The sequence below is a fragment of the Neovison vison genome, chromosome 1 (genome assembly GCF_020171115.1).
Source record: "Neovison vison isolate M4711 chromosome 1, ASM_NN_V1, whole genome shotgun sequence".
In the NCBI taxonomy this organism is placed as follows: Eukaryota; Metazoa; Chordata; class Mammalia; order Carnivora; family Mustelidae; genus Neogale; species Neogale vison.
Window position 1 is genome coordinate 211,103,404 of NC_058091.1, and position 144,179 is coordinate 211,247,582.

Below are 144,179 nucleotides of genomic sequence, written 5' to 3' on the forward strand. Positions count from 1 at the left end.
GTATTTCTAGCACTTCTAAATCCCTGGCACATGAAAGACACTTACAAATGTTCGTGGAATGTATGAATAAATGTGAGATCTTGGTGAGTTTCCCTGGTAAGGTATTTTGATGAAGATATACTGAGATGCAGATAAGAAATAGATATTATTTTAGATACTTGAAATGGCTCCTGGGATCAGATAGGGACCAGTGACAGACCCAGGCTTACTTTAACACATCTATTCGGTTAAGACAAGAGAAAGAAATTCCAGGTGGAATTGCTATCAGTAACAGTAAAGGTTTTCACTAGTTTTAAAAGATGAACTAAAAGACCTATCTAGAATTAGTAAATCTCTCTTAGAAGGTTTCTATCTTTATGGTCTTTCTGGGTTGGTTTATGGTCGTCCTGGTTGGACATTTCCTGGCTGTCAAAAAATTATCATCTTTTGATACACACACATTAATATATGTCTGGAACTAGGCACTTGCATCTTCTCTTTATAGCTCAGTTTGCAGTACATGCAATCAGTCGACTGCCATGATCTTTGTTGTCATGAAGAGAAATCTGGGTTTCATAAGATCTGTGTTTTCTTTGTTTCATCCTCCATCTCCTGCTTTTTCCCACCTATAGAATTTTACCTACTTTATAGCTGATATTTCTGTTTTCTCTCTTCTCATTCTTAACCTTCCTGGAAAATCTTCTTTGGAAGAATGCTGCCTTTCTGTTCAAGAGTTTATTAAGTATATCAGCTTGCTGATGCAAAGTTTCGTATTCATTTTCCTGTAGAGTTTTGGCTTAAAGCAGTAAGTAAGATTTGTGTTCCAAGTTCTCTGTTTTCCAGCCCTTGCCAAGCTAGCAATTCAGCACTCAGTTTGGATTGGAAGTGGCCTTTATCTTTTTCAACTATGGTTAACAAAAGTGCCCTTCGTGGGCCATCTATCATCTATTTTTTAACTTCTCAGTCTGGTCACCTGCCAGCTATTTCAGCTGCACAATGCCATTATTCAAACCTTGAATTTCATTTTATTTGCAAGCAAGCGCACTTGCTATATCTTTTGGAAACTCCTGACAGTGTTGGATGAGATCACTGAGCTCATTTCAGTCTTCTGCTTCTAGCTGCAAGTATCCAAGTCTCTGAAGTCCAGTGTATTCTTTTTAACCCTTTGGAATTCAGGTCTTGTGCCTTTACTTAGACTAACTTCATTAAAAGTTCCTCTTATCTCTGTCAATTTGCCAAAGCCCTTGTAAAAGCCAGTGATATTTTCACTGAGATTTTGCATTGTAATATTTTATCCTGGTTCCTTACATTCCTGTTTTGGGGGGCCTAAAATAACAAATGGATTTATCACTGGCATTTGATTTAACTGCATCTTTAAACCAACTTCCTCAAGGTGATTCTTATTTGTATCCTGGGTTCCTTAGAAAACTTCTTTGGAGCTTTCATGATCTATTGATAATCTGACAACTCTCTAAGAATTTCTTTTTTCTCCCATGAGGTTTTAAAATTTCTGTAGAATGTGCTTCATATCTTTTCCTCATTATGGTCAGAAACATTGCTCCTAAAGAAAATGCCAAAGTGATTACTTCTCAATATGGTGGTTATAGATTCCCAAGGCACTTGAAAATTAGGCTGTGGAGGGGCATCTGGCTGGTTCAGGTGTACAACTCTAAGTCTCAGGGTCATGAGTTTGAGCCCATATTGAGGGTAGAGTTTATGTGAAAGAAAGAAAAGAAAGAAAGAAAGAAAGAAAGAAATGAAAGAAAAGAAAAGAAGGAAGGAAGGGTATCCAGCTATGACTGTAGAGTGGAACAGTGATGTGGCAGAGAAGATAGAAGGCTGAGGTCAGCAGGCACCAGAGAAAGGAGCCCCGGCCTGGGAACAGGCAGTGGGTATACTTGTTGAAGCTAATTTCCTGCCAGAACCAGGTGAGATGAAAAGTCCAGGAGAACGAAGAGCTAGAGCTCAAGATCCATTGGTCTCCCAAGACTTCCCTATAGTACTGTAACACGGCCTGCCACCCAGATCTTAACTGTGGAGTCAGGAAGGGCTGGTCCATCCACGGATCGTACTCTAGCCCTGCTACAGTCAGACCCCCACCTCAGCAGCGCAGTAGCTGCTCAGTAGCACCAGTGTGGAAATTAAAAACAGGCATTTCTAGGGCTCCTGGCTGGCTCAGTCCGTAGAGCATGTGACTCTTGATCTTGAGGTTGTGAGTTCAAGCCCCAAACTGGGCATAGAAGTTACTTAAAAATAAGTAAAAAATTTTAAAAAGACAAAGTTGCTCCTTCCACGAGGCTTTATAATACGTGCACAAATCTATGGTGAGTATGATGTGACTGGTGCCCCCTAAAAACATGCCATTTACAACATGTACAATCAGACGCAGTGACCGGTACCTTTTGCCCACTGCAGCGTGAACTCCCGGCCCTAGAATGATCCTAGAAATAGACATTGCCTTCCTTCTGGGAAAGATTTCAGTTTATCTAATCCCATTGGCCTTTTCTTTCCTCCAGCCCCTTCCATATTGCTATTCAAGATGGATCGCAAAATCTCCATCATCATGGATATCCAGCAAATCTCTCTCTCTATATATATAATATATAATATTTAACATATAAATATTTATATAAATTAAATATTTATATAAATATTTGATATATAAAAATATATAATATATAAATTATATATTAATTTCTATATATAATTAATTTCTATATATAATATATGTATTAATTTCTATATATATAAATTTCTTAATGGACTCCATGCCCAATATAGGGCTTGAACTCAAAATCTTAGGATCAAGAGTTGCATGCTCTATGGTAGAGCCATCTAGGCACCCCAGAAGCCCAAATATTTAAAAGATGGTTAAGGTACATGAGAAATTGAGAAGAATTTCTTTTTGCTCATGAGAGGGAAATGTGAAGAGAATGGGGCTGGGTGTCAGGCCTGGTCCCAGTCCCACATATGCCATTAGCTGAGCATGTGGCTCTCTGGCATTTTACTTTGAGCATTCTACTCTGAGTTTCCGAGAGGTCCCTAGTAGGATAAGATGCTGAGCTGGATGATCGCGAGGGCTGCTTCTACGTGTGGCCTTCTGTGGGTATCCAGTGATCGGGGGTTAGTGGCCAGACTTGAGGAACAGTGAGAAACCTGAAAACAGGTTCACTGCCTTTCTGGAGAAATTGCTCACATGGGAGGAATGAATCATGCCATACTACCTAGACCTGGACAAGCAACTTGGCACTTTCCTGGCATTGCTTTCATGTCAAGGTCAGAGCTGTAGAGAATGCTTTTAGGCAAATAGGTCTCGAGCCATGGAATGTAGAAAGGGCCCCCAGCAACTGCGTGGCTGAATACGGACAGGCACATCAGGTGACCCACCTCAAAATAGCCAGAGGCCCACTGACCAGTGGGCTACTTACAACCAGGCACAGTTCCCAAAAAGGGGAGAATTCCATAGTCGCCATACCTCCTCAATTTCCCCCCTTAAAAACTGCCCCTACCCACTTCCTCATTGCAGACAATCTCTCTTGTGCTGTCGTCCCCTGCAGTGCTGCTCCTTCCTGGTAAATTTGATAAACTTCTATCTCCTCTGTTCTGCCTCAGGAGAATTCTCTCACCTTCCATGCGGCTTCCACCTGATCATCCCCCCACATTTCAGGGCCTCCATCCAATCGGGATAGATACCCCATTTAGACACCACAAGAACTACTTCCAGTTCCTCTAATTATGCAGATTTTGACCAGGAATGAGTGTTGAAAGTCTTACGTGGAGTCCATTTGTTGCTTAAGGAAGTTTTCTTCTACTTCTAGTCTGTCGGGAATGAGTGTTGACTTTCATCAAATGTGTTTTCTGCATCAGTAGAAAGGATCATGTGGTTTTATCCTTAAATATGTTGATCTGGTAAATTATATAGATAGATTTTCTAATATTAAGGCATCCTTGAATTATTTTGAAATCATGGGTTTTTAAATATACTGTCGAATTGGATTTGCTTGTATTTTATTCAGGATGTTTCCATCTATGTTTATGAATAATGTTTTGTTTTATTTATTTAGTTAGTTAGATATTTAATTATATGTTTATTTAAAGATTTTTATTTACTTATTTGACAGAGAGAGAGATGACAAGTAGGCAGAGAGGCAGGCAGAGAGGGGGAAGCTGACTTCCTGCTGAGCAGAGAGCCCGATGCGGGGCTGGATACCAGGACCCTGAGATCATGACCTGAGCCAAAGGCAGAGGCTTAACCCACTGAGCCACCCAGGCACCCCATATTTATTTATTACTTTTAAAAGATTTTCTTTTTAAGTCATCTCTATACCTACCATGGGGCTCGAACCCACAATCCTAAGATCAAGAATCATGGACAGGCTCTACCAAGTAAGCCAGCCAGGTGCCCCTATAAACAATGTTTTAAGCACGAAAGAGAGTTTATTGGCTCATTTGACTGAAAATTCCAGCAGCAATTCTATCTATGTTTATAAGTGACAATGATTTTTAATTTTCTTTTTTTGTGTTGACCTTGCCTGGTTTGGGTGTGAGGATTACATGAGTCTTAAAAATGAGTTGTGTAACTTTCTTTCTTTTCTTCTTTGAAATAGTTTGTATAAGATGAAGATTAGCTGTCCTTTGAAGTTTTATTAAACAAACCTCTAAAAATATCAGAGTGAACTTCCACTTGGTCAGGATGGTGTCTAGATACCCAAGACAAATTTCCCAGTAAAACAGCTATGTGGACATTCAGAGGAAGCAAGAAACCAGATTTCTCCCTCAGGGCATCTCCAAACCCTGGTAAGTTTGAATTTCAGTTTTGACATTTGGGGACAATAGAGGAGAGGAGGCGACAAAACCCTCTCAGAATCTAATGGAAGATTTCTCTATAAAGCTAGGTCTGCAAAATGGTAAGCACTTTATATAAGGGTGAATAGAAATAATGTACATCAGAGAGGGCACAGTAGGGAAACTTGCTTGTCTTGACCTTTTTGCTAACTGAAAGGAGGGGAAATGACATCCTTGGGAATTTATTTTTTATTTTTTTAAAGATTTTATTTATTTATTTAAGAGATAGAGCATGAGCAGGGGAGGGGGAGGGGCAGAGGGAGAAGACGACGCCCTGCTGAATGGGGAGCCCAATTGGGGTGAGGGGGTGGTGCTTGATCCCAGGACCCTGGGATCATGACTTGAGCCAAAGGGAGACACTTAACCCACTGAGTCATCCATGCACCCCTTCCTTGGGAATTTGAAATCAATTTTTATTTGGGCACAACGCTGCCTGGAGTAAAGATTGTAACTCCCAGCCTTCTCTGCACCTAGGTGTGGTCATGTGACTACATGTTCTGGCCGGTGAAATGCAAGTGGAAGTGCTGCTTGCATTTCATTAAGGAATTTTCAATGTATGTTCATAAATGAGATGGAATTTTATTTTATTACTTTTTAAAGATTTTATTTATTTTTTTATTTGAGAGAGAGACAGAGCACAAGCGGGAGTTAGAGGGAGAGGGAGAAGCAGACTCCCCACTGAGCAGCGAGCCCAATGTGGGGCTTAATTCCAGGACCCTGAGATCATGACCTGAGCCAAATGCAGACACTTAACCGACTAAGCCGTCCAGATGTCCCAATGAGATAGAATTTCAAAGTTCTTTTCTTGTGTTGATTTTGTATGATTTGAGAGCTCTTTAAAGGTGAAAGTTATTGCTATAGATGACTTGCATCACTGCCATCCTGGTGCAAGGAGTGAATGAGTCATGGAAAGGGGTGTCACAGAAATAAAAGGTTCACATGAACAAAGGGGATTCTTATTCTTTCTTTCTTTCTTTTTTTTAAGATTTTGTTTTTAAGTAATCTGTACACCCAAAGTGGATTTCAAACTTACAACCCCGAGATCAAGAGTCACATGGGGCACCTGGGTGGCTCAGATGGTTAAACATCTGCCTTCAGCTCAGGTTATGATCTCAGGGGATCAAGCCCCACATCAGGCTCTCAGCTTGGTGGGGAGTCTGCTTCTCCCTCTTCCTCTGCCTCTCCCCCTACTTGTGCTGTCTTTGTCCCTTTCTCTCAAATGAATAAATAAAATTAAAAAAAAAAAAAAAAAGAGAGAGACATGCTTTACCAACTGAGCCAGCCAGGAGTCCCCAGAGGGATTTTTATTCCTTAAAGAATAAGATCCCAGCCCTAGGATCTTCTAAGTCTCAGCCAAGATAAGTGCCTTGAAAAATAAGCTATAATTAATGATTGAATGTGGAGGGACATGAAGTGAATTATTTTTGTCTTCATCCCAAAGTAATCTGGAACATTCTGTGGGCTGAAAATGGGGAGAGTTTGGGGTTGAATTACTCAGAAAGGAGAAAAAATTGCATGTTTTTGTGTGTTTATAAGAAAGGTCCAATGAAATTTAAAATATTTCTTGAATTATCTCTCCTCCTGCATGTGCTTGTCAGAGCTCTTATTTCAAATAGGCTCAGTTCAACCTCAATCCAGCCTTCTGCATTCCTCAATTCCTCTTCTTTTTTGTCCTAAAAGGAGTCTCATATTACCTATGAATCAGGGCCTTGCCCTTGAGCAGGCCTGCCTCCCCTATTCACAATCAGTCCAGCTCAAGGACGCAGGGCTAGTCTGAGCCCTAGTTGCAGTGGTTTAAAGAGTTCGTTTATCTGGGAGGTAACTGTTGAATTAAGGACTCTATTCTAGCTCCAGTAAAAAACAAAAGATAAAATAGTCATGGAGCCCTTCCAACCCCATAAATTCCACAGTTTCAGATATATGCCCCCTTTCTTAGTGCTGGTTTGAATTCTGTGAACATTTACCTGCTTGCAAGTGCTCTAGATTAGCATTTTTCAAATCTTTTTGTTTGTATACTCCACATAAAAGTTTTTGAAAAGTATGTACTCCCTCACACATTTCTACTTTGATAAATGTTCTCAGCAAATTTCATTTAGGTACATAGAATATAATTCCTGCATATTGGCATTTTGACATAAATATGTTACATCGTTCTTTCAAATGTATCCAATAACATCTAAATACTGTAATGATTTGAAATGCACCAGCATCCTTTTAAAAATATACAATCTCCTCTTTAACAACGAGAAATTTTATATCACTTCTTCTCCTTGAACTGATGTTTCCAATACATTCCTCCCCCAGAATTTTACCCTACTGTAATATGTACTAATGCTTAAAAATTGTTATATCACTTCTCATAATTCTTTGCAACATAAATGTGTATATTTTCATTTTATTTAATTTCTTATGAACTTAAGACTCTGTCTTATACATGACAATTATTAGTAATACAAAATTGAAATGTTATATTTATGGAAGGAGATTTAAGAAAACTTTATGATACAGATATTTATTTATTTATTTATTTATTTATTTTAGCCTTGTGAAATAAATAGGCTAAAGTATTTTTATACTGTCTTCGTGTCAGGGTGACTCATGTGAGTCTCTCTTCCACTCAGAGTCAATGTCTTACTTTTTCCCACATGTTGTCTCAGGGGCATCATGAGCATTGGTGAAGCAGCATTTCCTAAAAAAAAACCCGCTTCACTCTGGTCTCAGGAGGGTATTCCTCTAGGTCACCGTCATCTACTCAACTTTTGATGCTAGCACTTTCTCATTTTGACCAGAAGGTGCCAGGCAAAGACAACTATGAGAAGACTGCCACTTGGTGGCTATAGATGGTAACATTCACCAATTTACCATGTGGAAGGGGGGAAAGAGCGCCTTAGAATTAATGAGGGGGTAGTACTGCGAATGGGAAGGCAGGAAAGGAGAACTGAAGGAAGCTGGGATGGAGTACAGATGGACATTAGGGATCTGGAAACAGACTCCTTTTAATTTTCTCTGTACATTTTTTCTCCCTGGACAGTCCACTTACTTTGAAGACCATGCCCTAAAGGATCAATTCTTAAACTTTTTGGTCTCAGGACCCTTACAATATCTTACAGATAATTGAGGACACCAAATAGCATTTGTTTATATGGGTTAAATCTATTTATAGTGAAGGGGTCCAGAATAGGGCCTCTGTGCAGCCCAAATGCCCCACTTTAGCATGTGGATTATTTTGAGCTGAAGGCACTTGAGACCTTGTGGGCTCAAGAGAAAATTTTGACTACTCTTAACCACACGAAAGAATCTAAATTGGGGGGTCTTTCCCAGAATTTCTCAGAATAAGGATTATTGATAGAGATAAATTTTACCTGAAAGACCCAACTGTGTGGTAGGGCAAATATTTAATTACCAGACATTTGCTCTTCTTACTGTTCTGGGAAGTGCATTCCCTTACTCAGAAGTCCCAGACCACTATCCCCAATCCCTAGTTCAGAATGAGATAAGTATATTTTTGCCTGATTGTCTTTGGAATTTCCATGTCTATGTGGATTCCCCATAAATATCAAAATTTTATTTTCTCCTATTAATCTCTCTTAGTCCACCAAGAAAGACCCTTAAGGGGATAGGAATTCTTGACAGGAAATAGTATCAGTAATTAAAACAGAAAAAATTTAGGGGTGCCCTGCTCATTTAGTCAGTGGTGCATGCGACCCTTGATCTTGGGTTGTAAGTTTGAGCCCCAGGTTGGATGTAGAAGTTACTTAAAAATAAGAAAATCTTAAAAAAGAAAAAATAAAAAAAATAAATATTTATGTAACTCATTTTTAAAATAATAAACCTATTGCAAAAATTTTTTAAAATAAAAATAATAAATGTTTGCATATTAACAAAAATGATATTTAAAATTTTTAAAATTTGAGTACAGTTGACATACAATGTTATATTAGCTTCAGGTATACAACATAGTGATTCAACTTATTTGTATGTTATGCTATGCTCACCCCAACTGTAGCTATTAGTCACCATACAACACTATTATAGTACCATTGACTATTTTCCTTATGCTGTGCCTTTTGTTCCTGTGACTTCTTCACTCCATAACTGGAAGTCTGTATCTCCTACTCATCTTCATCCATCTTGCTATCTCCCTACCCCTCTCCCCTCATGGCAACCATTAATTTGTTCTCTGTATTTATCGGTCTGATCCTGCATTTTGTTTGTTCATTCATCTGCTTTTTAAATAATTAACATATAAATGAGATCATATGGTCTTCTGACTTGTTTTACTTAGCGTAATACCCTCTAGGTCTATCCAAGTTGTAATGGCATGATCTCATCCTTTTTTATGGTTGTGTAATATATATATATATATATATATATATATAATATCTTCCTTATCCATTCATCTATCAATAGGCATTAGATTGCTTCCATAACTTGGCTATTTTTAAAAATTTTTTTATTCCTTTTCAGCATAACAGAATTCATTGTTTTTTGCACCACACCCAGTGCTCCATGCAATATGTGCCCTCCTTAATACCATCACCTGGCTCCCCCAACCTCCCACCCCCCCACTTCAAAACCCTCAGATTGTTTTTCAGAGTCCATAGTCTCTCATGGTTCACCTCCCCTTCCAATTTCCCTCAACTCCCATCTCCTCTTCATCTCCCTATGTCCTCCATGTTGTTATGCTCCACAAATAAGTGAAACCATATGATACTTGACTCTCTCTGCTTGACTTATTTCACTCAGCATAATCTCTTCCAATCCCATCCATGTTGCTGCAAAAGTTGGGTATTCATCCTTTCTGATGGAGGCATAATACTCCATAATGTATATGGACCACATCTTCCTTATCTATTCGTCTGTTGAAGGGTATCTTGGTTCTTTCCACAGTTTGGCGACCGTGGTCATTACTGCTATAAACATTGGGGTACAGATGGCCCTTCTTTTCACTACATCTGTATCTTCGGGGTAAATATCCAGTAGTGCAATTGCAGGGTCATAGGGAAGCTCTATTTTTAATTTTTTGAGGAATCTCCACACTGTTCTCCAAAGTGGCTGTACCAACTTGCATTCCCACCAACAGTGTAAGAGGGATCCCCTTTCTCCACATCCTCTCCAACACATGTTGTTTCCTATCTTGCAGCTAACTGGTGTAAGGTGATATCTCAATGTGGTTTTAATTTGAACCTCCCTGATGGCTAGTGATGATGAACATTTTTTCATGTGTCTGACACATAACTTGGCTATTGTTTTAAAATATATATGTTTATGTATGCTAACTATATTCTACAAAATAATTACTATTTTTTAAATGATTTTATTCATTTGTTTGAAAGAGAGAGAGAGCAGGAGTAGAAGGGCAGAGGAAGAGTGAGAAACAGACTCCCTGCTGCGCAGGGAACCTGATGCAGAGCTCAATCCCAGGACCTGGGGACCACAACCCAAGCTGAAGGTAGAGCCTTAACCAAACAAGTGACCCACATGCCCCTATTTCATATTTTTAAAAATCTTTTTAATGTTTGCTTAATAGAAGACAGCTAGATTCTCATATCTGCTTCTGCTTTCAATATGTTGTGAAATAATGTTTTGGTTAAAGGATATGAAGAAAATTTGGACTCACATAAAAAACATATTTGGAAAAGAAAGGATCTCCCAGAAGGACTACCAGGGGCCCTCAGACCACATTTTAGAACCACTGACATAGAACAATATTTGTACATGTGCACCAGAAAACATATACATATCTTATGGACATGAATTTTTATAGCACCATTGTTTTAAACAACGAAAAGCTGGAAGCAAGACATACCCAATATTGAAACCATGCCCCATAGGATAAACGACATTAAAACTGTCACCAACAGGATGCCTGGGTGGCTCAGTCTATTAAGCGTCTGCCTTCTGGCTCCTTGCTCGGTGGGGAGCCTGCTTCTCCCTCTGCTTGTGCTCTTTCTCTCTCTCTGACAAATGAGTAAAAATCTTAAAACAAACAAACAAAAAACCTGTCACCAGCTAGACCTCCACTGACTACCTCCCCCAACCTTTTCTTCACAGGAATGTTAACCTTATCTTTCAGAGGCAGACAACAGGAAGAGCTCCAGTTTGAGCGGGACCACCGACACACACCTGCACAGATAGATCTTGGAATGTACAACAGGTGCCTCCACCTCATTATAAGTTAAAATCTCTGCCCAAGGAGGAGGACAAACACCATTAATACACCTGGGATACACGTATAAGCATATTTTCTAAGTAAGTCTGCACAACCACATGCTGGCCTTCATAAGCAATGACTAAACTTCCTTTTCTGAATATTCATCCTAATGCTTAAGTAAAAGAAACCCATTCACCTCCACTTGGGGAGTCATGGCTTTGCAAGTTGTTCCCCTGAAGTCCTTAGTTGCTTCAAAATGTTTTCTTTGTGTGATACCACCACCTGGTGTAATATATCTGTAACTCACCAGGTGTGGACTTCAGTTCAGTATACAGTGTAAGTAGAATAGATAAGTGGATTGTGGTGTATTTGTATAATGTTACACACATTGATGAAAATGAATGATAATAGCCAGCTTTATTAAAACGGATGAATCTGGGGAGATTTGGAAATCAGTGCGACACAATGTAGTTGGTTCCCTTGCTCCAGCTTCCTGTCATACAAAAGGTGGTTGTTTTTGACTCAAGCTCTTCCTTGAAATCCAGTGTCCCCAATATCCATGGTAAAATGGATGCCACAGGGTCCACATCCTGAAATTTTGATCTTTTGTGAACTAACAGATGTTCAATGACCCGTTTGCCTCCCAGCACTTCCAGTGTGAAAGATCCCCGAGTTAGAGAACTCTGATTAGATTAAGGTATTGTTTCCCCTTGGGGATTCCCACAGGGCAAGTCTTGAGGGTAGACAGAGGTCAACTATGTATAGAAGATGAGGGCCCATCTGACTGCAGTAGGCACATAGGTAGAGGTACCATTTGACATTTTTTAAAACGTAAGAGCTAAGAAGACTTTACACCTATTGGTATTTCTTCTGCCCAAGCACTAAACCTCATTTATTCCTGTTGTAGAAGCTAAGACATCGAAATGTCTCCTATTTTTCCAAAAGATTCTGTTTCTTTCTTTTCTTTTTTTTTAGTTTTTTATTTATACATTTATTTGACAGAGAGTGAGAGAGAGAGAGAGAGAGAGAGAGCGAGCGCATGCGCACACGAGTGAATGAGCAGGGTGGGAGGTATAGAAGGACAGGGAGAAGAAGACTCTACCCTGAGCAGGAAACCCGATGCGGGGCTCAATCCCAAGACCCTGGGATCATGACCTGAGCTGACTCAGAGCCACCCAGATCCCCCCTAGTCTCTGTGTTTCAAAGGAATTTAAAAATAACAGCACCAGAAAAACTTGTATTTCTAAAAGAGAAGCCTCCCAAATTATCTCCTTGATGAAGTCACCACCATTAGGCTCTCAGGAATAAGATGGTGAATCTGCAGTTTGAGAACAGCTGGAGCCTTTCACAAATTTGTATCTAAGGTTTTCCTGGGGGCGAGATTTCTGTTCAGCCTTCTCTCCACTAAATGGCCCATCTTTTCCTTCCCTCCTACTTCCCTTGTCTCTCTTCCTCCACCCCCAAGACTATAACATTGCTTTAACTCTACGATTCCTACTACTTGGTCCCATATCCTAGCCAAAATAAGCAAACAAAAATTTGGTGTCTGTGTCTTATCTCAGTTTACTGTGGCTCAGATCACACATCCTCATTTCAGATTTTATACTTTGGCTGATGGGTCAGAAATGAAAATGGCTAAGGTTCCATTTATTTCTTCAGAAAATGTAGTCAGGTTATGGAACAGAACACCACCGCTTTTAAAAAATAAAACGGGGCTCCTGGGTAGCTCTGTCAGTTGGGTGCCTGCCTTAAGTTCATGTCCTGAATCCAGGACCCTAGGATAGAGCCCCCACATCAGACTCCTGCTCAGGGGGGAGCCTGCTTCTCCCTCTCCCTCTGCTCCTTCCACTGCTTGTGCTTTCTCTTTCTCTCAAATAAGTAAGTGAAATCTTAAAAAATAAAATAAAACAAAAAATAAGAATGTTCACTCTTTCTCTCAATTTGTAGAAATGTCATGGGAAAAAAACACAAAAAGAAAATACTAAAAAAAAAAAAAAAGAAAAGAAAATACTCAAAATGATTGATTGATGTCAGTTCAGTAAATGCATACTTTTTTAAATAAATGCACTTTTAAAAATCTTAAAGCAGCCGTTTCTCAATTTCTCATGAGTTTTAGAGTCACTAACTTTCTTCATTGGGTGTACTCTTTTATGTTGAAAAGGGAACCAAAAATAAGTAGTTTTTTAATATTTTCTCACCATTTTTTTCTTACAGATTTAAAATTCTATTGTTGAATCTTAAACATTCTTCTCTAACTGAAATGTGATTACAAATAAATAAGCTACGTTGTCTTTCTGTGAAACCTCAGGAAGCTCCTTCCACTTTTCCATCCTTCACAAAACAAAGTAAACAGATTTCAAGTGAAACCCTCAATGAAAGCCTTTTAATGATTTTCAAGAAACTAGATGGTTTCACAGGCAACACTCTGTGGCTCTTTTAAAACCAATCACCTCCTAAGAGGCTAACTTCAAAGGAAGCATCATATCAAGGGGATTTAAAAGAAACCAACAGGAGTAGTCTCCTTAAATACACATTAAAAAGACAATACAATTCGAGGTGCTTTTTTTTTTTTTTTAAAGATTTTATGTTTAAGTAAACTCTACACCCAACATGGGTCTTAAACATACAACTCTGAGATGAAGGTTCCTACGCTCCACTGACTGAGCACCAGGAACCCCCAGAGTACTCTTATTTGAAGAATTGGGTTCACCTCTTGTTCTTCCCTTCAGAAAATTAATTAGAAAAGATTAACCAGGAAAACTGAAAAGGTTGCCTGCTCTCTCTTTTGTCTTCCGCTCCTCCCCTAAACCTCAAGCCTCTCTGAATGTGTGTACTTGAAATCGGGATTTTTGGATTGAGTTTTAAAACCAAGGAAGTCAGAATAATTTCCCTTGGTATGCAGAAGAACAGAAATGAACTGTTTGCAGAAATGTTTTTTAAAGTTCATAATAAAGTTGAATAGTAACTGCAATGTTGATTTGCCTGGTTTACGTAAATATTTAAGAGAGGAAAATGGATACCAAAAAATTTCCACTGCCCTTCAGGGTCCTTCCAGCTGGACTAAGAACCAAACTGACATGAGACAGGTTAACAGGAGAAAATCAGATTTAGTTTCCTATGTACTGTGTAGTTTCCTACTGGGAATCCACATAGACACATTCCCAACACATGCAACTTGAGGCTTATGCTCAAGTTGGGAAGGAAGACTACTACTACTAAGAAGGTGAGAGGAGATGTTTGGAAACAAAGGTTGCCCTGTCAGGGAGATTTTTCCTTAGTGAAAGAGATCTCTGTTAATTGTTCTCTTCCTGGTACAGGGTTTCTTTTCCAGTTAACTCAAAAAATCTTTATGCCAAATGGTCCATCTTGGGACAGTCTGTCCTTGGCCCCTACACACAAATCAGAGATGGGTACAGAAATATATACACATATATGATACATATATATGTTCTCTCCCCACTGATATTAAGTCTAGGCTATTAACCTGAGGATTTAGAAAAAAATTAATTTGTTCCCAGAAGGGTTGAGCAACTTTGAAAAACCTATTGAACAACCCTCTACCCTCTTCATTAATTTGGAGTTTAGTTTCCCTGGGATGTTCAAAGGAGTATTTTCCTTTGTATTAGATATACTCACAGGACTTACCAAGGAAATTAGTAATGTAAAATGAGTTCCTGGGAGAATCTTTAAAACACTGAGGCAAAACACTTAAGGCACCAGTTGAGTGGTAAAGAATCATTAGCTTTCCATACTGACAAACTAACTGATAATTACAAAAAATTTCTTCAGTTCTCTAAAGCAACTTAACAAAGAATCTTGACCAGGCAACAAACTGTTAATTTCTTTACAGTCATTACTTAAATTTGGAAAAATAAAAGTACATTAAAAAAAAAAATCCTTCCAGGGGTGCCTGGGGGCTGGGTGGCTCAGTTGGTTAAGTGTCTGCCTTTGGCTGAGGTGACCTTGGCTTGATCCTAGCAGTAGGCTCTGTGCTCATCAGGAAGTCTGTTTGTCCATCCACTCCTCTCCCTGCTTGTGTGAGTGCGCTCACTCTCATTCTCTCTCTCTCGTTCTCTCTCTCAAATAAATAAAAATATTTTAAACAAATGAAAATATGGGGGTGAATAGGAGAAAACCACTAGCCTTATTGAAAGTGGTTGCCTTTGGAGAGGGGACTGAATGGTAGGGTGTGTAGAAGGGAGATACTGCTTTTCATTCTATTTTGTCATATTTTTGACATTAAAAAAAAAACTGTGCACATGTTAATTTAACAGAAATCAAGGAGCACCCACTTCCCAGAAGGTGTGGGGTGGGGGCATTACAGGACTCTGATTAGTTTTTGCTTGGGGTCCTGATTTTATAACTCTTTATTTCTAAATGAATACTTTGTTTTTCACTGTAATTGAAATTAATGCAACTTCCAGTACTACTCTGAGGTCCCTGGAGAGTTTGTAAGTGAAGATTAGAGAGATCGCTTCTTTTATATTTAAAAACTAATTAAGGAAGGGGGGTGCCTGGGTGGCTCAGTGGGTTAAGCATCTGCCTTTGGCTCAGGTCATGTTCTTAGGGTCTTGGGATTAAGTCCCGCGTCCTCAGTGGGGACCCTGCTTCTCCCTCTGCCCACCCCTCACTTGTGCTCTCCTTCTCTCTCTCTGACAAATAGACAAATTGATAAATAAAACCTTTAAGAATAATTTAAAAATTCATTTAAAAATTATTTAAAAGTAATTAAAAATAAAAACAAACACAGGGAGATAAACCATAAGAGGCTCTTAAGCATAGGAAACAAACTGACAGTTGTTTCCTATGGAGGGGAGGGGGTTGGGGGATGGGGTAACTTGGTGATGCACATTAAGGAGTGCACGTGATGTAATAAGCACTGGATATTATATAAGACTGATGAATCACTGACCTCTACCTCTGAAACCAATAATACATTAATTGAATTTAAATAAAAATAAATAAAAATAAATTTTAAAAATACTAAAAAACCTCCCAAATTAACAGAGTACACCAGTAGGGGTTTTTTTTTTTCTTCTCCAAAGCTGAGAAAATTTGAGGGAATTGGAATAATTAATTTTATTTGTATTTAAGCCATTATTTGAACTGGATGTTAAATTTATAAAGAAGCTTTGTGGGTGTCTATGACTAGCTTTTTTCTTTAATAATATGTGTATACCACTGTTTTCAGTTCAGTGAGTGGTGTTTTAAAACTCAACATTGACTTCTATTTCCTAAAAAAGAAAAACCAAAAAAAGCACTTCAAATTCAGGAGGAAAGAAAAGCAAATTATAACTGGTTATTTTTAATGTGTCATCTATACATATCTAATTATATGGCATAAAAGGAGCTAATTTAGTTAATTTAAGAAAATTTTTGTGGTTGAAATATTTTATACGGTCTGCCAAGAGCTAGTCTTATTAAAACAGGCCTATTACTGCTTGTTCCTGAAAAATCCAAATCAAAAGAGATGGACTGTAAAGGTATCTACACATTAGGAACACCATGTACATCTGTCTTCCTTGGAGAAGTCTTCAGAGCACTTAAAATAAAATTACGGTGCCACTGTTTTATGTTATGTCTGCTGACATTACCTCTATTCTTGTTAACTGAGCACAGATGTAAAAGATGGTACCAACCAGAACTTAAATAGTAACTGCTCAAGCTCAGAGCAAGGCAGGTGGTACAGCTTCACACAAGGCCACATTCTTGTGAGATCTTCCAGCAAGGAGGGGGGAATCAGCTTGCATAGATTATTTCTTATCCTTTAAACTTGTTTATTAATACCAGTTGGAGCTGTTATTTAGTTAGTGCTTAAGAAGGCTGGCCCCTGTTCAGCAAGGTCTGTAGGGGTGAGTTGATCTAATCTGTGGAAAGTGTATTATTAGCTTTGTTTTGCAGATGGTAACACTGAAACTAAGTGGCCCAGCCAGTTTTCTGTAGAGTTAAATTTTGCAACTTCCTGGCTCTGGAAGCTCAGGCTTCCCCTATGCTTTTCTATACCTTAGGGCAGGGTTGACAAATCCCTGGGTTATTATTATTATTATTATTTGATTTTACTTATTTATTTGACACAGAGGGAGAGAGAACACAAGCAGGCAGAGTGGCAGGCAGAAGGAGAGAGAGAAGCAGGCTCTCTGCAAAGCAAGGAGCCAGACGCAGGACTCAATCCCAGGACCCTAGGATCATGACCTGAGCCTAAGATAGCCACTTAACTGAGCCACCTAGGCGCCCCAAATCCCTGGGTTATTAATTCTTGCGTTAACTCTCTGGGAGGCTGGTATTGATATAGTCACAGAACCCTCCCATGTTGGCATCACTTTGGCAAAAAGTGCACGGGATTCAGGGTCAGGAGGCTTGATCCTTCTACCAGTTCTGCCTCTATCCCAGGGATTGCTGGTGAGAATTCTCTGCCTTCTTGAGCCTCAGTTTCTCTAACTGGATAGGAGGCCTAGATCCCAGACTGCTCAAACACATATAAATGTCACATCTCCCCTTTCCCAGAAGCTGCCTGGCTCTTCCCACCTGGACAGAAACTCTAGGTGTCCAACCAGTCTCCCCAGGTGCGAAATGGGGCCAGAGTGGCCTTGGCTCTGGATGAGTCTGGGGCCATGAGGGAGCAGGGTGCTGGGCTGGTCTGCTACTATTTTTGCTGTTTTAAAATTTTTTTTTCTATTTTGTTATTATTTCCGAATTTTAGAGCCAATTCTCATTACTTTCCGTGGCTCTGAGTAGGTCCTGCTCTCTTACCTCTCTCCCTCTAAACTCTAGGGTTTGAGATTCTAGGAGACCCCGCACAGCTCATAAAACCTCAGGACCAGTTCCCTTCCCATCTGACTTTCCTTCCACTCTGAGCGTGTATTTTTTTTTTTTAAGATTTTATTTGTTTATTTGACAGACAGAGGTGACAAGTAGAGAGGCAGGCAGAGAGAGAGGAGGAAGCAGGCTCCCAGCTGAGGAGAGAGCCGGATGCAGGGCTCCATCCCAGGACCCTGGGATCATGACCTGCGCTGAAGGCATAGGTTTTAACGCACTGAACCACCCAGGCGTGAGCCTCTATCCTGCCCAACAATACACTCCTTGGCCAAAGGCTCTGTCTTGGAAGCGAGTTCATTTAAGGGCAAGACTTGCATGGAGTGCCAGAGGATCAGGCTAGTGAACTCCCGTCGGAATTTTGCTTCTTCAGCTTTGCTGTGAAGCTTTGGGCAAGTTGTTTAAGGTATCTGGGCTTCAGTGCCTCATTTCTAAATGGGTACTGTCATGTTTTAAGCAAAAGGGCTTGACGCAAAGTTCGAACTAACAAACGCCTCTTCTTCTAGTGGCTGTGAGGAGAGCAGGAACTCGGGGCGCTATTTTCTGTATGTAGCGAGCAATTATTGGGGACCCTTTTTCAAGTGAGGTCGGGGAGAAAGGCAGCAGGGATGCAAACTGAGGCGGGGATGGAAGCTGGAATATAGATCAACGTCCAGGCAGGCGCGGAAAGGGCTCTCACTGAATCCCCCAAAGTGCCCTGGCAAAGACAAGGCCAAACAGCCAAGGGCCCATGGATTCAAGGAAACTGGAGAGGAGGGGACTTTCCCTAAAGTCGTTTAGTTTCCCTGGCAGAGGAGGGAGATAACGGGACTTCAGAAAGGGATCCAGGCGAGATCTCAGTGGGCGCGAGGCAGAGCCGACCAGCACTCGCCGGTCCCCACGGCGTCGGTTCTGTGCCGGTCACTCCGCAGTCAGTTAAGGATCTAAGCTTCCCTGGAGTTGGCCACCAGCTCTCTCATCGGAGCGGCGGGTCACAGGGCCGCCGGACCTCCTCCGCGGGGGCCGATCGCCGGCGAAGCACGGGGACGCCGGGCCCGCCCGACGGTGGGCGGACTGCGCAGCCCCGCGCGGCACCGGGAAGTGAGCGCAGCGGCCCGGCCGCCTGACGCCAGCGGAAGTGCGAGCCCCGGGCGAGCCTGCTCCGCGGCGGAGCGCCAGGGACGGGGCGGGAGCGGGGCGGGGCTGAGGGCGGCCGCGGCTCGAGGGGGCGGGCGGGGCCTGGGCGGCGAGGCGGGGTTTGGCGGCGGTTGTTTTTCCTGGCGGCAGTGCCTGGCTTTCGACTGGGGCTGGTCGGCGCGCAGGAGTGAGCTGCTCCAGAAAGGGGCGATCGCGGCTGGAGGTAGCCAGGAGGGCTGGAGCCAAGCGGGCAGCGGGCTGAGTAAGCCCGTGGTCGTCGGCCGCCGCGATGTCAGCGCAGTGCTGTGCGGGCCAGGTGAGCAGGGGGAGCGCGGGAGCGGGGCGAAGGGTCGGGCTGCGGGACCGGGAGCCCCAGCACCGCCGACTTCCCTGCGTGCGCGCAGCAGATCCGCAGCTGTGAGTGAGCTGGGGCAGGTGGGTCGTACCGGGCTGACGCTGCGCAGTCCGGGTGAGTGCCTCGGGCCGGAGCGCGGCGCCCAGCCGTCGGGGAAACCCTGTGCGGTGGGCGGCATGGAACGGACACGGGGAAGCCCGAGAGGAGACCCCGAGGTCTTCCCGTCAGGTCCTAGGGACTTAGGGCGGGGCAGGCAGGGCTCGAACGAAGGAACCCGGCTGTCCCCGGAGAGTTTCGCCTCCCGCTCTGCAGGGCATGAGTGTGTGGTGCTGGGCTCCGTAGCCCACCGGCTCTGCACTACCCGACGAGCCCAGAAAAAGACGTGCGTTTGGGCAACGTCTCCTTTCTCTTGCCGCGAGCAAAACTCGAGTCATATGGCCCAGGCAGCTTGCACTTGGCATCTTGCAAGCGTAGAGCATTGGCTCTGTGCCTTCGACAATGTCTCGAAACCTTGTTTCCAAACTATGGTGCTCAGGGCGGGTCGCGGGGAAGACTCAGCCCTGCTTCCCGAGTTTGCCGACGCAATCCTGGCTGGACGCAACCTGGCTGCCTGGGCAGAGCGCGAACCTTCCCGTCCCTCCTTTTAACTGAACTTGCCAGTTACACTCATATTTACAGTATCTTAAAACATATATGTCTACTTGGGATAGGCGACTCCTACTGGTGAGTAGCGCATCTGGGCAGAATTACTAGGTTTTAACTCTTGAACGCTCATTTCATGCCTTCCTGCAGAGTAAGAAACAACCAGCTAGGTAAAGCCTTACAGATGTGGAGCTCCCTTCTCCCTGTGTTCTCTATTCTGTACACAATTTTAATTTTTTCCCCCCAAATGAGTCTATCTCCGGGAGCATTCACGTGCTGGGATGTTGTTGCTTTCTAATATATTCAGCCTTAGGGCAATCAAGGGCAGCCCGTGTAAGTGATGCAGGGGTTAAACTGTGAGTTTCTGTAACTGGCCAATTATACTGGCAGATAATCCATCACCCTTCTAGTGGCTTTGTGAAGTTATCCTGGTTTTGGGGGGTCTAATACTGTACTTGGCATGCATTCACATTGGCCTTTTCAGACATGAGGAAATTGAGGTTTTTGTGGGAATTTTTTAGATTTGTATTTTTAAGTAGTCTCCCTACCCAACCTGGGGTTCATACTCACAACCCTGAGACCAAGAATCCTGTGGTCCTCCCATTGAGCCAGCCAGGCCCCGCTGACAATTGAGGTTTTTACTTTGAGCTGTAATGACTTGCGTTAAGTCAGGCAAGAAGAGAGAGATGGTGCTTACCACCTTGCCAGGGCTTTTGAGACCAAGGTGGATGGAAAAGGCTATTTTCTGAATGTTCCCAAGCTCAAGAAAGAGTTGCAAATCTTTCATTGTTGTTGTTGTTTGAGATGCCTTCCAATTTGATGCCACACTTCCCATTATTTAGTAATTGCAGACATTTAGGGGCATCTGTCCTTCTCTAGTCCCTTGAAAGCCCCTTGAGGCCTTCTGTGACTCCAAGCGGCTAATTTAGGGCTTTGAAAATGATTACTGGGACTCAAGTGGTCTTGTAAAAGAATTATTGGTATGGTTGATATTTTGGCAGGATTTAATGACTTGTTTCTAAAATCCCCCTCTCAGGACTTTGGAAAGAACCAAATCCTGGCCATTCATCACAGGAAAGTTAACTTCTGCTTTCTCTGGGCTGCTTGAGGCAAAAATGTGGTGGGTCTCAAGGCAGTGAGGCGTTGATGACACTATGATTTCATATGGATGGGGCTGTTAACTGTGCGTTAGAAAACCTCATAGCACTATCAGAAGCTAAGTCAGTTTTTATGTTTTGCCAATCTTTGGTTTAATTTGAGCACCTATGAGCTGTTATTACTCACAGCATTTTTTTTTTATTTTATGTATTTATTTCTCAGAGAGAGTGGGAGAGAGAGAGCGAGAGCACACAAGCAGGAGGAGAGGCAGGCAGAGGGAGAAGCAGGCTCCCCGCTGAGCAAGGAATCCCATGTGAGACTCTGGGATCATGACCTGAGCTGAAGGCAGATGCTTAACTGACCAAGCCAACCACACCAACCAGTTTCCCAACTCCCCGCACACCAACTGGACTCACAACAATTCAACTCAATTATGACACTACCTGGATTTAGTATCCCACAGGCTTAGTCAGATAAGACTGCCTCTCGTCCCACATTTCAGATACCAGTCACAAATCTCCTGAGCCTCCCACACCACGGAGGAAGACCAAATATCTGTTTCTGGTTGTATCATAATGTCACAGCACCTACTATGTGCCAGGAGCTAGAGATAGGGCAGTGAGCCAGGTGGACATCATCTCTGCCCTCCGTGGCTGTCCCGTTGTGGGTGGGGACATCCCATAAGCATGTAAACCGTGAAACGGTCAGTAGAAGTACTATAACCAGACCTGGTGGCCGAGGGGCTTTGGGTAGCTTGCTGGGGAAGAATGAGAAAATGCTCCCGGATTTGAGACAGATCGGAGAGACATCCATGTCAAGGTCTGGGTAAGGAGGCTTTCAGGATTTTCGAGGAACAGAAGGGAATACAGTGTGGCTGGGGTGTCGTCAGTGAAGCAGATGGGGTAAAGAGGCAGGTGGGGGCAGACGTGACCAGAGACTGTCAGCCACGGTTGGAGTTGGGGTTTTGTTCCTGTTCCAGTGAGAGCTGTGGTTCAATTTATGCTTCCATCACTCTGGGTGCCATGAAGACTCAACCGTATCAGGGACTAGAGTGGAGGCAGGGAGAGCAGTCAGAGCTGTTCATTCAGTGAATATGATTTAACTGCCTCCTCTGTGTGCAAGCAGGCTGTAGCACTGAGCAGAAACACCTACTGATGGAGCTTAAATCTTGATGATCAGCTGCTGCTGTTAGTCTGAGGAGAGCATGTTTTACCTTAACGTAGGCTGTAGTGTTTACAGTGTCCTGTTGTTGGCTTCTGGGCTAATTTTAGAGATAGAATTGGACTTCCGTCTGGATAAGAAGTGGGTGTGGGAATGAGAGCGGTTCTGGATTTGTCCCCAGCAAGTGGATTGATGACAGTTTACTAGGTGAGATGGGCTTGAAGGGAGGAGGACATTTGGGAAGGAAAGCCCAGTAATTTTCTTTTGGCTTTGTTACATTTGAGAAGCCTATTATAAATTAAATGGAAGTGGCAAGTTATCCGCTGGATGATTATTTTATTTATTTGTTTTAAGATTTTATTTATTTGATATAAAGAGTGAGCAAGAGAGAGAGAACATGAGCAGGGGCAGAGGGAGAGAGAGAAGCTGAACAGGGAGCTCGATGTGGGGCTTGATTCCAGGACCCCAGGATCAAGACCAGAGCTGAAGGCCGACTCTCAACTGACTGAGCCACCCAGGTGCCCCCAGTTAGATGTTTAAATTGGGAGAAGTTTGGGGGGCGCCTGGCAGGCTCAGTGGGTAGTGACTCATGACCTTGGGGTTGAGTTCCAACCCCACATTGGGTGTAGAGATTACTTAATAATAAAATCTTAAAAAACAAGTTAGGAGAAGCTTGAGGTTGGTGATAGAAATTTGGGGGACTTTAACTGAGGACCATTAGGAAAAATATGTAAGCCATAAGAGAGCTACGGACTCAGGTCTGGGTTTGAATTGGGAAATCTGGACAACCAGGGCTCTTGTGAATGAGTGCATTTTACCTTCGCTCTACTAACCTCAGTTTTCCTCAACTGTAGAATGGGTGGGATAGTACCTCTTGGGATTATGTGAAGATAGTATGTGATCTAGACATATGGTCTCTGAAACATGGCTTGGCACAGAGTAAGGAGCCCCAAAACTCTTAGTTTGTTATGGGCCAATATCCACCTGTGCCTAGGCGTTGTCCAGGTCGTCTTACATTTGTGCTGACTCTAATATGCACTTAGATTTTGCTTATGCTGTTGCTAATGGATGCTAATGGAAGGAGAGATGACAGGAGAGAGTGACCACTCAACACTTTGTGGGTACCCAGCACTGTGGCAGGTCCCTGAAGACTGGATGATGAAGAAAGCTTCCTCGCTCTCCTGGAACTTAAGGGCTAGTCGGGGGTGGAAATGTGGGGAAAGCTAGCTACAGAAAATGACAGTACACACTCTGTCAGAGGTGAAATGAGGTGTTGAAAAATCCAGACAGTGCTCTTAGGGCACTTTGAGAATAAAGCTCAACAGGGTTTTCTCCAGGCAAGTATAAGCATGAATGATAGCAGTAACAATAGCTGAAGTTTGTTTCATGCCCGCAACATGCTCTCTGTTTCCACCTATGTTACAGCATTCGTTTTTCACAACAGCCTTAAGGGGCGATTAACTGGCCTCCTTTTGCTGGGGAGGCAACAGTAGAACAGAGAAATAAATGAACTTGACTGATACTTCATGGTGGTGGAGCCAGGCCTTGAACACTGGCCCACTTAAGTTGGGGCTTTTACCTACAAGATTACCATTCTCTAATATTCTGATATGAATAAATAATTGGTAACAGTTGCTCCTTATCTTATCTGGGGGTATCATGGGCCTCAGTCCAGCTACTGGACTGTTTTGATAGATATTGGTAGTTGCTAGTGGCTGTGGGTGGGTGAGGTTTAGTTTCTTCCAGACAAAATTCTTCCACACATCCGGACATGTATTGGCAGGCAGGTACAGAATGATCACGCAGCCTGATCTGATCCCAGCTCTTGGCCCTTCTTGGGGGACATTGACATGGAACTTGCATGTTCCCTGCATCACCAGGCACAGCTGTAGTCTAGTGCGCAGGGCCCTAGGCTGCCAAGCCAGCATGACCGCATGGATGGATCCCGGCCGTGGTGCCATTCCTGGGGTGCACATTCACTCTCCAGTGGTGGTCGAGCCAGTTCTTGTAAGGCGGGAATGCCCTGGCCAAGGTATTTGCAGCCAGATTGTATTAATCATTGAGATTCTCAATGAAAATAAAAGCCCATTTCTTTTTTTTTTTTTTTAAAGATTTTATTTATTTATTTGACAGACAGAGATCACAAGTAGGCAGAAACGCAGGCAAAGAGAGAGAGAAGGAAGCAGGCTCCCTGCTGAGCAGAGAGCCCGATGCCGATGCCGATGCGGGGCTCGATCCCAGGACCCTGGGATCATGACCTGAGCCAAAGGCAGAGGCTTTAACCCACTGAGCCATGCAGGCGCCCCTGAAAGCCCATTTCTAATGACTGTTACATTGGTTAACGAAATCACGAATGCCACCAGGAACCACCCATGGTCAAAGACACATAAAGCTAAATGTTAAAGCAGTGGAAACCTTTTATTCCATAGCCACTGACAGCAGGGAAAATAGCTGAGCTCTTTTGCCATTTGTCCAGAGTTTTCAAGGGGGAATGAGGGAGTAGGGAGGAGTGAGTGGGGCCCAGCAGAGTTAAGGAAGTGAAACGTTAGAGGAGTTGGTGAGTGTATTTGCGACTAGGCCAGTTGTGTCTGCTGGTTGGCAAGTTAAGATTGTCCTTCCACTGAGACTGGGGAGACATGTCCTGTCCTTCCTGATGATTATATTTCCAAGCGATGGCATGTGGGTCCTTGAGAAAATTTTGTAAATTTTGAGAAAGACACTGCAGAGTCATAGGAAACACATATACATCTCAAAGGGACAAGGACTCAGAGTTGTAAGCCCTCTTTGGTCAGTGCTCTAAGAAAGGGAGGCCAGGGCCTATCTTAGGTGTTGGCCAGGACAATTCATTTCTTTTGAGAGCCCTGAGCTTCTCCTGACTCAGAATGGAAAGGCCAAAGGCAGTTGAGTCATCCCAGGGATGCAGCCTTAGACTGCTGGAAGCCCTCTTACAGTTCGGTCATTGTTGTGCAGGGGTTTGTGCAGAGTTGCTTTGTGTTGAGATTTCGAGGGAGTTTTCACCATTTTTCACCATGACTATGCTGGCTAACAAAACCTGGGTTCATTGGAGGTACAGGTCATCAAAGCCCATGCAGGAGACTCAAGAGTGTGGCCTCTGAGGAAGTTTTAGCTGGCATGGGTGTTCCTCATCAGGGCATCTTGTCACCCCCAGATTGGAGCTTAAAACACACACACAGAGTCTATGAAAGTAAATAAGCTCAAGAAGCATTTCCTTAGTAATGATCTTCCCCTTGCTTTGAGAGTTCTCTCTGAACATGCCCACACCACCCACTACATGGTCATCTGATGGACAGGAATTCTTTCCTGGTTACTGCATGTATGGGCTTCCTCTCTCTCCCTAGACAAAGCTCATACTATGACCTCACTGAACCCCCTGTTGAATGCATTTGGTTACAAAACCTTTTCTCCCTATAGCTCTTTGTTTATAGTGATTGGAAATTTAGGTCCTCATTATGTCATGTGATGCTTCGACCCTTGGAAGGGATCCAGGCATGAAAGTTCATTTCTATCCATGACTGGTGTGTTTTTGAACTTTGCAGGGGGTATTTGTGAAACACAGGGGAAAAAACATCACACACTTACCACCCAGAGAACCACATTTTGGTATTTTAAAGTCCAGCCACCCATATTTAGTATATATGATTTTACTTTGCAAAATTAGGATTATGCTGTAGCTGCAGTATTTGTCCTGTTCTTTTTGTGGAATTTTTGTTTTTGTTTGTTTGTTTATTTAACTAATCTCTACTCCCAGCATGGGGCTCAAACTCATAACCCCAACATCAAGAATTGCAGGTTCTACTGACTGAGTCATCCAGGTGCCCCTTGGTCAGGGAAGTTTTTAACAGACAGAAGCCACTCCTTTGTAGCCATTAATACTTTCTGGGCTGACATTCAGGTGTAGTTGTTCTTGTGCCTTCAAACATGATAAATTCTCCAGAGGTGTTAAATAAAGGTGAATGAGTGAAAGTTAGTTAATAAGCATAGGTATTAATAGGTTTGGGTGTTTTTCTTTTTCTAAAAGAACAAAAATAGTGAAGAAAATCTGAATTACACCCCCTTTCGATGCCATCATCGACAATATATTTCAGTCATTTCTAACATTTTCTTTAACTTTAATCATTTCCCTTACCTTTATTTATATAGATACTACCTATCTAGATGGTGTCTGAGTCATTATTTTCCTGTTGTATGAAGGTGCTCATCGCTGTTTCAGTTACATGAAGTTTGAGTCCTGTCTTCTAATCACTAGTATCAGCATTTTTATTTTTCTGTTCATTTTTGTAAAATGCAGGCAGAGTGCACTCAAGTGCCCACATAGTCACTCTCCCACACAGACAAAGGGTGGTGACTGGCTGATGTTGACCTGTAGGCTTATATACCTCCCTGGAGAGCTAATACAGAAAGAGTGTTTGGAGATGTTGTGTAGTTATGCAGGTTTAGGTTGTTGGGGAGATAAGTCTGTCACATATCTTATGCAGTAAATAGAGTGAAAGTAGCCATGTTGGTTGGAGAGTTAGTGTGAGGGTTAGCTCAGATTTGTTTTCTTGGGCTGCTTTATAGCTGACCTGGGCGAGCTGACAAATAGCTTTGGGCTGCGTGGGATGCCTTGGCTGGGAGGGCTGAAGAGGACAGGCCTGTGGGAAGTGGGAGGCAGCCTCAGACTGTGTCTGCTAATGAGATCATCTCTTCCCCATTGCTTGATTCTGCCTGGTTTTCCATGTAAATATCACCTGGAGGCTTCCCCCAGCTATTCAAGATCTGGAAGTGAGTCAAGTATGAGACTCGGAAGCTTACCTTTCAGTGTCCCCGGTGTTTCAGTGTGAACTGCAAGGGTAGAACAGGGAGGACAGCGTTGTCTACTTACATTTCATTTCATCTATGATAATCTGACCTCAAAAAGGAAGTCTTCAGTGTGGCGTGGGGAGGGGGGGGGGCTCTGTTGGTTAAGCGTCTTAACTCTTGATCTGAGCTCATCCGCATTGTGTGTGGAGCCAACCCAAAAAATAAAATAAAATAAAATATAAAATAAAATAAAATAAATAAAGTAGTAAAGTAAAATGAAATTAAAATAAAATAATAAAAGGAAGTCCTCATGTAAGATGGTATGCAGAACTAGCCACTGACACAGTTCCATTTTATCTCTTGAATTTTTTTCAGTACCTGTAATTTTAACTATAACATAACTATGGTTCAAGAAAAAAATTCAACTGAGTAAATTCTAAAGATCTAATTGATTTTATTAAATGATTCATGAATCTAGCAGCATCCCACTAGCAAGCAGAATGGTTTTTAAAGGTGGAGAGGGAGGGGCATCTGGGTGCCTCAGTTAGTTAAGCATCTGCCTTGGGCTCAGGTCACGATCCCAGCTGGGATGAGTCCTGGGTCAGCCCCCTGCTCCTCCAGAAGCCTGCCTCTTCCTCTCTCCGCCCCCGCCCCTGATTGTGTGCATGCTCTCTCTCTGTTAAATAAATAGATAAAATCTTTTAAAAAATGTAAAAAATTAAAAATAAAGATAGAGGGTTGAAAAAGAATAGTTTTTAAAGGGTGAAGGGTAGAAAAAAGGAAATTATTAGCAAAGAATTCATTATTTAAGGCAGGTCACCCTCTTTAGGCGGCGGGGGGGCGGGGGGAATGGATATATACATAAATTTCCCAGTGCTCACCAGGATATTCCCATGTCAGCTGGTTAAAGTTTACATCTTTGGAGGTTGGAAACTGCAGTTTGGTTGGGTATTAGATCTTCATTTACTGATTTGGGGTCTTAACCTAAGTAACACTATTTTGGGGTGTTTTCTTTTTAACACTGTAGAGATCCTGTGTTCTGGGCATCACGTCAAGCAGCACTGTTATTAAAGTGTCATTACATTTTGTCATTTTCAGTTGAATTTAGGGTTGAGACAGGATCCTGAGAGCAATATTGATCAAGTCACTGATCTGTGATTCTATTTAATGATCAGGTTTTCCAAGTAGTCTAAAGTGATACTTTGCGAGATTTTTGAACACAGTGTGAGAGTCAGTGTAGCGTATGTGTAAGGAAATTCAAATAGTGCATTGATTTGATTACATAAAACATCTGAATTTTAAAGGAAACGGGATTTTACTTTGGTTTTTCTTCTGTAGTTTGCCGTCTGAGATTAAAGCTGAGCTGATGTTTAAGGAAAGCAGCTGTTACAGAAAAAGTTGTAGTGAATTTTTTAGCACAGATTAAATTTTGAAACAACTTGCAGGTTAGAAGTAAAGTTGCAGCATACAGTGATTAAACAGCATTTTCCCCCCTCATGAAAACCATCTAGTCAAAACAAAAATAGGAAAAACACATGGACACTCAACCCCTTAAATCTTACTTATGCAGAGATAAGTAGGAGAGCTGGAAAATCAGATTTCTGTTTAAGTATTGTCTTTATAAACGGGCCAACCACACTTTGAAACAAAGCCCATGAGGTCTTCCATAGGATTTATTTTCTAATTTTTTGTTCTTGCATTATATCTCAGTAATTTCACAGAGGGCTCAGTCTCCTAATGCTCTGATCCTTAGTGTGTGTGTGTGTGTGTGGTTCACCAAAACAAGGAAGAATTGAGTCTTTTGTTGTTGACTCCATGCTCACTGAACTCCTCCAGTGGTATTCTCAGAAACAATGGCCTTATTTTGTAACCATAGTAATGAAAATGTCTCTGTAATAGGATTCTTTATCAGTATGAATTTTCTTCAGCTTTGGTAGCATTATTCCTGTTAAATAACAAAAGATTCAACCAAGTAAATTTTAAAGACCTGATTGGCTTTACTAATCAATTTATGAATTGGGCAGCATTCCAACTAGAAAGTAGAAGGGAACTTCAAAAGTCTACAGAAAAGGAAGGGTTTTCTTTTCCTTTTTTTTTTTTTTTTAAAGATTTATTCATTTATTTTAGAGGGAGAGAGAGAGAGAGTGTGAGAGAGAGCAAGAGCGTAAGGGGGAGGGGCAGAGGGAGAGAGAGTCTTAAGCAGTCTCCACGGCCAGCTCTGAGCCCACTTGGGACTCCATCCCTCGTCCTTGAGACTAGGATCTGCGCAGAAACCAGAGTCAAATATCCAACCGACTACACTTCCCAGGTTCCCCAACAGGGAAGGGTTTTCAAAAGTAGGAGGAAGAGGGGAAAAATGAAATCATCAGTACAGAATCCATTGTTTTAGGCAAGATTGCCTTCCTAAGGGGAGCAGAAGGGGAAGGAGTCATCAGTAAACTTCATAGTGCTGACTAGGAAATTCCACGTTGACTGGTTAAAAGTTACATTTTCAGGGGGTGAAACTGCAGTTCACTTCACCTAAGTGACACCATTTTGGGCCTGTGGTTTTCTTTTTAACATTCCTAAGGATACTGATGTCTTCTCTGCTGTTTGGGAAAAAAAGGAAAAAGAAAAAGAAAAAGCTTACTACAACTAAAACAGTATGTCAATTGGTAAATAATCACTGGGTACCTGGAAAAATAAGAGTTCAAGGCGTTAACTAGTCCTACTTTTATGCTTGGGAGCAACTAGTGAATTGATGCTGAATTTTCTTTTTCTTTTCTTTCTTTCTTTCTTTCTTTCTTTTTTTTTTTTTTTTTAAGATTATTCCTTTATTTATTTGACAGAGAGAGAGAGAGATCACAAGTAGGCAGAGAGGCAGGGGCAAGCAGGCAAGCAGGCTCCCTGCCGAGCAGAGAGGCCAATGAGGGGCTCAATCCCAGGACCCTGAGATCATGACCCAAGCTGAAGGCAGAGGCTTAACCCACTGAGCCACCCAGGTGCCCCTGATGCTGGATTTTCTTCATATAAGATCTCTCCTGGGCAGAACACCTTCAGAGACCTGAATCGAGACTGGCGTATTTCAGCTTCCAAGTTATGCCTGTGAAAGGGGAGGAAGCAGCGGGTTCACTGGGGGAGACACTTCCTTAGGAGTAAATGAACTAGCTCCAGGGGAGCAGGTGGGGAGTTGTGCAGGTGGTTTCTGTGCAGCCTTGTGGTTATACAGCGTTTCATCTGGGAGGATTCTTACCATTTTAGCTTCTCAAAAGAATCTTAAGACCTCAAAAAGACCTAATGTAGATTGATAAAAGGAAGACCCAACAGTGGAGACATCTCCATTTAAAAGGCAGGCTTTCAGGGTGCCTGGTTGTGTCAGTCAGTGGAACCAGTGACACTTGATCTCCAGGTTATAAATTCTATCCCCACTCTGGATGTAGAGATTACATAAAAATAAAATCTGAAGACAAAACAAAACAATAAAACCAAACCCAAAACTTTAAAAGGAAGACATTCCTGTAGCAAATATAGAAAGAGAATAAAGCGATGGAGGGTACAGCCTGCCTGGAGAGGAAAGAGCCTGGGGGTTTGGGGTGGGAGATGTTTTGGCTTTGTCAGATGACACCCTACATCCTAGAAGTTTGTAAGGGAGAGTCCTAGGTGCCGGTGGGGGGGGGTGGTTGGGAGCCCTGGTTTCCAAGGAGGAGCAGCTATGGCACTGTGGGTTAGAGACTACTGGGGAGCTAAGGAACTGAAGCCGGAGAGGGGAGGTAATGCATTTTTAGGACCTGTGGCAGTAGAGGGGAGGTTTGTAGCTAGATGTGGGAGATATCGGGTTTTAGTGGAATGTTTTGGGGTATTAAAAAACAAAATTCAGCTGAGTAAAATTGAAGCTCTTATTGGCCTTATTAAACAATTCATGAATTGGGGGCGCCTGGTGGGGTCAGTCAGTGGAACATACGACACTTGATCTCTCAGGGTTGTGGGTTCAGACCCCACACTGGGTGTAGAGATTACTTAAAAATTAAAAAAAAAAAAATGGGGGGGGGTAAAAGACCGATTCATGAATTGGGCAGCAGCATCCCATCTAGCAAATAGAGAGGAGCTTCAAGAAGTTTTAGGAAATGGGAGGTTTTTATAGGAAGGAGAGTGGGGCAAGGACGTTATTAGCCGAAAAAAAAAAAAAGGATTGTTTTAAGCAAGGTCGCTTTCTCTTAGTGTGTGTGGGGGGGTCTTTTTTTTTTAATTTAATTTTATTTATTTATTTGTCAGAGCACAAGCAGGGGGAGCAGCAGGCAGAGGGTGAATCAGGTTCCCCACCAAGCAGGGAGCCCAATGCAGGACACGATCCCAGGATCCTGGGATCATGACCTGAGCCAAAGACACGCTTAACTGACTGAGCCACGGAGGTATCCCAAGAAAGGGGTCTCAACAGGCAGATTTCCTCATATTCCTTTGAGGGGGTGGAGAAGGGCCCGTGTGACAGATGATCTCATTGGTGCTTACTGCAAAATTCTTGACTGACTTGTTAAGACTATATTTCTCGGAAGGAGGTGGAGGGCTGGGAGGACTTCACTTAAGTTAGGTATCAAGCCCTAGTTTGGTTTCTTGGCCTGGCATCCCTGACTCCTTTGTGGGCCTGTGGTTGATTTTAGAGGGAGATCTGAACAGATTGCTCTCGTGAAGGAGGAACGGGTTACAACATGAACAGATTTGGGGCTGGCCCTTGGTATGCGTAGTGAAGAAACTTGGACAGTTCCTTTCCCCAGACTGCAGGATGCTGAAGTTCATTTACTCTAAGTTCTGGAAGCTGCCAACATTTAGTCTGAAGGTAGCCTCCATCCCCTTGATTTTTCTCTTCTTCTTTTACCCCCTTTCGCCTTTGTTTTTCTTGTTTAAATTTGTTTGATCCACTGAGATTTTATTCTTTGGAAAATCCTCAAGTCTAGTTCTGGAAAGATCAGGTTTTGTGGTTGGGGTGATTTTTGAGGCAGATCATGGAATCAGAGAAACTTCTGGAAGAGACTTTAAAAGGCACCCCTTTTTAAATTCCCCATCTGAAGCTTAGATGTCTTTTTTTTTTTTTCCTCTAAGATTTTATTTATTTGTCAGAGAGAGAGAGAGAGAGTATAAGCAGAGGGAGCAGCAGGCAGAGGGAGAAGCAGGCTCCCCACTGAGCAGGAAGCCCATGCAGGACTTGATCCCAGGACCCCTGGGATCATGATCATGACCGGAGCTGAATAAAGGCAGGTGCTTAACTGACAGAGCCATGCAGGCATCTCAAAAACTTAGATGTCTTTTTTTAAATGTCCCTTCTAAGTGAACCTTAGAAACCTCCCTGGTATTGGGGGCTCAGTACTGTTACCAGTTCTTAAGCTTTCTGAGCCTTGGTTTCTTTGTTCATCAAATGGAGGAAATTTGTGTCTTGCTTCGCTTATATAATTGCTGAAAGGATCCTAACTAGATATCCTTGACTCTTTGTTCTCTGTGAAGTGGTGATGCAAGGGTGTCATTTACAATGCAAGAAACTAAGATCTTAAGCAGAAGGGGATTTAAGCTGTTTAAGAGTGGGGAATTAGCTGTTTAAGAAATAAAAGAAGTAGAGGAGCAAGAATCAGGGACCAGCCTTTAAGCTGCTGGATTTGAGAACATACTACGATAGCTGTGTTCCAGAAGTCTGGAAGCTGAAGCTGCTTCCAGTCACGGTGGTGACTACTTCTTGAAACCCACGAAGCTGGTGGCTCAACAGAGGACCTCCGAGTCTAGCCGAGGCAACTGCCTCTCCTGTCGGGGGACCTTGCTTGACCACAGATACCACAGCAGGAGAGAGGCCCCCGTTTGGTTTTTCTTCCAGCTGTGAGTGTTACCAACTGTCAGGCCCCGAACAGCAAAGGAGTCTGAGAAATGTGGTTTTACTTTCCGGATTCTGCAGTACTGGAAGGACCCGTGAGAGAAGGTAGGAATGAATGGAGGCTGAGCAAGGCAGTCCATGTGGAGTGCATGGTGTGAGGAACAAGGGTGATCAGATCGACTCCAGTGAGCCCTGTGCTTCCCACTCATCGTGGCTGGATCGGAGAACAGACGACACCCTCTGAAGTGAGACCGGAGTGTCGGGGGGATTGGCTTAGAGGCAGGAAGGTGGAAATGTGTGTTGGATAAACAGGTTTTCCTCCCTCTAGTCCCTTCTTGCATTGCATGGTCATCTCTTTCACACCACCAGCAGCTTGATCCTTCTACTAAAGTACGGTTGTAATCTTGTCATCCCGGTTGTAATCTTGTCATCCCGTGCTTGATTTTTCCAATTCTGTTTGGGGTTAATGCAGTGGATTTTCTAAAGGTGAGTCCTTTGTAGAAATCCGTTACTTAGAATTAATCTTGATAGGACTAGGAATATTGTGGATATGAGCAATTTGTGTTTTTTATTTTTTTTTAATCTTTTTAAAAGGTTTATTTGTTTATTTGAGAGAGTGAGGCTGAGAGAGGTCACAGAGGGAGAGCAAAAGTGGAAGCTGACTCGCTGCTGAGCAGGGAGCCTGATGCAGGGCTCAATCCCAGAACCCTGAGATCATGACCGGAGCCGAAGGCAGGCACTTAACTGACTGAGCCATCCAGGGACCCTCTTTATTCTTTTTTTGATGACTCCACCTAGGAGTTTATCAATTTTATTATTAAACTTAGGAAAGATGCTTGCCTGGTTGGCTCAGTTGGTTAAGCATCCAATTCTTGATTTTGGCTTAGGTCGTGATCTCAGGGTGGTGAGATCGAGTCTGATGTCAGTCTCTGTGCTGGATGTGGAACCTGACTTGAGATTTCTCTTTCTGTCTCTCTCCTTCTAAAAAAACCCAAAACAAAACAGAAAAACATGTTGTGAAAGAAATAATTTTTTTCATTGTCATTTGTTTGCTATTTTATTGATTTCTGCTCTTTATTTCTATCTTAATCATTACCTTAAGTTTAATCTGCCCTTTGGTGGATTTTTTTTTTGATTTTTTTTTTTAAGGCAGAAGCTTAGACCATTATTTTAAAACTCTTGTTTTTCTTGTAAATAAGTATTTAAAGTCATAATTTACATCCCACATATTTTGATGTTTAAAGTATTTTCTGTTTAAAGTATTTTCTAATTTCTCTTACGATTTATTCTTTGACCTATGGGTTATTTAGAGGTTTTCCAATATTTGGGGATATTTCAGGAGTATTTTTTCTATTAATTTCAAATTTATTTTTGTGGGGATCAAAGGACATATTCTGTATATATTAAGTCCTTTTTTTTTTGGTGCCTACTTTTTTTTTAAAATTTTTTATTTTTTATAAACATATAATATATTTTTATCCCCAGGGGTACAGGTCTGTGAATCGCCAGGTTTACACACTTCATAGCACTCACCATAGCACAAACCCTCCCCAATGTCCATAACCCCCCCCTTCTCCCAACCCCCTCCCCCCAGCAACCCTCAGTTTGTTTTGTGAGATTAAGAGTCACTTATGGTTTGTCTCCCTCCCAATCCCAACTTGTTTCATTGATTCTCCTCCTACCCCCTTAACCCCTCATGTTGCATCTCCTTTTAAAGCTGTTGTTTTCTGGCCCAGAAATGATATATCTTGGTGACTACCCCATGTACTCTTGAAAAGAGCAGATTCTACCATTATTACCTATAATGTTCAAGTTGATTGCTCGTGTCGCTCAAATCTCCTGTACTGATTTTTTTAGTGTTGGTGGTGGTGGGGATGGAGATAATCTAATTCCATGAATTACTGGGAGAAGGGTATTCTAAAATGATTGTGTTTTTTATCTCTCCCATTAGTTCTGTCATTTTTTGTTTACTATATTTTGAAGCTGGATTAGGTGTACACACATTTAAGATTGTTATGTTTCTGTAAGGAATTGATCGTTCTTTTTTTTTAAGATTTACATAATTATTTTAGAGAGAGGGCGTGTGTGCATGGGCGGGCTCATGCACTCAAGTTGGGGAGGGGCAGAGAAGAGTGAGAATCTCAAACAGATACCCTGCTGGGCGAGGAGTTGGAGTCCGGTGTGGGGCTCCCTCCAAGGACCCTGAGAACATGACCTGACCCCAAATCAAGAATCGATGCTAACTGACTGAGACACTCAGGGCCCCTGAGTGGATCCTTTAATAAAATGATCTCTTTTATCTCTGGAAATGCTCTTTATCTTTAAGTCTTTGTCTGATCTCTAAAAGGCCATATACTCCTTTTAACTTTCAACCCATTTGTGTCTTTTTTTTTTTTTTTTTAAGTAAGCTCTGTGCTGTATGTGGGGCTTGAATTCACAACCCAAAGATCAAGAGTCACATGCTCTACTAACTGAGCTACCCAGGCGCCCAAGGTTTTATAGTAATCTGTATACCCAACATGGGGCTTAAAACTACAACCTTGAGATCAAGAGTCTCAGGTTCCACCAACTGAGCACCCAGGTGCCTCAGTGTATTTCTTTCAAAAAAATTCCCCCAACTCTTATAAATAAGTCTTCTATAATTTTTCTCTATACCTGTGCCTCTTTAGGTTAGAACACTGGAAATAGTCCTACTGTAACACATTATGAATATACATTCCTAAAAATCACCCAATGCAGAATTGTACAGTAAAAACCACAGGCGCAGGGTGCCTGGATGGCTCAATTGTTTAAGTGTCTGCCTTCCGCTTAGGTCATAATCTCAGGATCCTGGGATTGAGCCCTCCATAGAGCTCTCTGCTCAGCAAGGAGTCTGCTTCTCCCTCTCCCTCTTTCTCTGCCTCCTCCCCATGTATGGTCTGTCTGTCTCTCTTGCAAGGATATAAATAAAATCTTAAAAAACAAAACAAAACCCAAAAACAACCACAGGCCAAGGGAATAATGAGGTTGGGACATAGCATTCTTAACTTTGTCAGTGATACATTAAAAAAAAGGGAACTAGTTAAAATGGTATTACAGTTTTACGAATGTTAAATGATTAAGAAGAGGGCACCCTGGTGGCTCAGTCAGTTAGGTGTCTGCCTTTGGCTTAAGTTATGATCCCAGGGTCCTGGATTTGAGTCCTGCATTGGGCTCCTTGCTCAGCAGTGAGCCTGCTTCTCCCTCTACCTGCCACTCCCCCTGCTTGTGCTCTCTCTCTCTCTCAGATAAACAGATAAAATCTTTTAAAAAATGATTAATAAATACATAAATATTATGAAAAGTTTGGCACTTGATTCTGAAAAGGTCTGAAATTTGTCTGTAGAAATGAATGTTCAAAGAGTTGCAGTTTGTGAGTTACTGTGAAGTGGAAGGAAGGTTATCTGAAACCAGGTGGAAAGGTGTAACACCACATGTGTTCTGGAAATTCATAAGTGCTGGCTGAACTGAGGTGTGTGCATTTCATGTAGCTTACGCAGCTTAGTGCAGCTGAGTATAGTTTTCTGCCTTCAGTGGGTATCTCTCACAGATGAAATTACACATCCTGTTATGTTCAAATTGTTACCTAACATGGCAGGGGAGAAAAAAGTTTTCTTTGACCCTCTTCGTATCTCTGGTGGACACAGACAGATTAGCAGGAGAAAACCATACACATTTATTTAACGTAAGGTTTATGTGATTTGGGAACCCTCATGATGAAATGAAGACATAAAGAAATGGTGAAACCTACTTGCTTTTATATTAGGTTGAACAAAGAGAGGCATTTGTGTGGAAAGTGATTTAATTTTATGGGAAGACTTACTAGAAAAGTAAGAATTATTTTAATATGGTCTGTTTTAATAGGATTCGCTCCATCTCATCTTCTGTTCTTTCATAAGAATGTCTTCCTTCTGGCACAGGGAAGGCACCTTTCTTGTGGGAATTTATCTCCTTTATTCAGGAAGAAAAAGGAAGGCCAGAGTCCTTCTTGCACATGCTGTTTCTCAGGTGTCTTTACTCGATATGCCAAAGTGTCATATTTTAAGATGACATGCTCTGAACTCTTAATATCAGCCCTGTTGGGGGACACCTGGGTGTCTCTGTCTGTTGAGCGTCTGACTCTTGGTTTCAGCTCAGGTCACGATTTCACGGTTGTGGGAACGAGTCCCACATCAGGCTCTGCACTCAGTGTGGAATCTACTTGAGATTTTTTTCTCCCTCTCCCTCTGTTTCTACCTGTTTGCTCACGTGCTCTTTCTCTCTCAAGTTAATAAAATCTTTAAAAAATGTATCAATTCTGTTGGAGCAAATTTGTGTTTTTAAAGCAAGTATAGCAGGACCAACATAGGATGAGTAGCTCCGAAACCCTGGATGTTGGAGACCTTCTTCACTAAACTGACCAGTTTATGCTCCTGTTAGCTGTGTGAGGGGGGAGCTGGCCCCCCTGCCTCCCTTTGGACCAACTCCCAGAAACTTGGTGCTGAAAGTGGCTAGAAGGATCTTCTGTCTTCTGCTCCTCCTCGTACCCAGTTATGCTCAGATTTCTTGTACCATAATAAGAAAAAAGCTCCAGAGACAGAAACTTCCTACCTTTGGAAGCTGTTCTCCTCCACTTTTGGGAGCTCTGGTTTAATTCTTCCTGTGGCCCTCCCGAGTCCAAAATGACCCGCCAGCTAGGATCTTGGAGAGGAAGAAGATAGTTTTGTGTAATAGTCAGAAGAGGCAGGCGAAGTTGGAAGGTGGGTGCGCGCTGTGGCCTCTGGGCCATAAGAGGACCACAGCTGGGTTGATCCTGCTGGTGATGGGAATCCCCAGCATCCTCCCAAACCACAAACTGTAAACTGGGACATGCTGACAAAGGGGAATTGGGCCTCTGGGTATGAGAAATTTCAATCGGAAGCCAAAATATTTGGAACTTTTAGCAACTCAGATAGTTTTTAAGGATAATGGTCAGGTAGTTTGAAATGAGAACCATCTTGGGAAGTGTTCGGTTGGTAGCAGGCCACCTGGAGTCTCTCTCCTGACTTTCTGGTAGGAGTGATAGCTGTCACTTCTGGTCGTGGGTTGCTGTTTTCCGATGGCCTGTGGCCTGTGGGAATCTGGGAAGTGACAGGTGACTTCTGGAGCTAAAAGGATCTTTAAGGGAGTGACACACCCACCCTCACATGTTATTGGAAAGTGGCTCCCAGAGCTCAGTGCCTCTTCCACAACCAACAGCAAATCGGGGCCCAGGGGCTGCCACCTTGCTCCCCAGGCCTTGGCCATGCTCAGTGCCCAGTACACAGTTCTTAAATGACAAGAGAGTGAATGGGTGGATATATATATTTAATTATCCTGAAGACATCTACCATCTTTGCAGAGCAGTTCAACAAAGAGCTCATGGCTATAGGTTTTAAACATCTTATGGTTGATGTCCCATATTGGTTTTTGATACCATGTTTTGCTGAAATAAAATCAGTGTACACCTTTTGTACTGCCTCTTCCCTTAAATTCCCAAATAATTGTTTACCATTTTTTCCCCCAGAAAGATCTGCTCTGTTGGTGGATTGTAGGATTTAACAGAAAGCAGTTTTGTTTTGTTTTGTTTTTTTAAAGATTTTATTTATTTATTTGAAAGAGAGAGATCACAAGTAGGCAGAGAGGCAGTCAGAGAGAGAGAGGAGGAAGCAGGCTCCCTTCCGGGCAGAGAGCCCGATGTGGGACTCGATCCCAGGACCCTGAGATCATGACCCGAGCCGAAGGCATCGGCTTAACCCACTGAGCCACCCAGGCGCCCAGAAAGCAGTTTTTAAGACTGTGCTTTCCTACCAAGTGATGTCATTTTGTGGAAGTTGCAGATTGCTGAATAAGAGGTATTAGGCTATTTAGAAAGAGCTGGTTAACCAATGAGCCGCTCTGTGCACATTATTATGCTGAGCAGTAGTTGCTCCTTGCAGGCTTTGAAAAGCATGAAGCAGTAAATCATTTCCTTATGATGGGGGGAGGAGAGCGATGCGGGTTGTCACGGGGTTGCCTTTTCTTGGAAGCGAGAGGTCCAGCAGAGCTGAGTCTCTGACTTCTTTTTCCTGCTGTGGTGTGGCAGAAAGCAAGCAGGGCTTTGGAGTGCTGGCGAAGAAGGCTAATTAATGCTCATTTGCATTTGATCCTCATTATGGCGAGTCTGGGGGTATTCCTAGATTATTTTGTTTGGGAGATGTCCCTTCTGTCTTCCAGTTGGCATAACTCCCTCTTCCTGTTTGCAAGACTTCGAGAATATTAGAAATTAGTACTGTAAAGAATTTCTGGAGTTCTTGATCACAAATTACCTATCCTGTAAGGCTGTTCTTAAAAGAGATAAAGAAAAAGCTGTGGACTTAAGTGGGCTGTAGCATTTGGAAGGGCTGATGTGAGCCAGCATGTCCCAGGGCAGTGGTGTTGGTCTTTTGGGTGCAACAATTCTTTCTCTTGAGCGACTCTTCCCGCAGAGCTGATAAACCCCAGATAGTAGTAGCACTCACTGGTCTTGGTGAAAACACTGCCCTGACCTTTATCATCTATGACCCACAAAGCCCCAGGGAGGTGGGACTCTGCCCAGATAAGAACCACTGAGTGCTTTGGGCTTGATAATTTTTTCCTACAGTTTAGAGTTCTTGTGAAGCAGACTGAATTCTCCTTGAAAGCGGCACAACTGTAGAGATGAAAAAGGACCCGAGCAAAGTAGATGATTCTACTACAGCTCCACCTTGACATATATGAGATACAGTAGATACAATATATACTATGAGATACAATAAAAACTTGACATAAGGGCACAGATTGTACTTTGGATGTGGTTTACTTTAAATGTAGCTCAGAAATAGTATGTTAAGATTTAGTGCTTTAGGTAAGCCAGTTAAATGAGCCTATGTTTGATAGGAAAAGGAAAAGCATGCTTTATAGTGAGAGAATTCATCTAGACCTATTTCAAATGTGCATTTTAGGCTTTATTGTTGACTGTCTAGAGGTGGTATAGTTAGATAGTTAAGAGCTGATTCTGATGCTTGAATTTAGGTGTAGTCTGCCCCTTTCCAGTGGTGTGCCTTTCCTGTTTTTAGTTTATTTACCTGTGATATGGGGTAATCACTAGTGTCTTAATAGGATTTTGCACTTGGAACAGTAGCTGGCCCAGAATATGAGTTCATGAATGTTCCCTGTTACTGGATGGACTGGCACTTTTTTGGGGATAACAATACCAAAATTTTAAGGTGTAAATAAGTGTCTTTTGAGGCTTGATCCATGCCCTTTACATCAGAATAAATAATGTGTAGCTCTCATATTTAACCGTATTAAAATTGGTTAAAAGAGATCTATAAAAATATTAGGAGGAAAGATTAGTGAATTTTTAAAATTATAATCTTGGAATGGCTAAGGTTTTTCTAGTTATAATGGAAGATACATAAAACAAATTGATGAATTTGACTATATAAAAATGAGGAACTTGTCCAGAGCAAGATATAAACAAAATCAAGCACAAATGATACACAGTGATTCATAGGGTAAAGATAAGTTTTCCTGGGGCACCTGGGTGGCTCAGTGGGTTAAAGCCTCTGCCTTCGGCTCAGGTCATGATCCCAGGGTCCTGGGATCGAGCCCCACATCGGACTCTCTGCTCTGGGGGGAGCCTGCTTCCTCCTCTCTCTCTCTCTCTCTGCCTGCCTCTCCGCCTACTTCTGATTTCTCTCTCTGTCAAATAAATAAAATCTTAAAAAAAAAAAAAAAGATACGTTTATCTTAGTGTACCAAAAGGTTTTTATAAATCAGTGAAAAAGACACACAGTAGAAAAAATGTACAAAGGCTAGGGATAGATACTTTAGGAAAAAAAAAGCAAATTGTCAGAAAATATGTGAAAAGATGCTCAGTCTTTCTCATAATTAAAAAATACAATTAAAAACGTAGTGAAGAAATATCTCTAATCAGATTGGCAGTTAAAAATATAATACCCATGGGCTCCTGGGTAGCTTAATCGGTTAAACTTTTGCCTTTGGCTCAGGTCATGATCTCCGGGCCATAGGATCAAGCCCTGCATGGGGGCTCCCTGCTCAGTGGGGAGCCTGCTTCTTCCTCTCCCTCTGCCCCTACTCCCTTGCTCCTGCATGCTCTCTCTCTCTCTCTCTCAAAAAAGTATAATACCCAGAGTTGATAAAGTGATAGAAAAACCATTGTTTGTAGATTCATGTTTATTCACCTCTGAAGGAATAAATTCTGTTTTGTTTTTTTTTTTTTTTTTTGTATTGGGAGTAAATGTGGAACATCTTAATTCATTGTTGGTAGTGAAAACTAATTTATAAGTATAAATTTATTAGACTTCCATACAACATAATATTAGGTTGCCCCTAAAAAAATGAGGTAAATTTGTGCGGAGAGGGAGAGAAGTCCAAGATGAGCTGTTAAATAGGGATCAAAGAAAAGTATGTATGTGATGAAACCCAATGTATATGGTTTTCTAAAGGAATGGGTACATAAGTATTTATGTATGTCAGTGCTTGTAAATGCATAAAGGCTTCTGAAAGCTCCTAAGATATTTTGTAATATACAAAAATGGTCATATATAGAAGACTGTATACTGTCATATAGAAGATACACATAGGGGCTCCTGGGTGGCTTGGTCAGGTGAGCCTCTGCCTTTGGCTCAGGTTATGATCCTGGGGTCCTGCGGGCTCCTTGCTCAGCAGGGAGCCTGCTTCTCCCTCTCCCTGTGGTGTTTCCCCTGCTCTTGCTTTCTTTGTCAAATAAATAAATAAAATCTTTTAAAAAAATGTTAAAAAAAAAACCTGTGGTGAGTGCTTACTGCATTGGAGTAAGAATAGGAGGTTGGATGGTAGAGGATAATGGAGGGAGCATTTGTTTCTCATTTGACATCTTGCTGTGCTGTTTCAATTTTTCACGAGCATGTGTCGGTTACCTTTAAAATGTTCAGTCTTCAGTTTCAGCAAACCTAAATGTGTGAATTTTGACATGTATGATTGCATTTTTCTGGCCCTGTTTTCATTCTTGATACTGCCCTTGCCCCTCAAGGAGATGATGGTGGTAGTGGTATGTGTGTTATATATTTAGGAAATGGCTTTAGACATAATAGATTTGACCCATTTTTGCATTAAGACAGGAAGCTGAGATGATTAATTTGGCTGCACAGTTCTGTACAGATATGGGGTGTATGTGCATTATTCATTTGCGTATGTAAATATCATTTTTTCATAACTGGAGTGTACTGAGGTGAATAGAACTGGAAAAAAAGAAGAATATGCCACCCATAAAAGTGGGTGCCAAGATTATGGTTAAACCATCAAATTAGTTTTTGTAAGGGTCTCCAGCTGTCTCTGGATTTTTAGAAGACATTTGAAAGGGCTGCTTTGGTATAAGACAAGAGAATTGTTGGAGAAATGGGAGCTCTGGTCCCAGGATTCAGCCATCGCCAATGTGCAGTCTCTTAAGAAAACTGAATGTGGAAAGATCCATGAAAAACTTTATGTAAACTTTACAAAGCATTTTATAGCTGAACAATAAGTTAAATACATGAAATGATTTCAGCTTTAAGTGCTAGAGATTTGTCCTTGGGGGACACTTGATTCCTGTTTAAATGAACAAGTATTCAAAAAAACCCTCATAGTTTCCTTTTTGTTCTTGAAGTGGAGTTGGAGAAATGCCTAAGCTTTTACTTTTCTGTTGAGGAAAAATAGCCAGCTTTTAAAAAAAAAATCATGATTTGAGGTTTTCCTTTTTTTTTTTTTTTAACACTTCCCCCATTTCTTTTAAAAGGACTTTATAAGGTTATTTTTTAATTGAAAAATCTTTATAAAAATTAAGATAACATAGTTCACAGACCATACAGCTCATGCATTTAAACTGGATGAAACAGTGGTTTAGGATATTCCCAGAGTTGGGAAACCATCACTACAGTCTAAGTGTGGGACATTTTGTCACCTTACCCGGCTGTTAGCAGCCATTCCTACTTTCCTCCCAAATGTCCTCAGAGCCCTGGGAATGGCTAACCTGCTTGCTAACTCTGTGGATTTGCCTCTTCTGCATGTGTTTTTTTAAAAGTTAGTTTATTTATTTGACAGAAATCACAAGTAGGCAGAGAGGCAGGCAGAGAGAGAGAAGGGGAAGCAGGCTCCTTGCCAAGCATGGAGCCCAATGTCGGGCTCCATCCCAGTATCCTGAGGTCATTACCTGAGTCGAAGGCGGAGGCTTAACCTGCTGAGCCACCCATGCGCCCCCATGTTTTATGAATCGAACCAAACAGTGTGTGGTCTTTTGACTGGCTTCTCTCACTGGGCTTGTGTTCAGGGTTCATCCATGTTGTAGCGTGTACCAGTATTTCATTCTCTTTTATGGACTATCCCTCATCTTACTCATCTGTCTGTCAGTTGATGGTTGTTTGAGGATGGTTCTGCTTTTTGCCTTTTACTAATGCTTCTATCACCATCCGTGTACAAGTTTTTGTGTGCATATGTTTTCATTTCTCTTCAGTATCTATCTGTGAAACTGCTGGATCTTGTGGTAACTAACCATGTTTAACATTTTGAGGGATTGTCAAATCATTTTCCAAAGAGGCTGCTGTGGCGTACTGTTCCACCAGCACTGTGTGAGGGCTCTCGATTTCTCCACATCCTTGCTGACTCTCGTTACTTTTTTTTTCCTTTTAATTACAGCCATCCTAGTGGGTGTGAAGTGGCATCTCATTTTGGTTTTGATTTGCATTTTCCTAATGGCTGATAATGTCGAACATCTTTTTTCAGGTGCTTATTAACCATTCCTATATCTTCTTTGAAGAATGTCTGTTCAGATCCGTTGCCCATTTCTTAGATTTTATTTATTTATTTGAGAGGGAGAGTGTGAGCAGGAGAGGGGCAGAAGGAGAGGGAAAGAGAGAGAATCTCATGCAGACTCCCTGCTGAGCATGGAGCCCAACACAGGACTCGATCTCATGGCCCTGAAATCATGACCTGAGCTGAAATGAAGAATTGGTCACTTAACTGACTGAGCCACACTGGACCCTGTCCATTTCTTTTCTTCCTTCCTTCCTTCCTTTCTTTTTTTTTCAAGATTTTATTTATTTATTTGACAGAGATCATAAGTAGGCAGAGAGGCAGGCAGAGAGAGAGAGAGAGAGGAGGAGGAAGCAGGCTCTCCGCTGAGCAGAGAGCCCGATGTGGGACTTGATCCCATGACCCTGAGATCATGACCTGAGCCGAAGGCAGAGGCTTAACCCACTGAGCCACCCAGGCGTCCCCAGACCCTGTCCATTTCTAAACTGGGTGGTTTTTTGTTACTGAATGTTATGCTATTTATTTGTTTACTTATTTCTTTAATTTTAAAGATGTATTTATTTTAGAGAGAACATGAGCAGGAGGAGCACAGGGAGAAAGAGAGAGACTCTGAGGTAGACTGCGCTGAGCATGGGCTGGACACAGGACTCAATCTCACAACCCTGAAATCATGACCTGAGCCGAAACCAAGAGTTGACACTTAACCAGCTGGGCCACCCATGTACCCCTATTACTGTAATTTAAAAGTTCTTCAAATATTTTAGATATTCTATCATCTATTCTAGATATCTTAATTCATAGATTCTAGATATCTAGATATTCTAGATAGCTTTATAAGACAGGTGATTTGCAGATATTTTCTCTTATTCTGTGACTTATCTTTTCACTTTCTTAATGGTATCATTTGAAGCATAAAAGCTTTTAATTTTGATGTAGTTCACTTTATTATTTTTTTTTTTTTTTGCTTATGCTTTTGGTTTTGTAGCTAAGAAATTTTTGCCTGACCCAAGGTCATGAAGGTTTAGTGCTGTGTTTCTTCTAACAGTTTCATTGTTTTTCGCTACTACATTTAGGTCTTTGATCTGTCTTGAGTGAATTTTTATGTATGATACAAGATGGGATTCTTTTGCATTTGGTTATCGGGTTCCAACACCATTTTTTGAAAATACTGCTCTTTCTCCCTTAAATTGATCTTCTTGTCAAAAATCAATTGGGCCATAAATGTTAGGATTCATTTCTGGGCTCTCAATTCTTAATTTCTAAAAATTGGCTATACAGGCACGCCTGGGTGGCTCAGTTGGTTAAGTGTCTGCCTTTGGCTTATGGTCGCAGGGTCCTTGGATCAAGTCCCCTGGATGGGCTCCTTGCTCAGTGCAGAGTCTGCTTCTCCCTCTCCCGCTGCCCTTCGCCCTGCATGTGCTTTCTCTCTCTCTCTGTCAAATAAATAAATAATAAATCTTAAAAAAAAATAAAGATCGACTATACACTGGATGAATTATTCATCTGGACTATAGACACAGTGGGACAGTCAGTCAGTGGGCTGGAAGCTGAGTTTGATGACTGGTGACTAGTCATTCTTAGGTGGTTGACTCATCTCTGTGTGGTCATGGGATTAAATATTATAGAGGATTAATTTTAAGTAACACAGGGCTGTGGTAGATATTGTTAGGGGCATGGGAGATGGTTTTGTTTGTACAAATCAAAGACTCTGTACACTGTAGCATTAGAAATTGGAGCCATCCACAGATCACAGTTAAACTGCTCCTTGGTAGTGGAGCTGTCAGGACTAAAGTGCACTTCCTTGCCATATGGAGCAGTAGCCATTTCTTTTTTATTTTCCTTTTTATCTTTTTTTTTTTTTTTTTTTTTAAAGTCATCTCTATGCCCAGCATGGGACTCAAAGTCAATGACTCACATTGAGAATTGCAGGCTCCTGACTGAGCAGGCCAGTTGCTCCCCCCACCCCTTTTTTATCTTTCCTATATTGGCTTGGTGAGGTGGTTAAGAATGCTGACTTTTTTTTTTTTTTTTTTTTTTTTAGCTGAAGAACGCTGCCTTTGAAGTCACACACCTGGGTCTAGCCCTTATCCTTGTGCCTAATGAGCTGTGACCTTGGGTGACTTATTTTTTTGAGCCCAAATGTGTCATTGCTACTGTGGAGATAATAGTGAAAGTAACTGCCTCATGGGTTGGCAGAAATTGTCCATATTTGCTGGAGTCCATCATAGCACTGCAGCCAATTGCTGCCCAGGTGTGTGTGGTTGCCTTTGTTGCTGTAATTTTTTTTTTTTTTAAGATTTATTTATTTGAGAGAGTGAGAGAGCGATCAGGGGGGAGGGGCAGAGGGAGAGGAGAGAATCCCAAGCAGATTCCACACAGAGTCTGGAGCCCCATGGAGGGCTCGATCCCATGACCCTGAGATCATGACCTGAGCTGAAATCAAGGTTTGGACACTTAACTAACTGCGCCACCCAGGCGCCCCTGTTGTAATTTTTTAGATAGTTATGACCCTCCGCTCCCTGCCCTTTCCAAGCCGTGTTTGAAAAAAGTTGGCACACCAGAACACAGAGGGGAATCACTTTTTGGTCAGATGTAAGGTGTGGGTGATCGGGCTAAGGGGGTGTAAGCTGCAAGTCTCTGGAGCTGACTGAGCTGTCGGGAGGATGGGGGCCCTTGGGAGTTTCCTTGAGCATTGGGAAACACGTTGGTGATCAGGTTAAGTCTCCCTGAGTTTTCAGGTGGAGTTTGAGGAAATGAGGTCATAGCTACTTTGGAGTAAGTAACTAGGTTCACATCCCAGCCCCTGTGAGCCCTGAGCTTCTTCCTAACGTTGTTAAGTGCTTTGGTGGATGCCTTGTCCATCCTAATAATCCCACGATGTGCGAACTACTAGTATTTCTGTTTTGCAGATGAGGCTACCAAGGTACAGTGTAGTTAAGTAACCGTATTAAAAGGGATGAGCATTTGATCCAAGCTACTGTGGAGCTCTGCTCTGTATGCCGGGCACGTGGGCTAATAAATAAACACTTTGCACGGTGGATCTCCCATAATCCTTACAGGAGTTCATCATCGTAACTCTGATATGGGGCGCTGTACTTTTGTATTGCTTCACTGGCTGGGGTTCCTGCTTACATCAGGGAGCAAGTTTCTGTTACTTGTTGGCTTTCATGCTTTTGTAGTGTTGACTTAAAGTACGAGTGTTTAATGTGAGGGGGTTCAAATTCTTGTTTCTTTTGATCATTTTTCAGTTATTTGATAACTTCAAAATTGGCCACAAGATGATTTAAAAAAAAAAGATTTTATTTATTTATTTGAGAAAGAGAGTGAGTGAGGGAGAGCACAAGCTGGGGGAGGGAGGGGAGAAGCAGCTCGGATGCTGAGTAGGGAGCCTGATGTGGGGATCAATCCTAGGACCCCAGGATTCTGACCAGGGCTGAAGGCAGACACTTAACCAACTGAACTACCAACGTACCCCAAAACTATTTTGTTTTATATAGCCTAAAAGGGGATGATTCCAAGATGTTAAAATAGGGAAAATTTGCCTCTGTGTAAAGTATTCAGGTGTTGGAAGGTGGTATTTTGAGGGAAAGGGAATTTTCTGAAGAACTTACCACTCAATTTGCTTTAAGCCCAAGTATAATTTTTGTTTTCTGTCTTTTGCTTTTGTATCTTCTTGTAATAGTTAAGTTTGAAGAGTTTGGAATGATCTTTTTAATGTATCTTAGAAAGAGTGGGAGGAATTCTAATATTAGCAATGGGAAAAAGGAACCATGGGACATTTTAGAAGTAGACATTTTGTGCAGAATCAAAGTGAATGAACATGTAAGCAAGCTTAAAAATGTTTCCTGAGTATAATAGTTGAAGGAAGGTAGCTAGTGGTGCGAGGATATTGGGATTACGGGTAGGATTTTAGACTTGCTACAGGTACCAAACTCAACTTCGCTTTGTTCTATGCTTAGCGTCTGTGTTTTTAACTCAAGCCCCAAATAATTGCTCAAACTTCTAAACATCCTCTCTCTCTCTGTAGATCATAATCTTATCACACGTGTATGTCATCAGCTCTTGACAGTTCCTTCATTTTAGAGACGGTACCGCTGAAGTCTGGGTGAATTTTAGGTCCTGAGTTCACATCTCGGGACCTCAGAACTTTAAAAAAAATGTTACTTTCTTTTTATCCACCTCAGCTTTCCCATGTGTGAAAAAATGGAAATGACCTTCTTTTTCTCTGTGTCTTTTGTTAAATAACACAAATTGAACCAAGTAGATTTTGAAGATTTAGCTTTATTCGATTCCCGAATCTGGCAGCTTCACATCCAGCAAGTAGAGGAGAGCTCCATTTGGCTATAGAAGAGGAAAGGTTTTTAAAGAGGGGGGGGTGGTCAGGAAATCACTAGCAGAGAATCCATTGTTTTAGGCATGGTTGCCTCCTAAGGGGAGTGGAAGGGGTCTATTAGTAAACTTCCCAGTGCTGACCAGGAAATTGCATGTTAACTGGTTAAAGGATACATTTCTGGGGAGTTGACGCTGTAGTTAGGTAGTAAGTCTTATTTACTGACTTGGGGTGTTAACCTAAGTGACACCATTTTGAGCCTGTGATTTTCTTTTTAACACTTCTTATTTTGTCTTTCCAGCACCTTTTCTGAGTCCCCATAGCGTATACAGTGTTTTTCTGTTTATAAAAGTGGTATATTTTCATGCCAAAAAATTCAGTAATACTTTCTTGTTTGGGAAAAAAATGGGAAAATTACCAATGAAAAAGTGGCATCAATGAGTATTTATCTTACAGGGTTGTGAGGATGAAATGAATCTATGCCCAAAATTTAGGACCCTGCCTGGTACCTAGAAAATACACAATTTTTGTTGTTGTTGTTGTTATTCAAAAAAAATTATGTCACTCCCACTGCCAGAACTTAGTAGTATGAAGAACTGCCCTTCAGAAAGACCCATGGAGGGCTTTCTAGGGTGCCTTGGCGGGGCTGTGTTGTGACAGCAAACCTCTGGAATGGTGCTCAGTGGGGTGGGGCGAGGAGGAGCAGGTCCACTGGGCTCTTCTCACTGCCCCGGGCTTTGTGTGCCTGGACCTGCTCTACAGTGTCTTCATGTTGTGTATCTCTGTTGGGGCGGGTGGAGGAAGCTTCCAAACCATGTACTCTTTTTTTTTTTTTTTTCTTTTTTCAAACTGTGTACTCTTAAGTCCGCTGGAGATGTGGTGATGTATCAACCCAGATTTTGGAATCCTGATTATCTTTGCAGTCAGAAATTCCGATTTCCTCTGGTGTAAAATGGGGATTGCAACACTTACATGGCAGGGCTCTTTTGAAGATTAAATGAAAGAATGTCACAGAAGCTCCGCAGGGCAGTGCCGTGATACAGAGGAAGCGCTTAAGAAAGGGTAGGTAACGATTATTTATAATGAGTACTGACTAGAAGGATCGCCCTGGCTGCCTCAGACACTCTCATCTTTAATTATCAGTGTTTTGATAGCAGCGCAGCATGTAATTCTCTGCCTTCCTGAACTGTGGAACTTGCTGCAAAGTTTGACACGTGGAAGTAGTGCCGGAGTGCTGGGACTCTGTCCTTCTTGGATTCACGTGCACGCGTGCGCGATCTCACCTGTCTGTGCGACTGCGTCCTACACTGCCTGTTGGGGAACCCTGTGCTCCCACAGCAGTATGGAAGTATCCAGGTTAGCTCAACTGTCCTTTCTCCCGCGAGCAGGCTCCTCTCTCTCCCCTTATCCTTGTCCGGTGCTATGTTAGAAAGAACAAGAATGCATTCAGAAAGTGAGGCAACTCATCCAGGCTTTGTGTTCAGTTCCATGATGGGAGTGATGCTGCCCTTCCTGCCCATCAGTGGGGTGGTTACCAGGATAGAACGTGAGGAGGTTTGCGAAGGCTGATCCAAGTGTTACACTTTGATGGAAGTGTTGAGAATGGAAGAGTATAGCCTCAACCGAGAGCTCAACCCTCCTAAGTGAATGAAGTTAGGGTACAGGCCCCTGGAACATAGAACTCACACAGTTCTTATCCCATAATGCACCTACTTGCCATTATAATCTTATTTTTAATTTTTTGATTGATTGATTGATTTTTAAAAAAAGATTTTATTTGACAAGAGATCACGGCGGGCAGAGAAGCAGGCAGAGAGAGAGGAAGGGAAGCAGGCTGCCCGCTGAGCAGAGAGCCCAATGTAGGGCTGGATCCAAGGACACGGGGATCATGACCTGAGCCAAAGGCAGAGGCTTTAAACCACTGAGCCATCCAGGTGCCCCTTTTTAAAATTTATTTTTTAAAGATTTTATTTATTTCTTTGACAGAGAGAGAGACAGCGAGAGAGGGAACACAAGCAAGGGGAGAGGCAGAGGGAGAATAGGCTACCTGTGGAGCAGGGAGCCTGATGTGGGTATTGAGCCCAGGACCCCGGTATCATGACCTGAGCCTAAAGCAGCCGCTTAACAGCTGCGCCACCGAGGTGCCCTGCCATTATAATCTTTAACATGGAAAGAGAGAGGGGTTTGGCAGGCTTAGTTGGTAGAGCATGTGACTCTTGATCTCTAGGTTGTGAGTTCAAACCCCACATCCAGCACAGAGCTTACTTTGAAAAAAAAAAAAGAAAGAGAAAGGTTAGGAAACAAATGCTCCCTTTTAGATGGTAGAGATATTTTTATATTTGACTTTGGTTTGTACCCAACATTTAGAGCTAATAAAAAATAAACAAGCAGGCAAAAGAAAACACGACCTCTGTTGTGAGGGCTCCCGGATGACCTCAGCTAGAAGTGACATCTTCCTTTTGGGGGCTGCACTGTTCATTTAGCTGTTTGCCTGCCCTTTTCATGCCAGTTACTTCAATAAGAGTGCTATCTCTCCTTATAGACAGCCTCTGAAATATTCAACAGATATTTAGGGAGCACCAGCTGTGATGAAGGCACCAGGTTAGGTACTGAAGAGAGCCTAGAACAAGAAGCATAGTCTTTGCTTTGATGGAATATAGAGGCTAGTGTGGGAACAGATTTTAAATAAATCATTCCCAAGAGACCTAATTCCAGTGAGATGAGTTTTATGAAGTTAAGACAATTTATAAAAAGAACTTAATCCAGGCATTTCGGGGATACATTAGCACTAGGGCTGCCATATAAGGTTGCACAGTTTGTGTACTGCACAAAGGTAACCAGCTGAGAGGGAAAGTGAGAGCTGAGATGCAGTCCCTGCTGGCTTGCTCATGCTATGCCTTTTTCTAATTTGCAGAAAGGCATTGTGTAGACTACCAAGGAGCAGTGTTTACTTCCTCTTACCCTTCCCTGACCCAAAGTGTGCTTTATAATTTAAACATTATAAAACAGTGGAAAGAAATGGACTTAGGAGCCACCCAACTGAAACAGAAATCCCTGTTCTTTCATTTATAGATGTGTCTTTATTTGATCAACTTTTTCACCCTTAATGGAAATGGATAACAACAAAGGGTCATGATGAACAATAAATTCTGTAATGTGTGTAAAGAATCAAAGTGTATGATGCATGTAATAGGTGCTCAGTTAAGTTGCTTCTGTTATCTTTTCTGTTGCCTATTTTAGCCTGTTTTCTCTGTTTCCCCAGTTGCTTCCTCACCTTCTTTGGGAAGACTGGACGTTGGCTAGAATATCTGTGGATCAAGCCTTCTCACTTTCTAGTTGGTAAATGGGAAGTTGTATTATCACAGGTTAAATCTTCAGGTTTCCAATTTATACCTGACAACTACTTTTTGTTTTGGTTTGTTTTTCCTGCTTTGGAATGCTTCCTTTCAAGATGTTCTGGACGCCTGAGGGTAACCAGTCTGTCAAATGAGTTTTAATTTGATTAGAACTCTGCCTCTCACACTTGTTCTCCGAGTGGGATATCCTTTTTAAAGCGTTACTTACATAGTTTCTTGAGAAAGTTAGTGATATGAACTGGATAGTTTTGACAGCAGAATGTAATTATTGTTTATGTCTTATAAAAATTCCAACATGTTCATGAAAAAGCAAGCTAAATGTCACCTTCTGATTCCTGGTTTTCCATTAGTATTTGTGATCTGTTCTGTTTACTACCTGCCAACATAAGTGAGGGTAGGTGAATTTCCCCCAGGCTGCTCCTCCCACCATCATCAACAAGTCTGGGTCCCCAGAGGTTTCTCAGTTACTTCCTACTTGATTGCCATCCTCCCACACCCCCCCAGCTTCCATGTGTTGTCAGATACCTATGTGCTGTCTTCATGGAAGGTGGGGGTGCCCACTTCAGAGGTACCGTCCATCAGCCCTGCCCCAACCCCAACCTGTCACGCCCCTTGGGGCTCCCTGAACACCGAGGTCTTGGATTGCCCCAGGGACAGAAGAAGGGGTGAGACAGATCCAGAAATCTTCAAAGGAGCCCTCTCTTTGTTCCATCCTCCACTCTACCCAGCAGACTCGAGAAATTCTAGGTTTGATTGAACAAATAACAGTAATTAAGGTCCATTTCCTGAGCTTCCCACTCCTGAGGCCTGTTTACCTTGCAGCCCAAACACTGTTCATTTGGTATGTGTGTCAGCCTAGCTTTGTGGTCCATCGTGTTTGATTTCAGTGCTGGGATACTGTTCTTCACAGCCAAGAACTGATAGAAGAGTTCTGTCTTTATGTTTTTTTGTTTTTGTTAATTTTATTTATTCATTCAAGACACAGAGAGAGAGAGAGACAGAGAGAGAGCATGAGCAGGGGGGAGATGCAGACGGAGAGGGAGAAGCAGACTCCCTCCTGAGCTGGCAGCCTGCCATGGGGCCCCATGTGGGGCTCGATCCCAGGACCAGGAGATCATGACCTGAGCCACCCAGGCACCCAAGAGCGCTGTCTTTATAGTTTTCAAAAAGCAGAGGGAATACCACTCTCAACATGAGTAAGTAACTTGTTTCATTGAAAGAATGCCCCAAGGGAAACCTCTCTTAGAATCCCCTCTGCCCCACCTCCCACTTGCTCACAAAGCGAATGCCCTGATGAGTGGAAAATAAGAAGGTAAAGGTTGGGGTTCCCTATGTAAAAATATTTTCATGATTATTGGTCTTTTTGATAGAAAAAAATATGATTCATAGGCTCCTTCATTTGGCCCTGGTTCGTTTTGCAAATTTATTTTAAGAACATCAGCAGGAAGTTTCTCAAGTTGGGGGTTGGCTGCCCCCAGGAGTTGCCTGTGATAACGGTTATCTGCCAGTTGGTACCATCAAGGCAGCCATACTTGAATAAAAGTATCTTCATAAATGCTGCCTGAGCTTTTATACCGGCTGGCTTTGTCATGAGGACCAGGTTCAGAAGGATGTAGGGGGTGATGATGAGGTCCACTGGGCATCTGGACAGCACTTTGATTGAAGAAGGCAGTTACAGGGCTCCTGGTGGCTCAGAGTCTGTTAAACATCTGCCTTTGGCTCAGGTCAGGATCTCAGGGTCCTGGGATTGATTCCCCCATCAGGCTTCCTGCTCAGCAGAGAGCCTGCTTCTCCCTCTCCCTCTGCTCCCCCTGGTTGTGTATAATCTCTCTGTCAAATAAAGAAAATCTTTTTTTTATAAAAAAAGGTACTATATATTTTTTAAAAAGATAAAAGAAAAAGGCAATGAACTGTAGATACTTGCCTGGGGGAAAGTCACACCTAGTCTTCCTTCCTCTTTAAGCTGGAGGTGGTAGAAGGAGATAAATTTGGAAGCTGAAAGGAGAGCAGAACTAATAGGGCTTCCTGAAGTTTTGATGGACTGAGGGATGGTGAAATGAAGTGTGAGAAAGTTTCTCAGCTGTAGGAAAGCAGCGTAGCTGTTACTTCAGCTCCAAGAAAAAGCTGTTAAAAACCAGGACCTTTGGTGTGGCCACCAGGTTTTCCTCCATAAAGAGAGTTAGAGGGCTGAGGGGGACCTGTGGGAGGGACATGAGTTTTCCCATGAGAATGAGGAGTCCACGCCGGTGTAAACCTTCCCTCTGCTCCCCTTCCCCTTTCCCACCTACAAATGCTAGAACCACCCAGGTACAGCCGTGAGTTTTCCAAACCAGAGGCCCCATGTCTGACGTTTTTGTCTCCAGTTTACGTGTACATTTATGCGAAAAGAGGTCCCAGATGTCACCCTCTGTTGGTCTCTTTGTGAATCCTAAAGGATAGGATCCAGTGAAATCCTGACTGTTAGAAAACCCAAGGTAGATGGTGTGTGCAAGCTTTTCCTTCTACAAACCTTCAAAGAGAGGCATCTCGCCAGTGGGCAGAGGGTCAGAGGTGGCTTTTGAGCAGTGGCTCCTTTCTGCAGCCTGGGGAGGGAAGCTGGCCAGCCCTTGATCCTGCACATGGGTTGCGTGTGGGATTGGGCGTGGGGTGGGGTGCGGTGGGGTCCGGTGGGTGGAGGGGCTTTCCTGTTGGCTGCCTTCTCAGAATGGGGAGCGTTGGGGGTGGGTAGGTCCCGCTGGGGACTGGGCGTTCCCCACTCCTGCCTGGGGCTGTTGAGCAGCATTCAGGTTTTGTGACCTCTCCAGTTACCTCATCATGTGCCAGACTTTCATTTTAGCTGTGTTGGGATGGAAGCCTTTCAAAATGTACTAGACGCGTAGATGCTGCCTTCTTACCGTGGTCCGCAGTGCCGTTTAAACTTTGCGGTGACTTCATTTAGTTGCTTCAAGTACCTGTTGGTTTGCCGCACCATCCATACAGAAGTATGAGACCCAAAGACTGACTGACTGACTTAGCCTGTCCCTCCTCTCGATTTGCGTAGCTGTTTCAAGCCGCCTGTTTTTCCTGGTTCCCTGGGGCGCATCACTAAATCTGTCTTTGAGTCACATCACCTAACATTTCTGGGCCACAGTTTTCATGTCAGGAACACGGGAGGACTGGACTGAATCAGGAGCTTTTAACCTAAGTGCTAGGTAGAATTTGGGGACTGCCGAGTTTGATGTAAATCCACTAGAATGTTGGGGCACCTCGGAGGTTCAGTCAGTTAAATGTCTGCCTTTGGCTTGGGTTGCCATCTCAGGGTCCTGGGATCAGGTCCCGCACTGGGAGGAGGGGGTGTCTCTGCCCGGCCTTGAGTTTGCTTCTCCTCCTTCCTCTGCTCCTCCCCCCTGCTTATACTCTCTCTCTCTCTCTCAAATAAATAAAATCTTTAAAAAAAAAATCCACTAGAATGCAAGCCTCAGGAGGGTAAGAACTGTATGACCAGCTCCTAGCATACTCTGGTTACTAGTAAACATTTGGTAAATGGGCTGTATGAACATGTAAGCACATTTATAGTATTACAGTGCATCTCATATATCTCATCTCATAGAGTGAAACATATAGGTTTTATATGTTGGAGTAGCCTATAGAATTCTGTTTGATGGGGAGAGGAGTGCCCTGCCAATCCTGGAAATTGCAGACCCTCCTGAGCTCTGAGGTCATGGCCGTTCCAGCGGCAGGGAACTGGTGAAACAAGCTCATTTCTGTTCTCTGTTAGAGCATACTTGGATCCCGTTGGCTCTGTGGCCTCCGTTGCCAGCCCACGAAGCGCTCTGTGGCTTGGCGGAGTCTGCAGCCTGGGTTGGCAGAAAGCACCCCTTGGAAGGGCCTTGACAGACTTTTCCTTTGCAGCGTAACCTCTATGACACAATTAGGCGAATTTGGGTCTTTGTGTTTCATACTTGTGGGTAAGTAGAACAAGCAAGATTTTCCCCCTGTTATTTGGATGAGAAGATTTAAAACTTTTAAAAATGAGCACTTTTCTTCCCATCCTACACTTTACCATTTCCAGTTTCAGGGTTTCGTGTTCTTAACACCTCCCCCCCCACAAAACTCTTCTTTCTTCTCCTGTTCTCTTGCAGGCACTGGTGGCTTGCTTCAGTGTATGCAAACGAATGTTCTGCTGCCTTGTTTGTTCTTCAGTGGAAACAAAGTACAAAGATAGCATGCGCTTTTGGCAAGTGGGAAGTGCTTCTTTCTGCATGCATGGAGAAGCTTTTTTCCAGGTTGCTAGAATGCCCTCCTGGGTTCAGATCTTAGGAGTTCTTGTTTCTAAAAATATTCTCCTTCAACAGATGCATTTATCAGCCATGTTAAGGCAGGAAATGAAAACATTCCTATAAATGAGGTATTAATCATTTGGTCCCATCACCCTCCAATCCTTACCTCTTTTCTTATGACCTGAAGGGCCAAGGACAATGGACATCTAGGGAGGAGGGAGAGGACTGATGGTGTTATAGATGTTGAGAACAGCTGGCTCTTTTTTTTTCTCCTGAGCACCCTGTGCCAGGCTCCATGTTAAGAACTTAATCTGGATTGTTTCATTTAATCCTCATAATGACCCTGTGAAGTAGATGTTTTTATTCCCAGTTTACAAATGAGGACAGTAATACCTCAAGAGGTAAAGAATTGGTCCAAGGCCACATAACCCAGCAGCATTCAAGCCTTGGTGTGAACCCAGATGGCTTGACCCCCCTCATTGCTCTTGCTGTTACCTGAAGCAGTGATTCACAACAGAGGGAGGGGAGGGCAGTTGTTGGAGACATTTCTGATTGTTATCACCTGCAAGGGGGACAAGGAAGGGAGCTCCTGGCATCTAGTGAGTAGAGGCTTAGGACGCTGAGAAACACCCACCAGGCGTAGGACGCTGAGAAACACCCACCAGGCGCGCACGCCAGCCACTGCCCTAACCCCCCAGCAAAGACTCCTGCACCCCCAACATTCCAGTGCCAAGTTGGACAAACCACTGTGCAAGGCCTGCCTTCCGGGAATGTTTGTTTCCTACTGAAGGGCCATGAAGTTAACCTCTTTAACCTTAAACCAATAGACTCTCTCCACCCACCTACTAAAACATATCAAGTGTGGTATTTTTTGTAGAAGAGATAGAAGCTGAGGGGGACGTGATAGAAAGAGTCAAAGAATTCCAGCTGCTGCCTAAGGACAGAGAATTTGATCAACCTTTTTTTTTTTTCCTCTCCTTTTTTTGGTGTGTGTGAGTTGCTGAAAATAACCCTAACCTTGTGAGAAAGAGAGTCTCAGCAAGGAGAACGGTTTTGTTCGGGCCCCATTGTAACCCAGAAGCTGGTGCTGGCTTTGTGTGTGTTCACAGCCTGCCTGTTTTGGATTCGGTTCCCAAATCCCTAGGTGCCCAGTTCCATTTAAGGAAGGACATTGACCCTTGACAGTGCTTTTCATGGTAGTGCTGTTGAGGGAGTTGAAACCTGCGTGAGAAATTGTCAGAAACTTCTTTCTGGCAAATGCCTGGGATCTGGTTGCCACGGTTGTGGGAACAGTTGTGAAAACCTTGGAGCTGGGGTGCCTGGGTGGCTCAGTCGGTTAAATGGCTACCTTCAGCTCAGGTCATGATCCCAGGGTCCGGGGATCGAGCCCCACTTTGGGCTCCCTGCTCAGTCGAGAGCCTGCTTCTCCCTCTCCCTCTTCCTGCCACTCTGCCTATTTGTGCTCTCTCTCTCTTTCTCTGTCAAATAAATAAATAAAATCTTAAAAAAAACAAAAAACAAAAAACAAAAAAACAAACCCTTGGAACTCTGAGGGATTCTCTGAACTCAAAAGAGAAAAACTTAAGAATTTCAGATGAAGGAAATAAAAGAGCTCATTTCTGGTTTAAGCAAACATATAGCTTCTTGTTCAACATCTTAAACTTTTAGGTAGCTGTGTAATTTTTCTCTATTTCATTTTTATTTGTTTCAAGTTCTACCAAGTAGAGTTTTATTTACATCCATTAAACGCTTAAAAAAAAAATATATTGCAAGGGTTAAGGAATTTTCTTTTTTATTGTGGTAAAAAAATAGAAAATTTCCCATCTTACCCAATTTTAAAGATGCAGTGTAGTAGGAATTTTCTGGTTTTATCCCTCAGTTTCAGTGATAGTTTACTTTGGCTGTTTTCTCCCAGTCACATAGCTAAAGTAGATTTCATTTACTCATTGGTTGATTCAGTAAATAAATATTTGAATGCTTACCACCTGTGAGATAGAATAGGAACATTGTTTTTTCTCCCCAAAATAGCAACTTGTTGTCACGTTTTTCTAATTAGAAGCTATGTGCTTGTTGCAAAGAGTTTAGAAAATAAAGAAAAACATAGTCACGTAGTCCTACAAGTTTATTAATTACTGTTGCCAAGTTGGTATATCCTTCTAGATTGTTTTTTGTTATTGTCATTGCTGGTCTCTGTCTTACTATATTGTTACTCCCCCCGTGCTCTCGTACTCTGTACTGTTGTGTTGTTAACTGTTTTCAGTGAATAAAATGCTGCTATCTTCCCATGGCAATAAATTGTTCTGTATCATACTGTATAATAATTTTGGTGGGAGCCTTGTCTTCAATGAAGTGAACATACCATCATTTCGGTGGTTAATCTTTCATGGAACATCCAAGTTTCCTTTCTCTCTTCTATATAGCATGTAGATGTTCATTTCTTTTTTTTTTAGACTTTATTTATTTATTTGACAGAGAGAGACAGTGAGAGAGGGAACACAAGCAGGGGGAGGGGAAGAGGGGAAAAGCAGGCTTCCCACTGAGCAAGCACCCTGATGGGGGATTTGATCCCAGGACCCTGAGATCATGACCTGAGCTGAAGGCAGCCGCTTAACGACTGAGCCACCCAGGCACCCCTCAATGGTCATCCTTACTTGTATCTTTGTATTCTTGCTTAGTGAGGGTAGAAAAAGGTCTTTTGTTTTTATTGCTGCATTCTTGGGAATTAACACTGTGCTTAGTAGGTGTAGATTATGATAGATAGAATTGAGTGAATGAATGCCCTGGTTATTTCCATAGGATTAGGAGTAGGGCTTTTAATGGTGGCTAGGACTTCATGGTGATATAGGGAGCTTGGTGCTTGGGCTGCTTGGGGGCAGGGCTGTATTTAATTGAGGTTATCCAGAACCACTGAGGCCTGACATGACCTGGAAGAGAGAAAGGGTCCCAGAGAAGATGACCTTCTTCTATTTGTTGAATGCTTACTATACACCCAAGGGCAGGCAAGAAAAAGTGCTTCCTCTCCTGCTGCCTCCTCCTTATGCAGCCAGAGTTTCCCTTTTGCGGGTGTTGTCTGTCCGGCTCACCCTCTCTATGCCAGCATTAAGCAGGGCTGAATGGCAGAGGGCCAACCAGATTGAAATTCTGGCTCCACCACTCATCAGATGCCTTCTGACCTGAAGTTGCCTAATGTCTCTGCGTCTCTGTCTCAGCTCTGTAACTTTGGGGTGCTAACATAATAATAATAGTTGTGCCTTGCAGAGACTAAGGGATGAATAAGTGTTAGCTATTGTTAGCTAATACTGTGGATTAAGTATGCTTTGATAAGCTGCCCTCTGTTCTTTTGTATGGGAGAAATCCACAGTATGCTCCAAAGCGGTTTACTGACACGTGTGTAATATGTGTTGAGCTTCCCAGCACACGATTGCTTTGTGTGTTAGGGACCACCGGCCACCTGTGTTTGCTGTTTGGTGAGCTACTTCTTTCCTTGTTCCCTTGTCTCCTTGTTCCCTTGCATAGCTCCTCGTAAAAGACAGGCCATGGCACCATGGGGGCAAGACGTGCTATAATACTCTGCCTTCTTGTATTAGAAGAAGGTCTCTACAAACCTGATGTGAAGCTGTTTTTGAGCTCAGGGCCAGAATGAGCTGCAAAATGTTGGTTGTGGGCTTTAGAGTTCAAATAGATACTGCTTGTTCAGGTCTAATCAGTTGTTCATTACCTCTGCGTGGACCACCCACCTCCACCCCACCCTACCCTATGATTCCTAAGTAATCCTAAAACCTCAAAGGAGGTCGAAACAAAGCAGGCTGTGAAGCGGCACGTGTAGTTTTGTATATTACTGAAAGATATGGAAATCTAAATATAGTTAAAGGTGGGAGAACACTGTTCACTTGAATAAAAAAATTTGCACCCAATTTTCTGCTTTCAAGGTTTGCTCCTGTTTCTTTGATGATAGAAACCCTGCAGCATGCCCAGGGACCTGGGTCTGCTTTTAACACCTTCACCAGCTTTCGTATTTGAGGAACTGCCCTCCTGTTGTCCCTGGCTCCCCACCCTTTATCAGGGATCAATATTCTAATTCCTGTAGTTAACAGAAGGTTTTTATGTCTTCCCTCAGCTCTGCTGGGGCTCTCCTATCTCCCAAGTTGGGAAATGAATGAAGGGTGGTGTCAGATTTGGAGATTTCTTGCCTCTCGCAGTTTGGACTGAGTTCAGACACACTAAAACCAAGTTGGCTCTCTGGAACTCTCGAGGAATAAGTCCTTCTGAATGAATGTTTTCCACCTTGCTGCGGGATGTACGTGCCCCCAAACTAATGCACTGCAAGTCAGAATAAAATAGTGACCCTCTTTGGGATGTCCTTGTGGCAGAAGTGTCCTTCTTTGCCTTCCTAAGTGGAGCAAAGGGGACGCGATGGGTGAGTTAGCACAGTGCGCTGTGTCAGCTGTGCTCCTGGAGCAGAGGCTGGAAGCAAGAGATGCTCACTTTCCCTGTGGGGTGTTTGAAGGGCTTTCAGCTGCTCCACTTTCGAGTTCTTGCTTCTTTTTATAACTGGTTTTTCTCTCTCTTGCTTTGGGGTTAACTCTGTGTGCTTGCCTCTTGCACTTCATTTTTCTTTCTTTCTTTTTTTTTTTTTTTTAAAGATTTTATTTATTTATTTGAGAGTGAGAGAGGGAGGAGAGCACAAGTGGCGGGGGGAGAATGAGAGGGAGAAGCAGGGAGCAGGGAGCCTGATGTGGGGCTCCATCCTAGGACCCTGGATCATGACCTGACCCTAAGGCAGATGCTTAACCCACTGAGCCAGCCAGGCGCCCCTGTAGTTCATTTTTTAACACCTAAGTATCTATGGATGGTGGAGATGTCTCATAACTTCTTGCAGGAATGACAAAAATGTAGCATGAACGCCGCCATGCCTCTGGCAGGTAGAGCTCAGTTTTTCTGGGGAGACATTCAGCCTTAGGATGCACCTCAGATAGCATTCCAGGGCCAGCCCTACTGGTGGGCGGTGTGATGTGAGATGAAACCTATTTACCTACTATCTGTTGTCTGCCTAGGCTCCTTCAGCTTTCAAGTGAGGAAAACAAAGCCCCAGAGAGGAAAGATGATTTACACAAAGCACACCCGGAGCTAGAATCCTGGTCTTCTGGTTCTCAGGCCAGATAGCTCCCGCCAGTTTTTCTCTCCAAGCAGCTGTGGGCTTAAGCAAGCCTGTTACAACTGAAAATAAGACTTGAGGGAGGGAGGGCGGGAGGAACTGTCATAAATAAGATACATGTTCTGTGTGTGTGCACGGATTCTGTGACATCTATTTGGCTTTCCTCCCGATTCTTTTCTGTTTCTAATTGGTGGTGTTGCCAGCTGGAGAGTCTAAGTAATAAAGGAATTGTGCTTTCTGATTTGACAGAGGGGAGTTAGAAACCAGCCCTAGCTCATGTCCTCACATGCCTGAGGTCAGTCCTTTGGAGGAACTATCTGTGTCCAAAGTCGGGGGTGTGGGGGAAGGAAGACTGATATTTATGATATTTATTTATTTGTTGTGGGGGGGGTGGTGTGTGTGGTGTCCTTAGACGGGAGAAGAAGAGTGACTCTAACTGAGGAGGCCCAGCTCCAGGTAGAAGTAAGTAGCTGGCGTCGCCTTTCCTTTTGATTCTGTCCTGGCAAGGACAAAGTTCCTTCTGTTTCCAAAAGCCTTTGCTATTCATACTCTTGCTTTTTTTTTTCTTTTTTTTAGATTTTATTTTTGGGATGCCTGGGTGGCTCAGTCGGTTAAGCATCTGCCTCCAGCTGAAGTCATGATCCCATGGTCCTGGGATTGAGTCCTGCTTTTCCCTCTGCCTGCCACTCCCTGCCCCTCACCCCCCACCACTTGTACTCTTGCTCTGACAAATAAAATCTTAAAAAAAATTAAACATTTTATTTTATTTTATTTTTTTAAAAAGATTTTATTTTTTTTTTTTATTTGACAGAGATAGATCACAAGTAGACAGAGAGGCAGGCAGAGAGAGAAAGGAGGAAGCAGGCTCTCTGCGGAGCAGAGAGCCCGATGCGGGACTTGATCCCAGGACCCCAGGATCATGACCTGAGCTGAAGGCAGAGGCTTTAACCCACTGAGCCACCCAGGTGCCCCTTAAACATTTTATTTTTAAACAATCTCTGCACCTGATATGGAGCTCAAACAGACACCCCGAGATATAGAGTTGCACTTTCCACCTACTGAGCCAGTCAGGGACCCTCATACCATTGGTATTCTGAAAGAAGTGACATAGAGGGGATAAAGGGTTCTTCAGAGACTTTCTTTTTTGCTGTGTTTGGGGGAGGGGAGGTTCTTCAGAAAGAAAAAAAAAATCACATAAGTCAACTCCATACTTGCAAATGCTTCTATATCAATATCTTCAAGCTTAAATTTTTAAAGGCAGTTTTCTTTTCTTTATTTAATTGTAAGTGTGATATGTGAACATGATAAAAACCCAAGCATGGGAATAGAGTAACAAGCCGATGTGGTCTTTTCCTCCCGTTTCTAGACCCACTCTACAGATAAGCAGCATCACGGGTCACTGTAGGCTGTACATTGGTGCTCCCACATCCTCCCACAGCCGGACGTGCGTATAAAATATCAGGCATGCTGGTTGTGCTTGCTGGCGGTATCACAAAAATGTACCACAGCCAGAGTAGCTTGAACAACAGAAATTTCATTTCTTACAGTGCTGGAGGCTGGAATTCCTAAATCAAGGAATTGGGAGGTTGGTCTCTTTTGAGGCCTCTTTCTTTGCCTTAGGGATGGCAGTCTTCTCTCTATGTCTTCATATGGTCTACTTTCTGTGTGTATCTTTGTCCTGACCTCCTCCTCTTCTGAGGACACTAGTCATGTTGGATTAGTGCCCACTCCAATGACCTTATTTAGCTCTAATCACCTCTTTCAGAACCCTATTTCCAAATATAGCCACTTTCTGAGGTAGAAGAGGAACATAGGAATTTTCATGGGTGGGGAGGGGAGAAGAGAGGGCACAATTCAGTCAACAACTGAATTACTCTTTTTAACTATACCCTATTGTATAGATAGTCCATTATTCATCCAGTCCCCATGTAGCTAGAGAAAAAGACTGTTTTCATGCTCATAATGAATAACCTTATACTAAATCTCTGTACCCCTTTGCAAGCATATTAGCAGAATGAATGAACTTACAGAAGAATTGTAAGCCTCCTCCAAAGAGATTTCTTGGATCTCTCTTGAGTGTATAATCTTTTCTTGCGGGAAGGGAGAGTATGCAGTATCTACAAATTAAAACCCTCAATGCTGTTCATAATACAATGCTGGTATGAGAGATTCAGAGTGCATCACATGACTTCTGAACTGGGCCCTGTGGAGTCTATCTCCTGCCTCCATGCATAGCTTCTGTGGTTGTCAACAGCCCCCATGGGGTGGTACACTTGTTCCAGTTGATGAACCTACACTGACATATCATTATCATCTAAAGTCCATGCTTTGCACTAGGTTTCACTCTTGTGTTGTACATTCTTCATTTATTAGGTTTTTGTGTTTTTTTTTAATAAACATATAATATATTTTTATCCCCAGGGGTACAGGTCTGAGAATCACCAGGTTTACACACTTCACAGCACTCATCATAGCACACACCCTCCCCAAAGTCCATAACCCCACCCTCCTCTCCCAAACCCCCTCCTCCCAGCAACCCTCAGTTTGTTTTGTGAGATTAAGAGTCACTTATGGTTTGTCTCCCTCCCAATCCCATCTTGTTTCATTCATTCTTCTCCTACCCCCTTAACCCCCCATGTTGCATCTCCACTTCCTCATATCAGGGAGATCATATGACAGTTGTCTTTCTCCGCTTGACTTATTTCGCTAAGCATGATACGCTCTAGTTCCATCCATGTTGTTGTAAATGCATTTATTAGGTTTTTTAAGACCATAATTTGTTCAGTAAAAGGTTTAGGTTCTCTGGAGCCAGAGGTAACAAGACTCTGGAACCTCTCTCCAAGCGTGGGACAGAGCTGGAAGTTCAGCTGGACAGGAATTGATTTTTTCCAGTCTGAAGGTAAAGATCAGTATGAGTGACATGCTCAAAGTAATAAACCTGTAAGTGGCAGGGGCTGGATATGTACCCATTTTATTCCAAATTATGCTCTTCCTAAAAGAAGTGGTAAGTCAGCAGCTCTGTGAGATTTTCTAGATGCTAGCATAACATTTCTTTTAAGAATGCCATTTTGAATATATACTTGGTATGCATATCAGTGTCTAGGTTAAGACAGTGCACTTGTATCCTTGGTTATTGGCATAGCTTGATTTGATAAGTAACTCTTAGGCTAGTAGAGAATGGCTGTTAGATTCTAATATTAGGTATGAATATATATGCACACATACCTGTAAATATACATACAGATACACACACTTACGCATGTGCATGTATATTTTTAAAAGAAAGAGGGAGGGGCGCCTGGGTGGCTCAGTGGTGTAAGCCTCTGCCTTCAGCTCAGGTCATGGTCTCAGGGTCCTGGGATCGAGCCTCACATCGGGCTCTCTGCTCAGCAGGGAGCCTGCTTTCTCCTCTCTCTCTGCCTGCCTCTCTGTCTACTTTTGATCTCTGTCAAATAAGTAAATAAAATATTTCTTTTTTTTAAATATTTTATTTATTTATTTGACAGAGAGAGAGATCACAAGTAGGCAGAGACCGATGTGGGGCTTGATCCCAGGACCCCAGGATCATGACCTGAGCTGAAGGCAGAGGCTTTAACCCACTGAGCCACCCAGGAGCCCCAGTAAATAAAATCTTTAAAAAAATATAATAAATAAAGAGGGAAAGTGAAAAGTAAGGAAAGTTTGAAAAGCTAAATCCATACAATGATATGTGACTTTAATGACAGGAGTCTTCTAAGCAAGCAGTATGATTTTCTTTTCACATTTTTTGGAATCACATTCTTTCTGTTACTACTTACCTTTAAATAATAACAAAGAATAATATATAAAATAATTTATATAGATATATAATATAAATAAATATATAAGATACATTTACATATGTAAATAAATAAAAATACATAAAATATAAATATTAGAATAAAAATAAAATAACTTGGGAAGGGATTTATTTTTATTTTTTATGCATATATTTTAGGGCTGTAGATTTATTTTCCTTTTTTGTTTTCTGTGGCTTATCTTGAGCACAAAATGACAATAATCAATTATGTGTACACATCACCTCTTTGACTTTTCAAAGCCCTTTTACAATGATGGCATTTTCTTCCACCCACCCAGCCTTTGTGGCTGTTGGGCCCATCAGCATTCTCCTTTCTTCGAGAAGCAGGTCCTGAGCTAGGACTGGGAGGGAGGTGAGGAGGCCCCACGGGTGTGAGCAGCTTCACACCTGCAGTGACCGCCCAGCCCCTGCGCCACCTTGCTGGCCCTTCCTGGAGCCACTGGAGGCGTCCTTCTGCTGCCAGTACAGGACTCCTAGATATTTGTCCCGGCCTTTTCGTTTCATTCGGGTGTCTCCATGGGTCTCAGTTATACCAAAGGGAAATCGTCTTCATTAAAGTCCCTATTTCTTATAAAATAAAAAATAAATAAATAATATAAAATCTGGAAATGATGTAAATGTTGACTGTCTTATGGGAACATTCTATCATGGGAAGCATTAACAGCTTTAAAAATACTTCTTTCCCAAATAGAATACATATTTTATTGCACTTGAATTTGAAATACATAACGAATTTAAAAACCTTAGAACTAAAAAAAAAGTTAGGAGCCAACAAAGGAGACAGTTGGGAAAGAATTTGGGAGGTGAGGAAGAGGAAAGTGAGCGTCCGGAGAAAAGATTGCTATGTCAGTGGAAGGAGAGAGAGGTTAAGAAGGTAGGGAGAGGGGGAAACTCAGGCCTCGGGTGGAAGGAGTTCAGTAAAGTCATGGATGGAGGACGTGAGTAAATTACAAAGGAAGGAGACCAATCAGAAGCACACAAAGGCAGTGATGTTGGGCTCTCTCTTATGAGATCTGTTAGCCCAGCCCAAGCAGAGTGACTTACCTTACAAGGCTGTGGCCTCGCCTTCTGAGGCCAGAAGAGTCTTTTGAGGAAGACAGCTTGGAAAACTGAACATAAGATGGAAAGAGTGCATTAGCAACCATGGAAAGCGATGAAATAGTACACAAAGTAGTCAGACAATGATGGGTGTCCCTGGGCAGAGAATCCGTTCTAAACTCAAGCTCAGCTGCTTCAAAATCAGTGCTCGGGAGACAAGTGATGGTGGGAAATGAAAGGTTGATTTATTCAGGAAGCTGGCAGCCTGGGAAGATGGTGGACTGATGTCCCAAAGACCCTCTTCCCTGTCCAGGTGAAGCCAGAGGGTTTTAAAGGGGAAGGTATGGGACATTGGGGGCTGGGGCTGGGCTACCTGCAGGAGAAGGTGGTGCCCAGGCAAATAGTCATATGTTGGCATGACCCTGAACAGACTTGCTGGCATCAGCAGCAGCTGTGTTCCCGTGTGGTCAGGACTTCCCTTCTGGGGAAGTCTGGTCCTTTATTCCTTAAGGCCGGTGGTCTGCAGTTCTCAAGGAAAGTAGGTTAGTTCATCTGTAGACCAAGTGTATTGTCTATTTTTTTTTTTAAAGATTTTAATATAATTATCTGAGAGAAAGAGTGAGCATATGGGAAAGAGAAAGAGAGAGCGTGAGCTGGGGGAGGGGCAGAGGGAGAAGCAGACTCCCCGCTGAGCAGAGACCCTAATGTAGGGCTCCATCCCAGGACCCTGGGATCATGACCTGAGCCAAACTCAACTGACTGAGCCACCCAGGTGCCCCGACTATAGCATTAACATATATAGGTTTTGTTGTTATTTGTAAGTTATGGTAATCTTTTTGTAAAATTCCCTGTTTGCTTAAGAGAAATCCCTTCCTAAGACCAGGTATGTTAGATCAAGTCACCTATGAGATCATAGCACAAGCATAAATACCGTTAATACCCCAATTTTATAAATGAGGAAACTGAGTCTTAAAAGGGTAGATACCTTGCTTATGATACACAGCCATAATTGAGGAGCCAGGTCCTAAACCCTGGCAGGCTGACTTTGAGCCTGAGCCTTTTTTTTTTTTTAAACCTTTATGTATTTATTAGAGAGAGGGAAGGGGAAGAAGAAAGGGGCCAGAGAGGCAGAGGGAGAGAGAATCTCAAGCAGACTCCATGCTAAGCACGGAGCCCATCTCACAACTGGGAGACCATGACTTGAACATAAACTTAAGAGGCAGAGGCTTAACTGACTGAGCCACTGAGGCGCCCTTTGAGCCTGAACTTTTAACAACACTCCCCATTACCCCATGCTTTCCTAAAGATCTAGTTTCTTTTTAGTGCAGTGAAAATGCTCTGTATGATGTTATAATGATGGGTATATGTCATTATACATTTATTCAAACCCATTGAGTGCACAACACCAAGAGTTAACCCTTAGGTAGCCTGTAGACTTTGGGTGATGTTATGCAAGTTAGGTTCATCCTTGTTTAAGAAAAAAAAAAGTACCATTTTGGTGAGTGATATTGCTAATGGGGGAGGCCATGTATCTGTGGGGGGCAGGGGTGTATAGAAGATCTCTGTGTCTTCCTCTCAATTTTATTGTAAACCTAAGAATGGTCTAAAAAAATAGTCTTTAAAAAGAAAAAAAAGTCAACACCGGTCTCAAACTTGAAAACTCAATCCCTATTTTATTTATTATTCCCAAATTATGTGTAGTTTGCATTGACCAATGAAGCCCAATCAGAGATTGGGGACGGGGAAAAACCCGTTTCCCCAAATAAAAGATGCGTGTGCACTTAGTGGTACAGCAGGATCTCTGTGCTCCCCGGTGCCTGTGCCTGCTCATTAGCCTGAAAGCTCACGGTGGGGGCACGGAGCTCTGGGGAACAAAGCCTGTGTCAGAAGCTGCAGGCTACATGCTCCCATCATTGCAGGACGATGTGGACCTGCCCACATAGTCTTTCCCATCCAGCCCGTCCCTAGGTGTTTATATAGTTCATTCTTTGCCTCCTGTGTTTTTGGCACATCCCTTTTTTGGGCCCTGCTTCTTGACTTTCATGTTCTTCCCACCCACTTTGCCCTTTGTCTCATTCTTGGCTTCTCGTACTCTACAGCTGATCTCAGAAATCTTTGTTTTATCGCAGAGTAATGATGACAGTGCTTCGGGTAAACTGTGTCTTTTCTGTTAACAATGGGGCATCTCCCAAGCCACATGCCCACTTCTACTAAAGACAGTGTCAGACTGATTGTGGTGAAAGCCTTGTTCCTGGGGCCTCTGGGCGGCTTAGTCCTTAAGCGCCTGCCTTCGGGTCCGGTCATGATTCCAGGGTCCTGGGATCGAGTCCCACATCAGGCTGTCTGCTCAGTGGGAAGCCCACTTTTCCCTCTCCCACTCTGGTTCCCTCTCTCACTGTGTCTCTCTCTGTCAAATAAATAAAATCTTTAAAAAAAAAAAAAAAAAGAGAGAGAGAGAGAAAGCTTTGTCCCCACACCGCGCTGTTCCTGCACATTCTGTGGGCAGGGTGGCTCTGAAGAATGATTGCCTGGGAAGGTGGACCTGTAGAGGTCTGGCATCTGTGGGGCTGTATGGCTCTAAGAGGCTGTTTTGTGTTCCCTCCCTAGCTGGCCTGCTGCTGTGGTACTGCTGGCTGCTCCCTCTGCTGCGGCTGCTGCCCCAAGATCCGACAGTCCCGGAGCACGCGCACCATGTATGCGCTGTACTTCATTCTCGTCGTCCTGCTCTGCTGCGTCATGATGTCCAAAACCGTGGCTAACGAGATGAAAGAGCATGTAAGTTGGCCTCTTTCCAGCCCTTCCCATTTTCCTTAGTTGAGGAGGGTGTGTGGGAAGCGTTCAATTTAGAGGATGGGTCCCAGCCACCATGGTGTGGTTGGGGGTCGGCCTGCATTCTCAGAACCTTCCAGAAGCCTGTTGGGTACTTTTCTGCCAAGCTGGGGAACCATTCAGCATCTTGCACTTTCGCAGTAGTACAGATGGAGTCTGATGCTTTAGGTGTAGTGTGTGTTTTATCCTAGCCTTGTTTAGAGCTGTTCCTCCTCGGATGTACAGTCTTTTCTTGTAGACTTTGTACTTTTCCCTTGTCCTAAGGAAGGCTGCCGGTGTCTCAAGTAGTAGCTGTTGTAAACTCAATTTGGCCTACGTGGGATGCATGATAAAGCATACAAAATCCCCACAGATAATGAGGAATGGGCCATAGGGCGATTTTTATTTTGCTGATGTATCATTTGTAAATTGGGTGAGGGATGGATTTCTGGCCATTTCTGGGGCAGTGTATGCAGAGGTGGGCCTGGTGATGTGATGCTGAGGAAGACACCTGCGGCCTTTCCCTGTGGAAGGCCTTTTGATCAGCCAGATGAAAGGGGGACACGTTGGGGCTTTTGAGGGAGTCTAATAAATAACATTTCTCTTCCTAAGTTTTGTCAACAAATTGACAAAAGAGACTACAAGGTCAGCAAATAGATGCCAGACATCACCTTTATCCCTCATACAGCTGATGTGAGACACTGTGGCTTGCATCTGCAGAGAAGTGTGTTTCCTACTACTGAACCCCGAAATGACTCTGGGGGACCCCACCCAGTTACCAGTCTCACGGGGCTGGACCTGACTTCCCCTACAGAGGTACACAGTTCACCAGGAAGAGCAGCAGATCCAAGGGAAAGGGGGAGAGGAAAGGCTGTCTCTCCAACCCTGTTTTCCTAGGAACCAGCAGAAGGAGGATGGGCAGGAGGCCAGGGGCAGTACTCTGATGGACCTCGTCCACAGTGGAGGTGACATCACCAGGAGCAGCTCCCGACGAGAGTCTCTTCTCCCCAACCTTAGGTTGATGGTAGGGACTCTCTTCCACATACTCTCAAGGCTTCAAAACAACCATTTCCTAAAAAAGACTTGATACATTCTTATCCATTAGGCCCTTTGAAGAGTTCTGTTAGGTAATGCTTTTATAATTGTGAATTTAGGGTCTGGAATATAGTGGCACTACTGTGAAAGCTTGTGAAATTGCGATTCTCTGCTGACTGCTTTCAACGTTGGCTCGCTCTCCTCAGTAAGGCACTGCGGTGGGAGCTCCGGGGCATTCAGACCTGTGAGAGACGGAGCTTCTCCTGTGGAAGACAGCGTGTAAAGTCTTCTTGAGGCATAAAAAAAGTAGAAACGACTAGGTGCCATATGAGGGGATCTATAAAATGCTTTGGAAATTTGGAGGCAAGGAGACCCATAGCTAAGGCTGCCTCGTTAGGCCACACCAGACTTCACCCTGCATTGGTGATAGTCAGCACCTGTCCTCTTCGTCATACTGTGGATTGATCTTGTATGTTTGTGGCAGGAAGTTTGAGAAGAGCAATATTGACAGGGTGTCTGATCTTACATTTATCACCTCTGTCTTCCAGATAACTTCATGTTCTCTTTCTAATGTAGCAGGCGTTGGTCTGAGGATCCCCTTGGGGTTGTGGTGGGAACTCTGAGCGGGTAGCAGATGTCTCTGCTGCAACTCCAGCCCTTCAGAAAATTTCAGTCTCCATAGAATTCAGCTTTGGATCCAAGAAACAAATCCAGAGACTCTACAAACATGTAGTGGTGAATCCATCAGAAACATTGTTACTTGGTGGGGGGACTCGGGGGCGGGGGCGGGAGGTGTCCTTTGGGACCCACAGGGATACATTTTAGTCTACGACTTTAATAATAATAATTTTAACATTTGGTGGCCTTCCAGGTAACCTACCTCCATGAAACCATCCTTAACAACTTGAGCCGGTATCTGTGATTTCCAGATCTCTGTAGAACATTTAAGAAGCAGAAGACATTGAGTGTTGAGGGGTATCCCTAAGGGAGGCTTCGTGGAAGGGACTTGTGTGATAATAATAAGTATTTTAATTGTTGATATTTATTGGGTGATACCCCATGCCAGGTCTTATTCTGAGCATTTTTCCTGAATCCTCTCGGTTCCTCACTACTGCTGTTGGCTGGGCAGTGGGTGCTGTGCTTGCTCCTGCCTTTCAGACGAGGGGACTGGGGCACTGAATCATCTCGGTACCATGCCCGAGGCCTCCAGCTCTAAATAGTACAGTTGGGATTTGAACCTGGGCCAAATGTGTTCTTCGCTCCTAGGCTGTGTAGGTGGGGAGGAGGGCAAAGAGAGGAGATTTGGGTAGGTGAAATGGTCTTGCATGGATTTTAGTACCAAGGTTAGGCATTTGACCATGGTGTGGTGGCAAATGTGGGAAGCCATTATCGATTCTTGAATGGGAGACAGATATTCAACAAGGTGGTGTGGTTGTGTGTACAGTGTGATTCGGGGTCAGAGCAGGGAGGAACAGAAGGAGGAAAGGGGAGAGGGGCCACCCCGACTCTTCACATTGTCTCTTGTAAGCATTTCTCTGCCTCTCTCCTAAGTGTACTTACTTAAAAATGGTTTGGCTGGGCTTTCTGCATAGGGAATGAGGTTTCTGTTGGCTAAACCATTCCTTTTCCATTCTTAGGGCCTCATAGGAGGCAGACTGGCTGGTCACAAAGTCAGCTTGTTTGCAGCCTATAGAATGGAGGCTGACCTCATCCTCAGGCGATGCTTGAAGGCAGGCATTGAAAGGTCCTCTTGTGGGGAGACACACTGGGCTTTTGCTGCAGCCCCCGCTTTGCTGCGCTGTGGAAAGTTTGAGGATGTGATGGGAAGAGGAGAAAGCGCGGGTGCTTGTAACGGCCGGGGTGGGAGTGTGTAATTGCCTCGTACGCAGCATTCTCACCTTGGGGTACAGAGGATGGGACTCTGTCCAGAGCCAGACGGGCCATCGGTGCGTGGGTTAAGAACACGAGGGCAGCCCTCCTTTTCAGTTATTGCCCTGGTTTCAAAATGTAGCCCAAGTTTAGATTTGAGCAGGAGGGGACTGCAAGGAGCTGCCCAGCCACACTTCATCCTGCCTCCTTTCACTAGGGAAACTCCTCTTTTCCATGAGAACTTTGGCTCAGAGCAAACTCTGCCAGTGCTGGTAAAGCAGAGCATGATCTCTGTCTTCTCCTGAGGCACGTTTCCCATCTTAAAGTGTAGGAGCCATTTTACTGCAGGTCATTGAGGTCAATTAATCTGGTACAGGTATAGTCTTTTTTTTTTTTTTCCCCCCAAGATTTATTTATTAGAGAGAATGAGAGAGGAGAGGAGAAAAAAAACTCTGCCCACAGAACCTAACATTGGGCTCAACCTCATAACCCCAATATCATGACCTGAGCCCAAGAGTGGGAGACCGTAACCTACTGAGCCACCCCGGGGCCCCAAGCAGGTATCATTTAGATACGGTTTTTGGATTGTTGGTGAGGTCCTGAGCTGAAGACCAAGAAAGGACTCTTGAGATGTTTTTGGTGCAAAAAGGTGATTTTATTAAAGCATGGGGACAGGACCCATGTCCTGCTGGTAGGAAAACCTGCTGCACTGGGGTTGTAAGGAGTGGCTGATTACATCCTAGGGAGCTGGAGGCCAGGACAAAGGGAGGTCTCCCTAAGGACTTTCATATGCTAAGGAAGACTCTCGGGATGCTGGAGGCCTGGCTAGTGTCAAGTGAAGGTGTTTTTCTTCTAGTAAGGCATAAGACCTTTGGGGAGTATCTGGAGGGACCTTACACTCTGCCTGCCTCAAGTATTTGTCAGTGGGCTGCAGGTTATAAGGAAATTTTATTTTATTTACATTCTCTTCTACCTTTGTTTTTCACATCACTGTGGAGGGGCGGGTGCTGTCAGGCATCCAGGAAATGGAGTCCATGGTTTCTGGGTTTCTAAAAGTTAGGCTATTGGTTAGAATGCCTTTTCCTTGTAAATCACTGAGACATTTGTAAACTGGTGGAGGCTCCTGTCCTGCAAGATTGTGATCTCTGTCAGTTAACTGTTTGTTAGCTTTAGGGCAGCCTGGAGTGACTGAGGAATGTCACACCATCCCACCTGGGGGAGTGGGCTGGTTTGTGGGGTCCGCTTGTGCTTTGTCAGCAACCTGCCTTCTGCTCCCTCATCAGTCTTGAGATATTTGATGCTGGGGGATTAAAAAATACATTTCAGAATGTGGGGTGACCAGAAAACCCCACAAAAACCCCAAAATGGGCTGGTGAGGGGCTGTTTTGAGAGACTTAAGCCTCCTGACCTGCACCACTAAATGAAGGTGTAACTTCTTTGTTTGGAAGTAAGTGATGACACTTTGAGGGCTCCGTCCCCTGGAAATCTGCCGCGGCTTTTTAAGAGGGAGGAGAAAGGTAGCTTCTCCTTGTTTCCCATGGAGGAGGGGCCTCTAAAACCAAACCTGCCTGCTTTGGAGAGGGAAGGACAGGTGGGCCTTGCTCCCTCTGAGCTCAGGTGACAGGCCAGCGTAAGAGCAGCCTTAAATGGGCCTAACCTGAACCGTCCTAGATCCATTTTCTTCACTCGTGTCCCATGCTGTCCCCAGGCTGCTCTCATTCACTGAGATGTGGTAATTTGTGCTGAACTAGCTGAATCTTTGCATGTTATTGTCTTTAGAACCCAAACACATGTTTTACGTTGTGGAACCAGAGGTTTTTGTGTTGTTATATGTTTGCTTTAAACTTAATTTTTTTTTCAAATGTTTTATTTATTTATTTGACAGAGAGAGAGAGAGAGAGAGAGAAAGAGTACAAGCAAAGGGAGCCGCAGAGGGAGAGGGAGAAGCAGGCTCCCCACTGAGCCATCCAGGTGCCCCCTCTTCAGTGTCTTAAAAGCAGTCCTGACATTCCATTCTTTTTTTTTTTTTTTAAAGATTTTATTTATTTATTTGACAGAGAGAGAGAGATCACAAGTAGGCAGAGAGGCAGGCAGAGAGAGAGGAGGAAGCAGGCTCCCTGCCAAGCAGAGAGCCCGATGCGGGACTCAATCCCAGGACCCTGAGATCATGACTTGAGCCGAAGGCAGAGGCTTAACCCACTGAGCCACCCAAGTGCCCCCTTACATTCCATTCTTAAAAGCAGTCCTTACATTCCATTTTCTCCTAGGACTTGCTGCAAGTCAGCCAGCCTGACATTAGCATCCAGGCCCCCAGTCGCCAGCCATTGCCACATCCGGAGACTGCCGGTGAGCCCAGGACTTGTGCATTGGCCTACAGGCTCTTGTTTGGCCAGTGGTTTTTATTATCACTCGTTTAAAATTTAAACTTGGCTCCTTTAGGAGGGGTGAGCCTGCCGTGCTTCCTCAGAGGCCCCATCACTAGACATTTACTTAGATTTTTATTATTATTTTTTAAAGATTTTATTTATTTGAGAGAGAGCACAAGAGAGAGAAAAGGGGAGAAGGGGAACTGAGGGAGCGGGACAAGCAGACTCCATGCTAAGCGCAGAGCCTGACATGGGTCTGGATCCCATGACATGTCTTGATCACCTGAATGCTTTTTAAATAATCTTATACCCAGTGTGGGGCTTGAACCTCCCACCCCATAATCAAGATCAAGCTGGCCCAAGCCAGCCAGATGCCCCGGAGGTTAGAGATTTTAAAAGTGGGAGAATCTTAAGTCAGAATCCTAACTAGACCCCTCATTTGACAGGTTGGGAGCGGGGCAGGGACATGTTTTGTCCAAGGCTGTGACCCCAGATGGAGCTGAGACTAGAACCCCAGGAGTGCTGGCCTCCTGGCTGCCTGGCCAGTGCTGTTCCTGCCCGTTCCTCTATGTTTGGTTGTCCTTGGGTATTCAAAGAAGTCTCATAGGGCAGGCCATAGAAAACTTATACTTCCTCCTGAATGCTAATCTTTCTTCTGGAGCTGGTGGTACAGGAGAAGTGTTTCTTCTGTAAGCAGCTCAGCTTCGGGCCTGAGGCAGCTTTCTTAGCTTATCTTCCCATCTGCTGCTTTCTGGTGGTGAGGACCAGAAGCTGGGCTCCAGGGATGATGGTTGGTCTGTCGCAGAAAATAGAAGCAACCGCAAATTTAGTTTTCATTTATTTGGCGGCTTTGCATGTGAAACAGAAACTGCCTTCAGGTTGTGTTTGGTGTCATTATATTTTAAAAGTAAACAAATATCAGCAATGAAAAATACTCTGCTTTGATCCAAAACACTGAGGAGTCTGTCTCAGCTTAGAATGACAGTCATTCACACTGAAGTGGAAAGTCTGGCTCTTGTTTTGATTTTGATGTTTACCAGTTGAACGTTAAGAAAACTGTGTATCTGAGACCTGGTATCAGGTATTATTACCAAGCAATGAAGCTTTATAGAGTAGTAGATAGTAGAACTCCCCTTTCTTAGCTGGCATTTTATGTTTTTGTGTTAGACCAAGTATCAAATTAGGGGGGAAAAATGCTGACCTGATCAGTTCTTTAATTCTGGAGGGTTTTTTGTTTTGTTTTGTTTTGTTTTTTAAATCCAGCTGGGATAGAGTGCTCTCCAGAAGTTCTCTTTCTGAATAGCAGCTGAGTTCATTGTACTGTTGTACCTTGTGTGTGTAGAGTCTATCAATGAATATGTTTCTGAGTTTAAAGGTGGGTTTGGGCCCTCAAACCTCAAGTCCTTGATAGGACCCCGTGAGAATATTTTCACCATGTCTTAATGAGAATTTTCCTATGGGGAGCTGGCAGTGAATTTTCCACCTCTTAATACTCTGGGTCCCCTCCCCTCCAAGTGGGAGTGACTTTGGGGGCATGTTTCCGAACAGCTTTTGTTTGGTCTCAATTCCACCCAGACCTAACACCATGTGGGAGAAAACCAAGAGTCCTCACAACCCTCCCATCCCTTCCTCCTCCCCTTGATCGGGCCTCACCCACCTGCTCACAAGGGAATTCCGGGAAAATGATGGTGGGAAATAGTTCTGTAGTACAAGCAGCGATTTGAACTAATGGAGACTCTGCTGAGAGTCTTTTTTTTGAATCTGAACCAAGGGTAGAAAAGTTTGATCCTTGTCCAGGAATAATGAGCTTCCCAGGAGCCAGAGAACAATGAAACAATAGTTATTGTCTTTGGACTGGAGGATCCATTACCTAGAAACTTTTGGAGGGGCATCAAGTGTTAAAGAGGATCTCTGTTTCAAGATGGATCTGGCTGTGGGAAGGGGAGAACGAACCCCCTTTGCTGTCATCTTCAAAAGCATCTCTTCACCGACTGTCTGATGGGCCCTCGGAGCACCCCTCTGCAGATAAATGGAATAGACAAGAGCTTCCAGTTGGAAGCAAACAGTTCTGTCATTATAAAAACAGGCCCGGGGGAGCAGACCAAAGGCACAATGCAGAAAGAACTAAGAGTCAGTAGCCTCAAAGCGCTGGAAGCAGGAAACATAAATATTGTGAATGGTTGAGTCTTGATGCTCTTGAGAATTTAAAAGGCGGATCGTGTTCCTTGGTTAAACTGTATCCCGAGTTTGTGCTTGGAAAAGTCTTTTAAGTCAAATAATTCCTTCCTTCCTCCTGTCTTTCCTTCTTTCCTATGTAAGTGCCAAGCCCTGGGCGAGGTGCAGGGGTATGTAAGTAGTAACACAGTTGTCGTCCTTAGAGATCCGCCCCCAGGTAAGGGAAGCAGAATGGTTTAGTAACTGCACTCAGGAGGAGCCCCTTGATGTTAGATGGCACGTGTGCACACGGGGATGGGTTTGAAAGCTATGGGTGTGTGAACTCCATTAGTGACTTGGAGACAGTGCCCTCAGCTTCGCCATCATTTCTGTTAACCTTTGGGGTCACGTTAGCACTCAGGAATGTTTTCTCTGTGTCCTTGACTGCAAGCAGAGGAGCCTGGGTGAGGGTAGAGGTTTGTGAGGGAATGTGTCTAGCCCTCTAAGCTTTAACACTGTACCACTAGGGGGTCAGGCATTTTGGGGGTGTGGTTTTCACATTTCAGTGATGACTGTTTCTACAGTCTCAGAATAAGTCTAAAATTATCTTTCCAAATGGCGGCTTTCATCAGAGTGGGTTTTATTTTTGGTTGCATGGGGTGTGTTTGCATAACAGATGTGAGGACTTTTCTCTGTTAGAGCTCTTGAGGGCTTCTGGCCTGTGGCGAGGAGCACTGGGACTCCCATGCCTGTCCCCCCCACCCCCCCCACCCTGCAGCTAAATTAAAATACTTAATTCGCTGCTCTAAAAATGGCATATGGGAGATATACAGTTGGATTCATTTAAAGCACAAGTTCCAGAGTCTTGTAGAGGTGAGAAGGCAGGGCAGAGTCCTAGGACCTCTCTGCTCCTCCTTTGGCTTTTGATCTGTAGAGCTGGTGAGCTTTTCCTGTAGAAAGCCAGCTAGATAACATTCTCCAGTCTGGGGGTTTTTGTGGTCTCTAGCAACTTCTCAGATGCTGCCATTGTAGGGGGCAAAAGCAGCCAAAACAATGTGCCAGCGAATGAGTGTGGCCGTTTTCTAATCAAACGTTATTTTCCTAAACAGAAGCTAGCGAGATTTAACCCACAGGCTGTGTGAGTTTTTGATTCTTGTGTTCTGTTGTCAGTGGCCCTATGCATGTCATGTACAGTCAGTATCTCCACCTTGGGAGGAGAACTTCAGTGGTTAAAAGTTACGTTGAGGACACCAGAGTCCTTGCTTTCAGTTGTAGATAATTGGGATGTGTCAACCATGTGCTAGGTCGATGAGACAAGAATATTACAGCAATAAATTTACTGTGATACGTTTAATGCTCTTAGTATGCGTGGCCTTTTGAAATAAATGGTAAATTATTCACAGATAAAAATAATCTGTACTCTTCTTCTGTAGTCAGATGAAGCATTTTGGTGATCAGGAAAAAGTGGGGAGGGAGAAGATGAGTGTGTGGGTACCTTGCTTCCCCGGCTGCCAAGGACTCCCCATTCCAAGTCAGGTAAATTGTAAAATGGAAAAGATGCTGGGCCAGAAACCTGAACATATGCCATGTCCTGGTCCTCAGTACGAGGATTGGGGAGTAGGGGCTCTCAGAAACTTGCAATTAGAGGTGTGGTAGGGTGCAGTTTTGGGGGGATATTAGATTCTTATGTCCTACCTAAGGCAAAAATCACGAACAATTAACATTGTTATTGTTAATTTCACAACATGAAAATGCTTGAATGACATTAACATATAGTATAGAAGAAAGATTGCACATGTGAAATCTAGTTTTACTGGGTCTAAAAAATTATTCATAGAAGACAGGCACACAGTTGAATTTGTGTATCACTGAATTCCAGTCCGCATAGTCACAAAGACCATTGATTTGGGGCTCACTTGGGCTCTGAACATGTCTTCTATCTGGTAAGTGATCTGAATAGAAAGTTTTGCTTGTTGAGATGTTTCATCTTCTTGTTAGAGAAAGTCCAGCATCTCTGCATTCACGGGTGATTCTTCAGCGGCCTGTTTCCCTCAGGACAGGTACAAACTCCTTCAGACCCTGTACTCTGTGGGAGGGGCAGGGTGGACAGTAACCTTATTTGCCAGTAAAACGGAGTACAGTCCTCTGTGGTGAGTTATAAGTTGTCTCTGTGGTTAGGTATAGATTGTTTCCTTAGAGTCAGAGGGCCCCATCCCTATCCTACCCCCTTGCAGTGCTTCTGGACAAAGACCCCCAAGAAAAAGGATTGAGATGCTGACCCTGAGCGGCCAGTGGCTCTGAAAGTTGTGTCCTTCCTTTCTTTTCCTTCACTTGTCACTCTAGCCCTCAAGCTCTCAGAAACCCTCCCTGGGGAGAGCTTAGCAGGACCTGCTCAAATTTCAAACATACTGACTTTCTGACCCCCAGATTACCTTCTTGGTAGCTGTCCTCCTTGACGGTTTACACATGTCCTGAGAGAGATGCACAATAGGGAAAATACCCAGTATGCTTTGTTTGTGAATTATTGATGAAGTAATGATGAACAATCAGAAACAGCCTAAACGTCTGCCCTTTGGGTAAAAGAAACTAAAGGATGGTTGGTGCAGACATGCAGCGATCTACAAGACACGATGAGTGGAGGGCAGCACAGCGAAGGGTCCAGAAGGGTCCACGCACAGCTGCGACGGTGCTTATCACCTCTGGAAAGCCATCGAGTTAGAGCTGGGGGGGGCAATGGTCGAGAATTATATTTTCTATTTTATTTCATTTTATTATTTATTTAGTTATTTATTTATCTATTTATTTTGAAAGAGAGAGAGAGGGAGAAGGTGCATGTCCTTGGGTGCGAGGCGGTGGGGTGAGGGGAGCAGAGGGAGAGAGAGAAACTTGAGCAGGCTTGAGCCCAGCATGGAGCCGCAGTGGGGCTCCATCTCACAGTCCTGAGGCCATGACCTGAGCTGAAGTCAAGAGCCAGCCACTTAACTGACTGAGCCACCCGGGCGCCCCTTGTATTTTCTCTATTTTGTAGTAATTTACATTTTCCCTGGCAACAGGCATGTAATTATGTATTGCTGTGTAATCACAAATCAGTGACATTTAGGAATGATCCTTGGACCCCCTGCATTTGCCATGAGGTTTCTTGAAAACAGGGGTGGAAGACCCTCTGGGTTCACCTCCTGATCCCTACACAGAGCCTGGCTGTCTCCTCGGCCATCTGCATCCTGGCTTCTGCTCCCACTGGCTCTAGAGAATATTCTGATTCACTGTCCCAAAGGACTGCCGGCAGCCAGACCCTGTGTTCCTTCTCAGTCCTCGTCGTGTTGGTGGTATTTGATGCTGCTGACCTCGCTCTGCTTCTTGAAAGCCTCTCTTGTCAAGTCTCCTCCTTCAGTTCTGGACCTTTTCAGTTTCTTGAGTTTTTCCTTCTTCCCAGCCCCTGAATATTTGTATTCTCCAGGGTTCTGGGTTGTGTCCACCATCCCCCTCCCCACCTTCACCACATTCCTCTCCAGGGGAGTCTACTGACGGCCATTTCTGCTGCTCTACCAAATCTGTAGCTCTAGTCCAGGCATCTTCCTGGAGTGCCGCGCCCTTGCTGAGTCACCTGCTCACACGTCCTCTTGATACAGGCACCTCCCGTGCAATTAAAAAAAAAGAGTTTTAATTTACTAATCTTTTAATTAAGATTTATATTTATTAATTATTTAAACAATTTTATTAGTCTATTTATAAATGTATTTATTAATAATCAATTATTTATTAATTTGACAGAGAGAGAGCATGTGTGGCATGCACAAGCAAGGGGAGGCAGGCAGAAGTAGAGGGAGAAGCAGGCTTCCCGCTGAGCAGGGAGCCTGACTCTAGGATCATGGCCTGAGCTGAAGCAGACACTTAACTGACTGAGCTACCCAGGCGCCCCTGCAATTTGTTTTGTTTTGTTTTTTTAAAAGATTTTATTTATTTATTTGACAGACAGAGATCACAAGTAGGCAGAGAGGCAGGCAGAGAGAAAGAGAGAGAGGAGGAAGCAGGCTCCCCGCTGAACAGAGAGCCCGATGTGGGGCTCCATTCCAGGACCCCAAGATCATGACCCGAGCCTAAGGCAGAGACCTTAATCCACTGAGCCACCCAGGCCCCCCCTGCAATTATTTTTTATTAAAGATTTTATTTATTTATTTGAGAGAGAGACAGTGAGAGAGAACATGAGCAAGGAGAAGGTCAGAGAGAGAAGCAGACTCCCCATGGAGCTGGGAGCCCAATGCAGGACTCGATCCCAGGACTCCGGGATCATGACCTGAGCCGAAGGCAGTTGTCCAACCAACTGAGTCACCCAGGCGTCCCTGCAATTTGTTTTTAAGTGAAGTATTGCCCCACTGCTTTGAAACCGCTCTTCTGTGATTCCTGTTCCCCACTGGTCCACCGTTGGATCAGCTGTCAAACTAGAAACCAGGATTTCTATACCTGAATTCCTCTGCCTTTATCTGTAGGCTTACCCCAAATCAGCAAAGAGGACCTACCCATTCCCTGCTCCCCAGTCACCCAATTCTTTGCCTCCTTGAAGAGTTACATAAGTTTTCACTGGGATCGACTTACTTCTCATTCAAGACTGGTTACTTGTACGGTTTGGTTTGTACATTCCACCTTGGATGTTAACTCATTCTCTGTTTACAGAGACTGACATTAGTTGGTCCGTCTCCTTTTGTGGAGGGTCCCTTCATTCCATCATAATTAGTCAGTCCTCTGGGAATTGTCTTGTTTGGATTGAAAGCTTTTTGTTTACAGTTTGATCAGAGTTGTTTTTCATCTAATCAAATTTGTGGCTGCTCCATCCTGATGAAGTGCTTGTGGTGAAGGGGCTGTGAGCCCTAATGCTAATCTCAGCCTCATGCTTCTGAGATTCTGCAGAGTTACCACTGGGAGCATTAAGTTCCTGATTTCAGAGGTGACGGGGTCAGATAAAACTAGACGTTAAACATTTTTCTCTTGTGGCTTTTAATAATGACAAATGTAGACTTGACTCCTTACCAAGGAATGAGCCTGGAGGTGGTCCCCGGGAGCATGGAAGCTGACCTCAGCATTCCCCCTTTCACAGCTCCTGGCGGTCGGTGGTTAGCAGACAGACATTGCTGGCCCTGGGGTTATTCCACAGAGAAAAACCAAGTTGTCTTAGAAAGTTTGAAGATCAGTGGAATTCCAGAAAGAGGAGAGGCAGACAGAAAGAGGCTCTGGTTCTGAAATTCATGTTCAAGTAAGGGATATTAAACTGAACTTGAAGACCCAGTTCTTCTAGTTTTCATGCTATGACTCAGGCCAAACTGCCTAGAGCTTTTTTGGCACGTTGGATTCATGCAGCCTTCTAGAAATCTGATAGACTGTAAGAATCACTAGCTTTGCTAATATACCATTTTCTTATCTTTCCCAAATAACACTTCCATATCAGAGGGGCACCAATCTCATCTTCCTCCTCTCGGTTTCTTTAAGAAACCTCCCAAAGTCTGTTCTTCTGGGTTTGTAGCATCTGGGCCCCTGGCCAACCAGAGCTTTATGTGGGCCTTTCTGTGGCTCTTCTGTAGTTTCTTTATATTTATTCATCTGAGATAGAAATTGTTCGGGGAGCATAGCTAGTGTCTCTCTTGTGCAGGAAACATGATGTAGGGTTTCTTCTAGCTCCATCTCTTTGCACTTCATACTTGTGTTGATGTTTTGAAAATATCTTCCCTGATTGGGGAGTTCAGATATATTTTCTTTCTTTCTTTTTCCCCCCCCATTTATTTATTTGACAGAGGGAGACATAGTGAGAGAGGGAACCCAAGCAGGGAGAGTGGGAGAGGGAGAAGAAGGTTTCCCACTGAGCAGGGAGCCTGATGTGGGGCTCGATCCCAGGACACTGGGATCATGACCTGAGCCGAAGGCAGACACCCAATGACTGAGCCATCCTGGTGCCCCCAGATATATTTTCTTTTGAGTGGTGACTATTGCAGTATGAATCCTTGGCAAAATGAGTAGAGCATCTACTGAATTCTAAGATGCTTATTCCCCCCATGTTTAAATCAGAATGCAGGAAACTGTCATTCATGTAATGTGCTGATTCCCTCTCCCCAGTTCTTTTTATAAGATAGACAGCACCTTAGAATTTAAGGAAACTTACTGTGTGACGGGTTGTTTTGTTTTTCTTTTTGTTTTGTTTTGTTTTGTTGTTTTGTTATGTTTTTAGTAGGCTCCATGCCAAGTGTGGAGTCCCATGCTCTCAGGACTGAGCCAGCCAGGCACCCAGGAAGTTTACTTCATGGCTATGTTGGAATAGGAAACATGGCAAGCACTTTACAAGGACTGACTGATTTAATTCTTGGGAGAACTTCATAAGGTGGTGGCAATATTATTTTGTTGTACAAATAGGGAAATTGAGGCTCAGAGAGAGTGTGATATTTGCTCAGGTTAGTAGTGGAGTTAGGGTCGGAAGTCTACTGAGTCCTTGTTTACTCTTACTGATAATATGATGGCTCTGAGTTTGGCTGCCTTGAGGGTTGAAAGGAAGCCTCTTGCCCACAGGTCCCTACAGAACCAACATAGAAGTAGTGTCCTTGGATGCCCAGAGCCAGACTTGAAGAGGCAACACCCTGAGCAGGCCCGTCACCTTCTCCCCTCCACAGTGTAGAGTCTGTGTGTGATGTGAGTTTTCTTTTTCTAAAACTGGGATGGAGCTTGGAGTAGCAAATATTTAATCAGAGCAAATTCCCCTTGGTAAATTCTCTTGGCTTGTTCAAATAGAGGTTCTTTGCTTAAAAATATTCACCACTTACCGAGAACGAAATGACTAAGTCACCCACAGAGCGTAAGGCAGGTCTTAGTACAGAGCAACCGGTTGTTTGGCTACTTTTATTTGGCATGAAATACTCAATGCCACATAGTCACCCATTGATGAGCCTGAGAGCCTCTGGGAGTAAATAGGGGAGGGGATTTTGGGGGGTGGTGATAGAATTCGAGGTTAGGCCCTCCTGGCATTAGCATTTTTCTTGAAATGGGTGTGAGGATTGCTGGGGTGGGGGAGAGGGGACTGAAGATAAAAGATGGGCTGGTGGAGATGAAAGGGGTACTGACTTGCAGGTGTTATAGTTGGCGGGGGGGGGGAGGGGGGAGAGGGAGGTGTCAGGAATTAGTTTTGTTGATTGAGTGGAAGAAAGAAGGGAAGGAAGAAAAAGCTGAATGAATATTGTAGAGCAATAAATCCTGCTTAAATAAAACAGCTGAATAATTGAGGTGGTGTCATGCCTCCATGAATGTAGCTTTTACAGATTTAAAGCATTATTACCTGTTTCCCACAGCATTACTTAATATGGGTATAGCTTTTGTTCCTCTCTGAAAAGTTTAGAAACATTCACTTCGTGTGGGCTCTCCCATTATGTCAGTATCCAAGGAATTTATTATTTATTTTCTGTCTATTTATTTATTTATTTAAGATTTTATTTATTTATTTGACAGAGATCACAAGTAGGCAGAGAGGCAGGCAGAGAGAGAGGAGGACACAGACTCCCCGCTGTGCAGACAGCCCGATGCAGCCCTCGATCCCAGGACTCTAGGATCATGACCTGAGCCAAAAGCAGAGGCTTTAACCCACTGAGCCACCCAGGCGCCTGTGTCTATTTATTTTTTAAAGATTTACCTATTTATTTGAGAGCGAGAGAGAAAATGCTCATGTGCGCTAGCAGGGGAAGGGGCAGAAGGAGACAAGCCAAGCAGGGGAGCCTGCCACTGGGCTTGATCCCAGGACCCTGAGATCATGACCTGAGGGGAAATCAAGATGCTTAACTGACTGACCACACAGGTGCTTTTGTATTTATATGTTTTTGAAAAAAAAAAATTTTAAACTAAGTTTTATTTTAATTGCAGTTAGTTGAGATGCAATGTTATTTTAATTTCAGGTGTACAGTATAGTGATTCAACAATTCCATACATCAACCATCACTCATTTCATTTCATGACAAGCTCACTCTTTAATCCCCATCATCTATTTAGCCCAACCCCCATCCCCCTCCCTCTGGTAACCAGCAGTTTGTTGTTTGTTCTCTATAGTTCAGTCTGTTTCTTGGTTTCTCTCTCTCTCTCTCTCTCTTTCTCCTTTTTTTCCCCCTTTTCTCATTTGTTTTGTTTCTTAAATTCCACATATGAGTGAAGTCATATGGTATCTGTCTTTCTCTGGCGACTTATTTCGCTCAGCATAATACTCTCTAGCTCTATCCACGTCATTGCAAAGGGCAGGATTTCATTCTTTTTTGTGGCTGAGTAATAGTCCAGTGTGTGTGTGTGTGTGTGTGTGTGTGTGTTTGTGTACACGTGTATTTTTGTATACATTTACTCATACCACCTCTTCTTAATCCATTCATCTATTGATGGCTGCTTCCATAATTTGGCTGTTGTAAATAATGCTGCTGTAAACATAGGGGTGCATGTATCCCTTTGAATTAGTGTTTTTATATTCTTTGGATAAGTACCCAGTAATGTGATTGCTGAGTCATAGGGTAGTTCTGTTTTTAACTTTTCGAGGAAGCTCTGTAGTATTTTCCAGAGTGGCTGCACCAGTTTGCATTCCAACTGATAGTTCACGAGGGTTCCCTTTTCTCCACATCCTTGCCAACACCTGTTTTTCTTGTGTTATTGAATTTAGCCATTCTGACAGGTGTGAGGTGATATTTCATTGTAGTTTTAATTTGTATTTCCGTGATGGTAGGTGATGCACATCTTTTCATGTATCTGTCTTCCTTGGAGAAATGTCTATCCATGTCTTCTGCTGAGTTTTTAATGGATTATTTGTTTTTTGGATGTTGAATATCTGAAGATTTTAACCATGTGAGTTTACTCACTTCTAAAACACAGTTTATACTCAGTTATACACAGTTATACTCACTTATAAAACACAGCTAAAAATTCACACTCAAAATTCAGAAAGCACTTGCTGACTCCTCTCATTACCTGCATGGGGTGCTTCCTGTGTTCTTGTGTCTAGTCCTGGAGGAATTTCCAGACCAGACATTCTCACTGTGATGCCCCAGGATGCTTCGAACCCTATAAGTTGACACAAACTCCTGATCTGTTCTTCTAGTTCAACTGTTTGTCCTCTACCAACCCTACTCCCCCACCAAACAGCACCTGCCCACTTCCTTTACTTCTTTCTTGTCATCCATATAGTCCTACCAACTCTGACCTCTACCTATAGAATTTCTGGTCTCCCTGCCAGTGGTTTACCTTCTTCATTCATTGACCGTTGGCATCCATCGACAATCCGCTGGACTATTAAACCAGTGGCCTTTCAACTAACCCTCCTGCCTGAAGCCGGTTGCCTTTCCAGCCCTACCTCCATATTGTAGCTAAAATAGTTGTTTTCTCTTGCGTGTAGGATGGGGACCAGACTTCTTAGCATTAGAGTAGTACACCTGGCTCTTTGGAGCGAGATCATGAATTTTCTTTTAGCTTTATCTTGTGCAACAGGAATGTTCTTTTTAGTATAAGTATGTCTCATGTAATATTTAGTATAAGAATGTCCCAAATATTGTATGGGGACATTGTTGGAAGATAGGAGAGGAACAGTAAAGTGTCCCCCAAACTAAGAAGGCAATTTTGAGACTGGAAAATGAAGCAAGCAACTTCATACAATTTATAGAGTTTTATTCAGGGTACCTTATTGATGGTGAAGGTGAGGCAGGAATGGCAGGGGGGTGGATCTGGCAGACAATGATCTATAGCAGCTGCACAGTTAATTCTCTGCAAAGTCCAGACCTTAGTCCAGATTTTACAGAGTGAGGGGACATGGCAGAAGGGACTATCATAAGATCAGAAGGTTGGTAGGCCCCTCATTGATAGCCAGTCTTTAATTAGATCTGTGACACCACCTGTGGTATATCTAACAGATTCACAGGAGCCCCAAACAAGCCTTCCCCACAACCCTTATCCTAGGCTTGGCAGACATTTCTAAGGTATGTATATTAATCCTCAGGGGACCCCAAGAGGGGTCATTGAATGAGCACAAACTAAATGGAGGACCAAAGATGGAGTCATTACTGTCAGCACTCCTGCAGACATACTAAACAATTAGTAGTTGTTTATTCAAAATTTAACTACATATTTTGTGTTTTATCTGGCAATCCTACATGTCTGCTACTTTGTTTTGTAGCCTTTTCAGAAACACAGTAGTGTCTCTCTCTATGCGTTTACATCTTGATTGGATCTTTAAAAAAAAAAATTGCAGTTGCAGAAACTTTGTGACTACAAAATATTTGACATTTCTTTGTGAAAACTTTTGTATCCATCTATTCCCAAAAATGGAGCTATACTTAATTGGGTCTCAGCAGCAACACATTTTTGCCTGAGGCACTAACTTGAAAAAACATGTTGTTTCGGAGAAACATGTTTCAGATTAGGGTGTAGTAATGACTGGACCTTTTTTGAGTGGAGGGAATCCTCATTCAGGAAAATGAACTCCGGTTAAACTTAATCTTTTTGCTTATGGAAATCTGAATAGCCTCAGTTGCTATTGTTCCTTTAAGATTTTTTCTGAGGATAAAACCAAATTGTTATGCTTCAGTTTTACTTCCAGCTTTGTGTCATTTTTTTCTTCTGCAATATTTTTTTGTCTTGTGAATAACAGTTACAGTGTGATTTTCAACTTATTTTTTTATTTTGAAGAATGTTCAACTTCAATGTTAATAAGAAGCAAGGTTTCTTTTTTTTTTAACCACTTTATTTCCCAACATTAATAGAAATACCCTGCTTGTTCTTATTATGTAAGATTTTAATTATTCTGATAATATGCATAGATTTTACACTGAAACCTTCTGGTTGGACTAGAATAAAGCATTGTCAACCTTTCTCAGAAGGTTAAGACTCATAAAGAATGCCAGTGAATAAAAAAGAAAGCCCAATTAATATCCAATTCACAGAGTGAAATACAGATAGCCATAAATTTAACAGATAATGTGAACCTTACTTGTAATGAGGAAGATGGACATTGAAACAAGATAGTGGGTGTTTTTTGTTTGTTTTTTTTGGAAGGAAAATTTTTTCTTTGCCTTTCAAGAATCTTTTGGCTGGTCTAAAAATTAAATTGACATGAGACAGATTAATCTGGAAAAGTCAAACTTAATTTTGTACTTTGGTGGAATCCACATAATTTCATAAGCATAAGATTCCAAAGATGGGCAAAATGAGGTATATATGTTATCCTGAACTAAGGAGAAGGGCGAAGGGACCCGAGACTTTGATGGGAAGAAAAGCAATTTCCAGGAGGATGAAGAGAAGCGAATGTTTGGTAAACAAATGTTTACTGGGCCATATGGAAGCAAGGGACGGAGAAAGGAATTTTTACAAACAGACCTTGCTCAATTCCTCTTCTCTACCACACTGAGTTCACAGTATTCTGTGCTTCTCTGTGGCAGTAGCTCTCTTCCTGGAGCAGGTCCTCTATTAAATCCATGCCTCCCCGTCTAAATTTTTTTTAGGCAATTATCAGGGAGGTCAACATTTTTTTGAGTCTCCTAGAACTTGATTGTTTTCAGATCAAAATAATTTGCATACCAAAGTGCCATATTATGGGGCCATTTGTTCTGAACTTACACATTATCTTTAAATTGGATGTTCACTTTGGGAATGGTGAGCAGTCTCCCATATTACTGATGAGATATAAATTGGTACAGTCTTCAAAAGCATGGTTTGACTTTACCTCTTGAAACTTTAAAATTTGATTCCATTTCTAGGTCAGCAGTCTATCCATATAAGGCACATGTTCAATGAAGCATGCGTAACAGTGTTTACTGAGTCAGTGTGTGTAATAACAAAAAACCACAAATAACAGAAAACAAAAAATCGTCTCCAGGTGTTCACTGTGGGAATGCTTATCAGTTTTGATCTATTCTTAACCATAAAATATTAAATAGTGGTTAAAAAGTGGATTGGAATTCTACATAAATTAATTGGAAAAGATCTCTATGGCTTATTGTTAAATAGGAAAAAACATATTGTAGAACAATACGTATACTCTTTAACAAAGTTTTTTGTTTATACACTGTATATATGGCACATACAAGTGTATGTATGTACATATGTGTATGTGGGTATATTATGAATGAATATTGGGGTTGGGGTCACACTTGTAAACTAATAAAAATACCCACCAAATTGTTAACTCTTGAGGAGAGGAGTGATATTTTGGGGGTGGGACTGAAGGAAGTCTTTCACTTTTTAGTCTGTATATGCATTTCAAAAAAAATATATCCGTGTATTATTGTATAATTTTTTTTAAAGTTCTGATTCTAGACGTCAGAATTCATTAGACTAAGTAAAGGTGAAATGGTACATTATAGCACTATATCTTTAAAAATGATTCAGAGAGGGGTGCCTGGATGGCTCAGTGGGTTAAAGCCTCTGCTTTTGGCTCAGGTCATGATCCCAGGGTCCTGGGATTGAGTCCTACATGGGCTCTCTGCTCAGCAGGGAGCCTGCTTCCCTCTGCCTCTCTCTGCCTGCCTCTCTGCCTACTTGCGATCTCTGTCTGTCAAATAAATAAAATATTTAAAAAAAAAGAAGATTCCGAGAAAATTAAGAAAAAGTCTTTGGAAGAAGGACTTTTTTCTCAGTCTGCATTTCTCTGTGCACCAGGTACATTTCCACATTGGGTTTTGACTTGTGCTGAACAAACACTTCATGACATCCCTTCCTTATCTGGCTTTCTTTTTTTTTAGAAGTCTATTTATTTTAAGATTTTATTTATTTATTAATTTATTTCAGAGAGAGAGAGAGAGGGAGCATAAGAGCACAAGCAGAGGAGACCGGGCTGAAGGAGAGGGAGAAGCAGACTCCCTGCTGAGCAGGGTGCCAGGTGGGGCTTGATCCCAAGACCCTGGGATCATGACCTGAGCCAAAGGCAGATGCTTAACCTACTGAGCCACCTAGGTGCCCCTTTATTTACTTATTTACTTTTGAAGTAATCTCTGCACCCAGCATGGGGCTTAGACCCACCACCCCAAGATCAAGAGTCATATGCTATTCTGACTGAGTCAGCCAGAAGCCCCTCTTCACCCAGTTTGAATAGATGAATTTTTTCTTTTTCCTCTTTCCTCAGATTCCATTTTATGAAGATATCTGTAAAGGCATTAAAGCTGGTGACACCTGTGAGAAGTTGGTGGGGTATTCTGCAGTGTACAGAGTCTGTTTTGGAATGGCCTGTTTCTTCTTCATCTTCTGCCTCCTGACCCTGAAAATCAATAGCAGCAAAGGTTGTAGAGCGCATATTCACAATGGGTAAGTTTTTGGTCTTTGAGAGTGGGGGTACACTTAGTACCACAACGAGAATTGCAGCGGAGACGAGAGTTTTTATTTCTTGTGCTAAGGCCTATCCCTACATCATCCCCCCACCTCAACAAAGTGGTTGGGTTGGTCTAATTATGGGAAAAGGCAGTCTCCAGTCACTTAATTACTTCCCCTCGATTTGGAAGGAACAGTACCAACAACAGAAACATGGGCTGACATACTTACCTTCTAAGAGCTCTTTTGTCCTTCCATGAATATCATTTAAATACATTTCCTCTTTTTTTTTTTTTTTTCCTTCCAGCTTTTGGTTCTTTAAACTTCTGCTGCTGGGGGCCATGTGCTCGGGAGCTTTCTTCATTCCAGATCAGGAGACCTTTCTGAATGGTACAAATGGGGTATTTGGGTGGTACCTATTTATTTTGTCCTTACCCGTTTTGTAAAATTGCTGCAAACTGTAGTCCAGGGTGCCTTTGATATTTTGAATTAATGATTTTCTTGTGGTTTCATAAAAAAGCCCATCCTTCTCTGCCCACTCTTCATCCACCCTCTCTTCTCCCTCTCCTCTCCCCGTGACACCTACTCCTGCTTTATCTCTCCCCTATTTCCTCCCTTTCTGGCTGGGTGTTCCTCTGCAGCCTAGAGAATTCAAAGGATAATTTTAAGGCTGTTGGCCCGAAGGGTAAAGTGGGGCACTTAAAATGTGTTTGAAAACCAGTTCAGCCTGTCAGGATGACTCCATCAGCCATGTTTGAATGGGCCCAGGGAGGCCTTGTTCTTTCCCCGGGAACCACCCAGGAAATCCACCTGCTCCCGACTTCGGGCTGTCCTAGCAGCTTCAGATCTTCCTGCCGCTGTGGTGAGATCAGACAGGCTTCCTCTAGTCCTACCTGTAAACTTACCTGACGTGAAACTGTGTAACACCGAATTATGTTTCTTTTTCGTAGGATTTACCAAAATCAATTTAATTTGAAGCCTTTAATCATACCTGAAACAGGGGCCTTTTTTCATAAGAGTCCGGAAGGGAAAAAAGCCTGAATTTCAGTGGTTCAAAACTCTGTTTAACCCATACGAATTCATGTGTCTAGTTCAAGTAGTAAAAACATGCATGCAGTAGCCGTCCGTAAGGAACAGCCCACAGCCCCTCAGATGGTCACTAGGGTCTGGCTAGTTTTTAGGGTCATACTAATTTTTTTGTTTTTTGTTTCAAGATTTAATTTACTAATTTGAGAGAGAAAGCTCATATATGCATGGACCAGGTGGGGAGAGAAGAGGCAGAGGCAGAGGTGGAGGGAGAGGTAGGCTCCTCACTGAGCAGGGAGCCTGAAGTGGGGCTCAATTCCAGGACCCTGCGATACCACTTGAGCTGAAGGCAGACACTTCACCCACTGAGCCACCCAGGCGCCCCTAGGGTCATACTAATTTTTGTAGTCCTTAAGGAAGTTATATTTAAGTTATATTTTTTTCCTAAAATGCTGTTAACTATTTTTCTGTTCCCTACAGATGTACTTTTATGTATGGAAATGGTAGATTTAGGGTGGGAAGGGGCCCAGCGGTCCTCTAGTGCAGCTCAGTCATTTTTACAGACAAGCTATAACCCAGAGGAGCGACATGGCTTACTCAAGGTTAGAGCGTCTGTGTCGCAGAGAAGTGGATCTGAGTCCCTCTGAACCTCATTTGTCTACTAGTCTCTGGTGACTCTATGGGCAATACAGTTTGAACCCTTTTTTACCTCATAACTTGTGTTTTTTAGTTTTAGATTGTGGGTCATTGTTGATTTTATGAACGACTGCATCTGTTAGGCTATCTGGCAGATGCGGTATAGAGGTTAAGCCCAGGTGCTCCCGAGCCACACTCTGTGTGTTCACATCCCAGCCTAGTCCTTTACTAACTATGGGACTTTGTTGGTTTACATGGGTTCTCCATTTTTCTCATCTGTGAAGTGGGTATAGTGGTGGCACCCATTGTATGGGATTACCTGGAAATTAAAGGTACAGGAAGAACACGGTAAAGATAACTATAGTCCTTATTCTCCTTTGAACTCAATGCCAGAACAGTCACCTCAGCTTCTTTGGGACGATGGTCTTCTTTTGCAGCCTGGCGCTATGTGGGAGCCGTCGGAGGCTTCATCTTCATAGGCATCCAACTCATCCTGCTCGTTGAGTTCGCACATAAATGGAACAAGAACTGGTATGTGCATTTTGGGGGAAGCTTCCAAGTGAGCTCCCCTGCTGCTCAGAGAAACTGCCCACAGGACGGTGTTAACAGAGCAGCTCTGAATTGTGCTGGGATCAGCAGCCTGCAGCTGGCTCACACTTTCCCTTCACTCCTGCTCTTTGAACCTTTTCATCACTCCTCTCCCATGCTGTTTTTCTCTCCTTTCTCCCTTTCCTTCTTCCATTTCATTTCTCTTCCCTTTTTGGCTTTTTCCCGTGCGCTGTTGTTTGGACTCTGAGTGGGCTGGCACTTCTCAGCCCTGGCTTCCTGGTTGGGATGGTGGGTGCCTGAAAACTTGGGCAGGCTTTATCGTAGGCTTCTGTCCTTAAGAGATTTTTAAAAAGAAAAAAAAAAAAGTACTTTGGAGCTGAAAATACACTTTCTGCAAAGAATATGATAGTTGTTTTCTTAAATTTTTATTGGTTCCTCCTCAACCTGCCTAAGAGTATAAGGATCCCTTCATTAGGAAGGTCCGTTGTGTTGCCTTAGAAAGCCATCCTGAATTAAAAGATGTAGAGTTCTTCTAACTGCCTTGAACATGGGATTCACATCCTAGAATGAAGTGGGAAATGCCAAACTATTAATAGCTACTTTTATTTCTATTTATTTTATTGCTGAACCACATTGAGGGAAGGGCAGCTAGATGAGGGTTAGCCCTTTGAGTGCTAAGACTGGCTGGGCTCTCTTTGTGACTCCAGGCAAGGCACTTGGCTTCTTGTTGTATTGCTTTGCTTATAAAATACAAATGGAGGGGCGCCTAGGTCACTCAGTCAGTTAAGCACCTGACTTCAGCTCAGGTCACGATCTCAGGATCCTAGGATGGAAAGTAAGAGCATCAGGTTCTTTGCTCAGCAGGGAGTCTGCTTCTCTTTCTCCCCCTGCCCTGTGTGCCCCCCCCACTGTGCTTTCTCTCAAATAAATAAATGAAATCTTTTAAAAATACATGAATGAAAATACCTATTGTACCTGATAAGACTTTTATTATTTTGTAGATTTTCATTTGTATTGTGTTATTTTATACTGTTTTGGGAAAAAGGCAGAAAGTAATGAATGAATTTGAAATTTATTTTTTATCTTGGACAAAAAACACATGGTCTGAATTCTTCGACAATCTTTTTTTTTTTTTTTTAAGATTTTATGTATTTATTGGACAGAGAGAGAGAGAGAGAACACAAGCAGGGAGAGCAGCAGAGAGAGAGGGAAAAACAGGCTCCCTGCTAGGAGGACCCCGGAATCATGACTTGAGCCAAAGGCAGACGCTGAACCAACTGAACCACCCAGGCGCCCCTGAAAATACTTTTCATTCTGATTACATTCCTCAGCTTGGTAGTAGTAGTAGTTTCATTCTGATTTTGGTTTTGTTTCTTTGGAGAACAAATCAAGAGGTGCATGAGTGAAAGGCTAGTGTTACCATTTTTTAATTTGGTAAATATTAGAGTAAGCACTCAAATACTTACAGTTTTTAAAATTTTACAGCACATTGAATAGTCACATACATAGCACTACAGAAATTTATTTTGTCTAATAAAAAGTCATCCAAAATTTTTTGTAAAATTTTCACATGTATACTTCAAAATATTGAACTTTTAAAAATAATAATGTCTTCAATACTAAGTGCCTGATTTGCCCATTAAGTAGTATGTTCTCTTGAGAATACTTGTGCTTCTTCAGCTCTGATTTGACTGTTTTGATGGATTCTAAAGCCATTTTCAGAGACTAATTATTGATGCCAAGTTTTAACAGGCATTTTGGAAGAGTTAGGCTGCTGTAAAAACCTTCCAGAAACCACTCAATAAGAATGGCTTAAGAGCTTTGCAACAAATGATGTTGCTGTTGTCTCGGCGTTGAGGCTAATATCCCAACAAAATCCCTATTGTCAACATATTCATAGCTGATTTGTCTGCCTAAAATTAGGATTAAGCTAGGAAACTATTTTCAGGTAAATTAATTTACTAGTTTTTGGGGGGCGTCGTTTTTTAACAAAGACTGTTGCTTACAGGGTTAGTCTAGAAAATACAATACATCATTCCTAATGGAACAACCAAAGCACTTTTTCTTCTCTTTTCTTTTTTTTTTTTTTTTTTTTTAAGATTTTCTCTATTTATTTGTCAGAGAGAAAGAGCACAAGCAGAGGGAGCAGCAGGCAGAGGGAAAGGGAGGAGCAGGTTCCCCACTGAGCAAGGAGCCTGACATGGGATTCGATCCCGGGACCCTGGGATCATGACCTGAGCCGAAGGCAGACGCCTGACTGAGTGAGCCACCCAAGCATCCCTTTCTTCTCTTTTTAAAAACATTTTATTTATTTATTTGACAGACCGTGAGAGAGGGAACACAAGCAGGGGAAGTGGGAGAGGGAGAAGCAGGCCTCCCACTGACCAGGATGCCGGATGTGGGGCTTGATCCCAGGTTCCCGGGATCACAACCAGAGCCAAAGGCAAAGGCTTAATGACTGAGCCACCCAGGGCCCCGCTTTCTTCTCTTTTCAATAAACATCTTGAGAAGGAAAAGATCCCAGTGCTAATAGGCCTCAGACCCTGGGCGCAGAAACCAGGAGACTCCCAAGTGTTCATGTCCCCACTCCTCTAGTTCACTGTTTCTTTTTAGGTGTATTACTTGGCCTCTCTGACCTCAGTTTTCATACCTGCAGAATAATATGGTTGCATTAGATGTTTAATGTGTTTTTTCCTTTCTACCTCAAATTTTGTGATTTGAAATGACAACTCTTTATCAAAAATGAAATAGCAAAAAGTAGAAGGTACATTCAGGTGTTTCTCACAAAGACCCATCTTCTAAATGTGCTAGATCTGTTATTTCCATTGTTGTTGGGTCCTACCGAGTCCCAAGCCCAAGGGCAGCCGACTCTCCCAACCTGGCACCCGCATACTGTGTTGTGCACTCTGCCGGTTTTCTGGTCCTTTTCTCATCTCCTTCCAAGTGCTTCTTCCCATTTAGCATTTACTCACATTTGGGGGGGGGGGTTTAAGTATGTGCCAGACTGTGTGGTAGGCACAGAGAGTATAAAGATAAATAAGTCATGGCACCTACGTGGGACGTCTGCCGGAGCAAGCTGTCACTGAGGAGGAAGTCACGAGTCTGAAGCCGCAGGAGTGGTGGCCATTCTGCTACCTTTGCTGCACAAAGTTATGGTTTAAGGGTTGATAGTCCTCACACCAGTATTCATTCAGCACATATTATCTGCCAGTCGCTCAACAGCAGGAGAAGAGCAGAGAACACAGTGATGTCCTGATCCATGGAGCTTACCTCCTCCTGTTGGGGAGGGCAGGGGCATGGGGAGGACATCAGTTTATGATCAAGCAGATAAGGAAGTAACAGGCTCAGTGGTAGAAAAGACTGAAGGGAAAGAAAGCTGGATGTGGGCAGGGAAAGGCTTCCCAGTCAGGTGTGAGGGAGACAACTGTGAGAGATGGAAGGGGGAGAGATGGAGGCAGGCCCAGTGTGTTGAGGGGCAAACAGGCATCCTCTGTGCTGCGCCCCCTAGTGCTAAGGGGTGGGCACCAGAGGTGAGATAGGAGAGGGCATTGGTTCAGATCATGTCAGGCTTCTGGGGCCCTTGTGTGAGATGGGAGGGCATCACTGGGGTTTGAAACAAGAACATGATATGATGTACATTTTAATTCCAGAAAAGATTAGAGGAGGATAGAGTTGCAAGTGCGCAGGCCTGACTGTAGCTCGGACAATGATGGCAGCAGTTAGGTTCTGGTGTGTTCCAGAGTTGGAACTCATAGACTTTGCTGCTGGTGATGAGGATGTGGTGGGGGAGGAGGGAGCTGGGAGAGGAAGGTTGCAGTCAGGAGTTGTTCCCTTTTTGTAAAAAATTCCTCTTCTCAGGGTGCCTGTGTGGCTCAGTTGGTTAAGCATCTGTCTCCTGGTTTTAGCTCCAGGTCATGATCTCAGGGTCCTGGAATTGAGCCCTAGCTTGGGCTCTGCACCCAGGGCACTCTGCTTGTCCCTCTCCCTCTGCTCCTCCCCCTGTTTGCGTGTGCTCTCTCTCTCTCTCAAATAAATAAATAAAATCTTAAAAAAAAAAAAAAAGCCCGTTATATGCTAAAAACAGCCAAAAGACCAGTGGAGAAACAGTCTCACCCCACCCACATACTGGTCAGCTGTGTTCATTTTTTTCCTACACAATGCATTCTGTTTCTCTGTCACTGATTACCATTTGGCTTTTAGAATTTTATTTTTCATAAGTCTCATTTTCTGTCATTTCCTCTGTGTGCCTTTTATTTAGACTAATTCTGTCGTCATTGAGTGCCTGGCTTGGCTTCAGGAATATGATGGTCATTATCATTTCTCTCTGTCCCCCTTGTTTGTCTCTGGCTACAATAACTTTTTCATAATTAAAACATTTTAGCTGAGTTGCCTGAATGCATTCCAGTTTTGTGAAAACATGAAGCAAATTGCTCTCTCTGTGAAGGTTTGTTGGAACATAGTTATGGTGGGGCCTTTTAATCGTAAGGCGGACAACATTGATTCACTCTGTGCTCTCTCTTATTCTGTCCTCTTTATTTCATGGTTTTGAACACTTTTTTTGGTCATTGTTCTGAAGAATTTCTAGAGATAATTAAACCACCACTTATTCCTTCCTTCCCTTTATTAATATGTATATAAACTAGAAAGCAGATTAATCTCTGGAAGTTTCTTATTGTAAATCCCGTTACAATTTTTACTCATTTCTAGGCTGATTTTATTCTCTTCACACTCTCCCTCCATCCTACGTGGCATTGTTTTCGAGAAGCAGTAGATGCCTCTTTGCAGCAGAGGGATGAAAGGGCCGAGGTCAGCTAGTCTTTCTGTGAGTGAGGTTGACTTGCTGCTTCTCTCCCTAAAGAAGTAAGAGGCAGTGGCATGTTCGGGCTCCATGTTGAGCGGGGAAAATGTGAAGAGAACCCCATCTAGGAGCCACTTGTTTTTGAGACTTGCCAAGGACCGCCACAGGGTAATTCCTATTCAGAACGGGGAGGGTAGAGTCAAGTCTGTGGATGTGCATTGTAGTTGATGAACACACATAAAAACAGAACGTTTTCATGTTTAGAAAACATTCTGAGCCTGATCTAAAACATTTTTGCATATTTACCTGTATCTTCTGGCTTTGCTGGAGCATAATTGTGGTAAAAGGATAGGTCTTCTGGACGGTTGGGTTTATGCCTGAGGGGTGGGAAGTGTGGTCAGAGAATGGGGGCTGTATTGACTTGTCTTCTCTCCCCTCTGTCTGACCCACTTGTGGAGAAACAGGACTGCAGGCACCGCTACCAACAAGCTGTGGTACGCAGCTCTGGCCCTCGTGACACTCATCATGTACTCTGTTGCCACCGGAGGCCTGATTTTGATGGCAGTGTTTTACACACAGAAAGATGGCTGCCTGGAAAACAAAATTCTCCTAGGGCTGAATGGGGGCCTGTGTCTGCTCATTTCAGCAGTAGCCATCTCGCCCTGCGTCCAAAATCGTAAGCACGTTTTTTTCCCCCTTCCCCCTGATTTGTATTTTGTTGTGTCTAAATTTGAGCAAAACCTCATGTTTTTGTGTTTTTAAACTGTTATCATTCCTTAAGTTACTGTGGAGGGGTCAGCCATAGGAAGGGTGGGACACACTTGGGCTGAATGTGATAGCTGGCGTGCCTCGGGTCCAGAAAGATCGGAATGTGGTGAAGTCAATCAACAGGATGGTAGATGTTACCGTTATTATTATTTTTTAAAGATTTTATTTATTTATTTGTTTATTTGAGAGGAAGAGAGACAGGGATAGTGACAGAGCACGAGCAGGGGGAGTGGGAGAGAGAGAAGCAGGGAGCCTGCTGAGCAAGGAGTGTGACATGGGTCTTGATCCTATCATCATCTGAGCTATAGACGCTTAACCAAATGGGCCACCCACGCGCTCCAGATGTTACCATTATTAAATAATGTACTACAGGGAGCCTTTAAGTGGAGGATGCCTTGAGTGTGTATTAAGTTCTTCCTTGTATTCCCTGTGTAAAACTTGAATGAGAAGATTCCAGAAGGAGCTCTTTCTGGGCTCATCTTTCACCCAAGGCCTCTGGGTCAGAAATCGGGAACCATGTGGTGTAGGAGTCAGGAAACAGAAAATCCAGTCTGGCTGAGCCAGCAGCCAGCCCCGTGAGCTAATAACCTTCCTCAGACCCAAATCCTTTCTCAGTGAAGCCAACAGAAATCTGTAAACCTTCCTGGCTCAAGGTTGTTTCAAAGGCAAATGGAAGAGGGGTGCCTGGCTGGCTCAGTCAGTAGAGGATGTGACTCTTGATCTCAGGGTCATGAGTTTAAGCCCCACTTTGGGCTAGAGCTTACTTAAAAACAAGCAAAACCCCACAAAGGCAAAACGGAAGAGATTCTGAAAATGGTTTAGAAAGTATAGGCCTGAGTTGTCTTTTATAAACAACTCCTGATATCTTAGACCAGAATACCATCTTTGGTTGTAGAAAGAAGTATTCATGGTCTAATTTTCTTGAAGGTATCTTACTCTACAGGAGATGAAATGCAAGTGATATCCAGGTTTTTAATAGGAAAAGGGAAAGGTGGCCAATAATGTATAGCCCCTCCAGTCATTTCTAAAATGGTGATCTAAAAAGTGAACTAGTCTTGGGGCACGTGGCTGGCTCCATCCCTATTGGAAGAGTGTATGACACTCGATCTCAGGGTCATGAGTTCAAGTCTCACGTTTGGTGTAGAGATTAAGGAATTTAATAAATAAACTTAAAAAAGAAGTGAACTAGTATTGAATAATTTAAAGGTTTTCTGGTACTGAAAATTCCAGTTACATTATTGAAAATGAGAGTCCTAATCTCCCAGTCCCTTTAACTGATCAGTTAAGAATTTCCTAAAACATATTAGTGTTCAGATTAAACTTCCATTTGGGTTAAATCCTACTTTTTAAAATAGTTATAATTTGAAATATTTAGTTTAATGCCATTAGTTGCTGAAGTGAGTCTTATTCCCGTGTCAAAGAGCAGCATTATAAAAGTCTATTTCTAGGGATGCCTGGGTGGCTCAGTCATTAAGCATCTGCCTTCATCTCAGATCGTGATCCCAGGATCTTGGGATCAAGCCTTGCATTGGATTCCCTGCTTGGCGGGAAGCCTGCTTCTCCCTCTCCCACTCCTGCTTATGTTCCCTCTCTCGCCATCTCTCTCTGTCAAATAAGTAAATAAAATCTTAAAAAAAAAGAAAAGACTACTTTTATACTTTCTTTGTATAGTACAGTTTATCTTATTTATTTAATTTAAAAAGAGATTTTATTTATTTGTTTATTTGAGAGAGAGACGATGAGAGAGGGAACATAAGCAGGAGTGGGAGAGGGAGAAGCAGGCTTCCCGCCCAGCAGGGAATCCAATGCAAGGCTTGATCCCAAGACCCTGACCTCATGACCTGAGCTGAAGGAGGACACTTAACTGCCTGAGCCACTCGGGCACCCCTGGTTAGTAAAATTTAACAATTAAAACTTGAAACAAATTTAATCAGAGGGAAGACTGGATGAACAGATTCCTTTCATGTAGGCAGATGGTTAAAAATTCCACCCAAAAATGATACATCCTTTTTGTCCTATCCTGGTAACTCTGAATGAAGGAAACACCTCATTTAATTTAAATATTATAGCATGTTAAAGCTCTTCCCTCAATGACTGCTGAATCCCAGTGCCGCCTTCTTTGACCTGAACTGGTATTCCCGAAGGTTTTTTTGTTTTTTGTCTATTGACAAGTCGAGATTTTTCTGCTGTCATGGACTTCAAGTGTCTGATGGCCTCCTGGAATCTGGAATCCATGCCCTGTGACATCTGTTTCCCATTTATCTCACTAAGCTGCATGGTCTCACCGATAATGATGTGAATTTTCTTCTGAGGTCTTAAGATTTGAGAACTAGTGTCCATGAACTTCAGGAGGACCAGGCAGTACACTTAATTCAGTTGTTATTAGAGTGATGTGGCAGGAGAGGACTGCAGAACCTGGCGTCTCTAAAACAACAGTCAGGCTTCGTGGATAATTCTGCCCCTTTCCCTGTCTTTTTAGTGTTGTTTGGAAAATAACATTATTGACCTTTTCCTTCCTTCAGAGATGGGGGTCTTGGTTTGAGAAGCATCATTTGGGGATGGGGACCTCGTTTTCTTAGGCTTTCTTATTTTTGAAATTTCAGACCCTGTGTTAAAATCTGACCCTCTGATTTTTCCAGGACAGCCCCATTCCGGGTTACTGCAGTCAGGGCTCATAAGCTGCTACGTGACGTATCTCACTTTCTCGGCTCTGTCCAGCAAACCCGTAGAAGTAGGTAAGCCAGCCCGCCACCTTAGGGAGTGTGTGCTTGCGGTACGAATGTTTTCATTGTGGAGGAAGGAATTTGAGCTGTTGTTCAGAATGTCGAAGGTACAATAAATTGAATGGATGATCTGAATTTTTCACTAGATAAAGTCCTTAACATTGGATATGAAAATGAAAAATTTCTTCTCCGGAGTCTTCCCGCTGTGTAGGGAAGACAGGAACAAAGATGGGCTGTTGAGTTTGCTTTGGGGCCTAATATGCATTTTCCCACTCTGTGGGAAAGTAATTTTCAATGAACATTACTGTATTTTGCTTATTTTGTGTTGTTTTTTGCTTGTTGTTAATTTACTTCAGGTGGTCATCTCTCTGACGTAAGAGAGAGTGGGAGAAGGAAGCAGGAGACAGGATTTGAGCCCAGCTCTAACAGTGGCTGACTTGAACCGCTCTTCTTAAATGCTGTTTATTTATCAAGACTATAGAACATGCATGAACTTGGGAGTCAGACTGCCTGGGTTTATAGCTTGCTTCTGCCACTTCAGTAACTTGTAGAAGGTTATTTACCTCTCTCTGCCTAGATACCTTGTCTTTAAAATAAGGGTTTTAATTATTATTTTATCAAGGTAATTAAATAGGATTCCTATTTTATATAGTTTTAAAGAATTCAGTGAGTGTGTATGTGTGTATATGGTCCTGGCATGTTGTAGGTACTCTATGTGGGTTAGCTATTGTTACTGGAGAGTGGTTGTAAAGATTGTTTGAGAACTAGAAGAGCCCTGTCATATTATAAATTGTTAATGTATGAGCCCCTTGTCAGTAAAACACCAAAAGACCATTTTTTAAAAAGATTTTATTTATTTATTTTATAGACAAAGATCACAAGTAGGCAGAGAGTCAGGCAGAGAGAGAGGGGGAAGCAGGCCCCCTACTGAGCAGAAAGCCTGATGCAGGGCTTGATCCCAGGATCCTGAGACCATGACCTGAGCTGAACCCAGGCACCCCAAAAGACCATTTTTTATTTTGATTTCTGAACTCACTGTATTTCATTATCTATATCAGTTTTGTGATAAATGTATATATAAATGTATACACACATATATACACAGAAGTATTTATAAATGTGTATATGTTTGGGTACATTTGATCTTTTATAAATCAAGTTAAATAAATGTGCTATCTTTTCTCTAGAATAGAAAATTGAAGTTGTTCTCCTTTTTTAAATGTAGGAAGTAAATGTAAAGATCATCTTTAAAGTTTTACATACATGTATTGTGTGTATGAGTCTTGTCTTTAGAGCTTTTTATAGTGCAAAGTGGTACAATTGTAGGTCTTATATTAAGTATAGTCTATCCTAGATTTAATTCTTTTTTAAAATAGCTCTATCTTGACTCTAAGTTTATTTGTCTAGCTTCGTTAAGAATTTCTTTTACAGCTATTAATTTTTGGTTTTAATATAGTGAGGTTTTTGGTTAGAGTGTTTTTCTCTTAAATGGCAGGTATCACTTACAAACACAAAACTTACTTGTAGTTTCAGGAAGTACTATTTAAAGAGAAAAGTTCATATTTTGGTCAGTTAAAAATTTTTTTCCCCCCTTTGGCTTAAGAATAAAGATTCCTTACACCACAGCACAGTTATTTTTGCTGTCTCAAATGTGAGTACCAGTAATAATTGTAGTCCATCTTCTAATACTCAGAATGTGCATGTTTGTAAAATGCTTTTTATTTTTATTTATTTATTTAGGGAGTGGGGAAAGGGAGAGAGAGAATCTCAGACAGGCTCCAGTCCCAGCAGGGAGCCTGTTGCATGGGGCTTGATCTCCCAACCTGGGGATCCTGACCTGAACCGAAATGAAGAGTTGGATTACTTGGGGCGCCTGGGTGACTCATTAGGTTAAGCAGCTGCCTTTGGCTCAGGTCATGATCCCAGGGTCCTGGGATCCTGGGATCAAGTCTAGTATTGGGCTCCTTGCTCAGCGGGGAGCCTGGTTCTCCCTTTCCCTCTGCCTACCGTTCCCCTGCTTGTGCACACATGCTCTCTCTCTCTCTCTCAAATAAATAAATAAAATCTAAAAAAAAAAAAAAAGAGAGAGAGAGTTGGATGCTTAACCACCTGAGCCACCCAGGTACCCTACTTCTTGAAACTTTTAAGAAATCTAGAAATCTAGAAAACATCAGGATGTTCACATGCTATTTTTTTTAACCTTTTTTTTTTCCCAAAGATTTTAAAAATTTGTCAGAGAAAGGGAGAGCACAAGTGGGGAGAGCAGCAGGAAGAGGGAGCAGCAGGCTTCCTGCTGAGCAGGGAGCCCAATGTGGCGCTTGATCCCCAGGATCCTGGGATCATGAGCTGAGCTGAAGGCAGACACTTGCCCGACTAAGCCACCCAGGTGCCCCTAAATCTTTTTTTTTTTTTTAAGACATTTTATTTTTAAGTAATCTCTGCACCCAGTATGGGCCTTGAACTCGGAACTCTGAGATCCAGAGTTGCGTGCTCCTTTGACTGAGCCTGCCAGGCACCCCAGGATGTGTTTGTGTTTAGCACTTATTTTTATTTTTATTTTTTTAAAAGTAGGCTCCATGCCCAACATGAGGCTTAACCTCATGACCCTGAGATCAAGAGTCACATGTTCTACCAACCATGCCAGCCAGGCGACCCCACACACTAATTTTACCCCACCTTTGCACAGGTAATTTTATTCTCTCCTGTGGATGTCAGCAATTTCATAGACTGTAATTTGAAACACTCAGGAAGTACACACCTGGTATTGTCATGTTTCTCTACATCATGATTCAGTAACTGTTAACCAGTTATACCTATTCAATACACTGAGCAAAATGATATGTTTGTTCTGTTCCCTTGTAAACAAGACTTTTGTGCACAGTAGTAACAAATGGAATTAATGCTTACTGCAGTATCATTGAGGAAAGAACTTCTCTTTAAATAACTCTTCTGTTTATAAATAAACTGATTTTTTTATTTTAGCACTGTAGACTTAGCACATTTACAGTCCTGATCAATAAAAAGAAACAAGACATAGATATATATATATAAAGAAAATGTAGAGAGGCGGCATCTGGCTGCCTTAGTTGGCAGAGCATGTGACTCTCAAGCCCTGAGTTGTGAGTTCAAGCCCTGAGTTGCGTATAAAGATTACTTAAAAATAAAATCCTTTTTTTTTTCTTTTAAATTTTTATTTGCCTGTTTGAGTTGGAGAGTGAGTAGAGAGAGAACACAAGCTGGGTGGGGGCTGGTGAGGAGAGGGAGAAGCTGACTCGGCCAGGCCTCTGGGTACGGAAGCCTGATAACCCAACCTAGGGTTAGGGTTAGGGCCTAGAGGCATGGCAACCCTGACCTATGGGGGCAAAGGCAGGCTCCACTGGGAGCTGAGTTGAGGGTGCGGGTCAAGGGGCCTGTCATATTCCAGGTTTGTGGCCCCACTGAGTAAGGAGCCTGATGTGGGGCTCAATGCTGGGACTCCAGGATCATGACCTGAGCCCAACACAGTCACTTAACCCACTGAGCCACCCAGGCACCACCTTAAAAATAAAATCTTACAAAAAGAATAAAAGAAAGAAAATGTAGAGAAAGGGACCATTATGGGAGACTCTTCCTGGGAAAGGAGGTAAGAAGTAAGCAAAGGATCATAGGATCGTGATGATCCTATTACTCACGTAAAGGGACTTTGCGTCTGGCTGGAGCTTTGGACCAGGTGGCTGCTGTAGTCAGTACATATTTGGTGACTGAGTAGCCTCAACATGCTTCTGGAGAAGATAGACATGGGAGAAACTCAACAATGTGTGCATACTACTTCTATTCAGAGCCTGCTAAGTCAACTGAAAAATGGATCTCGTTTCACTTTTTTACTACTGTTTGAAGAGTACTGAAAAGAGGAGACCCTTACTACATCATGGCACAGAGGAACCCTTTGAACCCTTTGGCCCTCCACTGGAATCTGGAAGCAGGGTCTCTGCTGAGCAGGGAACCTGATGTGGGACTCAATCCCACAACCCTGGGATCATGACCTGAGCCGAAGGCAGGCGCTCAACCAACTGAGCCACTGTGTCGCAGGGGGTGCTTTGAAATAGGAGCAATCTAGTCTGAGTTCAGTGGGACTGCAGCGTAGGAGTCTGCAATAAGAAGCCTTCACTCTTCTAAGCTACCGGAATTTTCCCCAAGTGAATGTGTCTGTGAGCTACAACAGGCTTTTCTAATGAACTCTGATTGCTTTGTCTTTTCCTTTAAGCTCTAGATGAGCACGGGAAGAATGTGACAATCTGTGTGCCAGAGTTTGGTCAGGACCTGTACAGAGACGAAAACTTGGTTACTGGCCTGGGTACCACTCTCCTGTTCTTGTGCATCTTATATTCATGGTAAGTCTTAGGAGATACTGGAGGTCACCTTTGCAGACTTTAATATTTTGGAGGAAATTTTAAGTAAGCTTTAGCAACGGCGAAGTAGCAAAACAAATCCCAGCCGAGGAAGACAGAAAGTAGATTGAACTAAAAAGTGTGTCTCACAGCATCGAACCTCAGTGTTTGGACTTCATTTTCCTGACTTGTATTTGTGCGGATAACTATAATAGATCTATAGTACATTGCAAGCCTTGAGGAAAGGGTTGAATATTCGTTGCTAAAGCATTATTAGAGGGCAAGGGATTACAAAGTGGGGAAGAAATGGCTTGTGCCAGAACGTTTTGGCAGCTTTCTAATCCACGGGAAATACCGTTTGTTCTGCTGCTGATGGAAAGACTACAAAGCAGTACATACACGGTCATTTTGTGCTTGGCCCAAAAAGACAGGAAACGTCCCCTTTCTTTTATGCCGAAACCCACAATGCCGTTAAAGCAGGCTGTATTTCACATGCTTGTTCGTGGTGGGGTCGGTGCCCCCTTTATTTAGAATGGTTTTTTGTTTTTGTTTTTAAAGATTTTATTTATTTATTTGACAGAGAGAGATCACAAGTAGGCAGAGAGGCAGGCAGAGAGAGAGAGGAGGAAACAGGCTCCCTGCTGAGCAGAGAGCCCGATGCGGGACTCAATCCCAGGACCCTGAGATCATGACCGGAGCCGAAGGCAGCGGCTTAACCCACTGAGCCACCCAGGCGCCCCTATTTAGAATGTTTAAAAGATTGCCCAGGGGAGGAAAGTAACAGAAATTACTGATTCTGAGTACATATTTCACTGATAATGAAGCTTCCCTTCGACAGTGACCTTTTCACGTTGAGGTTTTACTTCTGTGTTTTATGTTTTATTTGTTAGGTTTCAATGTATAAAAATTTCAACTTGTCATGGGTGCATTATGGACTTCTCTGGTGGAAACCAAAGAATCCTGGTGGTGCTAGCTTATGTAAATAAAATGTCTTTCTGTGCACGCTGGCATTTTCTCTTAAAGCTCCTATACTCCCTCCTGTTAGAAAGGGACCTACAGACAGACATTTTGGAAATGGGGGAACTGGGTTTTTAGAGTACTTGTTGAGTCACGTGTTAGGCCATGAAAGTCCCTGCTTGTGTTGCAATGGTTGTCCCATGGAAGGTTCCATAACACTGGTCCTCATCCTGTCCCCCACAGAGTGACAGATTGTCCTTGCAGTGGAAAGGACCACATTGACCATGTCTGGCCTCTCATTTCTATTAATTCCATAGTTGTTCACTCTGTACCTACTCTACCCAAAGCAGTGGATAGGATTCGGGCCCAAGTCAGTGAATGTTGTCAGGAAAACCATAAAGCCACCCAAATTTTGAATGCTGATTTCCAGCTCTTCTTTTTCTGAGTAAGCTCTTCCTTCCTGAGTCTGTTTTTAGTGGGCTTTGGAGGGAAATAGCAGCAGCATGGCTAATTTCATCATTTATCCCTTGGGTTTTTTTCCTGTATTAGCACGTAAGAAATACTGCAGATTATGTGAGGCGAAAGTAGATTACTAATGAGTAATTACCATTGACTCCACCTATCACACAAGGGCTCCCGGAGCTATGAGGTTCCTGGAGGGCTCCCCCTGTGCGGATACTGATTTCCGTGTGCTCCTTCCAGCAGGCACCACGGTGTCGCAGTTTAATTACTAGCATTTGGTAACGTCTGTTGTTGGCATTTACACAGATTCCAAGTAGCTATGGTCGGCTTTGAAAATTGTTATCTTTTGGGAATATCAAACCAGTTCTACCAGCCTCCACTGTGGAGCCTCTAAATTCCGAAAGAGGTGAGGTTTTCTTCCTCATCTCTCACTCAAGAGTGGCAGTGAAAATCTGACAGGGTGAAAATTCCGTGCTGCAAAGTAACACCACGTGGCAGGTCTGTCAGCCCATGAAGTAGAATCACTGCCATCTTTCCAAAATCCAAATCGCAGCCCTGTTTCATCCAAGCAGCAAACGCTTTTTCTCATGTGTGATTAGGCATTCCGCAGCCCACAAAAACAGACCATTTTTATTCTGTCAAATATCTGTAGAGTTTTTTTTAGTGATATAAAAACAAACAAGAGACATGGTACCTCACCATAAAACAGTGGTGATTTTTTTCTATATATGTAGACACAACTATGTATTTTTAATATATTTTTTTAAAGGTTTTATTGATTTATTTGAGAGAGAGCATGTGTGCACAAGCAGGGGAGCAGTAGGCAGAGGGAGAGGGAGAAGCAGGCTCCCCGCTGAGCAAGGAGCCCAAGGCTGGACTCAATCCCAGGACCCTGGGATCATGACCTGAGCTGAAGGCAGACATTTAACTAACTGAGCCACCCAGGCGCCCCATCCTTTTTTTTTTTTTTTTTTAAAGGAATATCTAGAATTCTTTTTTCTTTTCTTTCTTTCTTTTTTTTTTAAGATTTTATTTTTTAAGTGATCTCTACACCTGATATGGGGTTGAACTCACAACCCTCAGATGAAGAGTTGTATGCTCTTCTGACTGAATCTGCTGTCCACCCCAGGAATATCTAGGATTCGTGAGAGAAATGGTAGGAAGCCTAAAGACTGCATAGGGTGAACATTACTGAAAATTCCAAAGTTGCTTTGTTTGGGGTTAAGTCTTTTGTAAGCTCCTAGAAGGCTTACTGCGCTATCTCCTTATCTGCTTCTTTAGGGGACTCCCATGCTGGCCTCCGCGCTCAGTTTCTGTTCTCTGTCCCAAGTCCTGCTTTTGGGCACTCACTCTGAGTATGTTTTATCTTTGCTGTCATAGCTTGAAGGAACGGCTCAACCTATACGTACTCCCTGGCTTTTTAGCTGAGGCCACTCTTTCTCTAGATGCCCCTTCTGTTGTCCCCAGGCATTACTGCTATGAAGAAGTATCACAGCTTGGACCCCAGGTAGGGGTTCCCTAATGGCCTTTGTATAGGTCCATCCCCCTGACACACCCTTAGGTCCCAGCTTCCACTATACTATTTCTTAATTCCCTCCTTGGTCTTTAGATTTTGATTGAAATTGTTATTTCGTTGGCTTCAAGTTCACACCGTCCAGCCAGGCAGGATCCTGGAGTCAGTGAGGGAGCCTCAGTTCCCTCATTGTACATCAAAAGGAAACTGAAGAGCATAGAGCCCATTTCTGTGATTCTCTACTCCTAGTCTCAGGGACCCTCTCCTTGAGTTTCCTGTGCGAGGGTTCTGGGAGAGAGGCAGGTTCAAAGTAGTTTTTCCCCCTGGGATTGTCTAGAGTAAGGTCTTTCACTGAGGTTCAACCATAAGCTGGGTGCCTTGCCTCATTTTATTATTAGAAGGTATTTGTGCTATAAAATGGCCCCGGCTATTTCAGTTTTAACCATGCTTATGAGAATTTATTATTTAAATGTTTAGGAATTTGAATTTGAAATGAGAAAAACTGAGAATTCTTATTAAATGTGAAACAACTTGCTAATTCAAAATGAAACATTCATGGCAATAAGACCAACCGTGTAGAAATAAGTACATGGTTGGTAAGAGAATTGGAGAGAAGATTGGCTTAAACCAAGATGAGTTAGCAAATCATGGTGTCTGTTCTTTTGGTGCATTCTGTGTCTGCTACCTTAATTTAAGAAAGGAGGACAAGTTAAGAAGAAAAAAAAAATGAAGGAGGAATATACAAGCTTTATTTTGAGACTCCTGCTGCTCCCTCACCTACCAGCTAGAAATCTTCCTGGCTGTGCGTTAGGGACTTGGCCAGGCCTCCCCCGTCAGTTCACATAGGACTGTCATCTCCTTTGGGAGCTGTGAGTCACCAGTTATACTGTGCATCGGGGACATAACTGAACTTCACACAAAGGGTAGGACTAGTCCTGAGATCTCCTGAGGGCCCTGTAACTTTGTCAGGGAGCAGAATCCGTGGTCTCCCCACAGGAAAGTCTGGACCTGTTCTCTAGAGATTTTCTTTGATCTTGGAGAGTTTGGCCAATTCCAAAAGCAGCTGAAGCAGGTGCAGAGGGCCACCTGCATTTTGAGTCATTCTGCCAATACAGAAGAGGCCCTGGGCATAGCAGTGATGGTGGGGGATGGGCAGACAGGAGACAATTTTTTGCTTTTCACAGTAGCTGCAAGGCACTGTTGGATTCTTGTGAGTGGGGGCTAGAGATAGTCAACGGGCTATGACTTGTCTGTACAGTGAAGCCCCGTCCCAATCAAATGTGATCTTTGTCCTTCCGTGCCCCACCAGAAGCAGTAGGTGAAAGTTGCTCGTGCCTTAGCCCTGGAAGGGAAGAGCTTCTGCATAATCCAGGATTTAAAACTAAATTTAAAACTAAATTCAGTTAATTAATATATAGTGTGTTACTAGTTTCAGAGGTAGAGGTCAGTGATTCATCAGTCGTATGTAAGACCCAATGCTCATTACACACCCTCCTCATTGCCCATTACCCGGTTACCCCATTCTCCCCCAACAACTTCCCCTCCAGCAGCCCTCAGTTTGTTTCCTAGAGTTGAGAGTCTCTTATTGTTTATTTCCCTCTCTGGTTTCATCCCGTTTTATTTTTCCTTTCCTTCCCCCATGATCCTGTATTGTTTCTTAAATTCCTTTTTTTTTTTTTTTTTTTCAGTAATGAGTGAGATCATATGATAATTGTCTTTTCTGATTTATTTTGCTTAGCATAATACACTCTAGTTTCATCCACATTGTTGCAAATGGCAAGATCCCGTTTGATTGCTGAGTAATTGAATATAGGTATTTAGAAAAAAGAACAAAAGCTTCCCCATTCGGTGCTCTCTGATGATGGAAGTAAGTTGGCAGAGGTGCCAGAATCAAAAGCTTTGTTGTTCTTGAAACCACTTTATTCCAAAGAAATTTGCAAAAGTACAGTATTTATTCTAATGCTTTTAAAGAAAAAATACCATCCTTTAGGTGAAAATTGTAAAAAAAAATTGATCTTTCTAAAAAGTTACATTTTCCTCCACAGAAATGATACACTATTAAATCATAACTCACATGCAGAAAATACAGCACGCTCTTACATGCAGGAGCGAGGGGAATGTGTTTCTTGGGTGTACCGCCGTCAGAAAGTATCTCCAAAATTCCTCTGACAAGGCTTGAAGTCAGGAAGCAGGAGCGGTTGGGCCTCGATCAGCATCCCATCTGTTTCGCGCAGAAGTGAAAGTGATGCTATTGGACTTGAGTGGCCCACAAAGGAAGCAGTGTGCTTGGATCCCAGAGGACCTTTTTGTGCGGAAGGCTTTTTATTGTTTATTTGCATTTCATTGATCTCTTCTGTCTTTGAGAAGGAGCATGAGAATGAGCAGAGAAGGCATGTTGCCTCATGGGGTTTATTTGGTTGAAATGAATCTGCTAATTCCTGCTTCTCCCATGGCCACACCCCCACACCCCCAGGCTGGCACAGAGGACGCAAGAGGTTAGGGACTGTTGTCTTTTTCACTGAGTCCCCAGGGCTTGGAACAGGGCCTGACACATGGCAGGCCTTCAGTAAATATTTGCTAAATGAACTTACAGAGTTAGTTAGAACCCTGAGTGTTATATATATTTCTGCTTGCTTAAAATGTTCCCTTTTTCCCCCCAAAAGAAATACCTCTTTCACCCCTATAAGCCAGATTTTATAATATTTTACTCTCTGGGTATAGGGAGAGTGGTGGGAAGAATTTTTTTTTTTTTTTTTTTTTCTAATCACACTGATAGCTAGTCTATTGAATTTCCGAGCAGAAAACCTTGTTCTGCCAAAGGCTGATTATCATAGTAAATAACTGTGACCTTTGCTTTCTATGCCTTTGCCTTTTTTGTTTTAATGCCATCTCTGGGTTCTTTCATTGGTTTTGATCCCTTCTAAGTGAGACTAATCAAAAGTTGTGGAAAGATAAAATGGAAATCAGAAAATCCTTTTGGCTTGGTGTTTGAGGGAGGAGAGGTGAAAATCAAGATAATAGGACCAAAAGATACCTTATCTCTTTATTGACAAACTTCTCTTGCTTAGAATGATCTAATGCAATCTGTGTAAAAAGACAACTGTAGAATTGGTCGGTCAGTTTTGGAGTAAAGTGGAATATTGAAATAGACAATTCTTTTTAAGGAGCCAGAGCTGGAGGACACGGTGAGCCTCTCATGAGAGCACTGGCCAGGGGGCTCTGCCCTTCCTCGGATGGGATATAATGTGTGTGTTTGTTTCTTAGCTTGACATCAACGACAAGGTCAAGTTCTGATGCTCTGCAGGGGCGATACGCAGCTCCAGAACTGGAAGTAAGTTCATTTCCCTCCCTTGCCCTGCTTCATCTCAGAAGACCCATTTTTCAGGAAGGCTCTTTCTGTGTGTTTGTGTCTTTATTGATCTGCATTCCATGATCCCATTTTTCTCCTCAGGAAAGAACACAATTTTTGTACAGAAAAAAGTAATGTAGAGACAATGGGATTAAAATGAATCTTTGATTTTCATCCAACAGAATCAGCCTCTACTGTGGCCTTGCTCCCTCTCTCCCATCCGAGGCCTGGGTCGCTTGTGGGGGTGCTCTCTGCGTTTTCCTCCTGTCACAATGGAGTGTGTGTGTGTGTGTGTGTGTGTATGTATGTTAACTTCTAGTCCATTCTTCTCCAGAACAGCTATTACACATAACCTTATGGTCATGCTATGTAGAAGGCCACAGACAGGTATAACACAGAAGGGAAGGAACGAGCATCCCTCCCTGCCACACTGCTGAGCGTTGTCTACACATTAGCTTATCTCATTGCTTCGGTTTGGTCAGGTGGGCATTTCTGGGTAAGGACCTGGGAGCAGTAGAGGTCCAGAGAATCAGGGGGCTTAGCAGTAGATGCCTTTTGGTCAGCAGGAAGCCTGTCACTTCCTTACCTGTGCCACAGTCTTTTGCGGGGGCCCTTGGAACATCCATCAAGGTCAGAAAAGCACTAATCCCGTGGAGGCAGCCGGGAAAAGTCTGACCCCAGGAATGGAAGGAACACAGGGTTCCAATAATGGCTGAGACTTCACAGCAATTGTTACATGCCCGGCGCTGTTCTAAGCACTGTATTTGTGATCGCATTTCAGCCCTGAAAAAACCCAGTGAGTGCTTTATAAACTCTGTTTTAACAGACGGGAGAGACAGAAAAGTTACTTAAGCTTCTGATTTGCTGGCACTGTGACCTGGGCACCCTGGTTCCAGAGTCCAGGTTCCCAAACTCTGCTGCGAGAGCTCAGTGCCGGCTCCCAGCCCTGCTGCAGACCCCGCCTGACCCCCAGCCCTCCACCCCCCCCCCTTGCCGTGTCCTCAGAGCTTTCCCCGGATGGAGGAGCCCTGGTATGTGTCCAGATACAGACACTCTTCTCTGCAGCTGGGGCTGTGGGGACGGTCTTTCCTGCACCTGACCTGGAGACAGTGAACATTATAAAGGGTTGTCAGGCTGCCAGCAGCATTCAACGGCTCTTTCTGTCCCTTAAAAAAGAAGAAGGCTCTGCTGAGTCTGAATAGGTTACTGCTTCCTACACAGAAGAGAAGGGTCTCTAGAAGGGACGCGTTTGTTCTCACCACGGCCGGGTGACCACCTGCTGGGGTTGTGCACAGCGGCTTCAATATCCCTGTTGTGTAGAGCGCAAGCCCAAAGAATAGCACGTCTCCAAGTTAGACTGAAGAGGTTGTTTTCCTTTTCGTGCTAAGGAAAGTGTCCCGGTGTTTTCTTCTGAACTGGAGAGCATGCAAAACGGAAGTTGGTTTGCTCTCCTTGTATCAGGTTTCACAGGATATACCTTTGAAAGAGAAAGTTAGTAGTTTCTTATGCTAAGTTAAGTTTCAGAAGAACTAGGACCCCAGAATACCATGTCTTGAGCCCCTTGCATGATTAGTGGATCTTAGACTGTGTCACCTGATCCAAGATTCTGTCAAGTCCATTCCCTCTATTAGAAGTGTCCCTGATGTAGTAGGGAAACAGGGGTTTGGCCTTGCGGTATATAGGCTGGAGCTCCTATGTCCTTGTTCCTGGCTCTCTGTTCTTTCCAGTACAAGTACTATCAGCCTGAAAGTGCCAAGGACCCAGTACTTCCCAGCTGGTCTTGCTATGTGGAATGTTCCTTTTTGTTTGTTTGTTTAAGATTTTATTTATTTGAAAAAAAAAAAAGATTTTATTTATTTGAGAAAGAGAGAGAAAAACCATGAGCAGGGGAAGGGCAGAGGGAGAAGCAAGGATCCTGATACCCTGCTGAGCAGAGAGCCCAATGCAGGGCTCGATCCCAGGACCCTGAGATCATGGCCTGAGCTAAAGGCAGACACCTAACCAACTGAGCCACCCAGGTGCCCCAACGTGTAATGTTTCTTACTCTGGTTACCAGCGTCTTTCTGAAATCATGTATTAATTTTTCGTAATCCAGTTTTTTATTAGTTTATTGTTTTGACTAGGTCAGAAACATGGTACAGAATTTAAAAGGTGCCAGAGACTCTTCAAAGGAAAGTATCCCCTCCATCTAACCCGGTCCCTAGCCCTCTGCCTCTGTAGAGACAGGTAGTTGAGCAGCCTGATTTCATCAGCAATGCAGGTGGACCTCCAGCTTCCAGACCTCTTAGCTTGACCGTTTCTGATCCTGCCAGCTCCACCATCTCCCAGACCTAGCAAGTATAGCAAATCGTCACCAGAAATGAGCTCTGTGAGGGGGGTACCAGTCTTGTTCACCTTGTATTTCAGGCCGAGTTTTCCAGAAGCAGCTGCCAAGGCAGAGTTGAGGTGCAGGTTGTCCCTTAGGGATCAATGTTGGTAGAAGGGAGGGAGGCAAGATTGGGTGAAGTTAAAAGGCCCCAGAGGCGGGACAAAGCCTCTGTTGACCCCTTCAGGGCCCCAGAGCAGATAGGACCCATCAGAACTGTCGTCAAGGGTCAGTGGCTGCACCTCTACCTCCCTGCCTCGAGCAGCCAGTTCAGCGTGGGTTGCCTGGCAAGGCTGGCCCGGTGGCTGAGAGAATGCCTGGGAGCTGCCGTCTAGAGGCTGTGCCCAGCACTCCCAGGGAGCTGAGTGAGCACTAAGTGAGTACCGCTGAAGGGGACCTGGGTGGCTCACCTCCGTGTCTGTTTCCTGTCACCAGCACTGAAGCACTTGGGAAGAACAGATGCCTAGTCAGATCCTTTGAAAGGTGTCCATGAGCGCAGTTCCGCGCCTGGCCTCGGGTTTGCACGGAGGGCTTGGCACAGCATGGGGATGGCCCTTCGTGCCTTCCTGACGGTAGAAACGCCGCCTGACGCTGTTGGGTTTTGCCCTTGCAGGTAGCCCGCTGTTGCTTTTGCTTCGGCCCTGATGGAGAGGGTAAGTAGACAACCTCCCTCCCATGCAGCTCTAGTCTGTAGGTGTTTGGGATTCACACCCAGATAACTTGAATGGTAAGAGGAAGGTTTTCTTCCAGAACTGGCGTACTGTTGGCTCTACTTTCACATTCTTTCTTAGCGATCGATCACTGGGTGTATTCATGTTGGTATTCTGGCCGGCTCATATGTAAGGTAAATTCTAAGTGAGACTTTGAGGAGGGAGTACATTTTTCAAAGGAATGAAAATTTTGAAAATTTCTCTGCTTTACCTTCTTTCTTTCTTGGACTGGAGCAACCTGGGGCTCGAAAACACTTGTCATGCCCTTTCACTTCCCTCTGAGCTGAGCGTGGGTTTTCCATTTATATGGGCTCTCTTCTGCTCTGTTCAAACGAATGTGAGGTTGGGAAACTTACCCTGTGCAGAACGGTCCTGGGGGTGGGTGAGGGTTCTGCACAGAGGGTGTGGATGAAATTGCCTGAGGCTACACATGGCTTCTGCCATCTTTCTCTACTCACCAGCCCCTGGGGTGGAAATGAATGAGTGTGGCTCTGCGGGGGCAGCAGGCGTGCATGTGTCCACTCAATGAGCTTGCGCTCGCTTTGTGCCTCACAGACACTGAAGAGCAGCAGAACGTGAAGGAGGGACCGCGGGTCATTTATGATGAGAAGAGAGGCACCGTGTACAGCTACTCCTATTTCCACTTCGTGTTCTTTTTGGCTTCCCTCTATGTGATGATGACCGTCACCAGCTGGTTCAAGTGAGTGGCTCATTGTCTTAGACATTTAAGAAGGGGCAGTCTTTAGATAATCAAGTTAAGTCCTATTCTTTAAGTGCTGGGAGCCACACCGAGTCCCAGATCCAATCTCCTAGAGTCAGTTAACTCTTCTCCAAGTCCTTCTGTGCTCACCTACACAGAAACAGTCCTGGGGTCTCAACAGTCTGCAGACATGCTTTTAATCCTGGGACTTCCTGATCCTCATGCCCTACAACCTGCGCTACAGTAGCGCATATTCCTTCATTCCTTTTCTGTGCATTTACAAGCCTGTGCGATTTTCAAAAAAGATTTTATTTATTTATTTGACAGACAGCAAGAGGGAGAATGCAAGCAGCAGGAGTGGGAGAGGGAGAAGCAGGCTTCCTGCCCAACGGGGAGCCTGATGTGGGGTTCGATCCCAAGACCCAGGGAATGTGACCTGAGCCGAAGGCAGCCCTTTCAACAACTGAGTCTCCCAGAAGCCCCCAAGCCTGTGCAATCTTTAAAACATAGATACAGGGGTGCCTGGGTGGCCCAGTGGGTTAAAGCCTCTGCTTTTGGCTCAGGTCATGATCCCAGGGTCCTGGGATCAAGCCCCACATTGGGCTCTCTGCTCCACAGAGAGCCTGCTTCCTCCTCTCTCTCCCTGCCTCCTCTCTTGCCTACTTGTGACCTCTGTCTGTCAAATAAATAAATAAAATCTTTAAAAATAAATAAATTAACAAAAAAACATAGATACGATTATATGTGTTTCCCCTTCAGCTTTTTTTTTTTTCTTTTGCTTTGTTTTGTTTTTTAAAGTTGATAATCCATGATGGATCTCACTTTCCCTGTCACTACATAGAAACTCTTTTTAATTCTTTTTGGATCATTTTTCACTGAACCAGTTTTGTGTTATAACTCAGAATATGCATGGGATAGACATTTAGGCTCCTTGTGCTTTATTTTATCCATTCACGCAGCAACTATCCAAGCAGTTCCTACGTGCTGCCCCTTTATAAATGGCCGGCTTATAATCTAGTGGAGGAGACAGCCTGTGATCCAAATGCAGTAGGCAGATGGCACTGACTATTAGGGAGGAAAAAGAGGAAGAGGAATGAGGAATACCAGGTGGGGCTTAGGGATGCTGGGGCCAGCAGAAGGCTTCGTCGGGGTGATTTTTTTCCAGAATATCCTAGGAAGAAGAGAGGAGGAGGAAGCTTCTAATGCATCCCCAATGCATCTAATGCTTTGGTAATTCCTGGCAAGTTTTGGCATGGCAAGCTTGATGGAGGGACCTGTAATTACTAAAGCAAAAAATAAGAGATGTTGCCAAGAATATGGGAAAAATTAGAACCTTTTACAAAAACTCCTGCTAGGATCGTAAACACGGTGCAGCCACTTTGGAAAACACTTTAGCAGTTCCTCAAAATGTTAAACACAGTTATGGTAGGGTCTGGTTGTTCGAATCCCAGGTATATTCCCTATAGGAAGAAGAAGTATGGTCTCACAGAAACTTCTACACACACGTTGACAGTAGCATCACTTATCACAGACAAAAAGTAGAAACCTCCCAAATGGCTGTTAGCTGATGAATGGATAAACAAAATATGTTATCTCCATCCAGTAGGATAATACTCAGCAATAAAAAGGAATCAAGTATTGATCCATGCTACAACATGAATAAATCTTAAAAACCAGTCATAAGAGGCCACATGATTCCATTTATATGAAATATCCGGAATAGGCAAATCCAGAGATACAGAAAGTCAAGTAGACCAGTGAATGCCAGGGGCTGGGAAGAGGTGGGGAAATGGTGTACACTTTAAATAGTGTGAGTCATATCTGAATCGAGCTGTTAGGAAAAACAAGATAAAACAGAACAACAGAAAGACTGGAGGCTAAGGGAGCAGGGAGACCCCTTCTGGAAGAGACCTCCCCTCTGCCTGTTCTCTTCTTGCTCTGACAACAGTTGGCTCTTGTTTCCACAGCTATGAAAGCGCCAACATCGAAACCTTCTTCAGCGGAAGCTGGTCCATCTTCTGGGTCAAGATGGCCTCTTGCTGGATGTGTGTGCTCTTATACCTGGCGACCCTGGTCGCTCCCCTCTGCTGTCCCTCTCGGCAGTTCTCCGTGTGAGGAGGACCTGAGCCGGCCTGCAGGTTGGAAGTGACGTGCTTTGAAGAAGTGTCCCAGGGGTCTGAGCCGTGACTGGTGCTTTGTGGAAAGCTGGCATCCTCTGGCTGGTTTGAGTGAGTCTGAAAAAGGCTTTCAGAGGGGGAAAAAAAAAAGTCACCTGATTGACTTTTTAATTCGGAAAATCAAGAGAAAGAACCATTTTACTCCAAAAGAATTGAAATTTTCAACCAAGCTGATCCTGAGGGATAATATATTTTGTGTGTGTGTTAGCCCTAAAAACTGGAATAGAAATTAGGCTAGTATTTTCCTTCTGTTTTTTTTTTTTTTGTTTTTTTTGTTTTTAAACCAAAACAGAGTTTGGGGCACGACAGGGATAAATCTGCCCTTGTCATTTTTATCCTTGGAATAGAAAAACTTGCCAAAATCTCAAACCCTCAGCCCCTGACAGAATGCAGACCCCTGTCACGCACCTCAGCCGGGACTCTCGTCTGCAGTGGGCTCTGCAGCACTCGTCCTGCTGCCCCCCGCTACTTGGTATTTATAGGGTACAAGAGGAAGCACCTGCTTTGAACTCCACCCTTGTGCTGTTTCCTCCTGGCCCCCAGACGTTTCCCTTTGAGGCTGTGGTGCTGGGAATCACAACTTCACTCTCTACCCTTGCCCTTCCCAGAGGTCCCCCATCCTGTCTGGCCTCGCCATCTCTGCTATAATGTGAAAAAGCACAATTTGCCATCACTACCGTGTGGTTCCCCCACTGTACTATTCGTTCCTGATCCGAGTTCTGGCAATAATCATGACTCCTGTCTGTGGTGTTGTTCACATGATTGTAGAAAAATATCCATGTTGTTTTCTTTGCCTGAACGGTGGAAGGCTATCGTTCTTACTTGTTTCTATTAATTTTAACAATACTCTAGGACCTTACCTGAAAAGTCGCTTCTTAACCGAAGCCCACGGCACCTCTCTTTTTTTGTGAAAGTCAGCCAGTTTTTTTTCCACCTTAAGGCCTTTGAAGTTGTAAAAGCAAAAGGGCTCTTGTTTCCTGGATCTGGAATGTGAATGATAATATTTACTGTGGTTTTTGGAGTAAATTTGCTGAGGTGAGGATTCCAGGCTGCACCTCAAACTGGGCTTACCAGATAAGGCCTTTTGTACAAGTTGTAGAAGTGGCCAAATATACTTAAAAGAAACGATGGGTTGGGGGATGGGGGGGGAAGATGGGTATTTAATTAAGCCATAAGCAACATCCACGGAGATTTCCAAAAATACAAACTTGTAAAGTAATCCTCGTAAGAGGTTTGACTTTAGGCAGCTGCCCAAGAAGATACTCATGTTCAGTGTTGATGTCTGTCCTCAGTCAGGGAAGAGTTTTCTCAGCGGAAAGTCCGTCGGAGACCCCAGTGGAGATGTGGTGCGGAGGCTTCTGTGAGTGCCCGGTAAGGGTGGAGAGCGTCTTCTTGAGCTCTCTGGCACAGAGGGTCTGAGAATAGAGATACTTGGCCTGTCCTTTGTGTATCCTGCCGAGTTGGGCAGAATCGGGTCTCAGTGTGCCAAAATGCTGGTCTGGGGAATTAGATTCTTCATTTCTGCTCCTTTGCCTTCCTCCCAGGAACACAAGCGGGGAGACAACTTCAGTGGACGAATTCTTCTAGAATCTTGCCTTATTTCTCATGTTTGAGATTCCGTTTTGAAAGGCACTCATGTATGAGTGAGAGCCTTGTTTTGCAAACTTTATCCCATTTCTTATTTGAGGCCAGATGCTCTTCGAGCTTGGCAGTTGAAAGGTCCTCTGGCGTCACAGAATGGAAGGCCGCCATGCGCAGCCCCTGTTAAGCCCCTTGGCCTGGGAGCTCTGTGGGTCGGGGACAGGTTGAGGGACTTGGCCGTGTGTGGTAGCTCCCAGCAGGAACTGTGGCAGTGGCTGGCGCGGTGACACAGGGCAGTAAGCCAAGAGTGGCTTTAGGAAAGACCTCGAGAAGAATCCCATCAAAAGCTGGGATACTAGTTTCATTGTGTTTTCTTCCTGCTGGAGTCTTGCTGCTTTGGGCAGCCAACTATGTGACTTGAGAACTGGCCTCAGGGCAGGTCACGGTCCAGCTGACAAGGCTCCTGTTCCTTGGCTGGCCTTTGTTGGCAGGCTTCCCCTGCAGAAAGAAGCTTAGGGAAACAGAAAGGAAAGGACCAGGGCCTTCAGAGTTTCCTTCTTTAGCTGACCCAGCCAGACCGTGTTTGCCAGCTGCTTCAAATTGGTTTGTGGCCCAAAGTTCTTCTTGAAGTGTAGTCTGATGGAAGAGATAGAGTTGCGGTCACTCTGATTTTTATCCTCAACAGAATCGAAGCAAGTTTATCTGAACGATGGGAGAGATGTGAATATACTCGAAGGACTGAGGGCATATAAATAAGTCGACTTTAATGATTATTAATTGTTATAAACAATACTCAGGTGATGAGTTAATGTTTGTGGGTATAAAGAACCTACATTCTCTTGCTATTGTGATTTGAGAAACTGGAAAAATTGTGTCAATTGCTTTCAGTTGCTGTAATGATGCTGTTCATTGGGTAAGTTCACTGATCTCTTTTTAAAATAATTTTGCTCCCTCCACCTTTCTGTACATGATTTTTAAAAGTACATTCCCAGTAGCTGCTGGTCAGACTCCTTTAGTGATTCAAGAGAAATTTTTTTTTAAACTATGTATATGTTTCTTTTGTGCTATTCCTTAGATATGGAAATATTTTCCCTTCTCGTTTTCATGAGTAAAAACACTAGGTGGGGAAAGGGATTCTTCTGGGAATGTTGCTGTATACCTAGATGGGTTATCTGAGTTAAGGCTGGAGACTTTTCTGTCAAAAGCTTTTGGAAACCCGATTCGGTCCTTACTGGGTTGAGTTTTTGTAATACTGGTTAGCGGGTTTTGCTTTTGTCCTCTCTGTTCTTGGGAAATAGCTTGAGAGAATTGTTCCCCAGAGGTGTTTGGGGCTCTTTCGTGGAGTTGAAGGACTGTCTGCATGTGGGCTGTTGGACGGTGGGGTTACAGAGATTTGGGGTTCTGGTGCCCATCAGGAATGGACAGCAATTGGGCCCCCACACCTCATCTTTTAAAATTTCCAGTTCCTCAGAGGATCCTTCATTTTGGGTGACCTTCATGTAGCGCTAATCCCCACCCTCACCCCCGTATTGTCCCCCTCTGCCTATTTAAGATTATGTACTTATTTAATTTTAGCCAGAAGTTTATCACCATTGGTGCTTCATGTTACCCTACAAAGGGAATTCCAGAGCCTTTGTTTAAGACACCTGGGCTTTCTTTCTCCTTTGACTGCCTTTCTAAATAGCATTTCATTTCAGTGTACATTTGTGTTCTACTCCTCTTGGAAGTGAAAGCAGTTTTAACCTATAATGAAGAAGGGTGTGACCTTGGGCTATGACCCTGCCTGTCTAGAGAGAACACTGGGTCCTCCTTAATCAGGGACAGTGCAGGAGTCACTCAGCTCATGGAATTCTCTGTAGGATAGTCTCCTAATAGGACTAACTCCCTCTGCTTTATTCTTAAGGTCACCATGTTTCCCACCATCTTTACAATGCTTGTAAAGCCTCAGACACATTCATCTCAGTGTTGCATTTCAGGCAGAGATGGGCACTCTCATGTTGGACCTACGCTACAGAACTAGAGAACTGTTTACATAGATCTTTCCAACTAACGCTGGTCATTCTAAAGATCTTTACCTTTTAAAAATTTTCTTCCTCAGTAAGTCACTTGCAGAGGCATTCATTTTGAAAGGGGGAAATATTTGGCTTTTACCAAAGAGGGTTTTTTGTTTGTTATTAAACAAAATTCCTTCAGAAAAACTTAATTGGGTAAGGATAGATTAAAACCACATATGTCCAAATCTGCTTCTTTAGGAGTTTAGTCATATTTATGTGAGTAAAATGATGAACTCTTTAAGGTAATCCTCTGGGTGAAGGATCCTGGGAAGTTCTCTCAGGTAAAGAAAGTTTGCAACAGATGTGTAATATATGTCTTGAGAGTTATTTATAAGAAATTTATGAGGATTGTTTTGGTTTCTTATATTAAAGATTTAAGTTCTTTTTTTACTTTTGCAAAAAAAAATTTTACGGAAGTTTTATAATTGTAACATTATTAATTTTTTAAACTTTTCCAAAACAACTAGTTGTAGCAGAATTATGGGTTTATGTTTTGCTCTATTTAGAATTTGAAATGTAGTATGTGTGATAAATTTACTGTTTGAAATTTATAATAGCCTTGGATATGGTTAGAGTTTTGGTAACTTTTTTAAAAGTTATTTTCTTCCCTCGAGTCACAAAGGCAACTGTGGGTTTATATTTGTTTTTTGAATGCTAATTTTTCTATGAAGTGTCTGAAGTTGACCAGTCTTTTCCTATGTAGAACACTCAGAACTTGTTAACTCTGTACTTTAATAAAAATTAAAATGGAAAACTACGTTGCTGTTGTTTTGAATTTTGGGGTTTTTTTTGTAATTAGAACCCTCCAGGTGGTATTTTCCAAAGATCTTGCCTTTAGGTGTTAATCATCTTTCTCTCAAGCTCATAGAATCTTTTCTGATTCTTAATAATGAAAATATAAACATGAAAACCCAACTTTTTTGTTTCCTTCACTCCCCCCACCCCACAGCTTTTGTGGGCTGCTTCCTTTTTCCTATTCTTAGACTAGTGCCACGCTCTTGCAAATATGAGAATTAGAGCAAGTCTCTAAGGAAGATAGTAGAAATGTTCCAACATGGGTCTTCTTTTTCAAGATTTGGCTCTTCTAGGCCTTTTATATTTTCCTTGAAAATTTAGGCTTGAGGGGGATGGCATTGTGTCATTAGACTAATTTGGAAAGAGTTGACATTTTAACAACATTAAATCTTCCAATCAAGGATTATTTTTCATTCATGTAGGTTCTTAAAATTTTCTTTAGTAGCATGGTATAGTATTGCTATTTTTATTAAAATGTCTTTGTGTGAAATTTAATCTTTTTTTCAAAAGATTTTATTTATGTGTCAGAGAGAGAGAGCACAAGCAGGGGGAGCAGCAGGCAAAAGGAGAAGCAGGCTGCCCACTGAGCAGGAGACCTGACACAGGACTTGGATCCCAGAACCACAAATCATGACCTGAGCTGAAGGCAGATGCTTAACCGACTGAGCCACCCAGGCATCCCATAAATTGAATCTTGATTCTTCTAGTCCTTTTTTAAATGTGAGATTAGTTTCCTGAGTATTTAAATTATACATATCTCATAATATAACAGTGACCACCTTAACCATTTCAAAGTGTGTGGTCCATAGTGTTAAGGACATCCGTACTGTTGGGCAACCAGTCCCCAGAACTCTTCTCATCTTGCAAAGCAGAAGCCCTGTACCCATTAAATGGCACTTCCCACCCGTGCCTGACTTTGCACTGCTGTTCTATTTTCTGTCTCTGTGAATTTGTCATTTGCTTCATTTTCCCCTCTATCCATCTCCCACCTAGATGATGATCCTGTGCAGGTTTCTGGCTCACGTGTACTTTGGGGTGCTTTTTTTGTTGCAAATGTTGCCCATGTGTGTTTGGTCGTGCTAAGTACTCTGTTTTTGTGTGAGAATTCAGGAATATCCAAAGTCTCTACTTTTGTCATTGCCATCATTTCTTCCATTCGCTCTTGAACTGAACTGGTTGCAACAGGGCCTCGCACACACCTTTTACCTGAAGCTGCTTTTTCAGGCCATTGGTAACCTCCATGTTGCTGAATCCATTTGTCCTCCTCTTATTTGGGTTATCAGAAGCACTCGAAAGTATCAACTAAATGACCTCATTCAGATTTCACTGATATTTACACCCTGTTTTGAAAGGGATTGTCTATTCTAGTTACCTTGTCCCTGCTGACATAGATCTTAAGATCAGAAGAAGGAGATAACTTTTCTCAGGTCCCTAGTCTCTGCACCCACAGGACCACACCCAAGGAACCACCCCCGGGAGCACGGTCTTCAAGTGGACAGTGACTTCATTCTTAGCACCACTTTCTGGAACCTCCTTTCTTTTTCCATAAGGCCTGATTTGCAGCTCAATCGTTTGCTCAGCCGGCTTTCAGCCCATAATGACTGGGAGTCAGTGGGTTTAGTTTGAATAGTTCTGCCTCAGTGTAAGCTGTGGTGCTTTGGCTCATTTCTCTTAGAAACATCGTGTCTTCTGGGAATCTTAGTGAGATTCAGTAGGTCAGATAAAAGCCATCTCCACTGATCTTTTCTAGATCTCTGCTTTCGGCTGTAGGTCAGTGCTGTGTGACAGTACTCCTATTCTTGCAGAAGCCTTTTTGTCTAGCCAGGAGGATCTGAGAATCACTCCCTCGAATCTTTCTGAGGTCTTAGCTGAGAGGGCTTTATCACAATGCTAAGGTCACATTTTACTTGTGGCATATGAGAAATGATAAGCAGCTAATAAAATAGTGCTGTTGGAAATATGTCATTGAATGTGTTCAGATATGTTGTTAAATGAAAAATCGTTTAGAAAACTATTGGAGTGTAACCCAAGCCCTGGGTGTGTGTGAACTGTCAAAGAAGAAAATTATTCTGACACTTGTTAAAACAGTAAGGAAGATTTTATTCGGGACTGTTGTCCTTGGAGTTCTACAACAGGGCAGAGATCAGGCTGTTAAAAATAAGACAACAGGCCCAAAGTGGAGTTGCTTATGCTAAGCTCCACATCACCAAATGGAAGGATTCTTGATAAATTGACCTAACCAGACTCTTGTTAAAGGCATACCAAGGATTTATACATCAAAGGTGAGGGGCGGAACCCCGTGTCAGGCTTTCTGCTCAGAGGGGAATCTGCTTCTCCCTCTCCCTCTCTCCCAGCTGTGCTTTCTCTGTCAAATAAATAAAATCCTTTAAAAAGTTGGGGGGGGGGGCGGTGAGGGATGAAGAACATGAGCTGATGTCAAGGGTAGGGTGTTCTTGCTAAGATTGGGCTGTGTGGGCCTAGCAAGGACAGAATGGGCATGGATAGCCCAGGCCTAGTCAAGAAGAGAGCTCAGAGGAGCCTGACTAAAGTTTAGTCAAGGAGAGGAGAGGGTCTTTGTCAGAACATGCCCACAAGCGTGCACAGCCAGAAAATGTACCATATGCTCATCTCTTCATAGCAGACCTCTCTGGAAATTTGGGCTTAGAACTGAAAATACAGCCATAGAGTGGCTGCATTCTTGAACCAAGGAGGTGGGAAACCTTTTTTTCTTTCTTCTTCTTCTTTTTTTTTTTAGATTTTATCTATCTATCTATTTATTTATTTATTTATATTTTTTGAGAGAGAGAGGGTGGGGTAAGGGGTAGAGGGAGAGGGAGAGAGAATCTCAAGCGGGCTCCCCAATAAGAGCAGAGCCCGATGTCGGGCTTAACTTCTCAACTGTAAGGTCATGACTTGAGCCCCAAATCAAAAGTTGGACACCTAACTGCCTGAGCCACCCAGGCGCCTCAAGAGGGTGGGAAACTTAAAAGACGTTGTTAGTGACTCTTTTAGGCATTATGGATACAAACCCAGTTTGCAGGAAAGGTACAGGATTGAAGCAGATGCACAGAGGAGAAGTCAAAGAGAAGAGGGAGGCAGAGAGAGAATGGGCTTCTGCATGTCTTATGGTGTCCAGTCCCCAGTTCTAATCCGTTCTGGAATTCCAGTTTAAAAGGATAGTGGTATTTCATGTTTATGGAACCCCTGATGTGTGCCTGGCATAATCCTCACAAAGATCCCATGGCCCTTACTGTTCTAACCCTTGTTTTACACAGGGGAAAGGGGCAAATTTTTCTCGAAATTCTGAATAATTGCAGTTGTTTTTACAGAGGTTGCCAAATCTCCATCCTCCTATCCCTTTTCCTTCTTTTCTTTACCACCCCCCCCACCCCCCACCCAAACTACCCTTTCAGGTCAATTTTTTTCTCTTCATATGTAGAGCTTTCTCTTGGCTTTTCTATTTGTATAGCAATTTTATTAGTGAGGAATTGCCCTGGAGTAATCTATTGGACCTCAGTGTCTTAAACACCTAGCTGTTTGGTTCAGTATCTCAAGGACTTCAAGCCAAAGGTTATTGTGAATTTCTGGCTTTTTCTTTGTGGCCTTCAGGGGCTACTTTGTACATCCATCTTCTGACATTCTAGGCAGAAGCCCAAGGTAGGGCTCAGGGCTCCCTGGAGAGAAGCACACTGCATATCTTAGGACAGGAAATATGAGGGTCTGGAATATTCTGATACTGCCAGTAAACAAGAATACTTACAAAAACTCTGATGACAAGATAAGTTATATCTAGTAATGAATTTTATCTAGAAATAAGTTTTGTAATCATTATAGTATGTAGTACGTTTTTCCATCTTTTAGAGTGACAAGGCAAGTAAAGAGACTGATTAATTAGACTTAAAATACCAATAATTCATAAGAACATATAGGTAGTTAAGTTTAAAGTCACTATTTAAATGTTTAAGTTATAGATTATTAAGTTTATATAGTTGAACTCTATATTTAGCGTGTTTCAAATGTTTAGAAAGATTTAGTCTATAGAAATGTGAATACTTTTTTGGGATTTTTGAAGGACTTGAGAAAATCAAATATATTATTTGTAATGTGAATTTTCTAAAACTTAATTTAAAAATTTGATAAATATTAGGGTATACTTTATTAAATTTATAAACCTAATTTGCCAATTAGGCTTATAAATTTATGAATCAAACCAAAATAAAATTGGATAATAAAATATTAACAAAAAATTCATCAATTTGTAAATAAAATTACATGAGTTTAAAGGCTTAGAAATTAAAATTTAAAATACATTATTTGTATATATCAAACATAAGTTGAAACTCTACTTACTTATCTCAGTGCCTGAAAGTTCTCTTCATTTTTTTTTTTAAAGATTAAAAAAAAGTGTATTTATTTGGCAGACAGAGATCACAAGTAGGCAGAGAGGCAGGCGGGGGGGGGGGAAGCAGGCTCCCTGCTGAGCGGAGAGCCCAATGTGGGGCTCCATCCCAGGACCCTGGGATCATGACCTGAGCCAAAGGCAGAAGCTTTAACCCACTGAGTCACCCAGGCGCCACTGAAAGTTCTCTTTAGATGTAAAAACTCAGTTGACACCTGGGGTGTATCAGTCAGTGTAGGCTCAGTTATGCTGTGGTAACAAGCAACTCCAAAAGTCTCAGTGGTTCATAGTGACTAAAGTTCTGCTCTCCTTCATGTTACATTCAGCTGTGGGCTGTCTGTAGTTCTGTTTGTTTCTCTTTACTTCGGAAGGCAGGTTGATACAGCAGCTATTTGACACTTTGCTGATGAAGGATAGCAGAATATGGCATACCAAAATATGTCACTTTGCATAAGGATTATTTTGAGCTGAAGGTAATTGAGAAGAAACAGAAGAAAAGCTCTGCTCTCTCCCTATTGCCTGAAAGCAGGGTGTAAATTTACAGTTATATTTCACCCCTACCCCCATCCTCTGTGTACCAGAAAGGAGAAATGTTAATCGCTGGAGACAACTTTAGACCCTTATCAACAGAGGAGGTAAGTGACTTAAATCTGCATAAAAACCTTACTCTTGTTTACCATGCTCTTTCTGGGTTACTTGCCCATAACTGGCCTTCCCCACACTGTTCTTTCTTTTGTCTTTAGCTGAAGCTGTTATTTAAGCCTGAGTTGTAACCCCTTGCTGAGAGTTATTTCATTGTAGGTATCTCCATGTATACACAAAGTACAGAATGATGGGTAACAAACATGCCACTTGGGCATATTATTTTGACTTGTAGGTACTTTAAAAACAGCAAGTGCAGGGAGAAGCTTTTTCTGAACTCCCCTTGTTTGCCTAAAGACAGATCCTCCAAAAGGAACTCAGTTATCATAAATTTCCCTGGGATTGTCATCAACTGGGGAGGATGGACTTCATCACAGGAGGGACTAGAAGTTGACATCACACCCAGATGAACTGTTCCAAACTATCATACCTCCCATCCATTCTCCTAAGGGCCCATTCCTCTTTTCTAAAATCATCTACTCTCCCTAAAAAGCCTACACCTCCCACCCTATCCCACTCACACACACCTTTTCCTATTAAGACAGTATTTAATCCTGAATTCTAAGCCACCTCAGGGAATCACTCATTTTCCCCTGGGTTATCTCCCATGTGTACATGAAATATACATATTAATAAGCTTCTGTTTGTTTTTCTCTTGTTCATCTATTATTAATACAGGAGTCTCAGCCAAGAACTCAAGGGTTGAGTGAAAATTCTTTTTCCTTTACTATAACATGTCAATTAACCTCTCTTTGTTCTGTTTTTCTCTTTTATTATAGGGGCTCCAGCCTAGAACTTAGAAGGGTAGAAGGAAAATTATTTTTTCTCCCCTACACTGGTCTTGCATGTTACAGGATTTTTTTCTCCATGGGTGCCCACAGTCCTTGGTCATGCCACTTCAGAGAATGAAGCAGTAGACTAGACAGAGTGGTGGAGAGCAAAGTAAGCTTTATTGAGTGACAGCAAAATAATAATACAAAGGAAGGAAGGAGGGTACCCAAAGGGGTTGCCACAGGAATTTCTAAGTCTAGGGGTTTTTATGGGCTTGTTGGTGGGCTATTTTGATCTGATTAACCATCCCTGTGCCTGCCATCCAATCAGGTTTTTGTCACATGAGAAAGGGAGGAGGGCTCCTTTGAGGGTGATGTAAATCCTTTGAAGGGTGGTTTCCTTTTAGGGCGGGGGTTGGGGGTGGGAGGATGGGGGGGATAGTCCCTGTCTGCCTACCTTCTAATTATCCTTCATCACATGGAAGAAAGAGAGAAGACGGAAGAAGCACAAGGTGGTGCACATTTCTGTTACCATCACTTTGCTCAAAGCAAGTCCCATGGCCACTCTTGAGGTCAACAGGGTGGGGATATATAATCTTCCCCCACTGGGGGCCACACAAGTCACACACCCAGGGCTGATGCAATGAGACAGGGATGTATGATCTCCCCCAAGGGTGGGACACCAAATATTAAAATGTATAATACAATCATAATATGGAATAAGGAGATTTTAACATTTTTCTTACAGTATCCTTTTTTTCTCTGTCACCTATATTGTCAATATGTCCTAATTTAATAGACTTGATTGCTTCTGAATGTTAGAATTTATGCTTTTAATATTATTCTTTGGAAATTTCTACAATGAATATAGCCAGGTACTGTGGCCAGATTAAACATTTTAAATTAAAATTTTAAATTAAAAATTCCTTTAGTAGCCAGATTAAAATTTATAAATTTTATTTGGACAAAAAGGCAGTAGATAATTATTTGTTGGTTTTAATACAGAAAAAGTGGTATGTGTACAGCCGTTTTATTTTTTTTATTTTTTTTTTTTTTGTACAGCCGTTTTAGAAAAATACATGTCACAACATTGAAGGAAAAAATGCCTGTTGGAAAGCTTACATTTTAGGTAGATCACTATTTTACCTGTCAGCATAATAAAAACATGGGTATGAAATGGAATGTGTTTGTTAAGTAAAAGAATCAGTGAATGATGAATGTTGGTTAGTTAGTGGGGAGAGCATAGTCTCATGATGGCTTATGGACATCTTGTATTACAAGATTCATTCTTTTGTGGTTATCTGGCTGATGTCATGAGATTCTGACTTTTGCCATCAGGGAAGATTATATTTCGCCTTGGCAGGGAATTTCACATTTAGTGCAGTTTGGAGCTTCCTGCATAACATCACAGCAAAAACTTTTGTGCTTAACTGACTCTTCATTTACTTCTGTTTTTAGCATCAGTACCGATCTTACTGATGAATTAGCTTTTTATAATCCAAATTGGGTCTCTGCCTAGTTGGTCATTTTTGTCCCAGTTCTACCTGGGGGTTGAAACTCAATCAAATTTTCAGTTCTCCTCCACCCCACCATTTTGGCTTTGCATTGTATTTGACTGAATTTTTGTAATAATGACCCTGAAATGTTCTCTTCCTGTTTGTCCTGTGGAGACAAGAAAACCCAGACGACCACATGGACAGGTAACTCATAAGCTCCTCCTTGCTCAGATAAGCTCAAACTTTAGGTTTGCAGGAATGTTCATGATTCACCCTTGTGAGTCTGCTGAGTAAATGTTGATAGAATCAGTCTCAGTCTTTTCCCCACTATTTCAAGTAATAACTTTATTTATCTTTTTCTTACAACCCCATCTACTGTATGGCCTTTTCTTGACCCATGCAATGACATTTCTTGAATCACTTTGCTCTTTGCCATCTCCAAAGTCGCTGTCTTAGTTCACCTTGGCCACCTTTAGTCACCAGTTGTTGGAACAACTGCCCACCTGTGTCTTTCCATTTTCGGATACTCCCAGTCCATTAGAAGCCATGGTGACTTTTCAAGAAATTAACTCAAGTTACTTTAGTTCATGCCTTTGTAGGAAGCCCATTGCCATCATCATGTGCTTACGGTTTCCAGGTGCCTTCAGATCTAGTCTCTATTTACCTTTCTAGTCTATTTCCCAATACTCTCACCCCCATACACCTCATGTCAATTTTCTGTACTACTTTTTGGTTTCCCCAAATGCTCCTCCTTGGCAATGAAACTTGCTGCTGCCTGGAACACTCTTCCTATCCCTATCTCTACAAGTCTCACTGATTTTCAAGATTCCTTTCAGGTATCATGTTCTTTAGGAAGATTTCTTGACAACCTCCTCAGCCCAACCCTTGATCTGATGTGGGTTTTAGACTAAGTTTAATATATTTTTTTATAGTACTGTAATTTTTCGATTTATGTGGTAGTGTTGCCCTCTCCAAGAGGATAGAGTATCCTATTTTTTCCACCATTGTGTGTACCAAGTACCTAGTGTAATGCTGGGATGTGTAGTTGCTCTTTGTTAAATGAATGGATGGGTGAATGGCTTCACAAGGAAGTGTGACTATACCATGTTGGTTAGTGATGCTGAGATAGTGGGAGGCACAGAGTCTGGTGCCATGTAACTACTATCTCACCACACTATCAGGAATGGGGTGAACCCCCTTTGCCTTGTCTTCCCCTCTACATTTTCTCTAGGAATTGTCCCCTCCCTAACCCTTCCTTCCAAAGGGTTATAGAGATAGGCTGAGTTACCACATTCATAAGTAAGACAGCCCACAGCCACTTACCACCCAGGTTAGGGGGTTGGCGACTTAGTTGGTGAATTAATCTAGAATGGCACTTGAACCAAGGTGGTCCAGTTTGTGTCCCTTCCCCTGAAACTTGGAATCAGGATAGGGTTTTGGGGAGGAAAAGCTATCTCCCTGCCAGTGGCCAGATAATCACCACTAAATACAGGCCATTCCATGGTCACTTTTTTCTTTTTTGGTCCTATGGACCAGAGACGTTAGAAAGAAGGCTATCTGCCATAAGATAAGATAAAGATTTCTGAGACAAGATACAAGATAATGAGAGAGCTCTGGTCACTTTTCCAGATTCTGGTTCTAGGATCTTCCCCACATGTTTTCCTGACTTTGAGTTTCCACCACCCATTCCTGTAGCCTCCTTATATGAAAATTTCCTTTTATTATTGGAATTACTGTGAATAATTTCTAAAACTACTAAAAACACCTAATATGTTACTTTATCTCAGAGCCCTAAATCTACTTGAAAAATAAACATGGTGGAAATAGATGAAGACCAGCTAAGTGGGAACAGGCAAAGGCTCTCCAGAACTTGCTTCATAGTAGGGGACTCAACTACTATTACTTGAAGATGAGCACAGTGGGCTTTGAAATCGCTTTGCCCAACTTTTCTTTCTTGACAGCAGTCCCACTTGTAAGTTTTGGATCTAAGGGCTGGTGGGCAGTGGATTATCTCTGCTCATAAAACTCCAGCTAACATCCAGACTGTGTTCCCACCAGATCACAAGTGCTATAGGGCAAGGAGCTCCCGAATATACAACCAAGCACTAGGAACTGAGTAAGTGGGAATCTAAGAGGGTACTTGGATAGCAACTCCTCTAACTTACTACTGCTGCATTTAGAGAATATGTTATTTTTCTTTTGTTGTTGTAACAAATTACCACAAACTTAGCAGCTTCAAACAACACAAATTAGTTCATAGTTCTGAAGGTCAGAACTCTCTGGGTGGGCCTGGCTAAGTTCTAGGCTGAGGGTATCACAAAGTTGGAAATCAAGATGTTGGCTAGACAGAGCTCTTATCTTGGGCTCTGGAAAGAATCTTCTCTCAAGTAATTGGCAGAATCCTATTCTTTGTGGCTGTAGGTCTGAAGGACTTGTTTCCTTGCTGGCTGCCAGCCAGGGGCTGCCCTCAGGTCCTCCTCACATAGCCTTTTATCTTCAAAGCAGCAAGGGCACATGGATCCTTCTCGCGGCTGAATCTCTCTGACTTTCCCTTCTTTTTTTGTTGGTTTTGTTTTTAAGATTTATTTTATTTTATTTTATTTTTAAGATTTTATTTATTTATCAGAGGTGGGGGGGGAGAGAGCAAGCACAGGCAGACAGAATGGCAGGCAGAGGCAGAGGGAGAAGCAGGCTCCCTGCTGAGCAAGGAGCCCGACGCGGGACTCGATCCCAGGACGCTGGGATCATGACCTGAGCCGAAGGCAGCTGCTTAACCAACTGAGCCACCCAGGCGTCCCTGTTTTTAAGATTTATTTTAGAGAGAGTGCAGGGGGTGGGGGAGTGATGTAGGGGGAAGAGCAGGGAGGGACAGAGGGAGAGAGAGTCTCAAGCAGACTCTGCTGGAGCTCCATCTCACAACCTTGAGATCACAACCTGAGCTGAAACCAAGAGTAGGATACTTAACCGACTATGCCACCCAGGCACCCTGTTTGTTTTGTATTTTAAAGATTTGTTTATTTTAGAGACACAGAGTACAGTGGCAAGGAGCAGAGGGAGAGGGAAAGAGAGAAAGAGAAACTTCAGCAGATTCTCCACTGAGCAGGGAGCCTGAGGCAGGGCTTGATCTCAAGAATCTGAGATCATGACCCTGAGATCATGAACTGAGCTGGGAGTCCTAACCAAATGCACCTCCCAGGTGCCCCTCCCCATGACTGAATCAGTCCCTTGATATAATCTCATTTTGAGGTCACTTGTTTTGGACCTTTAATTACATCTAAAGAATTCCCTCACAGAAGTACCTAGATCTGTGTTTAGCTGATTGAATAACCAGTGGATAAGAATCTCAGAGAGGCCATATTTGAGTTCTGCCTACCACAAAGAGATCATGTTCTATCCTATAAACGTATTTTGAGTAGAATAAAACTCTTTCACTAGTTTTAGGTAATTTGTAATTATAATTTGGAGCTGCAGAAAGAAGATAAACATTTCCTGGGGACTTGGTTTTGGCTCAGGTTGTGATATCAGGGCCATGAAATCAAGCTCCAGGTCAGGCTACTCACTCAGCATGCAGTCTCTTTGGGAGTCTTTTCCCTCTGCCCTTCCCCGCGCTGCTGCGCTTGGGCACTTGCTCTCTCTCTCTCTCATTCTCTCTCTCTCTCTCTCTCTCTCTCTCTCTCTCTCTCGTGCTCATAAATAAATAAATAAATAAATAAAAAGAAAAATAGATTCTCAAAGTTTACAGGCTTCGTACTCATTTGCAAAAAAATACCGGGCGGGATTTCTTGGTGGTGGTAGCTTTCCACTGTCTAGCAGTTCAGAGACCCAGGTTCCTTGTGTAACTGTTGCTCCCCTCTTTCCTAAGGCCTGTCGTCTACCTCCAGTTAGTGCGAGATGGAAGAAAACATGGAGTAGGTGCACTGTTCCTTAAGCCTTTGTCCAGCACAAGCACACAACAGTCATTTCCTTGGCGAGCACTGGCCAAGTGGTCATATCTAACTATCCCGGGTGTTTGGAGACATAGTTTAGCTGTGTATCAGCGAAGAGGAGGGAATGAGTTAGTGAAGGGCGGCAGTCTCTGCCTCAACCTACTGCTGGTATTCTACGTAATCGCCATTTAGTTAACACTACAACCACGAGAGGTGTATTATTCCCACTCTCCGGAACTGGAGGCTGAGATCCAGAGACATCAGGCATTTTGCCCAAGGTCCCACAGCTATTATGTGGAGGACCTCAGTTTGGAACTCAATGCTGCTGGACGCCCAACTTCTTACTCTTTCCAGTCTGACATATAGGCTCTTAGAAAGTTTGGAGACTGAGCCCATGGCTGCAGACGGGTTGGTTGGATTATAATTTCTTTGTCATGGCTGGTTTTGTCCAAGTGCATGGGAACTACCTAAGGCACCTGTTTGAAATGGTTAGTTCTTATCTCCACTCGGCTCAAGCTTCCTGCGCCAGTCTAGGGGGCAGGGCAGGAACCTGCATTAGCAAGCTCCCTGGGGTAGATGCCTCAGAGCACACCCTGATTTCAGATGCCTGGCTTCCAGAACTGGGAGAGTATAACTCCTGTGTTGACGTGTTTTCTCCCCCAGCAACCACAGGAAACTAATACAGCCTATTTGCTTCAAGCGAAAACACCAGTGAGCATTCAGGGCTGATGGAAATGCCGTGTGCTCGCAGACTGGGAAAAAAAAAAAAAAAAAAGCCCTGAAAATCAGAGAAAGATTGCAGACTGGGGAGTCAGGGTGCCCACTGTAATCATCCGTCAGCATCTGCCCCTTCCTTTTGGTGGTGTCACACTTACGATATTTTCATCATCGCCTTCGTCGTTTCTAATATTGTTGAGCGCTGCATATGTGCTGGGCCCCAGGCGCAGTGCTGTCCGGGCACACTTCACTTAAGCCCCCCACCAGTTCCTGGGGAGGTGCCGGTAGTAGCCTAGGGTACAAATGAGGAAACGGAGGCTCAGGTCCTATCTACTCTGTGGTGGGATGGCGAGTCAGGGAAGAGTGACCCTGGAAACTCGGGTCTGTCTTACCCCCACATCTTGGATTAAGCGGCCCCCTGCACCATTTTCACTGTGGGTCATTTCTCTGGCACGTGCTTAGTTATGTTGTTCTGGGCTCCATGACTTCCGGTGGCCAGAGCCAGGGAGTGGAATGAAAAATGGTCTCTGCAAGCCTGCGTCCTCCTGTATACGGCCTCCCCTCCAGGCCAGGCCAGGACTGGCTCCGCGGAGGGCTGCTAATGAGTCGGTGGGCTGGCATGGGTTGGGATGCTGGCTGAGCTCAGGCTGCTTCCAGGCCACTGGAGGAACGTATGACATCCTCTTAGAGGTAAGCCACCAGCTTCTTAGCTTCTGCCCACAGTGGGGGAGAAAGCAGGTGGGCACTCCCTGCCACACCCCTCCTCAGCCACAGGGCATGGAGATGGGCCTCCCACGTCCCAGAGAAGGAAGGAGGGAATAAGCACTGACATTTCCTACAAGGTTCGAAATGACCTGGACTGACTTGGCCTGTCCCACCTCTGTCAGTGAGAAGAGGGGACACAAAGCTAGATTTTCATTTCTATTTCTTTCCCAGAAAACAATGTTATAGGACTTAAGGCCCAGGTCAAATATCCCCAGGGCAAGAGGCAGCGGAAAGTCTTGGGCCCTGACTCTAACAGGAAAGCCTGGGTTTAGAATCTGTAAAGGAGGTCGAATATAGCTTGCTTGTCCAGGAAGGGGAGAGATAAGATGGAATGCCAGAGGGGCCAAAGGTAAGGGGTCCGATTTTACACTGCTGCAGCCAACGGGAAGCTTTCTGCTCTGCCCCACACTAGTCCATCTGCCCCATTCTTCCCCAGCATGGGTTTCCCAGATGAGGCCAGACGGTTGATTTCTTTTACATTTGTTGGAATTGACGTCTTCTGTCCATTTCAATGCTGAATTAACTTTGTGACCAATCTATTACATACCCCAAACAAAGATTCCCTTCCTTTCTAGAATTTTCCCCATTTGTCAGCAGAGGCAGGGGTCCCCCTGAAGGCTTGTTGAAGAGCCCTAGAAACATTCTAGATGGCTTGCTTACAGAGGGTAACTGCACTCGACCTCTACGTATAGTTTTTTGGATACTCCTAGACTAGCCTTCAGAGATTCAACTGAGATTGAAATTAGAAAAAACGGATCATCTTTTTTGCAGTAAACCATAAACTCAGGAAACTCCCATTTATTCACCACACTTTTGTCAAGCACCTATTGCTTGTCAAATTGCAGGAATATGAAAAGGAACAAGTCCTGGCCTCAAGTGGCTCAGGGTCTATTTGGGAAACTATTCCACAGCTGTCGAAAATCATGCTTTCAAAGACCCTGGAGAGCCCAGTGCGGAGCCGTATACCAATTACAGTTAAGCATATGCAAGATTTGAAGAACATTTTTCAAAATGCTAAAACGGGTTATTTTCCAGTTCTAGAACCGCAGGCTTGTTTCCTTCTTTATACTTTTCAACATTTTCTAATTACGCTGAAGTGAGTTGCACGATTTTGATAATTAGGGGGAAGAATGTGTCATTAAAAAATGATTACACCTGATTCGCTGGAGCCCGTGCTGTTGCCAGCTGATCCTCTGCCTTTGGCAAGAGACAAATTTCATGAGCCTGAAAACCTTGCCAGGAAAAGTGCAATTAACCAGAATGAATCTTCCCTGGGGCCTGGGCCAGGCCTCCCTGAAGGGAGGGAAGGTGCAGAGAGGCCCATCTGGAGAGGGGCTGCGTTGTTTCTCAGGGACACTCCAAAACTGAGCTGTGCCCACCTATGGATTTCCAGCGCCCTAATTTACAAATTAATTGCTGGTGCCTGATGGAAAGCCAGTGAAAACACTGCCCTGACTCTGGGGCTGCTTGCCCACCTGGAAGTGGGAGGAAACGGGTCTGGGCAAAAGCCCAGGCAGATCTGCACCCCCTCTGAGCCTCCGGGGAGAGCAGCACACTTTCCCACAACAACCATCAGGATGCTGGCCTGGGAGTCGGGGTTTCTGCCAGAACACATCCGAGACTCCACTTCCCTCCTGCTGTATTGTCTAGCTCTTTCCCACCATGACCGGTAAGATCTGCATCACAGGGCCAAGGGCAGAAGAAGCTTGGAGTCTGCTCAATTCCCAGGTGGCCGGAGTTGGCCTCACACTGCATGGAGTGGGAGGGGAGGACCCCTCAGAGGGGCTGGTGCCCATGGGAAGCCTCGCCTCCAGTCACGTGGGCTGGAGGCGGTGGGGTTCCTGAGCCCAGGGCAGCTGGAGAGTGCTCTGACCAGCACCTTCTGTTGTTTAAAGAAGGTCAGACAACAGCCTGTTCCAGGACAAGCTTCTCTAGGAATGTGGGGGCTTAGTCGGTAATCTCTCCCCATCCCTCGCAGAGTCCCTGGAGGTTGGTAGGAAGCAGACGGTATTATTTTCATTTTCCAGATGGTTCTGTGGGGGTTGGGAGGAGGGGGGCTGGGATGTTGCCAGCCTACCGAGAAAGTGCGGTCCAGTGGTGCCAGCTGGCTCTGGGGCCAGATATGCCGGCCGCGTGCAGGCACACCAACCTTCCCCATTTCCAGAGAGCTGACAGTGGGCTGCTTGATTGTCTCTTCGCAGCCCAGGCACTGCACAGGGGCTACGCAGAGGTACCCAGAGACGCAAGCCACTTTGATTTGTGAGGGCGAGTAGTAGTTTCCAGTATATTGAAAATTCAGAAATGCTGGGGCACTGGGGTGGCTCAGTTGGGTAGGTGGGGGACTCTTCATTCCAGCTCAGGTCTTGATCTCAGGGTGGTGAGTTCAAGTCGGGTGTTGGGCTCCACACTAGGTGTGGGGCCTCCTTAAAAAAAAAAAAAAAAAAAAAAGATGAAAATGTGACAGTCTTCTAATATTTACACTTAAGAATTAGTGTTTAAAAACACACACAGGATGTGAATTGTGATTTAACGTCGTATCAGTTTGCTAGAGCTACATTAATGAAGTACCACAGACATGGTGGCTTAAACAACAGAAATCGTCTTCCAGATTGGGAGGCCAGAAGTCTGCAGTCCAGTCGTCTCCAGGGTTGGTTTCTTCTGAGCCTCTTTCCTTGGCTTGTAGATTTCTGTCTGTTCTCCATGTCATCCCATGGTTTTCTTTCTGTCTGTGTCCCATTGTCCTCTAATAAGGACACCAATCATGTTGGATCAGGGCTTACTCTAATAACCTCATTTTAACCTAATTGCTTCTTTAAAAACCTTATCTCCAAATACTGTTACATTCTGAAGTCCTGGGGAGTTAGGAACCTCAACATTTGATTTCTGGAGGACACAACTCCGCTCATAACAAACACATTTGGAAATGGCACCAAAAGTCAAACAAAGCCCCTTCTTGCATGTCAGGTGCAGGTTCAGTGGCTCTCCTTCCTCTACCCTGTGTCCTGGACCCATAAGTCATCCAGACAGGCAGGAGAGGGCTTTTTCCTATGTTTGCATGTGTAGTGAGGACAGAGAGAAGGATCCTCCTGCCCTCTTAGCCTACTCTGGCTGCTTGCTGCCCTCTGAACCAGTCTCCATTAGGGTCCTCATGTACATCTCAGCAGTTTTCCCCTTTGGTGGGAAACCTTGGGGACTTGGCTTTAGCTGATGCCTATGGCTGGACACAGTCTCCTCAGGGACCATGACTCTGCGAGGGATGGGGAGAGATTACACAGTAATTTGCATGCCCCTCTACCCATATGTGTGGCATGCTCACAGAAGGCCTGCTCAATGTAGTATCTTTTGGCCCTGACAATGTTCCTATAGTTCCAAATCCTAGAATTAATTCAGTAATTACAAAGTGCAAGACCCCCAGTGCCTGTCTGTGCCTAGGAACCTGCCCCTTCCAATGGGCAAATTTCGTCTTTCAAGCCTCCTTTCCTCCCTGAAGCCACCTGTTTTGAGTTGAATCGTGTCCCCTAAAAATCATGTTGGAGTCCTAACCTCCAGCACATCATAATATGAACCCTGGAAATAGGGTCTTTGCAAAGCTCACCAAGTTAAAGCGTGATCACTAGGCTGGGCCCTGCTCCAATATGACTGGTGTTCTGGTTAAAAACAGGACATCTGGACACAGATAGGCACAGAGGGACAACGATATAAAGAGACACAAGGAGAAGATGGCCATCAACAACTGAGGAGAGAGGTCTGGACAGATGGTCCCTTCTGGTCTTCAGAAGAAACCTTAATTTCTAAGACTAGTTCTCTGGAACCGTGAGACAATAAATATCCATTGTTTAAACGCCTCGGTTTGCAGAGCTTTGTTCCAGCAGCCCCAGCAAACTAACAGACTGCCTGTAGAAACTCCTGCCTCACCCTGCCCCAGCGGCCCCAGCGGCCCCCTTCCAATGTGCCCAGCTTGCTTTTTACTGCACAGACTTGGCTTGTGTGAGAACTTGGTCCGTCCCCCTTGGTGTCTGGTCTCATTCACTTATTTTTTATTTTTGTCATGTTAAAGATTGCATTTATTTACTTGAGAGAGAAAGGGAGAGGCAGACTCCCCACTGAGCAGGGAGCCCAATGCAGGACCTGATCCCAGGATCCCGGGATCGTAATCCGAGCCGAAGGTAGACGCTTAACCAACTGAGCCACCCAGGTCCCTTGGTCTCATTCATTTATGTGAGAAACTTGGTTCTCCTCAATGGTCATAAGCTTCCCGAGGACAAGGATCAAGATTATGTTCCTTTAAAGATTCCACTCGCCCTTGCCCAGGGCTAGCCAGAAGATCAATGAAACTATGTGATCTGAAGGATTTTCCTCCCTCCTGTGTTCCCCTTCTGCTTGTGGACCTTCTGGCATGGTTAGGATGGGAAGCTGAGCCTTAATGTGTTCCTTTCCAGGTGGGCCCGGGGAAAGCTGTGCCGGATTCATTCATCCTGGGGGCAGGCTCCTCTGACGTGCTCTCTCCCGTTGACCTGGCAGTCTGATCCTGAGAACAAGTGTGTCACCACCTCCTTGAAAGGACATCAGACAGCAAATGGGAGAATCCCCAAGGAGGGAAGGAGAGGCCACATAGAGAGGTGAGTTCTGAATTGGGCCCAAACAGGGAACAGAAGTCTCCCTGGTCAGGGGTGGGCCTCAAAGCTGCAGGTGCAGCCACTCCTTGCCCCGTGCTTAAAGGCGAAGCCCATGGAAGGGGGGTTCTGGCTCCAACTCGGTGTCCAAGGATGTCCTGTGATGGACCCAGTGCCAAGGGCATTTTAAAGAAGAGCCCACATCAGGAGAGTGGCAGGAAATCACAGTTGCTTTGCTTTGCCCCTCCCACTTCCCCGTACACACGGACTTAAACCTGAAAGCAGCTGATTACCAGGCCCTTTGCCTCAGGTGAGGAATGTTGACAGGAAGGAAAACAGGATCAGGCCTCAGATTCTAAAAGCCTAAAGCAGCTCCAGGACAGACAGGACTCTGGATCTAGCCTAAGTATCTGGGACATAGTCTTTGTTGTCTTTGATGATGGGGCCGGGGAGGGGAGGGAGGGGGGAAGGGAGGAAGAGGAAAAAGCGATGATGGGACAGAAACGGTGGGTCCTATATGGGGGACTGGAGGATGTCCTGCGTCTTGCAAACTGGACGAGCCCTGGGAGCCCTCAGAGAGGAAATGGCTTGTGTGCTGTGTTCAGGGAGAGGTGACACCATGGCCTCTAGAGGTCCCATCCCAGTGTGGTTCGGAGCAGAGCTAATGCCTTCCCAAGAGAGCCACAGTCAGAAAGTGAGGCTTCAGCCTTCGGAAGACCATGACCTTGAAAGGGTGTCTCATGTGTCGGTGACGGTGGGCTAAAAGGGCAAGCACTATCTCAGCAGCTCTCAGGGCTGCTGCGGGCACATCTCGGGGATGCCTTCCCACGGGGTGTATGTGGCCCTTGAAATTTCTGCGATCCCTTCCCCTCCCCCACACCGCTCTCTGGCCCTGTTACTCAAATCAAACACCAATGCAGTACAGCTGAGGAGGGACTTTGCAGGTGGAATTGAAGTTACTAATCAGTGGACCTAAAATAAATACTAGGGATTATCCAAGTGGGCCCAATAGAATCAAGCAGAAGGGCAAGGGGGAAGCCGGGTTTGGAAGCTCTCAAAACCACCCAAGCTTCTGCTTTGCCTGGCTTCCCAGCAGGGAGAGAGTAGAGGTTACTGTTCTGTACTCTGAGCAAACACCCCGCAGCCCCTGAGGGAGATGCGGGAAGAGACAGGTAAGAGGGGTAGCTGCCAAGGGTAGGTGATGGGCAGTATGGGTGACGGGGGTCCAAAGGAACACGCTTCGTTATAAGTCCCGGGAACAGGTGGTACACCATTGTGACTATAGTTTTTAATACTGTATTGTAAATTTGAAAGTTGCTAAGAGTCGATCTTAAAAATTCTCATTCCAAAAAAAAAAATGTCCAACTGGTGGCAGATGGTCACTAGACTTACTATGGTGATCGTTTTGCAACAAACACAAATATCAAATCATGTTGTACACCTGAAATTAATGTTACATGTCAATTTTTAAAAGGGATGGGGAGGTCTTTTGGCCCTCCTGTGGGTGACTGGGGATCCCAGGGTCTCCCTGAGCCAAGGTGCTGAGCTATATGCCCCTGGTGCCTGGCTCTGGTAAGGTTGTGGCTGTTTAATGGCCCACCAGTAATCCCTTTGGGGTCCTGAATACCGTGGGACATCTGGATCTTGGAGAGCCCTGGAAGAGGCATATAAAGTCCCGTGGATGGGTAAGGGAGTGAGCTCCATGTCAGGTGGACTTGGCCCAAACTCTGGGTTTCGTCATTAGCTGGCTGAACTTGCTTTTTAAAATTTAACTAAAAATTTTTTGAAGTGGGCTCCATGCTGCGCGTGGAGCTTGAACTCACAACCCTGAAATCAAGAGTCTTGTACTCTACCATCAAAGCCAGACAGGCGCCCCGAGTGTGAATTTGTTTCCTAACCTTTCTGGGCGGTAATTCCTTCATTTGTAAAATGGGGATATTAAGAATGTATATAGCTGCTTTGTTGCAAACTTTCATGAGAAAGCCCAGGTGAGGCAACTGGCTGGTAGGACATACACGTGAAGTCTTACCTATGATGGTGCACATGAGGTCTGAGGGGGGTAGATTTCATCGATAGGATGCTTCCTGTTTAAGGTGTTCTATCAGTAGTTAGAGAAGAATGTTTGCTTCCTAAGAGTCAGCATGTGTCCCTGAATGGTGGCATTTGTAGTTTCTGGCCATCCACCAGCTCCCCCTCACTCGTAAGAGCACCTACTACCTTTTGGGGGACCATATTCCTGTGTGTAATCACCTTTGAGGCCACACCCTTGTCCTCTTGAACCTGAAGGGGCCAGCTCCTCACCTCCCTACCCAGCTGGATGGAGCTCCTGCCTTTGGCTTAGCCAACGACATTCTGTCCTGACAGCTGTCCCTGACCTTTGGGAATCCTACTAGGTAGATACCAAGCCTTCCAGACTGGTCATCTTTTCTCTTCCATTTCTACCTCTTTATTTCCTTGCCTTGACTGGATGGTTCCTTTTTTTGATCTTTCAGAGTTTCTGTTGAATTTATTTTAGCTCTCATAATTCTAATTTGCAAGAGCTCTTTTCTGTTTCCTGATTATTCCTGTTCTTCCCTAGATACAGAATTTTGTTCTTATTCTGTGGGTGCACATCGCCTTCGTCCTTCCAGGCTGCTATAACAACACACCAGGGCCTGGGAAGCTTGTAAGTGACAGAAATGATCCCAGCACCATTTACTGACGAGACTCCTTACTCCGTGGAGTAGATTTAGCTCCCATGTCCAGTCTAAGTTGACAGTGTATGCTTGGGTTTACTTTTCAGCTCTAGATTTTGTTCCATTAGTTCATCTGTTTTGATGCCGGTATCATAGTGTTTTAATGGCTACAGCTGTGTGGTACAGCTTGAAATCAGGAAGTGTGACGCCTCCTGCTTTGTTCTTCTTTTTGAGGATTTTTTGACTCTTTGGGGTCTTCTTTGGTTTAGGAGTGTTTTTTCTGCTTCGGTGAAAATGCCACTGGAATCTTGATAGGGATTTGGCAGAAGCCTTTAACCTGGATGTGATGGGTTGGAGTGGGTTGGCTCCCTGAAATAATATGCAAAATTTTAGGTCCATCCAAGGGGAAGATCCTTGGATGGCATCACCATCTCCCAGGGATATGAACCTAAAAAAGGTAAGTTATATAGTGAGAGATTTCTGCCCCCAGTCAAGAAAACGGCAATACAGGAAGACTCTGGAGCCAGACTTCCTGGGTTTGAAATCTCCTTCTGCCACTTGTCAGCTCTGTCATCTTGGGCAAGCTCTTTCTTTCTCTGTGCTGTGACAGCGGGGGATAAACAGCAGCTCTTTCATGGGATGGTTGGGACAAAGTGAGTTCACACATAAAGCACTTATCATAGTGCCTGGCACATAGTAAATGTTTAATAAATGTCTCTCCTTAAAAATTATTATTGGGACGCCTGGGTGGCTCAGTTGGTTGGACGACTGCCTTCGGCTCAGGGCGTGATCCTGGAGTCCCGGGATCGAGTCCCGCATCAGGCTCCCAGCTCCATGGGGAGTCTGCTTCGCTCTCTGACCTTCTCCTCGCTCGTGCTCTCACTCACTGTCTCTCTCTCTCAAATAAATAAATAAAAATCTTTAAAAAAAATTATTATTAATCAGAACCTTCCAGCCATAGGATTGGCTGTGGCCTGTAATACTGGGTTCCCTGTTATTTGGAGCGTTCCTGAAATAATTGGATGGCAGCTGTCAGGGAGGCTTTTGAGAGGATCTTTTGATTAGAAGGGTGGTTGAATTAGGCGCTCTTAAGTTTCTGAATTAAATTTTCCCTTTGGGCAGGTGGCAGGGGTGAGACTGCAGACCTCAATGAGCCAGCAGGCCCCCTCCAGCAGGAGTGACAGCTGCTCTTGCTAAAATGGAAATGTATTTGTGAAGAAGCAGGCTGTTGGAGGAGCATATTTCTGGCAGGCTGTCCTGAAGATGCAGAAGAATAGATCCAAAGACCAAGTGCAGATTCTGCACCATTGTGTACAGAGAGGGTAGGGGTGGGGGAAATCATTCTTGGTGCCCAGAGAGAGATTACAGCAGGGGATTGGGGTGGAGCTTTGTGGAGCAGAGGCTGCCTGCTCCAGTTTCTCATCTGAAGATCAGAGATCTAACGAACGCTTACCAAGGTCTGCAGCCTGGGAGTTGTGGTGGATGGCGTGGATGGTGGGTAGGGTTAAAAAGATGGAGAGCTCCAGTACCGCTGTTCCTCCACTGTTCCGGCGTTCATTTCACTTACTGGTTTTCTGGGCTATTCGTGGAGGGGCCATAAAGCCCAGCCAAGTGGCTGAGCAATATGGATGTCTTTGGGATGGTTGGTCCAGAGAGAAATTACGTGGGTGTGAGTGTGCGTGCACATGCGTGCTTGCTCATGGGCACGGGGTATCCATGTACCTTCTCTGACTCTGGATTAAGTAAAATCTTCATGGGCTAGTGTTGAGGGAAGTTTACTTCTCATTGGCTTCCCCAGAAGCAGACCCTGAGATAAGGATTCAAGTACAACTTGTTTATTTGGGAGGTGAAGGAACCCTAGGAAGGGGAGGAGAGAGAGCACATTGTAGACAGATGCTACTATGATTTTTGGTTTTTTTTTTTTTGGCTTATATGCTATTGGCCAGAACTTAGTTATATGACCACACCCAACTACAAGGGAATCTGGGAAATGTGGTCTTACTCTGGGCATCTGTGTTCTAGATGAAATTGAGGGCTCTGTGACTGTGGGAGAAAGGTACGGAAGACACTGGGGGTCACTGCCCCTACTTAAGTTTCTCCAGGTGCAGGACTAGCCAAATAAGCCACTCCACGTGCTCCTTGTTGGCTACACGTGTCCATTCTCACATTTTGAGTCTGCCTTCTGGATCTACAGGCAATTTGCAATTATTAGCCTTAACTTTTGGGTCTCTGTTTCCCTTTATGTCTTGATTAGTGATGCAGAACTAGCGCTTTGTGTAGTCTTTGCGATACACAAGCTCTGAGGTCTCTTTCAGTTGCTGGAAAGAGGTGTGATGTTTCAGGGGTGCCCAGGACCACACGCAGGTTCAGGGACTTGCTAGGAATCAGCATATCGCTGAGCTCATGGCAATGAGTTCTAACAGCAAAGGATACAAAGCAAATCAGCAAAGGAAAAAGGTGCATGGGGTAGAATCTTGAGGAAACCAGGTACAAGCTCCCATAATTACTCTCCCAGAAGAATGAGTTTCATTTCCACCCCCTGCACCACACTCCCCTCCAAGGGGTTGAAACAATGTGGGTAGAAATTCCACGAGGGAGGTCCTTTAGAGGTTCTACATGCAGGTTTTTACCGGGGCCTGGATGTGGAAAGACAGTCTGCCTAGCATATACCGAAGTTCCCGATTCCCAGAAGGAAAGCAGGTGTTCAGCACAAACCACATCATACCGTTCAGGCCTGGCATGCCACATTTATCAGTTCTGGGAATGGCAGGGGCCCTCCTGAAATTCAAGGTCTCGGACACCAGCCAAAGGCTAACTTTGCAAGAAGCCTTCTGAAAAATCTCAGGCCTGCCATGTTAACTCCCCCTGCACAACTGGTAATATTTTCTCTAACTATATAATAGTGTCAGGTTTTAGAGCTAGTGGCACTGAGTTTGAATCTTGTCCCTCCCATTTTTTAAAGTAGGTGCTCTTTGCCGAGTCCTTACCATCCTGTGCCTCAATTTCTTCGTTTACAGGAAGAAATTCCTTCCCCCTGCTGCTTGCAGGGTTGTTGTCAGGATTAGAGGTGATGTGTGCAAAGTGTCTGGAATGCTAAGCCAAGCTATTCCTGTTATTACTCTTTTCTCCTCCCTGTCTGTCTGCAATGTGTCGCTTTGGCCTGGTGCCTGCTGCCTGCTGCCTGGGGCAGAGGGCAGTGTGGGGCTAAATTAAGGTGGAGTTAAGAGTATGTTGAGGTCTTTTTTTTTTCCTCCTGGAGCACAAGCAGGGCCCACTCCCCACCACCTTCCACCCTGCCTTCCCTCTGAAGAGGCTGGCATGAACATTTCACATTAATGGACCCCCTTGCACACCTGAGTGCTGAGTTTGAATAGTTGGGGAAAGGGACAAATTGAGACTGGGCTCCTTATTTCCTTGGCTCCTTCTTCCCAGGGCTCTGCAGGATCGCTGTGTCCCTCTATCCAAGGCCACAGCTCTGGTCTACAACCCTCACTGCACCCCTACCCTCTCCATGAATGATTATTCTTTCTACTTGCTCTGGCAAGGCTG

The 144,179-nt window shown here is 43.5% G+C and overlaps 1 protein-coding gene across 1 annotated transcript; it reads left to right on the top strand.

Annotated features, from left to right (window-relative positions):
* The first annotated feature begins 19,072 nt into the window (after positions 1-19,072).
* Positions 19,073-120,589, top strand: SERINC5 (serine incorporator 5). The gene is made up of 12 exons (XM_044266298.1): positions 19,073-19,223; positions 68,183-68,350; positions 88,916-89,094; positions 89,405-89,487; positions 91,197-91,290; positions 96,571-96,782; positions 99,514-99,609; positions 103,841-103,967; positions 110,161-110,227; positions 113,224-113,263; positions 113,876-114,020; positions 115,988-120,589. Exons 1-12 carry the CDS (start codon positions 19,197-19,199, stop codon positions 116,133-116,135), a joined length of 1,386 nt encoding a protein of 461 aa, XP_044122233.1. The 5' UTR covers positions 19,073-19,196; the 3' UTR covers positions 116,136-120,589.
* Positions 120,590-144,179: the final 23,590 nt, after the last annotated feature.

Excerpts from the sequence above, each read along its gene's own strand:
- SERINC5 (XM_044266298.1), top strand. The coding sequence starts at position 19,197 with ATGTCAGCGCAGTGCTGTGCGGGCCAG. Across the intron at positions 19,224-68,182 it reads CGCAGTGCTGTGCGGGCCAG|CTGGCCTGCTGCTGTGGTAC; the intron begins GTGAGCAGGGGG and ends TTCCCTCCCTAG. Across the intron at positions 113,264-113,875 it reads CTTCGGCCCTGATGGAGAGG|ACACTGAAGAGCAGCAGAAC; the intron begins GTAAGTAGACAA and ends TGTGCCTCACAG.